Source organism: Coffea eugenioides, chromosome 11 (genome assembly GCF_003713205.1).
Source record: "Coffea eugenioides isolate CCC68of chromosome 11, Ceug_1.0, whole genome shotgun sequence".
In the NCBI taxonomy this organism is placed as follows: Eukaryota; Viridiplantae; Streptophyta; class Magnoliopsida; order Gentianales; family Rubiaceae; genus Coffea; species Coffea eugenioides.
This window is the reverse complement of record NC_040045.1, coordinates 42,849,395-42,985,971: the sequence shown is the minus strand read 5'-3', so window position 1 is coordinate 42,985,971 and position 136,577 is coordinate 42,849,395. Positions and strand designations below refer to the sequence as shown.

General features: G+C 36.4%; 20 protein-coding genes across 31 annotated transcripts; 10 read left to right on the top strand and 10 right to left on the bottom strand.

The window, feature by feature from the left end:
- Nucleotides 1-8,629: 8,629 nt before the first annotated feature.
- LOC113751455 lies at nt 8,630-16,044 on the top strand. Of its 3 annotated transcripts, XM_027295474.1 has the most exons (5): nt 8,630-9,208; nt 9,534-9,589; nt 11,746-11,981; nt 12,379-13,189; nt 13,613-16,044. In XM_027295474.1, the coding sequence occupies exons 3-5, from the start codon at nt 11,748-11,750 to the stop codon at nt 15,802-15,804; spliced, it is 3,237 nt and encodes a 1,078-aa protein (XP_027151275.1). In that variant the 5' UTR covers nt 8,630-9,208; nt 9,534-9,589; nt 11,746-11,747; the 3' UTR covers nt 15,805-16,044. The 3 variants fall into 3 exon arrangements, with proteins under 3 accessions (XP_027151275.1, XP_027151276.1, XP_027151274.1); XM_027295475.1 differs by lacking the exon at nt 9,534-9,589 and having other exon boundaries at nt 13,637-16,044; XM_027295473.1 differs by lacking the exon at nt 9,534-9,589.
- A 3,884-nt stretch (nt 16,045-19,928) lies between these two features.
- On the top strand, nt 19,929-22,776 carry LOC113751410 (pentatricopeptide repeat-containing protein At2g03380, mitochondrial). 2 transcript variants are annotated; one of them, XM_027295423.1, is made up of 2 exons: nt 19,929-22,351; nt 22,471-22,776. In XM_027295423.1, exon 1 carries the CDS (start codon nt 19,983-19,985, stop codon nt 22,107-22,109), a length of 2,127 nt encoding a protein of 708 aa, XP_027151224.1. In that variant the 5' UTR covers nt 19,929-19,982; the 3' UTR covers nt 22,110-22,351; nt 22,471-22,776. The 2 variants fall into 2 exon arrangements, with proteins under 2 accessions (XP_027151224.1, XP_027151223.1); XM_027295422.1 differs by having other exon boundaries at nt 22,461-22,776.
- Nucleotides 22,777-22,861: 85 nt separating this feature from the next.
- Nucleotides 22,862-25,841, bottom strand: LOC113751409 (putative pentatricopeptide repeat-containing protein At1g69350, mitochondrial). Its single transcript, XM_027295421.1, has one exon. It carries the CDS (start codon nt 25,815-25,817, stop codon nt 23,445-23,447), a length of 2,373 nt encoding a protein of 790 aa, XP_027151222.1. The 5' UTR covers nt 25,818-25,841; the 3' UTR covers nt 22,862-23,444.
- A 2,665-nt stretch (nt 25,842-28,506) lies between these two features.
- LOC113751758 (clp protease adapter protein ClpF, chloroplastic) lies at nt 28,507-32,118 on the bottom strand. The gene is made up of 9 exons (XM_027295877.1): nt 31,942-32,118; nt 31,264-31,622; nt 31,097-31,156; nt 30,741-30,835; nt 30,415-30,587; nt 29,694-29,806; nt 29,266-29,311; nt 29,082-29,122; nt 28,507-28,995 (listed from the first exon to the last, which is right to left on the bottom strand). Exons 2-9 carry the CDS (start codon nt 31,594-31,596, stop codon nt 28,840-28,842), a joined length of 1,017 nt encoding a protein of 338 aa, XP_027151678.1. The 5' UTR covers nt 31,597-31,622; nt 31,942-32,118; the 3' UTR covers nt 28,507-28,839.
- A 2,226-nt stretch (nt 32,119-34,344) lies between these two features.
- Nucleotides 34,345-41,134, bottom strand: LOC113753812 (protein GDAP2 homolog). 4 transcript variants are annotated; one of them, XM_027298059.1, is made up of 16 exons: nt 40,791-41,134; nt 40,608-40,676; nt 39,829-40,191; nt 38,923-39,000; nt 38,717-38,772; nt 38,478-38,597; nt 38,308-38,378; nt 37,950-38,043; nt 37,585-37,794; nt 37,114-37,365; nt 36,294-36,402; nt 36,042-36,109; nt 35,534-35,603; nt 35,350-35,424; nt 34,932-35,023; nt 34,345-34,733 (listed from the first exon to the last, which is right to left on the bottom strand). In XM_027298059.1, exons 3-16 carry the CDS (start codon nt 40,138-40,140, stop codon nt 34,658-34,660), a joined length of 1,683 nt encoding a protein of 560 aa, XP_027153860.1. In that variant the 5' UTR covers nt 40,141-40,191; nt 40,608-40,676; nt 40,791-41,134; the 3' UTR covers nt 34,345-34,657. The 4 variants fall into 4 exon arrangements, with proteins under 4 accessions (XP_027153860.1, XP_027153858.1, XP_027153861.1 ...); XM_027298057.1 differs by having other exon boundaries at nt 39,829-40,274; nt 40,791-41,133; XM_027298060.1 differs by lacking the exon at nt 40,608-40,676.
- Nucleotides 41,135-42,175: 1,041 nt separating this feature from the next.
- LOC113754078 lies at nt 42,176-44,481 on the bottom strand. Of its 3 annotated transcripts, none has more exons than XM_027298407.1 (5): nt 43,971-44,481; nt 43,690-43,779; nt 43,424-43,520; nt 42,754-42,954; nt 42,176-42,586 (listed from the first exon to the last, which is right to left on the bottom strand). In XM_027298407.1, the coding sequence occupies exons 1-4, from the start codon at nt 44,194-44,196 to the stop codon at nt 42,813-42,815; spliced, it is 555 nt and encodes a 184-aa protein (XP_027154208.1). In that variant the 5' UTR covers nt 44,197-44,481; the 3' UTR covers nt 42,176-42,586; nt 42,754-42,812. The 3 variants fall into 3 exon arrangements, with proteins under 3 accessions (XP_027154208.1, XP_027154209.1, XP_027154207.1); XM_027298408.1 differs by having other exon boundaries at nt 42,176-42,319; XM_027298406.1 differs by having other exon boundaries at nt 42,176-42,603; nt 43,971-44,476.
- Nucleotides 44,482-45,481: 1,000 nt separating this feature from the next.
- Nucleotides 45,482-48,816, bottom strand: LOC113753104 (26S proteasome non-ATPase regulatory subunit 10). The gene is made up of 5 exons (XM_027297197.1): nt 48,075-48,816; nt 47,456-47,588; nt 46,770-46,894; nt 46,462-46,608; nt 45,482-46,026 (listed from the first exon to the last, which is right to left on the bottom strand). The coding sequence occupies exons 1-5, from the start codon at nt 48,279-48,281 to the stop codon at nt 45,892-45,894; spliced, it is 747 nt and encodes a 248-aa protein (XP_027152998.1). The 5' UTR covers nt 48,282-48,816; the 3' UTR covers nt 45,482-45,891.
- Nucleotides 48,817-51,178: 2,362 nt separating this feature from the next.
- On the top strand, nt 51,179-52,159 carry LOC113751443 (nodulin-related protein 1-like). Its single transcript, XM_027295457.1, has one exon. It carries the CDS (start codon nt 51,412-51,414, stop codon nt 52,126-52,128), a length of 717 nt encoding a protein of 238 aa, XP_027151258.1. The 5' UTR covers nt 51,179-51,411; the 3' UTR covers nt 52,129-52,159.
- Nucleotides 52,160-55,079: 2,920 nt separating this feature from the next.
- Nucleotides 55,080-56,433, top strand: LOC113751204 (brain acid soluble protein 1 homolog). Its single transcript, XM_027295131.1, has one exon. The coding sequence runs from the start codon at nt 55,316-55,318 to the stop codon at nt 56,144-56,146; it is 831 nt and encodes a 276-aa protein (XP_027150932.1). The 5' UTR covers nt 55,080-55,315; the 3' UTR covers nt 56,147-56,433.
- Nucleotides 56,434-57,732: 1,299 nt separating this feature from the next.
- Nucleotides 57,733-60,414, top strand: LOC113753216. Of its 2 annotated transcripts, none has more exons than XM_027297317.1 (2): nt 57,733-57,834; nt 59,321-60,414. In XM_027297317.1, exon 2 carries the CDS (start codon nt 59,338-59,340, stop codon nt 60,130-60,132), a length of 795 nt encoding a protein of 264 aa, XP_027153118.1. In that variant the 5' UTR covers nt 57,733-57,834; nt 59,321-59,337; the 3' UTR covers nt 60,133-60,414. The 2 variants fall into 2 exon arrangements, with proteins under 2 accessions (XP_027153118.1, XP_027153119.1); XM_027297318.1 differs by having other exon boundaries at nt 59,219-60,414.
- A 766-nt stretch (nt 60,415-61,180) lies between these two features.
- On the bottom strand, nt 61,181-63,339 carry LOC113754093 (uncharacterized protein At3g61260-like). Its single transcript, XM_027298423.1, has 6 exons — nt 63,295-63,339; nt 62,959-63,059; nt 62,437-62,694; nt 61,891-62,266; nt 61,655-61,736; nt 61,181-61,568 (listed from the first exon to the last, which is right to left on the bottom strand). The coding sequence occupies exons 1-6, from the start codon at nt 63,318-63,320 to the stop codon at nt 61,377-61,379; spliced, it is 1,035 nt and encodes a 344-aa protein (XP_027154224.1). The 5' UTR covers nt 63,321-63,339; the 3' UTR covers nt 61,181-61,376.
- Nucleotides 63,340-67,399: 4,060 nt separating this feature from the next.
- On the bottom strand, nt 67,400-70,359 carry LOC113754201 (heparanase-like protein 2). Its single transcript, XM_027298556.1, has 9 exons — nt 70,084-70,359; nt 69,948-69,984; nt 69,255-69,435; nt 68,994-69,148; nt 68,655-68,888; nt 68,372-68,561; nt 68,139-68,264; nt 67,954-68,053; nt 67,400-67,812 (listed from the first exon to the last, which is right to left on the bottom strand). The coding sequence occupies exons 1-9, from the start codon at nt 70,303-70,305 to the stop codon at nt 67,501-67,503; spliced, it is 1,557 nt and encodes a 518-aa protein (XP_027154357.1). The 5' UTR covers nt 70,306-70,359; the 3' UTR covers nt 67,400-67,500.
- A 1,807-nt stretch (nt 70,360-72,166) lies between these two features.
- On the top strand, nt 72,167-74,168 carry LOC113753229 (pentatricopeptide repeat-containing protein At5g66520-like). The gene has a single exon (XM_027297332.1). The coding sequence runs from the start codon at nt 72,260-72,262 to the stop codon at nt 73,880-73,882; it is 1,623 nt and encodes a 540-aa protein (XP_027153133.1). The 5' UTR covers nt 72,167-72,259; the 3' UTR covers nt 73,883-74,168.
- A 100-nt stretch (nt 74,169-74,268) lies between these two features.
- LOC113753230 (probably inactive leucine-rich repeat receptor-like protein kinase IMK2) lies at nt 74,269-78,893 on the bottom strand. The gene is made up of 11 exons (XM_027297333.1): nt 78,645-78,893; nt 77,670-77,823; nt 77,423-77,494; nt 76,950-77,021; nt 76,504-76,575; nt 76,266-76,409; nt 76,075-76,155; nt 75,916-75,987; nt 75,731-75,802; nt 74,714-74,785; nt 74,269-74,632 (listed from the first exon to the last, which is right to left on the bottom strand). Exons 1-11 carry the CDS (start codon nt 78,736-78,738, stop codon nt 74,542-74,544), a joined length of 996 nt encoding a protein of 331 aa, XP_027153134.1. The 5' UTR covers nt 78,739-78,893; the 3' UTR covers nt 74,269-74,541.
- A 3,367-nt stretch (nt 78,894-82,260) lies between these two features.
- Nucleotides 82,261-87,252, bottom strand: LOC113752638 (CLAVATA3/ESR (CLE)-related protein 9-like). The gene is made up of 3 exons (XM_027296731.1): nt 87,238-87,252; nt 87,004-87,111; nt 82,261-82,990 (listed from the first exon to the last, which is right to left on the bottom strand). The coding sequence occupies exons 1-3, from the start codon at nt 87,250-87,252 to the stop codon at nt 82,481-82,483; spliced, it is 633 nt and encodes a 210-aa protein (XP_027152532.1). The 3' UTR covers nt 82,261-82,480.
- Nucleotides 87,253-88,118: 866 nt separating this feature from the next.
- On the top strand, nt 88,119-90,747 carry LOC113751516 (probable inactive purple acid phosphatase 2). Its single transcript, XM_027295552.1, has 2 exons — nt 88,119-88,911; nt 89,305-90,747. Exons 1-2 carry the CDS (start codon nt 88,213-88,215, stop codon nt 90,556-90,558), a joined length of 1,953 nt encoding a protein of 650 aa, XP_027151353.1. The 5' UTR covers nt 88,119-88,212; the 3' UTR covers nt 90,559-90,747.
- Nucleotides 90,748-92,607: 1,860 nt separating this feature from the next.
- On the top strand, nt 92,608-96,600 carry LOC113751578 (probable inactive purple acid phosphatase 2). Its single transcript, XM_027295631.1, has 2 exons — nt 92,608-93,536; nt 94,935-96,600. Exons 1-2 carry the CDS (start codon nt 92,838-92,840, stop codon nt 96,195-96,197), a joined length of 1,962 nt encoding a protein of 653 aa, XP_027151432.1. The 5' UTR covers nt 92,608-92,837; the 3' UTR covers nt 96,198-96,600.
- Nucleotides 96,601-96,999: 399 nt separating this feature from the next.
- On the bottom strand, nt 97,000-98,565 carry LOC113752637 (putative SNAP25 homologous protein SNAP30). Its single transcript, XM_027296730.1, has 5 exons — nt 98,137-98,565; nt 97,842-97,935; nt 97,553-97,683; nt 97,353-97,450; nt 97,000-97,099 (listed from the first exon to the last, which is right to left on the bottom strand). The coding sequence occupies exons 1-5, from the start codon at nt 98,563-98,565 to the stop codon at nt 97,000-97,002; spliced, it is 852 nt and encodes a 283-aa protein (XP_027152531.1).
- Nucleotides 98,566-100,876: 2,311 nt separating this feature from the next.
- Nucleotides 100,877-109,254, top strand: LOC113753862 (alpha-1,4 glucan phosphorylase L-2 isozyme, chloroplastic/amyloplastic-like). The gene is made up of 16 exons (XM_027298125.1): nt 100,877-101,210; nt 101,917-102,149; nt 102,252-102,353; nt 102,759-102,935; nt 103,100-103,375; nt 103,685-103,956; nt 104,246-104,363; nt 104,530-104,943; nt 105,060-105,212; nt 105,962-106,090; nt 106,447-106,683; nt 107,068-107,144; nt 107,839-108,025; nt 108,238-108,438; nt 108,889-109,042; nt 109,111-109,254. The coding sequence occupies exons 1-15, from the start codon at nt 100,970-100,972 to the stop codon at nt 109,003-109,005; spliced, it is 2,934 nt and encodes a 977-aa protein (XP_027153926.1). The 5' UTR covers nt 100,877-100,969; the 3' UTR covers nt 109,006-109,042; nt 109,111-109,254.
- A 16,444-nt stretch (nt 109,255-125,698) lies between these two features.
- LOC113751348 (probable WRKY transcription factor 57) lies at nt 125,699-131,667 on the top strand. 3 transcript variants are annotated; one of them, XM_027295324.1, is made up of 4 exons: nt 125,699-126,475; nt 128,130-128,273; nt 128,848-129,215; nt 131,553-131,667. In XM_027295324.1, the coding sequence occupies exons 1-3, from the start codon at nt 125,985-125,987 to the stop codon at nt 129,206-129,208; spliced, it is 996 nt and encodes a 331-aa protein (XP_027151125.1). In that variant the 5' UTR covers nt 125,699-125,984; the 3' UTR covers nt 129,209-129,215; nt 131,553-131,667. The 3 variants fall into 3 exon arrangements, with proteins under 3 accessions (XP_027151125.1, XP_027151126.1, XP_027151127.1); XM_027295325.1 differs by having other exon boundaries at nt 131,543-131,667; XM_027295326.1 differs by having other exon boundaries at nt 131,531-131,667.
- Nucleotides 131,668-136,577: the final 4,910 nt, after the last annotated feature.

The window sequence follows — 136,577 nt, the reverse complement described above, 5'->3', positions numbered from 1 at the left end:
TCGGTCGAGGAAATTTGTGAGAAATGCGGGCACGAAAATATTTGGAAATTTAGGGTCTTTACAATAGGAAACATAACACGACGTTACGGGACAAACCGTATTGATTGAAGCCTTGAAAAAAATATTGGGTTGGCAAAATCCCATTCGAAGACTCTCCTCCTCCGTCTGCGCCGAACCCGTACTCCCAAAAGCCCCAAAACAAGGTAAGAAGAAAAAATAATCCATTTGGATTAGCTTTTTTTTTTTTGTGTTTTTAAAAAATTTTACTTTAGTAGAGTTTTTATAGTAGTATATTTTGGGATATTTTGAAATATTTAAGAGTAGAAGAGTTTTTAGAATATTTTTTAGGATATTTTTTAAACATTAAAAATGATATAAACTATTTTTTAGAGTAATTTTTGGATGGGACTGTTTTTCAAAAACTAATTTTTTAAGTACAATAAAATTTTTTAAAAAGTACTCTAAAAGGTAATCTAAAAATTAGTTTAAATTTTTAAAAAATATCTCAAAATATATTTTAGAAACTCTTCTACTCTTAAATATTTCAAAATATTTTCTGAAAATATCCAAAAATATAATTTAAAAACTCTGCTACAGTAAATTTTTTTAAAAACACTCCTAAAAACAGCTAATTCAAACGGAGCAATAGTATTTGAAAAGCTCAGTAATCCAAATAGTGCCCTTGTTGTTCATTCGAGGATATGTTCGGTTTTAATTTATGTGGTGGAGTTTTAATGAAATAAAAAGAGATGGCAGTCAATTTGACGCATTCTCAACGCGCTGACAAAAGCATTTAATGGAACGTGAAGAACGAGATTTCATGACTTAAATTCGAGGCTGACATGATGAGGCTTGGTTGCCTTATATTTCCTTTCAACAATTCTTTTTTGGGATACAGCTACAAAAAAGAAAATGTGGGAAGATACACTTCAGAATACGGTGCAAGCCGTTCAACTATACGCACAGCTATTTCAAATGAAGCAAGAACGTAGCTGTTCGCTTCAGAAGATCCCAATCTACAGCAACACCTTTGGATTCCCTTGCATGCTAACGCCTATCTTACTGACTTGTTTGGATTGTGATTTTTTTACAGAAAAATTTTTATGTTTCTATGAATACATTTTCTATGCAGGACAAAAGAAATAGTCGTTAACCACTTTTTTTTTTTTTTTTGCAGGAGCTTATGTAACTAGGTTAATCTAACGTTATCAATTCACGTACTCATGTGATGCAGCTATAGATGCCATATACGGCATTGATAATGTGGTTAGGTTTGATTCAATTTCCTTCTCGATGGCTTTAACCTGTGAAATTACAAGTAAAACGTATTATCAACTGGCTTCGTTAGCATTGTTCGGTTCAATTCAGTTATCGATAAGTAAGCATGTATTTCTTCAAGGACAACCAATTAAGTAGATTCATCTGACCCTCATTTTGTATTCCAAATTGCAACTATAGTAAAACCATTAAGATGTGATTAATATGGTGGTAAAATAGGGAGTGGGCCAACCAAGTATAATGTACTCCATAGAATTAATCTTTTTTTAATACCATATATAGAAGCTAACATGACTGGTTTGGGCTTGGGCCATATAGAGAAGCTAACATACTAACAATCCAACACGAATATTTGGACAGAAGTGAGTCCAATGTCCATACGATACGCATGCATCTTTCTTGCGCGTGTCATCATCCATCAATATATACCGGCGGCCAGGATCTTTTGTCAGATGTGAAATTGTTGCAAAATTGCAGAATAGGAGAATGTGGGACGACATGACAAATATTAATTGTTAATCAATAATTTTCTCTCAAAAATTTTACGTGAAAATACTTTTTAGTTAGTTATTATTATATAATTCACCCAAAGCCCCAAAAAAAAGTTACTAGTATCTTACTAATTCCTCGGAAAAGAGGTAGATTTGAGCACTCAAATATCTTAGTGGCAAAGAAAGGGATGAATACTACCAACGTGGAATACAGAACTAACAAAATATGATCTTATAAAAAAGTGCGGTTCAACATGATATTATATGAGATTTACCGAATTTTAATTTTGTAATAAGGAATTTTTTTCTCGAAGACAACAACTGTTGTATCTATCTATCTTAGACTATACGGGAGGGAGAGTCTAAAGAGGCTGTGTTTGGGGCTAGCAGATACAAAGACCAAATGAGTGCTTTGACGCAATCTTTGATTTTTTTTTGCTGTAAGTGGGATTTAAACCCCCACCTATAATCCAACGAGGGACTTAAGACACTCCCTGGTGGCCAGAGAGCCAAGCTCAGTGGTTTTGTAATAAGGAATTGAAAATGGGTTAGCTTTAATTGTGATTCACTCAACCGGATTGTTTCCCTTCTTCCTTTTTTTTAGGAAAGTACCCAAGGGAGCTTTGTGCCTTTACAGATGCCACTGCACTTTTGGCCCCCATAATAATACGACTCCGAATAGTTAATCATGCAAAAGTAGTTTAAAAGATTCTTGATTTCCCTCTCCCTTTTTTCTGAAAATTGAAAAAAGAAGTCAGAAAATCAAAACCCTTCTCTAAATATAAGTGATCATTACTAGCAAGATGATGCTTTTCTTCTCTAATGATGGCCCATTCAATCTACAATATTCTTCTTTTTCTTTCTTTTTTTTTTTTTGGGTTTTTTTGAAGTGGAAACATATAGGGGTATTTTGCTTTTGTTTCTTGTTGGAGATTCTCTTTTACTTCTACGTGTGACATATTGACCAAGAAGTTTATGGTTCCTGGTGCTTGAAAAGGATTTAGGACGCCAAATATCCAACCACATATGGGAATGCTGAATAGGGCTTTTAGGATGAAAAATCTCCTTTTTTTTTTTTCTAGAGATTACAACATATGGCATTGAAAAAAAAGAAAGAAAGAAAGAACATTAATTATTGTCTTTTTAAAAGTCTTCTTTTCCATCTAATCTAACTAGAGGAGAAAAAAAAAAAAAAGATCTAAAGACTTCATTAAATGGAAAAATCCGAGATCAAACCATGAGATAGAGTCCAGAGTAATCAATTAATAATGAAAGACTTAGCTCACCATACACTCAGGAGGGGCCCTTAGTAAAATCTTCCACTAGTTGGAAAGTTTCACACATTTTCCATGACAATGACAATGGATTTATTAGGGACCACGTTCGGGTCTTAGTTCACAAAGGGAATAATTTAATCACTAAACGGAAAAACAAATAATCTAATCCAAGATTGATTAAGCTTAATTGACCCGCAATCCATCCCATCTGTGAAAGTTTTTAAGATTTGGGATTGGTAAGCTGATAATGACAAGTGCTCTTATATCTATCATACCAACATTGTAAATCGTCATTAAGTAATGCTGCTAAAAATTGAATACCACTACAACCACTTTTTTTAATATCTGGGACATCCCACAATGAGTCAAGATGATACCGCATTTTCTTGATGATTTTACAATGAATGGCTGTGGTGGCGATCTCTTTTTTTGTTTTTTGTTTTTTGGTCTCTTTAATTTCAATACGAGGGAATTCATCTTGTCTTTTAATTATTTAATATGAGAATTCTTTTTTTATAACATATAGTGCATAGATATTTCAACCTATCATTTTCAATTACGAAAAAGAACCAGACCCTGCTTTATTTATGATTCCTGAATCGTGGAAAGAGTTTCATCTTTCCAACTAAGGCAAAAAAAAAAAAATAGAGGAAAAAAGAATCCAAAAAAAGTAGAGTTTGGTAAGCATATGGCTCAGATTAATTAAATCCCACTATAAAACAAGAATAGTAAATGAAAAATTAAGTGGCAAAAAAGTAGAAACCATCGGAATCTGCATAAATGCTTCCGCCACATGAGAACAAGTTTGATGGGGAAATATGGATACCTAATGTTGTGACATGTGATAGGTAATAACACCAAAATGCCGGTCCATTTTCTAGAGTTTCCAAGCCAGTCGCCAGATGGACACAATTAGGAGGAAAGGAAAAAAATTGAAATTCTACCCATGATTTTCCAATACCAACTGCTGTCACAACAGAGACTGCTTGACTATTTGATTGTCAAATTCTGCGGTAATCCGAAGGCCTTGTTTGAACCACCCAGCTTTGAAGCCTGTCTTTCGACCGTAGCGGGTCGAGGATTCGAATCTCACCTATAGTGAAAAAAATTTAAAAGAGTTGTCAGAACACCTCTTTGATCTAATCGAATTCATAAACCTAGTCGAATTGGTAAATTTGATAGCCACTTATACAGCATTTTTAGGCTCCCCTCATTGTAGAATACGATAAATTAGGTTATACAAATGTTATTGTTGCATTTAAAAAAAAAAGAAAAAGAAAAAGAAGAAGGCCTTGTGAATTAAAAAAGAATAATAATAATATTCGTTAGTCAATTAGAGGTTTCACACAAACTCCATGTTATTATCGGCATTGACCGTGTTTGTTACATCTTTGAAAATGTGAAAATTACACTTTTAAGAAAGTCTTAGCTCCAAAGCAAAAAAATCAAACCAGTTTGGCCCATCAGACATATGCACTCCCTTTCCAGTATTCCCCGGAATCTTTTAGTCAATCATTCAGAGTTGCACAAGTCACCTAGTAAATAGTTTGGAAAATGGGCACAATTGACCGCGGGTAAATTTAATTTGCGCAACCAATTGGGCCAAGTATTTATTTATTTTTAAATTTTTTTCACGTGACACCATATACATAAGCAGGTTCGGTTTAGATGCGTGCCACGTATATAATATTTAGAGTTCAAATTCAAAATTTATACATATATCTCACAGGCTCGATAGTATATACATTATGACTGTACGAACGGGTGCTTTATTTTCTGTCGTCAATAAATAAACTTCATTGGCTTATAAACTCATACCGCATTCAATTCATACGCACAAAGCAAGAATATTACATTTACTTCTTTCACAGGCCCATACAAAGAAACCCCCCTTTTTTTTTTCTCTACATTTCCCTTGTGAAATTAATGCGCCAAAACTTTTCTTTCTTCCCCAGAAAAGTAATTAATTTAGGTTAAATACTTTTGCAATAGTCCATCTCCTTTGTGCAGCAGGTTGTATTTGGAGATGAATTCTGGTTTGGGTTAAATTCCCCCTCACTTGGTACCCGACCCGTTTCCCCGTATCACTGTCTGGACACAGCTATACTGGCCCAGGCCCCAAGCCAAATATCATAAGCAGTTTCCCCATCTGTTCCTCGATAAATAAAAGAGATAGGGAGTAAATCATTGCCTAAAAGAAGCAAATTGGACAAAAGCCAATTGAATCAAAACACTTATTACCCCAATAAAGTGCAATTATTGGAGCAAACATATGAAGATCTGCCATAAATTAATGAAAAAAGCAGTTACTTTTTTGGCGTAATTTGTAAAATTTGAGTTCTTAACATTTTTTTAATTTCCTCATGAGACAAGTTAAAGTGAAGACGTTATGTACACCTGTCCTACTTTTTGTCAGCTGTTGTGGGAATATCTTCTATCTATCTCTAATTAGGTAAAGATATCAAAGCAAAACTTGAATTATGGCCAACGTTTTTATAGCAATCTCTGTATGTGGAAAACAAACAAACTTAACTATTCAAATAATTTGTGGCAGAGACATGCGAATTATTGACACAAATTTATCTGCTTGCATTATAAACACAATTTTCAACTATTTTTTTTATCTCACGTACATCACATAAAAAAAAATATGTTTTTCATAGCGTACGCAAGGAATGAGGGAGACAAGGGTTGTTGGTTGGGTGAATGATGAAGTCATTGGCTGAAGCAACAATGGAAGCGCCTTTCGGAGAGATAATTCTCGTTGGAGCTGAAATTTAAGGAACAAACAACCTTGTTAGATCTTTCCATACAGGAGCTTCAGTTCCTGTTACTTGACCAAAAATATCAAGATCTAATTTAATCGCCACAATTTTCCATTCTTGACCTTTTGTAAGCTTCCTCTTTTCAGTCTTGAATTTCATGAGAATTTAGAAAGGGAATTTGAACTTATAGGGATTCAATTAAAAAAAAGAAGAAGAACAAGCATTTGTTGAGATGTATTCACATCTGAGTTTCTTTTGCCCATCATTTGTTTGCAAATTTCTAGAAGATGACCCCAAAAGTAAAATGTGTTTGAGCTTGATTAATGTTGATAGATAGCTACTATAAATGAAATTCTCTCTTTGTAGTGAGAAGATAAAGGTGGCAAATAAAACCGGAGAGAGAGAGCATGGTGGATAAGTGTTTGAAATAGGACAAAACAGTGCTAATTATCGATGCAAGAAGTTTTTTTTAGTGTATTTCCTAGTTCCTATCATAACTGCACAAATTCCAGATTTATCTACCCCACACTCGCACGCGATCATCCGTCCCACGAATTTCGACCAAGGAATTTCGAGATCCAAATGTTGAATATCCTTTCCCACGCCCGGCGGGACACTTGCTAAGATAGATTTAGGAATTAATTTTTTTTCTTAAAATTGTGAAAACCACTTAGGGAAGGCATTCAAATACAAGGGACGAATAAATGCGAACGTGCATTCACATAATAATAAGTTAAGTATAATTTAAACAGTTTGGGTAAAATGCACGTCATTCACACGCGCCGCCGCGATGAGAGAGAGATGGCTCATGTGCTCATTTTTTTAGAAAGAGTTTTTTTTATTGTTTCATGTATTTATATACTTTCCCTATTTAATCTTGCCTATCCTCCATTATATTTATTTCCTTTTCCTAATCAACCTGATATTTTCAAAACTATACTTAACACCTAAAATATATCTTAACGTGTGCCTTACAGACACCTACAATTAAATTAATATGAGTACCTGTGTATTTATATATATATATATATATGGTAATTTAGGTGTGATTTACTCTTTCACTAACTAAACATTATTATTAATGATGTGTGATAGTACTAATAAAAAGAAATGTGATTGCAATGAATCGGTTGTCCCATGTAAAAGTTGGAGAGTGGTACTAATTGGAAGTAGTACGTACTACAGAACTGATACAAAGGAGAAAGGATGCAAAGTTTTAATGAGCCGCACTAACACTAAAAACGTATGTGGTGTTGATGTGCTGCAGAGGAAGCCACGTGTACCCTAGAGTCTATCTGATGATAATAGGTAGGTAAGTAAGTGAATAAGTAGGAGGGAGTATATCATACTATTATGCTTTTTGCACAGTTATGTACAAACATCAAATCTGCACAAATTACACACTTTTTCCTCTGTACGAAACAGAGCCATTAGCCAATCCCAAATTGGGCAATCAACAATGGAGTCAGAAGCGGCATCTTTCCGGTCCCATTCTTGTAAATTTAACCAACTCAAAGACTTGTCCCGTAAGCCTAACAACCCTAAAATTTCGACCAAAATAAACCTCATCATCATCCTTCATTACACATGCGGGGCCAACCTTTTTTCTGTCTGAGGTATTTTTAGCCAGTAAAACACACACACATGTAAGTAAGCCCGTATGATAGACTTTTTTTTTTTTTTTTTTTTTTGTCGAAACGATAGATGTCCTATAATCTAATCTAGCCTAGTCTAAGGGGAAGGGGAGGGGGTTCGATGTGAGTACAGACTCCATCGATAAAGGTCAATTAAGACCGCCACAATTTGTGACAAATTTGTGGGAGGCAGGGATTGAACTCCTGACCTTCAGCATCACCTTTAATGGTGATGACCACTGGACCAAATGGCTAGTGGCAGCCGGTATGATAGACTTGATAGTGCTACATTTTTATTACTGTACTTATTATCTATCTATTATTATTGTATTTTCACTACTACAGTCTAGTTTTCAAGATCAACAAGAAAAAAAGAAGAAAATATTTAGGTAAGATTCGTCTATTATTTATCCATAAGACTTGTAGGAGTAGTATCCCAAAACAGGAAAAAGAAAGGCCATTTACGCGGTACTCCATAAAAACAGAAGGCTGCAAGAAGTTTTTCCTTTTTTTTTTTTCTTCTTATCTAGAAAGGAAAGGACAAAGAGGGAAACTCGAGAAATGTCATGAGTATCAACCGTTGATTCTGAAAAAGCATACAGTAGTGATAGCAGTAGTGGTGTATTCTGCCTATATTTAGCAAAAGTTAGAAGGCATTGAAAACAATTATTATTGCTTTTCAGGTTATAAAAAATTCGCAAGTGAAAAAAAAAAAAGATTCTGCTTAAGTGAAAAAAATTCTTGTGGATAAACAGCTAAATGCTGGGAAGATTGCCAAGTTGGTTGCTAACAGAGGGAGGGATGCAGGCGTGTTGCCACTTGCTGCCAGTGGAGTGAATGAATTTCCATTTAGATACATATAATTATACTATAATACTAGTATATTAGTTGGAGGGGACAGTTTTATGTTAAGATAATAAATTATCATTAATATCCTGAGTACAAAAAGCAAGGAAGGTGGAGAGAATCTAGAAATGCCCCCATCTCTTTGCGAGTTTTTCCATTTTCCTCAAAAACCCAGAAAAGAAAATGAATTTAATATCCAGCAAAGAAATCATCACAGTAAGAGAGAGAAAGACGGAGGGGGGAGAGAGAGAGAGAGAGTAGTGTGTGTGTGAGGAGTGAAGAAGTGAAGAAAAAGCAGAGAATAAAAAGAGACCGGATGTTGACAAATTTCATGTCACTGTTCTTAGAAGGTCGTTTGTTTGTGTGAAGATTTCTTATCTGGGATCTCTCTCTTTCTCTCTCTTTCTTTCTCGTAAAAAAATAACACCAATAAATTATATTGCACTTGCTGCTAAAATCTTTTCTTTTTCATTCATTCTTTCTTTCTCTTTCTATCTCTATTAGGACTAGTAGGACTGGGAGGAGAGGAAAAAAAGTTTCTTTCTTTTCTTTCTTTGCTTTCTTTCTTTCTTTCTTTCTTTGAGGAAGGTCTGGGGGAGAGTGGCCCAGCAGATCGAAATCTGCAATCTTTTGTTGAGTTTGATGAGGATCTGAGCTGCTTCTTCAATGGAGTCACTTAATAACCCCCACTTTTTAGTTTATTTATTTTGACTTAATTATTGTTAGTTTTGTTATTGGGTTTTGTTGTTTCTATTGTTTTTTCCCTTTTTGGGTCTTGCTAGTGCCAGCCTGAATTTCCCATGATTCTGAGATTTTGAGGTTGGTACTTGAGAGAAGAAAGCAGTAATAGTTGTACTAATTCAATGATTCAATCCTAGAGGGCTGCTTGAAAGGTGGTTCCAGGATGTGGGTCTGAGGTAAACTCTACATCTTTTTCTTTTTTTATTTAACCTCTACTATTTGGGAATTGGGATTTATTAGTATTTGACCAAGACCCTTCTCAAAACTAGGAAACAGAAATGGAAAATAAAAAGTTCTTGTTTTCGTGAATTTAGTAACTTATAATTGACTTATCTTTGTAATAGAATTTGAGTTGTTTGTTTGGTTTTTTGGGTGATTTATATTGAATTTCTGCATTGGCTATTGTATGCATATTAGGCCAATTACTTAAAGTTTTTTCTTTTGTCTTAATGGGATGATTTGATTATTGCCTGGATTTAGTATGTGATCCTTTTTGTACAGGATCTATTATGGCTTCTGGTTGTTTTGAGTTTTCCCTTGTTAACTCTTGAAAAAAGGTAAAGATTGTAACTTTCTGTGTTTGCTCTTTTTGTTCTCTCATTTACTCTTTAAATGCAAAATTAAATTCTTGTTTTGGCTTGTAGATATTTATTTATACTCTGCTGCCGGTCAACTGAATCTGTATTTGGATATTGCATCTAAATTTAAATAATTAGTCAATTGCATTTGTTAAAATCAGTAAGTTGTTCAATCACAACCCGATGTTTTTCTTGTCAAATGCATGTTGTTTTAGTGTCCAACAGCTGAACTTGGAAGAGCAATTTTTCTTCTTGTGCCTTTCAAAACTTTTTGGAATTCAATTTTTGAATCTAGTGTATACGTGATTTCTCTCTGCCGTTCTTTCAGTTTTACCTACACTGCAGCATCAAACTTCTTATTAACAATTTTTATGGGATAGTTTTTTCTTTTGAAAATCAACATAATTTTGCCAAGGGGACAATGAAAAGGAGTTTTCTTGATATCTTTAAGAATGGCATGGAGTTTTAGCAGAAAAATATGCAGTGTGACTGAAACGGGTAAGGTTGTGACCAACTTTATGTTCAGCATAGAAATCAATCAGCTTCATGGGTCAATATGACATTCTAGAAGTCAGTGATCACAAATTTGACATGATGACCAATATTTCCTTTGGTGGTACTGTGAGACTTCATTTTCACTATCGAGCATGGTAATGCTATGCTGATAACATTTTAATTTGGTGAAAGAGTACCTATTTGAATTATTTATGCAGAACAAGTTGCCTCTACCTGACCTAGATGATATTTCTCCTCCTTATTTTTCTGTGCTGCTTTCAGAGTTTCATTTGAAAAAATTTTTATTTTGCTTGTTACTTTACAAAGCCATGTGCGTGTGTTTTCCTTTACAGTGCCAAACTATTTTAGTTTTGTCTTGTTGATTACTTGAATTGTTTGTATGACTCTGAATTTGTGTCTTCAATGCGGTGAATGTATATGATTCATGGCACTTCTTCGCATAATTGATTTGGGTTTCTTGGAGAGTACATTATTGCAGTATTTTTATGTAAAGCAAGCGGTTGTGTATTTATTGTTGCAAAAAGATCAGAAAGAACCAGCAGGAAATCTGGGTGTCTTCTTGTATTGTTTTGTTGTTATCAAGGGACTGGTAACATTCTATATTGGGTGGAAAGTGGTAAATGCTGGTCTTAGCTTTCTTGTAGGAACCATTCAAGAGTGGCCTTCAATTTTGTCTTTTCTTACTCCAAGTTTGCATATACATACATGTCCATCAACAGAAATCTCACCGTTGAATTTCAATGAACTCCTGACTTTTGCTTACATATGTTTAGTTCCTTATTTGTTACTGCTAAACTTTCTAATTTCTGGTAATGTCAAGATCAAGTGATCTCATTTTATCCACGTCACCCCATTGAAGGTATTTTAAACCAACACCTTATTTTGAGAAATAGTGTCTTGGGCTCCAAATTTTCTGAAAACCTAATTATGTTACTGATAAACAAAATCGATCTTTGCATTTTTTTCCATTTACCTTTTTGTTTGTGGGTAAGAAAGGGTATCAAGTTCAACTGCTTTGCTGATTGGTTTGATAGATGCATCAAACAACTATGCTGCTAACTTGCGGGAGTATCTCTGTCTATCCTCATTTTGTCACATAAAAATGCAGCCTCGTTGACATGAGTTTAGTATTCTGATATGACATGAGTTTAGTATTCTTATGGTCTACACTCCCATAACATGTAATCAGATGCTACTTTAACATATTTTACTGTTTGCATGGTCTTTTTGCGGGGTGCATTAGAATTTCCTAATCTAGCAGCTGGAGCTTCTGCACCAGTATTGCCCTGTTCTGTGGATGGGATGTTCCTGCTTTTGCGTTTCATGTGTTTTTTTATCTGTCTATGGAATTTAATGTGGGGATAGATTACCACTCTCATAGGACAAAGAAGCTTTTGAGCAAAGGTTTCTGGTTCATAAACAAGTAATATGTGACTTTGCCTTCTTATTGTTACATCTGGATTTCCAGGGCTGTAAAATGCATATTGTAAAGTACTGCATCAGTTGCTGTACGTTTACCATACTACTCCACTAATCGTATAGTTATCACTAAAATTGATGCAGAATAAGACTTTTGGCTTTAGGATGAAAAATGTGATTTCATGCTTTATTGTTTGCAGGAATGGGAACGCAAGTACATTGCAAAAGCTACTTGCCAGGTTATTATTCCATGAGGGACCTTAATGACGATTCTAACAGTAGTAGCTGGCCTCTGTTTTATGGAGACAAGACCTTAACAAGTGCACAATACTATAATGGATACATTCCAAGGACTATAACAGATGCATATCTAGGGTATGATAAGGATCAATTAAAACAGAAAATGCTTGAGCATGAGGCCGTATTCAAGAAGCAGGTAAACTGCTTTGGTTTACATGTTGGAGTATGTGTACCTCTTCTATTTCATTTGGCTGTTTAGTCACTTATGACCTTCAAATTGAATATCCACAATTCTTTGTTGATGTATTTTGGAATGATGTCAGACACTGGAAAAACGATTCTCATTTTTTATCAACATAAAAGTTTTTGGGTCCAACTATTTTAACTTTACTATGTATAGAAAACAAGAAGTAGATTAGGTTCCTAGCTGGTCCTTATTTCACTCAGTTTGTACACTATCTTGCATATTTCTTTCTCAAATAACTCTCTCCCTTTAATTTGGAAAATAAGATGACTTGTTGTTATTGTGCTTAAGTGATGGATTTCGCAGATGCCTGATTATTGCTTTCTCTTTCTGTTTTTCTTTTCCCTAGGTTTATGAGCTCCACCGGCTTTACAGAATTCAAAGGGACATGATGGATGAATTCAGAAGGAAGGAACTAAATAAGCGTCAGATGTCTATGGAACCGTCATCTTCATCAAGCCTCCTAGGTTCCCAAAGGCCATCTGAAGATGCTGGGAAATGGCATATAGCTAGTTTTCCTTTGGCAAATTCTGGCTATCCAAGACCTTCTGTGTCAGGTGCTGAAATCGTTAATTCACCTTTGAGTTGTACAAAAGGGAACACCGTGCCAGCTGGTCGAGTTAATGGTTGTGCGTCAAAGGACTGCGAAGTGCTAGAGGCTAGGCCCTCCAAGGTGAGGAAAAAGTTGTTTGATCTTCAACTCCCTGCTGATGAATATATTGATACTGAAGATGGGGAACAGTTAAATGACGGTAAGATAATTGAGGTGTCAGGTTCTCTACCTAATGGGAATCACAGAAAAGCCCCTGAGAATCATGACAAATTTTTTCCTAATGGTGGTGTTGGTGAGAAATTGGGTTATCAAAGCAATGCTTCAGCATCGGACTCATGTACTAGAGGCACCGTCAGATTGGCTGATCTGAATGAGCCTGTTCAGCTCGAAGACATAGCTGTTGCCTCTTCTGTTGAATTTCTTGGTAAATCTGCTAATCATGGAGAGAGCAGAGGCCTAAATCTGTCTGCTAAACCAAGTTCAGGAATTCATGGCCTGCAAAAAGAAATAATGAATAATGCGTATTCTGGAAATCATAATGTAACTATGACTTCTGTTGGAAGTAGAGGCAATGAGAGAGACTGGCTTTCTGGAGTGTATGAATCAGGTAGTGTTTTCATAAATATTTGTTAAATTTAGACTTAAAGGTCTTCTTTCTCTCAACCTCTTTCTTCTTTGATATTCTTGCAAATTCCAAGATTGTGTGATGATGCAATTCTTCTCAAGCTCATGCAGTGCTTCATCTTATATATTAAGCACTAGATAAGCATAAGATTTCTGAGATTATTGGCAGGAAAATCAACAGTTACAATTATGTCAATAAAAACTTTAGCATCTTGTTGATTTTCTGTCCTTATCTTCAATATTAATGCTTATTTTTAGTGTCTTGTTGGTTACTTGTGAGGCCAATCTTCCTTATTATTTTTGGACTTAATAATTTTTATCACCTCTTTTGTATAATAAATGATATGGTCAAACCATATTTTTTGTTCAAATGTAGTTTATGAGTTGTTGGTTGTCATATTTTCAGGTGATGGTTGCTATTCTGTTGCAGGTCAGAGAAAGAATAACTCGATACCTCAAGGGTTCCAGAAAGATAAGTTGCCCATGCCTTCCCAACCAGCACAATTGAGGGTTAACAACACTTGCCAACCTGTGGGAATTCTTCCAATTGACTGTGAAAGGGAAGAAAGGTGGAAAGAGAGAGCTACCTGTGGTTTGGAAAACCTTGACAGGGTTCACAATAACTCGGATTATAACCATCTTGAATCAGTTATGACTTCCCAGGTGCCCAAACCATACACCTTTGGTAATTCCTCAGATTTTGCCAGTTCCTGGTCGCACTCTGCATTATCATGGGGAAAGCCAACAAGTAGCTTCCCTCAGAAGCTAAATTCTTTTCATCCATACCCATCAATACAGGCATCGTCAATTTTGAGTAAGAGTTCACAGTCATCTGCTCAAAGTCATGGTGGTTTGGTGGACAAGTGGCACAATAATGAGCGTTCTTGTTTGACTCCAGGCATGAGAAGTGATGTACCGACCATAAATGGGTTTTATCACGGGTCTTCCTCAGGGTCTAAGGAGGTGCTGGCTCGTTACCCTTCAGTTAACATTAGCCATCTGGACTGCAATAAAAGTGATAACATGGCATCTATATGCTGCTTAGATCATGGACCTGGGGAGTTATCAAACGGCTGTACAAAGCCTGCAAAAGACATGGACTTGAATGCGGTCCAAACAAAGTGTTCTTCCAGTGAAGATGTTGTGATTATAAATGATAAAAGTAAGCCTGGAGACCATCTAGCAGCATTGCCTTGGCTTCGAGCTAAGCCATGTGGCAAGAGTGAGACTGCCAATGTCAGGAGAGATTCAAACTCAGAGAGCTTCAGCTTCTTTCAGTCTTCTCCAAGTATATTATTTTGTGAGGGTGAACCATTAAAAGATCTCAATGAAATGTTGACTCAGAAAGAGAGAGCAAATTCAAGTGACTGTGAGGTCGGTATAAAGAAAGAGAGTAGGGAGACCCAGGGTATAAAAAAGATTCTTGGGGTTCCCATTTTTGAAAAACCTTCAAATTTCAAAAATGAGTCATCCTCATCTCTCTCAACTTCAGTTAGCCTTCCTCGCACTCTTTCAGGAGAAAAAGTGGAAATGGAAGCGAAAAATAGACTGATTGATATTAATTTGGCTTTTGATGAGCAGCTTGCTTCAGAAGATTTGGCTGTTGAGAAGGTAATGGACACAAAGGTTGCTCGTGTTAGGAATGTCATTGATTTGAACTCCTGTGTCACTGAGGATGAAGAGCTATTGGCACCCTCTGGCGTGAGCAACAGTGAGAGTGTGAAGATTGCTGTGGAGATAGATCTGGAAGCTCCAGTTCTGGAGACTGAGGATGATGTTCTGGCTGGGGAAGACGATAAGCTGTGCGAGGCATCTCTTCAACCACCAGAACCAGAAGTGGAGGAAGCAAATGATGAAGTTATCAGGATAGCTGCAGAAGCTATAGTTTCTCTTTCTTCTTCTAATCATCTGCTTCCTATTGAAGAGAACACGTGCCAACCGACTGAAGATCCTTTGGCAGAATGCCTGTTATGGTTCGCTGATGCAGTGTCTTCTTGTGCAGATAAACACAATGGCCCTGTGAGCAAAGAAATAAGAGGCACTGACAGTTTAGTAATTGGCAATTACTCTTCTGATGAGATGGATGATTTTGAGGTCATGACTTTGCAGCTGCAGGAAACTAAAGAAGAAGATTACATGCCTAAACCTTTTGTTCCAGAAGTTCAAAAAATTGAAGAATCTGGACCAAATTCAGTACCAAATCGATCTAGGAAGGGACAGACAAGGAGAGGCAGGCAGCGGAGGGACTTTCAAAGGGATATCCTTCCTGGCCTGGCTTCTTTGTCGAGGCATGAGGTAACTGAAGACCTTCAGACATTTGGAGGGCTAATGAGAGCTACAGGCCATCCTTGGAGTTCGGGGTTGACAAGGAGGAACGGTACAAGGAATGGAGGTGGCAGGGGAAGACGACGAGCAGTGGTTGTTGAAGCTGTATCCACTGTTGTTGCGACTGCAACTTGCACTCCTCTGATGCAGCAGCTTAACAATATTGAAGCTGGTTTGGAGGACCGAAGTCTAACAGGGTGGGGCAAGACAACCAGACGCCCCCGCCGTCAAAGATGCCCTGCTGGTAATCCTACTCCTGCGACGTTAACGTAATAATGGCAAGAGGCTCTATTACGAATTAAAGAAATTATACAGAGAAGCCATACGAAGGCATCTGTTTGATGACTCTCCTGGGTTGAGGTTGTTCTAGCTGGGGATTTGTCTTTGTACATGTCTTGTAGCCCATAATTTGGACCCCCCTGGTTATTGTGTCTTTGAGCTACCAACTTTGTAATGTTAAAAAATAATGGCACCTGATTTCTTGGCTATATAAGTCATTCCTTCAAATCAGATCAATATTTTTGTTAAATCCCGCATTTGAATCTTGGAACCTTTACTGGTAATGAGCATGATAGGGTACCTTTTGTGAGGCTAGTAGAGCAAGGGTACTTTTCTCTGTTGACTCTAGAATATGGTAAAAATTTCTCATTTTGCATGAAAGAAAGGAAATTAGTTTATCCGGCTGTTCTCAAGAAAGGTGGAAACTAATCTCAATAATCGTCCAACGGGTGAATAGCTAATTATCTAGACATCTAGCTCTGCAAATCCCTGGAAGCATGTTAAATCACCAGAAACAAAGGAAAAAGGAAGAGAGAAAGAAGAATGGTCATCTGTCAGTATCAAACGCAAACTAATATCCCCAAAGGCGGCTAATTGTTGAACTTCTTCTCAAAGGTAATTGTGGGAGTAATAATTCTCACAATTGTCGAGTCAAAATATAAAACATTTCTACCAGTTAAAATAAGTGAAATTTATACCAGTGCACGCCCAAAAAAGTTGCTATGTGGTGTATTATTTTTATGGTTGGGTTCGTTTAATCTACTGTCTATCTATTACTACATTATATTATATTATTACCCTGCTAAAAGTATGATGAGTCTTGGCATTTTAGAGTGTAAGCACTTTTTTTTTGTCTTAATTTTGTTGTGCCTATATTATTCTCTTGTCTTTCAATTAGAGCTATTGCACTTTAATTGTGGTAGTAATTAAAAATATAAAACATTTCAAATGATTAAATCTCAATAATCTTGGTAATTAAAATGAAAAACTCCCTATTAAAACTATTTAGTGACCCTTGCACTCTATCTCCAATTCTTATGTGTGTCAAAGTTAATCACCCAAATCAATTTGTTACTGACAATAGTGTGACCAATTGCATTAGCCATAGTTTTAAGATAGTAAAAAATATTAGTAGTATCAAAAAATAGATGCTCTTAGAACAAAAGAGAAATATATAAAAAGAAAAGAACCCATATTCATTTAGACAATCTTGATAACTGAGTAGCCAATTTAAGATAATTGAGCGGTATAAATCATTTACATTCTTTATTAGCCTTAACAACACTTAGAAACGATATGAAAACTCAATAATGATTCATAAAAAGAATTTTGAAAAGTTCAACTGGAATGATATAAAGTAGAATAATTAAATGTTCATGCGAAATTTGATACGAGTATGGTTCATATATTTTATTGTTAAATAAATAATTCATTCTAATTGTACAATTGCATTTTGTTTTTCTTAGCAAGAAAAAAAAAACACTCAAAACGTTGTGGCAATTGTAAAGAAGAATTTCTGGGTTAGCCATACAAAGAAAAAGTATAATTATTTACAATTCTTTTAACTTCAAAGCCTAAAAAAAAAAAAAAAAGAACTGACTAACTAGAAAATTAAAAATTAGTCCTACCCTGCAATGAGGATAAAAAAACGATAAGAAACTTGCACGACTTCCCGGAAAGCCGTGAAGTTTTACTTTTATTCGTAGCAATCTGTGCCTCGAAAGATAACTTATTATGTGGAGGCTTGCATGGTTGAAGATGCACTTTTGAGCCTGCTATGCTGGGGATTGGTGGTCCTCGTATTTATTTATTTATATTCATTGGGGAAAACATGACCTCTAACTCTAATGCTCTAACACTAGAGAACGGTAAAAGTTACTACTGCAATATTATATTCAAGCCATTCTTATCGCCAAGAGAAAAGAAAATGAAGCAAAAACCTTTGTGAATATAAATTTACTTGTTGGTTTTGTGCCATTATTGGTTCTTGAAAAACAATAATGGAATCCAGATTAAGCTATTAGACTGCAGTTTTACCTTTTTTTAATAACTTGAAATATTGCTTGCCCTTCTAAAAGAAATGATTAATTGTGGACAGAATGAAAGAATTTATCCTCTTGAAAAATAATGCAAAAGAGATTTTATAAATTACATGAGCATTAGTCACGTAATCGTGAAGTTGCTGATTCGAATTTCGAACTTTCCCCTTTTCCTTCCTTCTCCGCTCATAAGGCTTGGAGTCCCCTCTTGGTCAAAAAATAAAATAGTTAACCATTATGTTGAAGCTGAAATTTCATATAATTTGATACTATAATGTGTTTGGAGGAAGTAAGATGAGAGGGATTACTGAACAATATAATGGAAAAAAAAAAAAAAAGAGGAAAAGAGTAGGGGAGAGGCACGCACGCGGTTAGAAGGCGCGTGGGAGAGTGAGGAATTGGGACAAGTGACTTAAGAATGAGAGAAAAGATACTGAGTGAGTGTCCTTGATGAGTACGCCTGTCTGGATGATGACATGCGTCTGCTGTCGGTTGTCTCTCTGACTTTGGATCTTCTTTATTTTGTGTACAATATTCGGCTCGCCTTAGATACTGAACCCACCAATCACAGCCCCGGGAAGCTACACCCAACAAAAAAGGCTTCTTAGGAAGGGAACCTTAGGACATTTTTTATTTTTGTTTTTGTTTTTTGAGGTTTGTTTGTTTTTCTTACTATTTTAAATAAAAATAAAAAGCAGAACTAGAGCAGTACCTTTTTTTTTCGCTTTTTTTCCTTGTGCTATTAGTCAATCATGGAGGGCCACATCGGGCAGCACAGTGCAGTACCTAACTGTTTCATCCAACTTTTGTGTGCACTGTCTTTTTCCCCATCATTCGACATTTTGGACTGGTGGCCCCTTTTCACTTTTCACTATCTTTTCCCCTCTTGACTTCTTTATCTTTTCACCACTGTTCTTGCGAAGAAATTTTTTTTTTTGATGAGCAAAAAAGACCTCCATTTACGGTGCTAAAAAAAAAAAAAAATCTATTATGCATTGAGATTGAGAGAGGGATAAATCTTTTATACATATTGACAATGTATATATTAGCGACTCTAATGTATGATATATATGCAAAATTTAGTATCTAAATTCAAAATAAAATGATAGACATGCTTCAAGGTCGATTGGTGTATGCATTTGATAGCGTAGAAAAGATTAATTTTTGAGGGAGAGATCATTTTTTTTTAAATCTATTTTTATCCTAACTGTATGGTAGAAGTAAGTTTCCAGGGAATGAACTTTGCTACTCATAAATCACATAATTCATTTCATTATTCTCTAAATATATTTTCTATTTTATCTTTTCATATTTTCAATTCACACGTATCTATACTAACTGTTAAAATGAATAACACCAAAGTTTGTTTCCAAATAATTCAATTTGGATTGCAAATTTCTAAAGAAAAATTGCTATATTTTTCATGAATATATTTTTCAATCACCTTTTTACCTCACGTTTATCAAATCACTACAATAACTTTTCGACAAAAAATCCAGAAAAATGCAATCCAAGCACTACTGATCGAATGGATAATTTTGACTGTATTTCTTCAGCAACATTTTATGATTTTTTCAGCAAGGTTTTATCCCACGTACATAAATATCATACTATTTGATTACTTCTTGAATCCTAAATATGTAGCTTTTTTTTTTTTAAGAAAAAAAAAAAAAGATTCATCAAAAGGCTGTGAGAGAGTGGTCAATTCAAATGTATAGTAGCATTTGGAGTACTACTTTTGTGTTGGTTGGAGAACGGAGGTCACGTCAACATAAGTCTGAAAGTTGGTCCAAAATTGCTTTTGTTGATAATTGATAAAGCTACCTCACAAGAAATTTGTTAAATAAGCACAATATACTGATATACTACGGTAATTGTGTATTTCTCCCAAAAAATCTATAAATTATTAGTACCATAGTCCAATTTTAATTTTTTTTAATTTAGTGTGTGTGTGTATATATATATGTATGTAAGTATGTATATTCCCGTTTCCCTTTTTACCCCTACAGCAACTTCCTTAACGGTCAACAAACCACCCCCCTGGCTCCTTCACATCAATTTGGCGGGAGCCATTTTCCTTGGATTTCTCTCCAGCAATGGCAAATTTATAACAACCCAGATGAAGGAAACAGAATGAAACTTTTCTCTTTACCAAACTTAAACATCAAATCCTCTCGTTTACTTATCTCAAAAACCCATCTAAAACCCAGAACCGTAACGTCAACACCAACCTACAGACAGATTGAATCAAATTTTGCTTCTTTAAATTCCATCTATTCAGATCCTTTTTTTCCTCTTCTGGGCTTCTGCAAAACCATCTCTTCACTCAAAAAAATCCATGCCCTCGTGATAACTTACGGCCAAACCAATAATATTTTGGTTAAAACCAAATTACTTGGTTTATATGGCTTATTTGGGCAGGTGACAACCGCCCGTGTACTGTTCGATGATATTCCCAACCCGGATCTTTCTTCCTGTAAAGTGATGATTAGATGGTACTTTATGAATGATAAGTATGCGGATGTTATTGGGTTCTTTAATTGTTTTAGGAAAACTGTAAATATATTTGACAATGTTGTGTTCTCGATAGTGTTGAAGGCGTGTAGTGGACTGCACGATTTTGTTGAAGGCAGGAAAGTGCATTGTCATATAGTTAAGGTTGGTAATGCTGATAGCTTTGTTCTAACTGGACTCGTGGATATGTATGCTAAGTGTGGGGAGGTTGAATCTTCATGTGAAGTGTTTGAGGGGATTGCCCAGAGGAATGTAGTTTGCTGGACCTCGATGATTGTTGGGTACATGCAGAATGGTTGTGCTGAAGAAGCGCTCGTTTTGTTTAATAGGATGAGAGATGGAGCAGTTGAAGGCAATGAGTACACTTTGGGGAGTATAGTGACTGCATGTGCTAAATTGGCGGCTTTGCATCAGGGGAAATGGATTCATGGATATATCATCAAGAAGCAGGGAGAATTTAACTCCTACTTGGTTTCCGCTCTTGTGGATATGTATGTAAAGTGCGGGGATTTGACCGATGCTCGTTCAATTTTATTTGAGTTCTCCGAAGCGGATCTTGTGTCATGGACAGCAATGATTGTTGGGTATACACAGAATGGCTACCCAGATGAGGCATTAGATTTATTTGTACACAAGAAATGGGAAGCTGTTTTGCCCAATTCAGTTACTGTTTCAAGTGTGGTTTCTGCATGTGCTCAATTGGATAATTTGAACTTGGGTACATCAATTCATGGGCTTGGTATTAAACTTAGATTAGATGATGCTGCTGTGATAAATGCTCTGGTACATATGTATGGAAAGTGTGGTATGAAGAGAGATGCCCGTTATCTATTTGAGAATGTTTCACATAAGGATGTGATTGCTTGGAATTCAATTATATCTGGATATTCTTCGAATGATTCTGCACATGATGCAATTGCATTATTTCACCAAATGAGATCAGAATGTTTGCAGCCAGATGCAACTACAATGGTGTCTGTGCTCACAGCTTGTGCATCCCATGGAGCTCTGATAATTGGTTCTTCCCTTCATGCTTACTGTATCAAAGGAGGACTCTTGTCATCTACCTATATTGGCACTGCACTCCTAAATTTTTATGCTAAATGTGGCGATGCAAAATCTGCACGTGCAATTTTTGACAGGATGGTAGAAAAGAGCAGAGTTACATGGAGCGCGATGATCGGTGGTTATGGAATGCAGGGCGACTTCAACAATTCGTTGGCAATTTTGAATGATATGATGGGAGAAAATCTGGAACCAAATGACATAATATTCACAGCAATATTGTCAGCTTGCAGCCATACTGGGATGATACTTGAAGGGTGGAGCTTTTTTGCTAATATGTGTGAGAATTATAAGTTTGTTCCCACAATTAAGCATTATGCATGCATGATTGACCTGTTGGCTCGTGCAGGCAGGCTTGAGGAAGCCTTTGATTTCATGAACAAAATGCCTATTCAACCTGATGTTTCTCTGTTTGGAGCTTTTCTCAATGGATGTAGTATTTACTCTAGGTTTGATCTGGGGGAGTTGGCAGTAAGGAGAATGCTAGAGTTGCATCCTCGTGATGCTTGCTACTATGTACTTATGGCCAATCTGTATGCTTCTGATGGGAGGTGGAATCAGGCTCATCAGATGAGAAACATGATGAGGATAAAGGGTGTGAAGAAATCCCCTGGGTTTAGCAACTTCAATGTGAATTTTGATAGTGACTTCTATACTCCGCAGGTGGCATCTCTTCCTTAGTTGCAGATTTGAAGGAACATTAATAGTATTCCCGGAACCCCCAGATAAATGACATTCTTTTTCTTTGAGTATTACCTAGAATGGTACAGTTTGTGGTGAAAGACTACATGAGAGTCTCTTGGTACAGCTTCATCTGAGTCCTTCAAGATGGCAAAGCACTTGATTTGAGTGAAGGGTTTAGACAAATATACGCTGCGACTTTGAAGTACAAAAGATTTCAGGATAACGATTTGCTGACTTAGGTAGACATTTGACAAAGTTGTTTAGTATCAAATGTTGTCTGCTATTTTATGGCTTTAGATTTAAAATCCACATTCAAGATAAGTAGAATGCTGACCCTAGCCTTTTTAGTCTTCTGCAGGCATCTATGGAGCGGAAGTCAATTTCCTAGGGAATGATATTCAGTGAGCAGGCAGAAACTAGAAAGAGATGACAGGTCCAACTTTACAGACTCCGTTTGAATTGGATGGCCAAAACTCTCGGGGTTTGCTCTCAAGCCTTGAAAGTACCTGAAATTATGCAGGATCTAATGTGAACATAGTTGGGATAAATCTTCATCATTGTTCGAATTTGGGAACATTTAGCAGAAATTTTGGCATGAAACAAACTCGCATGTATTGAAAAGTACTTGTACAATGTGATGAATGTACATCACTCATTTTGATAATGAAGATGTTTATCAGCCCGCAAGGTTTCTGCAAGACCCAGGACTTAGCTATTCAGAACTTGTGACGTCATTCCTTTGCGCCTTGTACTTTCTAATTTCTCCAATTAATAAACATGATATATGGCTTACCTTGCTCAGAGCAGGTGCAATCAATCTTTGCAGCACATTTACAACTTACGAAAATCTTATTGGGTCGTTGATTTGTCATGATATGGCATGCAAGTGATGGTATCCCAAGTCTACTTCCATCTGCACATGCTAACATGCACAGTATAAGAGATGCACTGATAAACAGAGTTTAACTTTGGTGTCCAACTCGATTACTTACAGATTGTCAATCATCTCTGTCACTGTCTCAGCTCACGGAGATTGTAGCTCACACACAATTTATTGTATCTCCACCTCCTATTGATGATACCCTTATTCAAACAGGCCACAGGTACAAGTGCACTATATCCAGTTATCCGCGGAGGGCTGGATGACTAATCAAGAAGGCTAAACCAAAGACATTAAAGCAGTCAATGATTATCAGCCAGTTTCCCCTGAATTTGTTGACCACGCCAATTATGTAGTTGTCTGGACAGCATCAAAGTTCCCAGAACTGAGAACCAGATTTCAAATCTTGCTGGTGATTCATTTAGTATTATACTTGCTGCACCCTGCTTGAATCAAGTAACAGAAGCATCTAATTCAACAATCTTACTGAAACCCGAACTTAGAAAATTGGCTAACAAGTTGCAACCCTTTATCTGCAAATGCGACTTGTCATTTGCTCCAAATTTATGTATTTTCTTATCAATCTCAATCATACTGCAACCTTGGACCTTTTCTAGACCTATCCTTTTCATGGTTGACCTTATCATCCTAAATTTACCCCATTCTCCTCCTTCTGCATATAAGTTGGACAATAAAGTATAGTATCCAGTATCATCTGTCCTTATATTTAAAAGACTTTCTCTGATACTATTTATGACATCCATTCGTTGGTGGATTCTACAGCCATTCACTAGTGCAGCCCAAATACTTGCATCTACAGGGGATGGCATTGAAAGGATGACACTGTATGCTCCATTTAGATCACCAGCGCGACTTAGAAGATCAACTAGACAAGCATAGTGTTCAGAGTTAGGTTCAATGCCAAAATCATTTCTCATTGAATTAAAGAACTTCTTCCCTTCTTCCAAATTACCAGCATGGCTGCAAGCAGACAAGATATTCATGAATGTAATAGTATTTGGTCTTATTCCTGATTCTACCATTTCTTTGAATACTAAAATGGCCGCATCAACTTGACCATGCATCCCATAAGCTCCTAGTAAGGTACTCCATGACACCACACTCCTTTCCAGCATGCTATCAAAAACTTTTCTGGCTATCTGAAGGTCTCCACATTTTGCATACATGTCTATTAGAGCTGTATCAATATACATATCCTTTCTCATACCAGATGTAATCATCTTATGGTGAATCCATTTTCCTTTCCTTATATATCCTAGATTTGAGCAGGCTTGGATTGTACTCAGGAAGGTGACTTCATCCATTTCAAGAGCATATGCATACATTTCACTAAAAAGAGCTATGGCTTCTTCAGATTTACCATTTTGCAAAAGTCCAGTTATAAGAGTATTCCATGTTACAACACCTCTTTGTTTGGTGTCATCAAATGTCATGTGTGCTGAACCAAGCAGTCCACATTTACCGTACATGTCAATTAGTGAATTCTGGACAAACTCACTTGAGAATCCTGTCTTTAGAATACTACTATGTATCTGACATCCAAGCAGAGAAAATCCTATATCACCACATGCTGATATTACAGTTGATAGAGTAAATGAATCTGGCTGAATTCCTTCTACAAGCATTTGCTTAAAGAGCTTAATAGCCTCAATAGTCATTCCTTCCTGAGCATAATTTGATATGAGCAGGTTCCATGACACTACACGCCTGTCTTGAGTTACTTCAAAAACCTTGTGGCATTCCTTTAACTTTCCACAATTAGCATATAGATCTATCAATGCTGGTCCCATAAGATCATTCTCAGTGTCAACAGCAGTTCTAATGACAAAACCATGAATTGATTTTCCTTCTTTTAGCCGACCTAACCTAGAACAGGAACATACAGTAGACATCAAAGTGACTGCATTGGGTTCCACATTTGATCCTTGCATCTCAATAAACGTTCTTAAAGCCTCATGGTAGCATCTATTTTGATGATAGCACGAAATCATTGCTGTCCATAGAGATGTATTCTTGAAAGCAGCCTGGGTAAAAAGTCCCTCTGAACTACACATATCACCACATTTTCCATACATTGCAACAAGAGAAGTACCCAACGCCCCAACAATTTGAATATTTCTTCTAAGAACAAAACCATGAAGTGACCTTGCCAGTCTCCACAAACCCAACTCACCACAAGCCTCAGCTGCACTGAGCATGGTGACTTCATCAATTTCTGAACTTTCCATCATCATTTGACCAAAAATATGCAGCCCTTGACTAGCCCTTCCATTCTGCACGTAGCTAGATATGATCGAACTCCAGGAAACAACATCTCTCACAGACATATAATCAAACACTTTCCTTGCACTATCTAAACGTCCCATTTCACCATACATGTTCAACAAAGAGGTGTCAGTGAAAAAATCAGACACAAACCCACTTTTAATAATCCTCCCGTGAACCTTTTGGCCAAAACCCAAATCACCAATTGCAGAGCAAGCCCTTAAAACTGATGGATATATAAAGCTGCTAATTTGTGCCGATTTGTATATCATGCGGTGATACAAAGAAATAGATTCTTGAAAGAAGCCATTCCAAACATGGCATTTGACAATTACCCCCCACATGAAAGAATCTGGATTTTGAAAGTGATCAAAGACAAGTCTTGAAGATTCAAAAGGGCCCATTTGTGCATAGGACTCTATAAGCTTGGTGGAAGCAAGAGGGTCCATGTACAGTCCAGTGACTATGAGGTGTGCATGTATTTGGGTGAGCGTCGTGGAGGTTGAGCAAGCTCTAAACAGTCTCATGTACAATGTCATCTTTTTTAATACTGTATATGAACTGCCTAAAAATCCCAGCCTAAGTCATATATACAAGTTTCAATCTCTCATTGTGGTACCCAAGCTAGAGGATAGAGCAGAGGCAAGGTTTCTTGTTTTAAACTAGACTCGAAGGGGTAAAGCAATCGGGATTCAAGAGCACAGAGCGTCTTGCTATGAAGAACAACTTTCACCGCTCTGCAGTTTTTATATGAAGCAAGAATTACAAGCTTTCATCAGGAAGGTGATTAACCATATTAAACTCAGAGCTTTTGGAGCCATGTTTTGCGTTCATCAAAATTGGGATCACATATAAGTTATGTTTGATAAAATTCAATAATCCAGTTTTTAGAGAATCATGTTTGACAAAAGTTGGAACTAACCTGATAGAAGTTAAGAGCTACTTTGTATAGATTAACATAAAAGATAGGAAATGGCTAAATACATGTTCTTCAATCCTGAAATTCACACTCCAAATATCAATATGTTATTGAAGCCCTTGTCATTTATGTGTTTCCCTCTAATTTTTCTTTATTCCAAATTTATGCTTTCGCTCAATAGAAATAATTTCCAATTTTATACTTCCGTAATTCATAAACGCCATTTAATGACAGTAAACTTCATAGAAAAAAAAAAGTTTAATGCGATTAAAAATTTTTAGGCCAATCTAATGCGTGGTGTACGCGATTTCATTTTTCATTATGTAATGATAAACTTTTTCCAAACTATGCAAATGTTTTGACATCCGCATAAATCCTACTCAGGTCTTGATTATTAGTATTAGTACTATATACAAAAGAAAGAAGTAGGGAAAAGAAAAGAAAAGAAAAGAAAAGAAGTAGGTCTTGATTATTTCTATTCTTTTAGAAAAGAAAGAAGTAGGGAATAATTGAAAGAATAGTAGTAGTATGAAGTAAAATGATTGCTTTTGTGTGAAAGAATAAGTTGAAAACATGCTAGAAATGACTAATTCGTTGATTACATATTAGGGACTTTAATCTCGTATTGGTGCCCAAGATGTTACGTCAAATGGGGTGAATCAAACCCATCAATAAATTTTGCTATACAATTAAAATAGGAAAAATCGCCAATTTAGTCCTCAAACTATTTCACTTAAACCGATTTGGTCCCTTAATATTTTATCGCATGAATTAAGTCCCTTAACTAAAATTCTTGTGCCAACTGAGGACTTATACGGTGTCGCCACCAAAAACACATGTATCTGTATACAATTCAATGGCGAGGCAGGGTCTTTTTTGGAAATAAAGAAACACCAGTTGTATAGGCTACTGATTAAAAAGGCACGTGTTTCTGGAGTGGCTTGATTCTCATCTCGGAAAGTTTGCCGATATTTTAGGAAACTAAACTTGCGATTACAAATGAAATTAGCCCACCAGCTATTGGACAGCTGCTTACAAGGATGTAGGATGTATATGTTTTGATCTTTGTAGTATTTAGACCTGCCACGTGGCAAAACAGGTACTCCATTATAGTTTCCTTAAGTTCATAAAACCCAGATGTTTAATAGCTACCACAATAACAAAGCAAACTTCACTGAGGCATTTCATCGAACACCTTTGCCGCATTTAATCATTACTAGCAATTTTAATCGATTTGGACCCTGAGAACTTCACCTCCTCACTTCCCTTAAAAAAGGTCCCATACGGCGATGTTTATGAGGGTTCCAGGGCAGGCGACGTTGCTCAAAAAATCACACTGCCCCTGTAAACTGTACCATTGATTATTATGAAAGCTACAGTAACTATAAGAGACGTCAATAATGCAGATGGCAAGATAAATGATGGAGGCGTGTAAGGATGGTTTCCTGGCCCGGAATCTGATTTTAAGATTAGAAATAACATATTCACCACACAAGTTTGAAGAAATACATATTCACTAGGCGGTCGTAAACCTCGCTAGGAAGGAAATGAAGGGGATAAAGATGGTGGTTCTGATGATGATGTTTTACTAATTTTCCCAGTAAGATTTTTTATTTTTATTTTTTTTGGTTAACAAAAATCCCTCCCGAAAGAGTAGGAAAAGGACAGAGCTTTTTGAGTTCAGAAATATTCCAGGAGATGTTTGGATTGACTTCTAATGCCGATTTCTTTGCATTTGTCAGTGCTGTTTGCCAAGTTTTGTTACAGTTTTATGGGGCTCACATATATAGGATTTGGGTTGTGTATGTTGAGCATACAATGAGCTGAGCACAAGGGCGTGAGCTCCTGAGCATGGACGGTGCTGTAACAAGAAGAGGAGGGGAGTGCTAGCTGAACTCATACCAGTGCCCATTTACACTAGCATTTAAGGATTATTCCACTGGAACTAGCAGAGTAGGAATCTTCCTCGTACAGTCCTCGCCGTTGAACAGATAGACATCAATTGGCACATCTGTAAAATATCTCGTTACAAATTGTATTAAAATAAGAGGTGTGGTTCGCTACCTAGTCCCAAGTGATGGACATTCTTGCACAACGAAAAATTTAAGGGAGCATTCCCTAAGAAGCTGTACAACCTTCTTGATTTGGATGTCTTGAGCATAAAACTGGAACATGTTAGCACAGTACATTTACCACGAGCATCTCCTTTGCGGCCTCAATTTTTTCAGGGGCGGTTTCAGGATGCTCTGCCTTTAAGCTTGCGTTAGTTTTTTCATGATTTATAGGATAACATATCCGCATACTAAATCTCTGAACAAAGCCAACATGCTAAATTATTCCAGTAGCAAATCCTACAGTCCAACAAAGAATCAGGACATCTGTTTCTGTACAGTAAAACAAACTACTCGAGTTTACAAAAGCAGCATTGAATTTGGCCCTCAAGATCTCCACTGACTACTTTTCCTTGTGTTACACGCATTAATCAGAGGTAATGTACAACTCCTGGTTAAAGATGCTCCAGACGAGCTGCTCAAGAGCGTTTCATACTGAAGAAGTTGTGTCAATATCTATTGCAAAATGGTACAAAAAAATGGTTTCTGCCTCTCCTGAAGCTCCTTGACTCCCATCTAGCACTATGCCATTCAGATGTCATCTCCATTCTGCTCATTGTCCGGATCATAGGGAATCTCATGCCGTGGCCTGTTGCATTTTTCCCTCAGCTGCTTGATTGGGATGAAGTCTCCAGCAGCATCCGTCCCATAAAACAAGAACGACGCATAGGGATGGTCAAATCTTTCCTACACATAGGCAAGCAGGATTTTATCAAAGCAAGTTACAAGATGAACATAACCCTCTTTTATTAGGAGGTGATTATTATCCTCACCATGTCTGGTTTATCTGGAGCACATAAATTCTCCTCCGGAACTGCAGAATAAGACAAAATATGCAAAATCAATTAGAGAAACAGAAATTGGACATAAAAGAGATAGAAACCTAAGAAGTGGACTAGTAAGATTTTGTTGAACGATAAACAGGAAAAAAGTTAACCGTCAGGGATGAGAACTTACCATATGCAACTAACAGATTGGGGTCCATGTACACATCAACCAAAACCTGTGGAACAATAGACGAGCTTGAATAGAAAATCTCATGTTCGTAAAAGCAAATCTTGCTATCATACACAAATAAAGACTGCCAAATCAACTAGAACTCTGATCTTTGTGTGCCATTTAATATGATAAAAGAACTCTGCCACGTTTCTTCAATAAGGGAACTTTTCTGATTATCAGGTACAAGTTTCTCAACTCTTGGAATGAGAAAGATATCCCCATGAGCCATTAATAAAACTACATTCAGAAAATCTCATGTTTTTCAACAACATAGTCAGTTAGGATGTGAGAAAAAAGATATGGCCACCTCCGGTGGAAGAAGAAAGTATTCTGTAGAAATTTCCCACAGCATGCTATACAGCTAAAAGTCCAATCAATTGTAAAACCTGGTAAAATGGTTGATCTGGACCACGAGTCAACTTATAAACATTTGCGGTCTCCATCCATGATTTTGTTTCACAGCAGACTGGATCCATACCACAGATTACTGCTCGATATTCTGTAATTTGTAAAGCAGGTTCAAAACAGAAAAGATCAATTTCCCATCTAAAACCAAATGAACCACAGATTCCTGAGAAGCTAAACACGTGCATTTTTTCCTTCATGCCAAACAGAAAATTTAATTCCCAGTTCGATATAGCTTACAACTAGCATAAAAGACAATTACTACACACTCCCCCACCAAATGCATCACCCTATCGTCTTGTTTACCATGTCAACATGTTTTCTCCACACTTATCAATAGTCCAGCCTAGCTCCCTGCTTTCGTTGACAAAAGTTTTTGGACAAATTATGCTACAAGATACTGTATTAGGCTGACATGAATACATATCATTATAATAATTTTTTAGCTATATCAAGTAGAGAAATTAGATAAATTTGTCTCTACATCCTGATATTTTGTAAAGCCATCTCGCTGGTGGATAACCTATGATAGTTTGCTCCTGAACTAAACCGTCTGCTTTTTGGAATGTGTTGTGTCATCAAAACCCAGCATTTTGTTGAAGTTGCTGATAAGATGAAGAGAGTGATATCGATTTCTTGAGATTGTCAAATATCTAAGGAAGAAAGAATGAAATGAATAAAAAAGCCAGGTCACATTTTTACCAAATGTCTTATGCCTGACTTTCTGCCCCAAACGAAATGCATACTGAGCATTCTGATATGCTTGCGCTTTCACCGATGCAGCTAAGGACTCTGACTCAAATTTTGAAATTTCATCTCTTAATTCAGCTGCCAAACTGTAGTTTTCACTTTCAATTGCATTCTGCAGATCTGCTCTGGAGGAACAAGAGAGACAGATTGACATATGAAATAAAGAATATTAGAAATTAGCAAATTAGGAAGGCAAAGCACAAGATTCATAACTGGACTTGAAGGCGCAGTTATGAAAAGCATAAGCCTATAACAGGGAAACACTATAAGAGACGCACTTTAGGCGTAAGATGCTTATAGCCATGTCTTGAACTTCACTTTTTGAGGTTGTACCCTTTCTTGTTTCTTGCTGTCTGATGACCTCTTCTTCAACCTTCAGAAAATCAGATGGAGATGCAGAGGTTTCAGTTACCACACCAATTTTCAAATTCATACATGGTCAAAAGAAATGCTTGCACTAAAGATTTTCTTTTTTTCCCTTTCACTGTTGTAATGGTTGCAGCCTGCAGGAATCAGGTACACTGGCAAGAGAACTTGCTTTCACAGTATTAAATTCCATAATTAGGTGTTGCAAAGTTGTGACGTCCTTGTTTGCAATCCAAGAAGAAGTCAACAGCAGAGATGTAAAATTTACCTCATTAAGCTTGTCTCTCAATTGTTTCGCAATGTCATACTGCTCCAAGTTCAAAGCATACTGCAGATACATACAACAAGAAATTCATTTGTGCAATTTTTCTTAGTCAGATGGGAGTACAATAAATGAACTATAAATATCAGCTGGAGAAAAGAGGCGTTAAAAACCTGTACTCGAGTTGCCAAGTCCAGTTGGAAAAAGAACATCAATATATCCTCATTGGCGCTATCACTACGCTCAGAAGCTGCATTCAGCCCCTGATTATTTCCTTTAAACGGCCACCCAACATTAACCCTCACATTTCGGCACCCTCCTAAGTCTGACTGACCAATAAACAGTAAGCTTTGGCTGAAATGATGCCAAAGATTCTGTTTTTCAACACCAAAACTCATCTGGGATTCTTTCATTTGCCCAAAAGGTTTCCTCCAAACAGGGAAGGAACCAAAACAACCACCATATCTGGAGGTAGCCAAGGTGCTTGCCGGCATACTTTGCACCATTGCTTGAAAAAGCAAACACACAGCAGCTACACAAATACGGCCCTTTCGTTAGTCTTCCCTCCATAAATATTACATGAAAGATATCGCCAAAAAAAAAAGCACTTAAAAATCATGTTTTTTTTGGGGTAATTTGTACGCATTTCGTTTAATTCATCTTTCCACCATAATTTTCTACAACTATATTGAACACTTGCTGAAATCATTATCAGTAATCTGGCCCAAGAGAACCCCCGAAGTAAAATGAAGCAGAAATTCACCAAACCAAAAACACAAAAATTCACAGCTGATTCAGCAAAAACACAAGACAAGAAAGAAACAAAATATAACTTCTGTGTTGGGCCTTACCTTAATTGATAATTGAGCAAAGTCGAAAATGAATGCAGCCCTTTTCAAGTTCACTTTGATATTTCTCTTTCTGGGACTTTCTTCGATACTCGAAACATATTGGATTTAAAAAGTCATGAACAAATACACTTCAGTTATCAGAGTCCCAGAAAAAAATGATTTTTTTTTTCTTTTTACCCTCCAGTAGATTAATACTAGAGGTGGCAAAATGGGCGGGATGGGCGGGATTTGATTGGGTTTGAGATGGAACCGAGTCATATGGGTTTGGGCCCAACCTTATCCATATGTGTTTTGGGACTAACTTGGGCCGGATCACTTTGGGATGAGTTTAGATTGATCCCGCCCAATACCCAAATCTATTTTATACATATTTTTTTTCCTTTAATTCATTTTTTATTTTTTATATAAATTTAATATTTTTGATTTATTAAATTTCTTTTAGTTTTATTAAATAAACATGCAAGTGCTTTATACTCAAGATTCCCACCAAAAATTGGATTAACAAATAAAGGAAAAAATAGATATACAACCATATTCCAACATATATCAAGATGGTCAAGGTACTTAGGGTGTTGAATATTTATCCTCATCATTGTCCAAGGATGACAGGTCTAAATTGACTGAAATGCTGGAAATTCTTGTGGATAATGACTAGGAAGACTACTAGATTATATTCGTTAGTATGATTATAAAAATTGTTAAAGATAATTTTTGAATCTAAGACTCCGTTTGGATTGGCTATTTTTTCAAAAAATAAGTTTTTCAAATACAATATTACAGTAATATACAATAATTCAAAAAATATCCCATCCATATTAGTATATCAAATATTTCAAAAAAAAATTTTATAGTAAAAATTTTTCATATACATTACTACAATAAAATATTTCAAAAACACCCCCCAAAAATAACTAATCCAAACGGAGCCCTTGCTATTTGAGCCTAATGGGTACCCAAGTATTTCCCAAGATTTTCCATCAATTAATGAGTACAATTGGGATTTGTCCCATTTTAAACCCAATATCAAATTTCAGTACCCATCCCGCCCAAAGTCCCCATGGGCATGGGTAACCCATTGATAATGATAGTATTTGATAGTGATAGTATTTATTTTTTTTTTGTCAACACAGGGGTGTCCAGGTCAATTCTTACGGAGCCCGACTAATCCCCTGTGGCCCGGGAGAGGAGGCCTCACTCCACACCGAATACGTTAACAGCGGGACTCGAACAAAGTCACCATACCCTAAGGAGGGGGAGCGGACCGCTCGAGTTATCCCGTAGGGACAGAAGACCAGCCACGTAAAGTGACAAGTTTGTGGGAGGCAGGGGTTGAACCCCTGACCTCCAGCATCACCAAAGAGGGTGATGACCACTGGACCAAATAGCCAGTGGCTGATAGTGATAGTAGAACAGTGATAGTAGAATAGGGGTGATTTAGGATATTTGAAAACTCTAGTGTTAAAGATTCAAAACAATTGTGCCTACAAGAGGTGCAAAGTGAAAATGACTATTGGCAAAGTGCAAAGTGAAATTGTGGAGGAAATGGCTATTGGCAGTTGTAAAATTTGTTATTGACACTCCAATTATTGTTTAGTTAATTAATTCACCCTAAAAGGCTAACAGGCTAAAAGATACCCCCTGCCCATTATTTAGACACCCCGTACACTGCAAAGATGGGCAATAGGATTAGATTTATGGGTAAAAGATTATTGTTACTGCAATTATTTAATAAACGGTGTTACCATATTGTTAATAAATTATAATTTATTGTTAACTACTTGTACAGCAGTGAATTACAAGTGTTGTTATACCACATAAACAAAATTACTTTTTACACTTACGATCGTTTTTTGCCACTTTCCCTTATATATGTATGACCATTTCTGTTAGCAAGAATAGGAAGAATGACAATAAAAGTATCAATAATAATATTCACCCTTTTCAAAATAAACTTTTACAATTCTAGAATAAAAGTTCAAATTCAAGTAAAAGCGTTCCACTAGATAAGATTGGCTGTGCATGTAGAATGGATAGAGGTGAGCGTATTTTAAGAAATTGTGGACATGTTTCGATAGCAATTAAATGATGAGTGAAAAATATATTAACGATACAGGCAGATAAATTTTTGCAAGTAAGTAACTAAAGCCTTCCTTGGTCATCTTCTCAATAACAAAAGGCAGTTAGGCAGATATAAATTTCTGGCCAAGTGCTTCTAGCGTGGGTTGATTATTGGACGGTGTGAATTCACGAGCGATTTAAGCGTATTTTGACCCCATTTTAGATTTTTCCGAGTCTGCATATTCAATGGTACGATGGATTTGGAATTGGATGTTTTGAGAAGGACTCGCTACAAACATACAAGCAGAAAAACTCTTTTGAGCAGCAGCAGCACAAGTGGCCCAAAACCAGGCAGGATGAAAGGCAAACTTCCAAGAGGGCAAATTGAGCGTTTTTACAAATGTGGTATCCACAGAATATCAAATTACAACACGACAAGAAAAATTGTCAGTGTTTGCATACACAAAGAACTCTCAATTTTCTCAAAAAGGATAAATACATGGATATGGGACAAGAAGTGAATTTGAAGAAGAAATTTGAAACAAAAAAAAAAAAAGGTACGCTCAAAATCTGAAAAAATGAAAAAGAATACAGATTCACAGACTTTCTGGACACTTGATCAAAAACTGTATATGACGGAAGTGTGCAAGTACAATGCTCATGGACGCTGATATACATATTTGGTGCGTGGATCGACAATGACGCCCTTCCCACCATTCACTTCTAGATCGTGCCTGCATCAGCAAAGTGATTGAAAAGTTAAAAGAAAGGCTGAAAACTTTTGCCTCTGATAAAACTATAAAGCATGGCCACTAAAAGAGGGGAAATGACTAATGGAATGCCTCCGTGATAAAAATCACTAGCTTCTCTAGCACCTATCCCAACTTCATGAAAACAATGAACAAGATATCAAAAGGGTATCAAAACTCAACTGGAACACAAAATCCGGAATTGTAAGCTGCTCTCGGGGGACATATCTAAATAGCTGAAGAAGCCGATCTACATATACCACCTTTTTCCACACCTGAGATGATTTCCGCAGAGTAATCAGCTCTCTAATGTTACAAAACAAGATCGAGGAGCTGAGGATTTAGCTCCTTTTGATGACATATTTCCTCAATAACTACAATGAAAAAGCTTTCACACTCAACCTTGAAAGACCCACTTCGTTATAATAGCTAACTAGGGCCATCATGGAGTATACATCCTTAAAGAAACTGAGCAAGCAAGCGGAATAAAAATAACCAATTATTGAAGAAAGAATAATAGAGTAGATACCAGATTGATTAGTCCTTGTTCCTGGGCTAGTGGGATGGGGTATAAAGAGCATCAGTTCTTAGTAATACATACCACATTATCAACAAATAATTGCATTGCGAAAATAGCTGCTTTCAAGCCAAAGGTGGGGTGTAGGACATATATAGCCTGCAAAATGAAGATTTCAAACCAAATGTCTTCTCATGGATAAGAGAACAGTAAATATCACCTATGGTGGCTGCTCAAACGAAAATGCCAAGAGGGGAACAACACATACATGAAGATTACGCTGGTGTTTTCGACCAAGTATTTGCTGTAGTCTTCTCATCCATCCCAGGTCTGGTTGCCTATTTGTACAATAATACAGTTCCACATGTGAGAAACCACAAGCCAGTTTGAGCGGGTGCATTTCATGTAAAACCTACTAACTCAACCATCATAAAACTTCCAACTTTTTGTTTTGACACTGTAGTCTTACTCGTTTCCAGTTGGGTATCTAAGCTTCAATAAATAAAATAAAATAAAATTCGAGCATACGTTGTACCTCTAACTGGACAACATTGAAATGGGCCAAATTCAGCAACAAGCTAGGCCCCTTGAAAACAGACTTTTGCATCTTTCTCTAAGGTGTACTAGTGCCTTGATGCAAAGTACACACTGCTAAAGTACAATAAGGACTCATAAACACGTTCTTTTTGTTTTCTTAAAGACATTTTACCCACTTGCACAAGTCAACAGAAAGAAGATCAACTAAGTTGATGACAGGTTGATAAAGGAATACTCACGCTTGTAAAGATGCAGCAGAATGGAAGTAAACAATGGAGTAAGGCTTCTGTATCAAGGGCTCAAACTCCTGAAATGCATATAAATTCTCTTACAGTCAAGTTATTACTAGAAATTTGGAAATATTACATTTGAAAAGTCCAGAAGGATCAAATACCCAGGAACAGTGAGTCATATTGCAAACATGATGCAGGAGTTAATTTATCATATACCTGAGGAAAATATAATGAAGAAAGCAAGCAATAATTATTTACCTTAACCACATAAAGTATAAAACGCTCTAGATCAAGACAGCGTAAAAGGAAATGTGCACCCACAATGACCATAACTGGTCTACCCTCACTATCAACCCCACCTCGATAGCTGAAATATAAGCAATAAATCAGATGTCAGTTTGCAATTATCGCAATAACCCACTCCAATAGCAGAACTCAAGTCCATTTTCCCATAAAGTTGATCAATAGTGGCAAGCACAACAGTGGTTTATCTCTCTCTCTCTCTCTCTCTCTCTCTCTCTCACACACACACACACACACAAAACCAATGCTGAGACAGAGTCACTAACATATGAAAGTATGAAATGACACTTTCAACTCAAGTCCATTTTCCCATAAAGTTGATCAATAGTGGCAAGCACAACAGTATGAAATGCGAAATATGGGAGAAAAGGAAGAAAGCAAAACACTAAAAATAAAAAAGAAACAGCTTCACAAAAGACTACAGCAAGATGAGCATTGTGAGACTTTCCGGGTGTGTGTGTGATTAATATTTGTTGAAAGACGAACATTGTGAGACTTGGTAAATGGTACGAACCAAAAGGGGTAAAAAGAAGAAATATCATGTAGTTTGCAGTCAAATGCCTCCATTACTTTAAATGAAACAAACTTCAACAGCAAATCTTGGTATGTACCAAAGGCATTAGGATCCATTACCAGCATGAATGGGACTTTGTGGAACATGAGGCACTCTAGAAGACTATACAAAAATGAACTGAATGCAATAATGACAATACGAAAGTGATGGAAAAAGTGAATGGACTGTTAACACCCCCAACAAAAGCCAATAATTGCTTACACAATTTTCATTTCTGCAATTTCAGAAAGATTGAGAGAATTTGCTTTTGCAAGGTATCGGGAATGGAGAGAATATTCTTCTGCAGCAGATAAAGGAGGTCCCCCGAGGTCACCATATCCAAGCATTTTACAACAGTTCCAACCACTCTGAGCTTGAGCAGTTTTTTCCCACTGTTCTTTACGTCGCTGGTCTGGGTCCTTTATCAACGACATAAAGGCAGGATCCAAGTATGAATCCAAATATGAAGAACTCCTATTGAAGGAACAGCAAAAAGGAGTATTAGATAAGACAGATAAATGCAGCATCCACACCAAGGTACCAGGAGTGAGAAAATTCAAAATGCAAATACAGTATTATCCTGCCAGCACAAGATGTTCATTGAGCTCATCTTAGCTTAGAGACTGACATGGGGGGAAAAAGTAAAGAAAAAGAAGAGCAAGGAGAAGAAGAAGAATGACATAGTAAGCCAACCTCCTTGTCAACCCAAGATCACTGACAGGGAGATCATTGGAAGGTTGTGGAGGTTTTGGAATACTCTTCTTCACATTGGGCAGAGACTTTATTCTGATTTTTCGCTCATCTATAACTGTCTCACCATTTTCATCGCCAACATCTGCAGGTAGTTTTGAAATAGCTATCTCCTCTTCCTGTTTGTCACGTGGAAAATAAAGTGGAAGCAATCTGCGTGCAAATGGTAGAAGGGTTTAAAATTCCCAATATTCAGAACATGAATAGGACATGCCAATTGACCACAGCAAGCATTGCCAGTACACTGCATTACACAATGTCAACAAAGTTAGTAACAACACTATCTAAAGACAGGTCACTAAGAATACCTTTTATATATCTCAGTATCAGTTGATGTAGCTGTACAGAATACAACGGCGTTGATTTTATCTTTCTGCTTCTCAAGAAACCGTCTCACAGTTCCTAATGAAAAAAGCAAACAAAAAATTGAAGGAACAGTAATAAGTTCATCCCAATCACCCTGACGTCAAGCAAATTCAGTAATACGATCCGTAAACAAATTTATTAATTTCATTTGTTTTCCAGCTGCTGAGGAATGAGGATAGAACTCTTAAAACATGGGGTATTCCACGCATGTGATTCAAATGCCACTCCAAGAAAATCTCTGCACTTAAGGTATTAAAATGCCTGAATAATGAAATCTGAATGGTGTAAAAAGTATCTTACTTATTGCAACATGTGCAGCTGGTTCTCGTGGATAATTTTTGGCTTCTGTATATATACAGCCCACAGCAATACTGCACTCACATTTTAATGCAGATAGATAAGTTCCACATAAATGAATAACACCCAATAGATAAGCTAGAAAAGAAAGTGAAAATAACTATGCTACCAACCTTTGCAGTCCATTTTCAATGAGAAGTTCAAGACAAGACCTGTAGCAGTGACTCAGCGCATTCTCTGCAGCAGTGTGATACTTTACTGCATACTTGGGACCAACAGTATGTATAATCCTCCTGTGAAGTGTCACAATAAAAACAATTAGCGACTGAAGCATTAGTGGCACAAGGCTTTCCTCTTTGCAGCTATACAGAAGTACATTGATTTGTTCTAGTGAAACAACTGATAACCCCACCTTGCAGGAAGATCGTATGCATTGGTAACTTTTGCCATTCCTGTTCGACAGCCACCCTAGAATGAGGCAGATAAATTTATTTACAAAAAATGAAAAAAATTTGTACTAAAAGATCTGCATAATAGACCATCAAAAAGAACCAATAACATGCTTATGCAGCACAAAAAATTAATGCACACAGAGACATGTATACAAGTAAAACTCACCAAAGTTGCACATTCTTCTGCAAGACCAGGTCCAGCTGCAGCATGCAACCCTGGGCTGCTATGTGCTTCATCCAAGTTCTGCCAACCACATATGAGCACATGATGTCAGATGCAACATAACCATAGTAATGTGCTTAAGTAGTTACTCTCAAATGTTGCAATGAATAATTTTCACATCTTCTTTGATGCAATATAACATGACAAGAGCAATAATGGATTCGCACTCCCCAGGTTACAGCAGCAGAATAGCCTTGGGTATCCATTCCAGAGGAAACAAAATCACATTGCCCAAGGTTTTACTTGAATGATGGATACATGAGTCCAAGATGTATCTTGAATCATTACTTTGTAAATTAATATACGTGTTATGAGTTTTGGCAGGTATGAATTCAACAGCATGTGTGGGGTCAAAGATCTCGTTAACAGAAACTCCAACAACAATGCAAAAGCCATGGCAATAGTACCCAGAAGAATATCCATTCTTGCAACATCTAGTAAAAAGAAACCAGCAAAATTTATACACAAGCTAATAGTAAGAGACAACAAATTTCCAAAATTTATTTATGTGAGAAAATTAAATTTCCAAAACCCAATTCAAACTTCAGCAACAAAAACAGAAACAAGCGAGTGCAACATTTTCGATCAGATAAAGGATTAATAAAGCTGGAAAATGAAGGAGACATTCACAATATGCTTTAGGTACAAAAAAAAGCCAGGACTCAAACCTAAAAATTGGATTGATAATTTCCTGGTCCCTATATGATGAGAATGAACAGTGTTTTTTCCATCCTTTAATTGATAGATCATACAAAGCAATATGCACCAAAAATCTTTTATCATAACACAATGATAGGAATCATTCATCGTGCCACAGAAAAAGTACCTGGGCAAGTAATCAAAGTTTACCTCGTTAGTCGAGTTTACAACTGCATCCACCTCAAGATTCCAAGGATTCCCTCTCCACAAATATATCTTTGAGTTAATTTCATGATCGACAGGAAACCTAGAAACCATTCCATTTCCACTACTCCCAGCCTCAGATGCAGATGTCAAAGGGTCAGCAAAATAAGAATTTGGAAAAGGCCCATCTTCATTCTCATATGCATATCTATACTCCCCATCACTCCAACGGGGAACTTGATCCAATGTCACCACAGAATCTCCACTATCCATAGGCAGTCCACCACGATTTGGGGTTGCAGCCCCAGGCCTATACATACTTTACAGCTCCCCAACAAACTTCTTCCTTTTGTATCCCACAAGTTACACCTAAATTCTCACCAACACACAAAACACATAAGGAAGCTTCAAAATTCCCACATGAATTTTCACCAGGAGAAAAAAAGATCCTCCTGCAAAAACCAGGAAATAAGAGAAGCTATACATCAAAATTAAACTAATCTTTTACCATCTAATAAACGTACTTGACCTCATACATATAGGTATACCAACAACAACATCAACATAAAGATTGAAACTTTCATGCAAAAAAAAAAAAATCTTAAAGTAACTGATTAATCAATGGGCCTGAAAAACGCAAAAGAATATTAAAAAAAATCCTTAGCTTAATTAGGATTGAACAAAATAATGCAGGCATCGACTAGTAATTTCATGCGTGTAAACCTCTATTGGAGACTTTATATGAATGAAATCAAATTTAAGGTTTCTGCGAACAAGAAATTTACCTTGTTCTCCGTAAAATTGTCAAACATATGACAGGGAAGCATGTTAATAACAATGATTTGCTTATGTACCTGAATAATATGGATTTCAGATTTGGGAAGCGAGGCAATTGACTTGCATGATTGAGAGAAATAGCAGAAAACAATAATATAATTAAATATTTCGGAAATCTTTTAAAAGTTTACCTGATGAGGTCGGGGCGGGTCGGGTGACGAAACGGAGCTCAGTTGGACAAGCTGAAGACGTTGAGAAGGTTGAGGCTGGGCAGTACCGTTATCTGTTGTTTTGGCTGCTGCGCCTGTGGGATCTTACGGAAATTTTCTTTTCTTTTCCCATTTTTTCTTCCTGCTTTTGGGGTTAAATGATTACGGTTGGATTTTGTAATTTTTTTCCGTGGTTTAGGAAGAGTTGAAGACTCGTTGACACATTCACGCCTTTAGGGACACAGAAGAACAGATTTCTCGTCCCATCCTTCCTTGAGTCATAGACGGTGCGGACAAAATTCTAAGTACTATCTGACAATTTTTTGGCTTTAGACAACGATTTTGCACTTTGCAAATTCAATATATAATTGTTTGGTGCCGTCCTTATAAAGCAAAAGATCCCGTTGAACCACGGATTCTTTCAACCAATAATTCTGTTTGTTTGGATTGTTAATTTTAAGAGTTTTTTGTAGTTAAAAAAAAATATTGTGGCGATTTGATGAGGTAAAAAAATAATTGAAAAATGTATTTATGAAAAACGTAAAAATTTTTCATCGAAAATCAAATTCCAAACAAGTTAGGGTAAACGAATATAATCAAGTCGAACACCTTAAAGTTCAAATTTGTTTGATTATTTTAACGAATTTGAAATTTTGTTCAAACTTAACTTGTTTATCTGTCGAACTGAGATTGAACGAGTTTTTTTTTTTTTATTTTATCGAATTTGAATGTTATTGAATATAAAATACTGTTCAAATTCGACTCAACTAGCTGGCGAACCACCAAGGTTGAAGGAGTTCTTATCGATCCGAACTCGATTCGAGTATCAAGTACTTTGATTTATCTTTTAGCTCGAAATATATTGTCTACCTAAACTAGCCAAAAAAAGAAAAAGAAAAATGATAGACAGTCTAATACTATATAAGTTTTCTACTGCATGTGGTATAAAACTATAAGTTTTCAATACCGCAATCAACTACTATTATAAAAAGGATATCTATTTTAGTAGTGAAGCCAATGATGAATGCGTCATTTGCTAAATGTGCATTAGCATTTAGCAACATCTGTTTGTATCATGTTCTGATAAAAGGTAAAGAAACTGCACTCAGGGAGAATGCAGCTTGATCCATGACCACAGGTGAGCATTTTTTTCTTACTAGTTTCAAGAGAAACTACTCGTAGATAATACATTTTACGACTAATAAAGAAGTTTCTTGAAGCATTATTAAACTTCATCATGAAGACGTATACAATCTGAGCCCTTGTGTTCCAGTCTCCAGATCGAAAACTAGTAGTAGTTTCTTTTGCATACCTTTTTCTAAAATCTGTTTTTTTTTTTTTTTTTTTTTTTAAAAAAAGAAAATAAAAAGCCAAATATCATATTAATTAGGACAGAAACAAAAATCTCATTCTTACTGTCATGTGCATTGGGCTTTGAAAAATGAAGTATGAAGGATCTCTTACGACAACAACCTGGCTCCAGAAGCATAACGTGCTGCAAGCACAAGCACCTGAATCAAAGGAAGAAATCTAGTTGATGTACTAATTAAGGAATAGAAAGTAGAGCCAATTCACCACCACTAATGACTCTGCAACCACCATCTGTCTGCCTAAAGATTGCTTTATCAGCATTTTTCAGGTTCCAGAATCTAATCTTCATTTTAAGATAGGAGGAGCTCATGGGCTTCTCTATTTATTGCTCTCCTCTAGCTCTAAGTCTCTAACCAAGTGGATCTTCATGCTGCTCAATTATTGAACTTACCAGCCCGCTTTCGATCCTAACATCATTGTTTACCTTCAGGAAAGAGCAAAGGAGATATCAAATGTGTCAAAACATGCAAAGCAATTGTTACTACTAGGAATCAAGACAGAGTTTTTTGCCATCAGGACCACATCTGATCCAAGAAAAAGGTACGTACCGTCCCAGGTAGGTTAACGTACGTACCTGATTATAAATCTTCTTACAGACTTGATCGAACCAGAAGGTCTCTCTGGCTCCTTTCTTCATTCTTCTATCCCAGCCTTTTTCTTCAGCATGGAGATGAAGTTATCCCTGTCTTGAGGTGACATTCCATCCGCTGAACAATCTCCTACACCCCATTCAGCTCCTCGGATGCAATACTTGTCTAAAGTAGCTTGTCGATTTCTGAAGGTGCACATGAATGAATATACTGTAAGCGGTGGCAAGTTGTTTGTCTTGGGGAAAGTAGTTGTCATATTTTGTTCTGGAGCTCATATTTTTTACAACACAGCCTCCACATTAATAGACGTACGAACTAACAGTCAATTACTTGGAACAAGTAAAGAAAGGCAGGCAAAGTCACAAATAAAATGTCACTGCATCTTGACGTCTGGTCCCTGGTAAGCCCAAATTCTAATTACTTCTCATCTTTCATTTTTTTTTTCTGTTAAATAAGCAGGTTATCAAGACATTTTAAGAACAAATAGTTTATGCAAAGCCTCCAAATCTGATCAAGATGATCAATTTGACTCCACTTTGATAGATATATAGCAAGGAAAGTCATAAAAAGCTCAATTCACTTTTCTGACGCCCAGGGCGTTGAATGGCAACTCTTCCTACAAGACTATGAATAGTTAGAGAAGGAAAAACGTACTTCTCTTTGTTTAACCTAGTTTGCTCAAGCAACTTTTTGAGCAGGGGGGACTCCTTGAATTTTGCATCAGCTTCAGCATACTTCTTCTGGTTTTCTTCTGAAAATTCCAACATGTATCATTTCTTTTTTTTTCCTTAGACTTTTGACGTTAGTTAATTAAACCTAATCCCAGATTTAACCCTAAAAGCCGGCAACATGTATCATTTCTGAGTTAACAAATTTTAAGGAGAGATCAGCAGAATTATATAATTCAGTTGCTAACATACCATTCCAGCGTGACAGAAAGTCAATCTGAGGTAACTCAGGACCAGGAACTGACTCTATCCCAGAGAAGCCCGAGAAAAATCCAGCATTAGCTACCCCAAAGGAAAAAAAAAAAAAAGGGATTCAGATATTTTACCCAAAAAATAACACCTCGTATCAAATCTGTAAATGCGTATTTCATTACTGATTAGCACTAGTAATTACTACAAGAATTCAGAAAATAAAAACATTTCAGAAGCAACCACCAAAATACACTGAGATGATAAGGTGCTTAGTCAATTACCGGGACTGGAGCATAGCAAGAGGGCAGCAGAGGCAGCGAAAGAAACTAGTTGAACTTTTCTGATGGAAGCCGCAGCAGCTTCTTTTACTCTATTATTCCTAAAACCAACTACTGCTTCTGATTGCTGAAACTGTTTGGAAGGTAGAGATGGAACTTTAGAAGGAAAAAGTGATCTTGGCTTGATGACAGATGGGTCCAGTGAAGCCCAGATTAAAGATGAGGCCATGATGATTGGTTATGTTTCTATCTCGTACTTCCTCTCTATCTTTCTGCCAAGCTCAACCAGAACTAGAACAAGACTTGCCCTTGCAGCATGTGTAAAGGTAGACGATGATGGGATCCTAGGAACCAGGCAGTCGCCAGTTACAAGAATTAACGGTTGTTATTTATTTCTACCAAGGAAACCCCCATCCTCTCCTCAGTCCTGCCTCTGCAGTGTTTTGCTGACTTCAGTGTGTCGTGGCAATCAGGTAGACAAGTACTCGGATTTCAGGGTCCTATGGTTAATAATTAAACATCAATTTTTTTCGGCAAATTGTTAATCCTTCAGTTCCATTGATTATTGATTTCCGTTATCTTGCAGAAGACAAACATGTATTTTCACATTTTTTTTTTTCCCTCTCTTGAAAGGGAAGAAGATTAGGAAGCCCGTAACAGATGAAAGTCAAATGAGAACCAATTTTGAGTTTCACAAGAAGCAAACATTTCTCTACACGCTAAGTCCAAGCACAAGCACACTTATAGTTAAGGAGTTGAGCGCAAACATTTTTAATGTTGTTTGGGAGTTTATGAAAGACAATAAATGATTTTGGATATATTGATCAATAAAAATTTGATTCAATAACTTTTTAAGGATAAGATAGAATGAATAATTTTTAAATTTTTTGTAGACTCTCCGCAACTTTCCTTTGCTTTCTGCCCAATTTGGAATGGAAAATTTTTTTAACGGTAGTTGTTGTGTATTTCTTTTTAAATCAGTTGCTTTCTTTTCTTTTTTATTTCACTAAATCTCCCAAACGTTAGAGACATCTATCTTTCTCTTCCCTTCTTTTCTTTTCTGCTCAAATCTTATCTTCCAAACTCGCTATTAGTTTCTGAGTTCTGATAGGAACTAGCTATCTGATAGGATCCGATGCATTAGTATTGATATGATCGCACTTATGTCTAGGTTTTATTATGTCACTCATGCCTAGAAAATCCAATCCCTATGTTCTCTCTTTTTTTTCCCCCTTTCTCAATTCCTCTCATTTATGAACATATCTTTATTCCAAGAGACGCTTTCTTTGTAAGGAGTAAGGACAGTCTCGAGCTAGAGCGGATGCGGTTGGGAGATCTTCTATACCAAGTAGTTAGTTTAATTTCAATTTAATCTGTATTGCCACGATAACCCCGTTCTAGGGCTCTCGATTGACAGCGAGATCAATGAGGCACCCAAAGTTAAAAGTCATCTGTTTTCACCATTTACAAAAACAAACTAATACATGTTGGAAGACAATTGGGGCCCGAATAAATAAATTCTCATATGCCATCGAATTCTTTTCATCTAAGAGAGATCCTATCACAGTTAAGGACTTTAAAACCCTGCACTAAGACCGTAAGGCGATCGAGTCCTCCAACATCTTATCCCCATCTGCTAATGCAAAAAGTTGGAGGGGAAAAATGCTCGAGCGTTACCATCCCAAATCCAGGAATCAAACAAACTGAGAAAAATAAGCAATTTAAATGAAACTGATCAAAATCTGGGCTTTCCAGTTGACTTGATGATCCAACAGATGAACCCGAAAAGAAAAACAAAACATAGCTAGAGTAGTGCCGTTCTACCCCTTAAACTTTCACTGGCATAGATCCTAGTGTGTTACCCCAAATGCATCAAATTAGCCCCAGCCATTTAAAGAAATTTCCTTTCCTCTGTATAATCTATCTATTCTTCCAGCATGGCCTTCGCTGCATCAACTAGTGCTGGTCGAAGATCATCAGAAGCTCGACCGAGTACAGTGTATCCTTCATTGTCCTCAACATCTACATTTGCTCCGTGTCTTATTAGTAGGAGAGCAACCTGTCAACAAAATATTTAGATCGGAATGAGATTACCTATGGATTGGCAAAAACATTCCCCAATTAACAGGATCAGACAGAGTATAAGAGAATTCTCTTATTCCCTTGCATGGTTATCATGAACTTCAAACATACATATTTTTTCATTTATTTCTGCAAAATATACTAGGCAGATGAATTGCAAGAGAAAAAAATCTGAAAAACCAGGATACTTGATACTTTGTAAGCACATCTAATCAGAATTCCCGTCACTGGAAATTTCTCTGTCACACTTCCAATCACAAGTGAATAAATTTGTTATATAAATACTTATTTTCTGAAGCTATGAAAATAAATAACAGCTAAAAAGATACATATACATGGCATGTGCGTGAGTAATTAGGTACATCTACAGTGAAATGGTTGGAGCACACAAAGGACATTGTAGAAACTTTACTTCTTTGTTGCCGCATATCACTGCATTCATAAGAGGAGTTTGACCCGCCTTATCAACATCATCAACCTCAGCTCCTTCCTCAATTAAGAGTTCAGACACTTCTGAGTTCCCTGTGCTGGCTGCACGATGTAATGGGGTACAACCAACCTGAATGATAATGATAAAAGATCATCAGAAAAGAATTTGCATGTTCTGAAAATATGCTGAGTGCTGATGCATTCATTCAAGAGCTATGTCCACATATTGCATAACATAGTGCAACAAAATCTTTGAATAAGGGATAAAAAGGCTAAGGTGTAAGCACAAGCCTTGTCCTTCGCGTTGAGCTTTGCACCATGAGAGAGTAAAAGTTCAGCTATTTTAAACCGACCCTTGCTAGCAGCATAGTGGAGAGCTGTGCGACCACCATCATTCTTCTGATTAACATCAGCACCTGCTGACAAGAACTGAAAACATTCAGGGCAAGCAATTTTAGAAGTACACGACATTTCTAACTGTTGCTTAATTTTCTTTTAAAGGAAGAAATTTACTGATGAAGAGACATGACATATAATAATATTCAACATCCTATCAGATGTGCATTTTGCCCCCAAAAAGTAAAATGCCATTTCCCCCTAAAAAAATCAATAACCATCTAGACCTCACATCAATCAACTACTGTGAATCCTCCGTTAGCCTGTAAATCTGTAAATCTCCATGACATCCAGTAGATAATCCCATCAAACTTAAAACTAAAAACCAACCATTTCATGGTATGCCCGTTAATTTATTCCAATATTTAATCAATACAAAAGCCCTGTTCACAAATAGATATTATCCCTTGTTGCCTTGAAATTTCCTTCAGCATTCTAGCTCAAACCAGAGTACATTCTCTTGCAATAAAAACATTAGGCACGAAATCACTTTCGATAACTAACTAAGCAGAATAGAACACCACAAAAATGCATTAATGATTTAATGCAAAGATAAAGCGTGAGAGAAGCTCGATCATCACCTCTGCTCAGCAAAATCTCCACGATCTCGACGCTCCCGCTGCTTGCTGCAGAATGGAGAGGGGCCCAGCCTTCCTCATCGGTACTATTTACACCACTTACAGACGGTTCTGCTGCTGATAGAATCTTCACCACCTGAACCATTCACCAACACATACTTAGCTTTAAGATCAAAACAAATAGTCCACTCCTACAACTTGCAAATTTAACCTCCCCCCAACTCCGGCCACCAAAAAAAAAAAGAGGGGGTAATGCGGACACGATTAACAAAGCTGGAACCTAGCTGAGGAACTCATAAAAATGGCGCTGAGAATCTAGTTGGTTTCACCATTTTTATGAGCTTGAACCAAAAATGTGCTCGGGCTGTGAGCAAACTGAGCTTTTATCTAGCCAAGCTTAAGTCGGCAGTTGATATACATAAATTTGTATGACAAAAACAAAACAAACTCTACACTTTCAATAGCTATCAAATGCATTAAGCTTATTCAAATGGAACTAATGAACATATGCGTAGAATCATCATAAATAAATATTAAAAACTACAGAAATTCAAAAAAAGATGAACAATGAAAGAACAAGGTGAAAAAGGTCAGATTAGAAGGACGAAACATCAATGTGCACCTGGGTTTGGGCAAAGGAGACGGCAACGTGAAGGAGAGAACGGCCATCTTCGTTGCGGAGAGAGAGGGCTTTGAGGAGCTGTCCGTCGGAGAGGGATTCGAAGACCGAAACGTCGCCGTTCTCAGCGGCTTTGAAGAGGTCTTCGTCTTTGATTTGGGAGTTGTTAGCTTTGAAATTGGGCTTTGGATTGTCGATTTCCATCTCCATATGTCCAGTGCTATTTTGCTATACTATTCGAGTTTCGAATTTCAGTCTGGTTCGGTAGTAAACTTAGGGTTTTGCAGTCGGTCAGTCCTAAAGGCCGGAATCCGTTAAGGAAGAAAGGGTATCTTGGTAGTCTACCGAAGAAGAAAGGGTAGAAGAGTACTTTGGCAATTACAGATCATATGGTAGCGTGTGTGTGTGTGTGTGTTTTTTTTTGGGGTCGTCTACAATAATAATTATAATATGGTAGTGTGTTTGTCATTATTGCGTCATAAACAAGTTCTTTGTTTTTAATTATCACATCAAGAGTCATCTTGAGACTCACTTAACCAAGGATGAAGAATGTGTGTACAATTCTCAACACTTTTTAAGAGAATAAACATAAATAATAGATCCAAAAACTATGGTTCTGTTCTGTGGTTGTAGTCCCAGTTGGGGGAGAGCCACGTCCAGGGATCGAGTCTCCGGGTTTACCTGATCGGTGATATTGAGCAGCCTCTCCCGGTCACGCAGTAAAATTAGTTGGGTTGTACGATAATCAGTTCACGGATCTAGATATCCACTGTGCTGACAAAAAAAAATAAAAAAATAAAAAAATACAAATAATAGATCCAAAACTAGTCATGAGGAGAAATCATTTTGCGAACAAATCTTCAAAGTTGGGATGAAATTAAACTGAGACTTAGAAACCCATTAAAGTCATCATCTGCAGTTTGAATTGCTGCCATGTAATTAAACAAGAAAATTGTAAAAAAAAAAAAAAAGAAGAAGACAAATAAGTAAAAAAGAAAGAATGAATGAAATATAAAAAGGGGAATTAGTGCTGAATTTGATTACTACATACAGATGAATTTCACAGTAGGAAAACGGGGTTGCCCCAAAGGGGTGACCTGAGAACACAAGTGCAGCATATTGATGCTTGCATGGAATCTATAATCAACCTGCAGCACCCAATGTCCACCGGTGTTCTCAGGTTCCATCCCTTTAGGGATATGCCGTTGTTGGTCAAAAGAAAGAAAGAAGCGAGGATCTTCGTTTGGACGATGAAGGAGAGAAAGGAAGCTCAATCTTCCAGAAAAGTGCATGCCTCGATTCCCCTTTTATATTCTGTCTTCATTTTAGTGATGTTGTCATCATATTGACATTAAGATGAAGATGTTGTCATTGCTCCGACATATACTACAACTCATTTCTCTGACGCTTTTGTCTCCTAAATCCGCCCCTTCCAACTAGTACTAGCGTCTCTTTTTAACTTCTTAGGGAAACTAATATTTTTTTTTTTTTTTTGTCAACACAGGAGTTTCTTAGGGAAACTAATTGAGTGGTGAGTTTTTTTTTTTTTTGGTGTTTATATAAATTTTACTGTAAAAATTGTAGAAAAACTGTTGTGTATTTGAGAAATTGGAGAAAAAGTTTCTTGTTTTTATTTTTATTTTTTCCTTTTCCTTTTCCTTCCTCCCTCTTCACCGCCGGCCTCTAGCCGCTCCCACCAAGGTGTGTATATTAAAAGCTTTGGAATATATTTAAAGGATTACTGTAGATAAAGTTATATATATATATATATATATATATATATATATACCCATCTATTAAAAGCATGGCAAAATTTTGGAGTGCTAATTTGGGCCATTATTAATTATAGTAAGGTTGGAGGTATTCTTAGTATCCTTGTATACTCATTTACGTTAGTAAAGCAGGATTAACAAATAAAATGTATGTTTCCATGAATAGTCATACAAGTTGATAATTTCAACTTTCTTACCTAGGTTAAAACTTAAAACATTTATGTTTGAGTAAAAGATATGGGGAGTCCATAAACTATTATCATCGTACACTTTTAACCCCTAAATCTAAATTTTGTCTTCATTGGCCCCTAAATAATTAAAAGTACATAGTTGAAGGACTTCTGGCTATTTTAGACATAAGTCCGCCTTGAATCGAAGGGCATTTTTGTCCAAGTATTGGAAACTTAATCCAAAGTATTAAGAGATGGAGTAGAAATCTAAGGGTTTGTTTGATAAATTTGAAATTTGAAAATCGATGTCTGAAATTTGAATCCATTAATATTGAATTGTTATATATTAAGTCTAATATATTTGAGTGCGTATTACATTTAGTGATACGTGAATAGCTTATCATTTAATTTTGGGAGTAAGTTTTGTCTAGAAAATTTAGTGCCACTTAATTAATTCATATGTTCAATTTGTGATTATCAAACGGTATGAATATGTTAATATATGAATCTATTAAATTTAAGTGCTGAATTGAGTTATCAAACAGAGTCAAAAAAAGAGAAAATCCTTCATGTTTTCTTAAACGCACGATTAGATTTCTCTACAAATCTCTGAAAAATTTTCGATTCTCTAAGACTCCTGACACTTTTTGATTATGGTTGGTCAACAATGCCCTTCAATTGCGCATCGACTTACATCTAAAATAGTTAGAAATCCTTAAACTATGCACCTTTAATTGTCCAGAAACCAATCAAAAACAAAATCTAGGTCAAGGACTAAAAGTGGATAAGAGTGATAGTTTAAGGGCTCTTCAAAATGTTTACTCTTTTAAGTTCATTATTCTCGTTTAGTCACCGCATCATACTTGACTATACATGTATTAGAGTAATAATTAACGACCAACTAGTTTTTATGGTCTTCAAAAAAAAATTATTTATGCTCATAATGTACTCGAAGTTGAATTTATCACAATTGGACATTAAATTAAGAAAAAAAAGGATAAAGAAAAATCTAAGAATTGAAGAGCCAATCCACCACTGAAAGTCTTAGACGTGTTTGCCTGTACGAGGACGCGATATGACCGCTTAAACGAGTGCTGCTTCCTTATCCACAAACTTCCTTTCTATGGTTATAACCCATCCCCAATCCCCAATCCCCAATCCCCACCACCGCGTCGACAGCGACAGTTGACATTCATTAACAAGCACGAACCTTCACAGTTGCTCCATTCATTATTCTTCAATCTTCAACCCCCTCACCAAATCCAACATCCATCACAGCCCTTTAAATTTCCCACAAATTAATCCGCTCCTCAGCTTCCATCTGTTTCTTTCCACTCCACTTCAGATCCAATTTTCAATCGTGTCCCAAAAATTCACTCGACTCAAGAATCAATCGAGATGGATTATTCTTATGATAAAGAAGAACATCACAAATCCAGCAAGCCCACAAGTGATAGGACTGGTGATCACCGTGGTCATGAATCCCATAACCAGCATCATTCCACCCCATCCAGCTCTGAATTATTGTCAAGTGCCAAAATTGTAGCCAACGCAGCCAAGGCCAAATTCCAAAACGACCCCAATTACAAGTTTGACAAGGATGAGGTTGCCGACGCAGCTGAAAACATTATGCACGCAGCCTCACATTACGGGAAGCTAGATGAAAAGGGCGGTGCCATGGGGAAAATTGTGGGACAAGCTGAGAATTATCTCCACCAATATCACTCCTCTCAGTCCCCCACCACCACAACTACCAAGCCTGGGAAGGATCATTCAAGTTCAACCACCACCACCACCACTACTGAGACCTTCCATACCAAGCCTGGGAAGGATCATCATGGCCATTCCGGTGGTGGATATGGGGATTATATCAAAATGGCTGAAGGGCTTATGAATAAGCATTCCTCCGGTGGCGGTGGCGGTGATCATGAGGGCCAGTCTGGGGGCAAGTATGGAGAGTATATCAAAATGGCCGAGGGGATGTTGAAGAATCACTCAGGAAGTGGTGGTTCGGCTGGGGAAGGGGGTGGACATGGTCATGGTCATGGTCATAGTTCTGGAAGTGGTGGCTACGGAGATTATATTAAGATGGCTGGAGATTTCTTGAAGAAATAGATCACTGACCTTCAGCATTAGGTCCATCCCAGTTCCAGTTTCAATAAAATTAGAAGGTTGAACTTCTAATGTACTGATTTTTTTTTCTTGTTTTGTTGTTCATAGCTTTTTTTTTTTTTTTTTTTTTAAAATCAATCTGTCTATGTAAGTGAGAAGTTATTGGCAATAAATTGCTTGAATTTATATCAGTAAATGGTGGTTGGTATCTTAGATTTATTTGTCTGCCTGGGTACATTGCAGCTGCATTTCTTTGCATAATGTGACGATTGAGGTCCAAAAAGGAGTAAAGAATTCATTTATGACAGACAAATTGACAGCAGTTGCTTTAGTCCCACGGGCTCCTACAGCTGTTTGCAGATGGATCAAATTTGACTTTTGACTTTTCCATGAAAAATTACAATTGACTTTTCTCATCTTTAGTGGGAATACTATATAATTGATTGGATTTTATGTACAGTAATATGAAATTTATTTCTTGACAAATCAAAATCAAGTGATGGTTTTCAAATGAATTACAATTTTGATCAAGAAAAGAAAAGCCAGAAAGAAAAAAAAAAACCCTCTACGAGTTACTCGTAAATGACTAAACGAGTGTAAAATATTGGACAAATGTCTCCTTTTTCTTTATATGCTCATTCTTACCCGAAAGTTAAACAGTACATCCACTGGGAACAAAAGAAGCAAGGGTGCTTGGTTCTTGCTTTGGAATTGAAAAGGGAAATGGAATAATTTCTAGAGGATCCACTAAAGACGGTTTTGGTCAATTCCTCCCAATTTGGTTGAGAATCATAAATGGCCAAATTTTAGGACATGATTCCAATATTTCAATTTTCATTGCACTCGATCAAAGGCACAATATTGTAATTATTATAATTTCAAGTATCCAAACCTCTAAACCAAGCGCCCCTAAACCAAGCCGCCCCTAAATATTTTAACTGATATGACAAACTATTGAAGTAGATATCCTATGTCATAATGTGAGCATCTAAAACTGATATCCACCTTACAAAGGCCCAGCTTTATTGGATTCCCGGAACCCCCACGTCTGGGCCAGCCTAATTTTCTTTTCCTTATTTTGACTTTTAAAGAGAATTTTCCTACCCAAAAGAGAGTGAGAGAGAGAATATGCCTAATGGTCCGGTCCAGGAACCGAACGCTGCCTGGTGCAGTCGTAAAAGATATGATATTGTCGAGAGAGGGGTCAATGCGCTCGGAGCTTGGTGCAGTTCGGTTCGATTGTTATACTTTTTTACATTAGTTAATGTGTAATTAGATTATATTATATTCCAATTAAAAGTGATGTATATAGATAAAATATTTGACATATATTTAGTATAATATTATGATGCATTTGCATGTCAAAAATTTTAATATATATAATGACGGAACGAAATCATTCAAATGTAATTGTACTAAATCCTTGTCGTATTACAATTTGCATGACTTTAATCGATTTAGTACCTTTCTCTTGTTTTCATAAGTGATATGTTTTGAATCTAGAATCTCTTACTTATAATCTCTCATACTTTATTATCCAATCCAACCGTCCCTGATCTAATTACTTTTTTCGTTCTATTAACAAATACGTGAAAGAATTTCCTCTTACTGCCAAACAAATGGCAAAAGAAAAACAAATCCGATCTCTACAATTTGCCTAATGGCCCAGTCCAAGGACATAAAACTGCCTTGGGTTCAGTTGTAAAAAATGTGATATTTTTTGTCACATTACAATTTGCCCGGCTTTAATCGATCTAATCACTTTTCCCATTAGTAATTCAACAGTCTCAATTTTATTTTTTTCCCTTTTTTTTATTGTCTAAATATTCAAGAGCTAAGACCATTCCAATACTCTGTTCGCCATGCATAAACTATACCAACAATTAACATAAGTACAAGTGTTTGGATTGCATATTTTCAAAGAAAAATGACTACGTTTTCTGTAAACATATTTTTCAATCATCTTTTTATCTCATATATATCAAATTACTACAGTAATTTTTCTACAAAAAGTCCAGAAAAATGCAATCCAAACACACCAGAATCTGCTGAACATCGTCTCTTCATTCTAAAAAAGAATTTCCAATCTTTCTCTGCACCGTTTTCTCTTCAGAGTTAACAAGCAGAATTGGAAAACAATTAACCTTAATAATTTCTTTGTGTTTGCTCAAATCACTTTTATATATTTTCTCAAATTTCTTCTGGGGATGAAATGTGGCACTAGTGATGGCGGTGGGTTATGGTGTCCTGAGATGTCCATACAGAGGTCATCATCGATCAAAGTCGTGGCACTTTGATACAATCATGGTGTCTTTTTTCTATTGGCAGCATGCTTACTGAAATTCTGATGTGTCATCACCATGATCTGGACCGAATTAACAAGTAATAACACGTCCAAATACACAACGAACTTGGCCGTCCATTTCAGGTCTGTTCTTTTCTTTGTGAGTTTCTTGAGACAATAATGCACCAGTTGATCTTCAGCACCAAATCAGAGGAAAGAAACAAAAGTGACTAGAATAGGAAAATACCACTTCAAAAAATTGAACTGATAAAAGTCAAGGGAATCGCGATCATATAAAATATGGAGATCTGGTGTGGGAGGATGAAACAATTAAATGATCTTGAGAATTCATGGATGGAAGGAGAACACATCAGAAGTAGAAACAGCAAGGAGGGCTCCACTGCTTTTGCTGCAATTAGCTTTTGGACAACTTGGCTTCCCTTCCCTTCACAAGTGGGCAATAATCGAACCACACCTTTTCTTTTGCCGACAGAACATCTTCTCTTGATTAATGTCATGGACCCAAAAAAAAAAAAAAGTAGTAGAAATCAGAAATAAAAGAAAGGCTACTGATCCAACAAATATCTCAGAACTAATATTGATTGTAGCAGAGACTGCAGGAACACGTATTCATATCTAATAATCTAAACCCGTTTGGCAACACTGACACCAGTACACGTAATGAACACTGATTCACTAAAACTGAACCATCATCTTGATTGGTAGCCCTCTATATAAACCCCAATAATACTTACAGATTCCCATACGAAGCAACTAACTTTGAATAGTTCTATTTCTGTCCATCATTCTGTTCCTTCGCCAAAAAAAAAAAAGCCAACTCTCCCTTTTTGGGCAAATTAAGCTCATCTTCTGTGCACCATCACCCGAAAAACAAGCCATCCCAAGATGGATTTTTTGAAGAAATTTACTGACTCGGCCACCCCCCAAACCAAGGCTGAAACTACTGACAAATCAGCCCCAGCATCCGAAGAAAACAGCAGTCTGCTTTCAAGTGCTAAGGTGGTGGCTGATGCAGCAAGATCCACCGTTCAGAATGAACCTGCAGAGAAAAAACATGATAATGCTGAGGTTGCTGGGGCAGCTGCTGATCTTCTTGATGCTGCCCAAAATTATGGGAAGCTTGACAAGACTGGTGGAGTTGGAAGCTACGTTGACAAAGCTGGGAATTATCTTCATGAATATGAAACTTCTCATTCTACAAAGCCAAAAGCTTCTGAACAACCTAAACCCTCATCTGAGAAAGAAGAAGAGCCGGTTGAATCAGCCAAGCCCACTTCTGACGAGCCTAAGGCTGAGAAACTAGAAGAAGAGCCTAAAGCTACACCTGAGAAAGAAGAAACTAAAGAGCCAGTTACTTCTGAAGAGCCTAAGCCTACAGCTGAGAAAGAAGAAGTTGAAGAGCCGGCTAGTGAATCAGCTCCCGCGCGCACTACTACTGAAGAGCCTAAAAAGGAAGAAGAGCCGAGTGAGTCAGCAAAGCCCACCACTGATTCAGAGGAGAAGACGGGTGGGTTAGGAGACTATGCTAAGGCTGCTGGGGGATTCTTGAAGAAAGAGGGAGAATCAGCTGAAGGTGAGAAAGGAGAATCTGGAGGGATTGGGCAGTATGCTAAATTGGCTGAGGGATACTTGAGCAAACCATCTGATTCTGAAGGCAGCAAAACTGATGGAGGAGATTTACTGAAGATGGCTGGAGGTTTCTTGGGGAAAAACTGATGATTTCAGCCAGTTATATATCACCTGATCAAAGCCATCTGTTTATAGTAGCAAGCATGCCAGCTTTTGTCCTTGGATTTTTATCTTTCAAGTTTGATGGTGGTGTCATATATGTTTATAATGTGTGCGTGTTTTTCTTTGCAATTCTCATGAGTGTATTGAAACCAAAGTAAAATCAATTGGTGTGATGTGTAATGTATGTGTGTAAATGCGATTTGTGAAGCAGATGGCCTCCTGTTGTAATTGTTTTACTAAATTTGTAGTATTTTCCATGCATCTTCCAGATTTAGAATTTGTGTAGTGATGAAGGGCCTTGACGCTGCACAGCTGCTTGCTAGCTATCCTATTTAGCTAGCTTGATGTTTCGTTTCTCTTCACTTCCAGCCTTATCTTCTTTTGGTAATGATCGAAAAGGAGGAAACTAAAATCAATCAATCAGGTAGATGGTCCAAAGAATCTCTTAATTCAGACAACCTGGCAAGGTTTGAAACTTGTGATCATAAACAAGGAAGAAATGGATTATAGGAGATGCTTCCCCCCTTAAGCTAAACTACAAATTGGATTCATTTTCCATCTCCGGGATTTTTCCGACAGATCTTCCATCTAAGCCAATCTTCAATGGTAACTTGTAATATATCGTGCAACTCCCCAACCTTTTGGTTATCTGTTTCCTTTTGGTTATCTGTTTCTTGGTTTTTTCAATTTGCAAGTCTAATAATCTTTGCAGTAGTTGCAACTTCATCTGTTGAGACCAGTAAGACTAGCGCACAAGAAGACTTCCCTACCTAGTAGTTTTTGGTAATCTACTTAATGCAAAGCCTAGCTTTTATTTAGTGTAAAATTTTTCCAAGAAGTTAACCAAAAGCATCATGTTTGTTAAGCATCAAAGAAGTAACAATTCCAAAGTAATCAGGGGGATTTTGAGGCCCTAAAATTATTTTCTTTTTTTTTTGGCTAAATTTTTCTATTAATCCTCGTTTGGATTATAGTTTTTTGCAGAAAAAATTTTACATTTTTTACGAATATATTTCTTGATCATTTTTTTGATTCTCACATATATTAAATTGTTATACTACAATTTTTTTTAAAAAAAAAATCTTAAAAATAGTAATATAAACGGGTAGCTTCCAATTCTGGTACATATTCAACGTATCTAACGTTAGTAAAAAATTCTTATCAAAGACAGAAATAAATTAGAGATTAGTGAAATCCTTTAACTATACCAAACGGAGTAACTACTGGCTCATAAAGTCATCATGGGCCCAGGTAGGCCTGTCAACGGGTCGGGTCTAGACCCGGATCCGGACCGGATCCGTGAAATTATTGCGGGTATGGGTAGGGATTTAATTCCGTTTCCCGGATCTTTTACCATCGTTGACTTCACACGGACCAAACGACATCGTTAGCAAATCGACAACACTGTGAAACCATCGTTGACTTCACACGGACCAAACGACATCGTTAGCAAATGACAACACTGTGAAAACATCACTTAACGACGCCGTCCGGAGCTTCTACAATTAATCCCTCGACTAAATAATTCCGCAAAAATAAAAATCTCTCCCGGTTCGCATACGGCAGCGACAGAGAGAGGGAGAGAGGAGAGGAGAGAAGAGACGAAGAGAGTTGCTTTCTCTTCTGATCTCTCTTCTCTTTTTTCAGTTTTTCCTCGAGATCGTCGCATCCCAGTAAGTTTTTGTTCTTTTTTCACCTTTTTATTCACATACGGATAGCTATTGTTGCGGTGCTCATTTGTCAGCGATGATTACAATTTCTCATAGCTTTTACCCAAGTTAGGATTTTTCTGCTTGGCCATTAGCCCATTTTTTCATCTGCATTTTTTGCTCCTTTGTGTTATTTTAATCTGGGACACTAGATGATTCCCCAAAAAAGACAAAGGGTCTTGACCTATAGGATTTTCTCTGTTATATGCGTACATGCAGGTTGATTATTGTTTTATTTTGTGTCTTTTTTTCTTTTTGCCCTTGAGGTGAAAGGTAAAGAAATTATCAAGTTGGGGAGAAGAAAGAATGTGAGATAGCAGAAATGTGTTTCAAGCTAGGACAGTTGTAAGGGTTGCTCTTTTGGGTGATGGAGTTCATATAATGCTAAGGGCTTTTTGCTTGAGAAATTCTGCGTTTTACTGTATTTTTGCTTAAGACATATGTTTTGGTTTTGCATTGTCTTCTGGGGTTTCCTTGGAATGTTAATTTGAGCTTTCGCTTGATAACTGACTGTTCATTCCCTTAAGCTTTCGGATGGAAATGTCAGTATTGTGTATAAGGGACATTTGGATTGATTATTGTAAGCCTACGAAGACATAGTACGGAGAGAAAACAGTACCTCGAATTATGAATCTTTAGCAGAGCCCATGTTTGAAGCCATTGACATAATTAAGATGCATTTGGACGTTACGAGTCGAGTATCAGTATGGCTATAGATTTTTGTTGCACAATCATAATTCATTAGTTCTGTCACAGCGAAGAAATACTTTGAGTTATTAAAACAAGTTTATCCTTTGGCCTTCCCATGATGGTTTACTAATATTTTTACATGTCAAATTGCCTTGTGAAGGTATTATTTGACCTTGAGTTGTATTGTTTTGATTTAAGTTTTAGGCCTTAGTTTCATTTATCTTACCTTAAGATACGAAAGAAGAAGTTGTAGACTAGCTTGTTCTACTTGCAAGCTCTGATAGGTTTATTTTATTGTGTATCACAAGTGTGTGAAAGTAAAATTAGTAGGTCTGAAAATTGTACAAGATGTATGGTAGCAAAATCATGGAAGTCTTTTTACGTTGACTTTTAACTCAAAAAACTTGTCTTTCCTTGTAAATGTGCTCATTATTTACCATCTTAGTGATCAACTCGTAAATGATGTTGCATTTGCTGTTTTGCAGTCAATTTCCGGTCATTTGTGCAGGCTTTTTCCTACTTGTAAAATTTGTTTTTTATATTACGAGAAACTTTTTAGTAGTCACTCTTTGCTCTGGCATTTGTTGCATGTTTGCTTGAAGAAGCATGGGGAGAGCCACTCTTGTCTACATAATAAGTGGTTGACTTTGTGGTGCAGGTCTATTGCTAGGATCTGATCCATATTTTCTACTTAGAAATTATGGATTTTGCCTCATTTTACAGTAGAAACCTTTGATAGTAATTACTTATCATCTGTCAGGGTTGCGTTTTGCCATTATGTGGAAATCTCTTGCAAATGCCTTTGGAAGCTTTGGGCAGAAGAAGGTTACTTCGAGTGAGAGTCTGGTATGCATAGAAGATTCCTCAGATGATGAGGTCTGTTCCAATTCCAGTGCTGAAGAAGGGCTGGAATGTCCAATATGCTGGGAGTCTTTTAACATTGTGGAGAATGTTCCTTATGTCTTATGGTGTGGCCACACGCTATGCAAGAATTGTGTCCTAGGACTTAAGTGGGCTGCTTTGAAATTCTCCACTCAACAGATTCAGATTCCATTGTTCATTTCCTGCCCGTGGTGCAATCTGTTGACATTTCGACTGATTTATAAGGGGAATCTGAAATTTCCCAGCAAAAATTTCTTTCTCCTTTGGATGGTTGAAAGCAGAAATGGTGACAGGGTGAAGACCTCTTCCTCCATTTGTGCAGATCCTCAGGTATGGTCTCCAAGATGTACTTCAGTGATGGGAAATCCCACATCCAATATTGTGCATAGAAGGTTCCACCGTCTGGGCATTTCAGGGTCTAACAGCAATGATGATCCTGTGGGCAACACCAACAATCTGGAAAGGCCCCAGTTTTCCTTTCAAAAATCTCTAGATTACTTCCTTCAGTTTTCGGCAAAGTTTCCATTGGTCATCGTTTTCCTTCTGATTGTTCTATTTGCATTACCCTCTAGTGCTGCCATCCTGATGCTTTACCTGCTGATCACAATTGTCTTCGCTCTTCCAGCTTTTCTAGTGTTATATTTTGCGTATCCTGCTTTGGATTGGCTGGCAAGAGAAATTACCTCATGATTTTTATTTATCAATCCTTCTGTTGTTTATGGAACTCTTTTGCTTAGTTTGTTTCTTTGATTGTGTAATTCCATACTGCCATGGCTGTTTGTTAATGTGTCTTCTGCCCATTATGTGTAGGCTTATCAGAGTCTTTGCTTGGATTTGAGTTTAGTGTTGGGTGCTGGAAATATCTGTTGTTTGTGTAATGAAGGGATTTTCTGAAGAGTTTTTATTGTGTAATTTTAGATATGATATTGGTTGGTTCCTGTTTAAAAGGAAAGTGAGGAACCCGTTTCTTGACTCGATATTTCTATTCCTATAATGAGTTGGACAACAGTGGGTTGAGGCCGATTTTTCTGTTGAACATTTGAACCGACTGATTTAATTCAAGGACTTCTTCCCCATTGCCCCCACTATAATGGTGGGTAGTGATCAGAAAAAGAGTTTTTCATAAGAGGACATATGCAAAAGACATTTCTGATGTAATATACTAGGGATGGAGTTGCGAAAACTTTCTTTCTGCCATTCTTACAGAAGATATTTAGTCGGATAGCATAGTGGATATTGATCACATGAAGGATTATTGATCAGAGGACATACGCAAAAGACATTTCGGATGCAGCTGCTTGGTAAGGAGTTAAACACCCCCCCCCCCCCCCAAGTTTCTTTCTGTTGGTTCGTAGTGGATGTGCTTGAGATTTATAATACCAAATGTCTCCTTGGTTATCAAAAAATAACTCAGCATTTGGTAGATGATCTTTTCTGGATTGGACAGCCATTCCTTGTGGACCTTTTACCTTCATCCAAGCATTTGCCATATCTTGCTGTTCTTACCCCATAATGGTGATCCCGTAGTGTTGGTAAAGTACATTGTATATATATGTGTATATATATATGTATATATTTTAAGTAATACATCCAGAGTTTCCTTATTTTCTTTGACAGACAGGACACTTGTGTAATGCTGATAACAAATTTTAGAGTTTTCCATTCTCGAACTAAGTTATCGCTATAATTGCCAACAAAGAAACGAATCAGTATTCAGCGTTCATATACATTGCCACTGTAAATTCCATGTCTTTGAAGTTTTGTATATGACCAAAAACGAATATACTCACTGATGAACAGGTAAACATAAGAATCCAAGCCCAGGATTCACACAATTTCATAAGAAAATAAAAGGATGTGAAATATAGATCAATCGTTAGAAACTTTGTCCAAAGAATATTCAGTTGCTGTGTTAAGTTTTTAGTGCTAAATCTTTAGAAGCACCAAAATGCTGCCGGAAGTTTTCCTGTCATTCTGAACTTGCTTGCTTTTTCTTTCACCTTGGACTCTTCATATCTTTGATTTTCTGTAGCATGAGACCTTGCTCCTCTGGCAATGCTTTCAATTCTCTCAAGTTCACTACGGTAGTAGTGCGTTGCTCTCGCTCTTCTTTTGTCCAATTCAGCCTGAAACATTTTAGTTCATAGCTTAGATCCATTTCATCAGTATTACTTGTTTTCTGGCAAAATAGGTGTTGGACTGAAATTAGAACCTCTGTTCTTTCTAATCGACGTTTTGCCGCCTTCTTCTCCTCCTCCTCCAACTCGAGAATTTTGACCCTCTTCTTCTCATACCTGAAAAGGTTTATTAGCTGACAAACTGATACCTATCTAAATGGATACATATTAAAGGAACTTCCCAAGGTACTCTAAAGATGGAGTTAATTTCTTTTTCTTCTTTTTTTTTTCCTTTTCTTTTCCTATTAATTAGAAGAAATGATTTACATACTTTTCATTTATCCTAGCCATTTCGTCCTCCTCCCAAACATCTGCCCGAGTATCTCCTTTTCCTGGCTTCTTTGGACTCTGCCTAATGGTGGTGTCACCAGGTAGAAATGGTGGCAGAACAGGTGCAGGAACTTCCAGCTTTGGCTCTTTGATCTCTGGCTGTCTACTGAATGTTCTGTCGAAACTTGAAGCTTTTTTAGTGGGTTTAATGGCCTCCCTGCTAGCCAATGCAGCTTCAGGTTGAGTATCCGCAAAGGACAGCTTCTTCTTGATTGGTGGGACAGGGACAACTGCTTTTTCGGGCATTTTTTCACTTGCTTCTGTGCTTATCTGAACCCTCCTGTCAGGATCATCCAAGTTTGGCATTGCAACTTCACCTGTTGCACAAGAAATAGTTAAGGAATGGTAGGAGATACTCTTTCCCCTTAAATTCACACAAATTTAGTCCTGAATCTTGCCTCCATAAGTAAAAACATTCTTGGTACTCAAATCTTTTACGTTGCAAATATTGTACCCTTTAGTTTTCCCCTAATGTCTTCCAACCCACCTGAGAATTTTGTGGATTTTGTGCGACTGTCAGGCACAGGAGCTTTGTCTTCTGTGCTGCTCTTGATCTTAGGAAGGGCTGCATCTCGAATGCTAAGTCCCCTTCTCTCATCTCTTGTTCTTGATTCTTCAAGAGATTTAACAGCAAAGGCAGCTGCTGCAACTGCAGTATGATACTCCTCTTCGTTGGTTGACTCATTGCCTCTGCTCATCGATCCAGAAAACTGCCTCCGCAACCAGCTCTGACTTCTTTTTCTCTCTGCAAGACTCGGTTGGTTGAGTTATTACCGTAGCATAATACACCAACGATTCCTTTCCCTCTAATTTTGCTTTCAAAATTCCCAGATGGGTCATTTTTGTCTTCACAACAGAAAGGAGTCATTTTCAACTCAAATAGTTTTCTCATTTTTCAAGTTCCAAAACTATTGAACAGAGAGCAAAAGAAGGAAAAGAAAGAACTGAATATAAAATAGGAACTCTCATAATTGAGAAAAATACGGACGGATTTGATTTCAAGATATACCTCCTTTGAACGATTGAGTTTTCTGGGGTGGTGTTGTGCCATCTTTTGCTGTCGAGCTGCTGCCTTCTTTGCTTCCCCGGGGTAAATTAGGATATTTCGTCCTAGTCAAGAAGTTCCAAGTCAGCAACGCCAGGAGAGATGGCTAATACACGTAAGGTGCAATACATGATCGTAGAGTTCAGAAACAGACAGATGATTTAAATACAAGAGAAGATCAAGTTATCAAGTCTTGATAGTTTGCTCTCTTATTTAACAACTCTGTTTAAGAACAACACTTTCTCAAAGAACATGCCGATACATGAGTGCTTGCATGCATGATCGTATACTCAAAGTTACCTCAACTGCTTGAACAAAATATCCATTCTTTGCAACAGCACCAAATCTGAAGCGAGTTACGGGAGAAATGAATTTGATCGTTTCATGCCTTGGCGCTTATTTGAAGGACAAGCAAAAGAAAGAGAAAAGTTTTCTTATTCGAACAGCTGAGTGTAGGCTTCGGAGGGGTGCAAAGTTGGATGCCTTTCCACTGAAAGTCTGGCTTTGGATGTTAAACTATCAAGAAAGGCATTCCTTACTTCTAAGAGTAAATAATCGAACTTTTTTCTAGCCTGCAGAAGATTGTATGGTTTCCATTTAGGTATTTTACGTCTCAAGTCTCAACCCAAGAATCTAAAAGATAGACACCTATGCTATTGTCTAGCAATTATGATGATTTGTTCGGTGGCCAAATGTGCTTTATATACAGCCAATGGGCAGCAACAGTTGTCTATATACGACTGATCCTGAACAGTACTGTATAACATCGTTTGAATAAGTTATAATTATTAATAATTTGTACAATTTTAAAGTAAGTTTTATTAATATTTTGTACGATTTTACAATACCTATTCTGTTGCTGTTCACATGAGACCTATGTATAATAATTGTGCTTATATTACGAAATTATACAACTTAACAAAGAGTTACAAATCATTCGAAAAAGACTTATTTCGTACTATATGATATACTGGATGATATTGAACCTTGTACATGCTTAACCAAATTACAACCATGGCTTGAACTGAAAAACTCAAAACATTTGAAAGATACCTGTCCAGTGCAAAATTAGTTGACTCGGTGCAACTTTAACTATTATTGCCTGAGAATTCAGATATGGCATGTCGTAACCTTAAATTATACTATTTGGGAATTTAAATAAGTCGATTATGCCCATGGCAACTTTTGTATCAAGAAAAGGTGACCATGCCTTCAATGTAGAATCATGGGCTGACAGTACAATATTCAATAAATTGTTGGTAATTCTGTCGAGTGCTGATAGTTTTTGCTTCGACTTTAGCCCTGTACGTGGATGCTATTAGTGATAGAAAGTTTTTGCTTCAGCTTTTCTTGAAACTGAAACTTTTAATCCATGTTCCTTGGATAGGATTGTCATCATCCCATACTTCACAACATGCCCTGGCACCAGTTCGAATCTGTAGAATCCGCATAAGATGGCAATCTGTAAATATGCTGAATCCTTCCCAAGGCATATATATTCTCGGCTTAGCCTGCAGGTGACAGGTAACAATCAAATGATATAAGAGACTAAAAGGATTTTTTGAACTCCGCTTGTTTATGCTTATAAATGTTTAGGGATAAGCCATGATGAATGTAAAGCTTTTGGTTAATTTTTGTCAGCGAACGTAGTCATAGACTATAGAGGTAAATTGCGTCCTTACCATTCCTCCTGCATTTAGTTTGGCTCCATTTAGTAAAATTTCATCTTCCAGGATGCCCTTGGGATCCTGCATATATTGATAAGGAAAATAGACCATGTTTTTCTCGGTCTACACTGACCAAATTTAGAAGTGTGCTAAGCTTAGGAATAGCTGGATATAATCGACTAGTGTTTCTCTGATCACAGCATGCAAGTAAATTAGCCTGCCTGAGAACTCATAATTGAGGAGTCCTGCAAATTACATTACGCTCTTATTGAATGATTCAGAATCAGAATCAGAATCATCTCTCCTTTATGCAATGTGACGTTTTCTTCTTTTGCCCTGGATTCCTGTAGTTTTTTTAGTTCTGTGTATATCTCTTTCTCTGCTACATCTTCATGAGTCATTGTCATGTATATAGCCCAAGAAAGAGTTGTGTTTGTGGTGTCGCAACCGGCGATTACAAAATTCAGTACATCTCTGAGACTTTTGTTTGATTGCTTCATGCCTTGGCACTTATTTGAAAGGAGAAGCAAAGGAAAGAGAAAAGTTTTATAAGTTAAAAGAGTTGAATACAGGCTCTTCAGGGGCGAGGAGACGAGCAAAGTTTAATACATTTCCATTCAAAGACTGGTTTTGGATGTTAAACAACGATGGCATGCCTCACCATGAAGGCATTCCTTGCTTCTTGCAATTTTTCAAATCCATTCTAGCTAGACAACTAAATTTTTATCAAACCATTTCTAGCTAGACAATTAAACTTTTATCAAACCTTTCTAGCTAGACAATTAAAAACTTTTTAAGCCTTTTACCTCTCAAAGTCTCGGGTCAAAAGCTGGAAGAAAAGAATTGCAAAAAAAATTCTTCCAAGAATCTTTTCCATGTCATGTGATTTTGCTTCAAGGGGCCGAGATGCTTCCTTTCCATTTTCAGAGGCACTAGCCATTATCTTCTTTCTTACTCATATTCCTTTTCAGCCAAATTTGGGTGCCAAAACTGAAAGTTGGGGTAAATTCGGATACATGATTTGTTGGGTTCCTATGATATGATATCTCCTCTTAAATGGTGTTATTAGACCCGGACCAGATCGGCCGGTTCAACCGGTCCGATTGTGAATCGATCTTTTTTCAAGTTGGTTTGTAACACAAAATCGCTATGATAAAAAATCGGTTAAATCAGTGATCCAGTTTGATTGGTTGACCCGATTTTCAAACTTTTCTTTCTTCTTTTCCCCAAAAATAATTTGAATTACTTAAATTGTAACACTTTCATTTATTAATAAGAATAAGAAAACGCCATCCACTTAGTGTAAATACTAAAATAACTTGTTTTCTTGAATAATCTCTAAATCAAAATGTTTTCATTCCTATGATTTTATCAATTTAGCATCAGTGATTCCAACTTGCATTAATTTGCTTTAATTTAGTTTTTCAAATAGTTTTGGAGAATAGACATATTTAGTCCATGAATTTACATTTTTATATATAATTACTCGGTGTATATTTGATCGCAAGTTTAATATTTTTGAAACATTTTCTATAGTTCGTCGAATGTAACCAAGAACTTAATTTCAATATAAAATATAAAATAATTATGACATCATGCCGACGTTAGCGAGTCTTTTTGAACGGTAGGATCGATTCAATCAATTGACTTTTGACCCAGTAATTTAGTTGAGTCGCTATCCGATCCAAGTTTAATAACATTGCTCTTAAGCATAATGTTTGAATAGTACTAGTATGACTAAAAAGAGAAAACCAAATCGACATCAAAGGTAGGACTGTCAATGGGGTCGAGTCAGTCTGAACTCGACTCGTTCGACTCGAGAAAAAGTTCGATGAGCCTGACCTTTTAGTGAACTAGTCTGAATTTGAGCTTAAAAATTAGGTCTGAATTAAATATGAATCGAACTTGGGTTTCATTAGGTTCAAACCCGATATAGGCCGGACCCTATATATATAATATTTATATTTTGATATTATATATAATTATATATCCAAATATATTATTACTAAATACTAAATATATACAAATTTTAAAACACAAACATACATCTGAAAATTCTTCTACGAGCTTTCTTGAGATATAATGTTAGTAATGCATAACTGAATTTCTAACTTTTTTTATTGGTTGAGTAAATTTTTGTGTTGGTATAATATTGGTTGATTTTTTTTTTGGTCTATAAATACAAATCATCAAGCGTATTTGGATTCAAATCACAAGACTATAAAGAAGTTCCAACTTTGGAAGATGTATTGGTTTATAACCGCATGTTTTATTACTATTTTTCATATATTTTGAACGAATTAGATATAAGTATTATTGAAAATTTTTGGTCTATATTAAGAACTATTACTTGTTCATATTTAGTTTTCATGTTGTAGTCTTGTAAATGTTAAATTAGTTTTACAATTTAATAGTTATAGTAATTATGTTAAGAAAATTATGGAGTAATATATAAGTGAGTTTGGCCTAAATCTGAATAAGGCTCACAACCCGAATGTTATATGAGTTGAGTATAAATTTCACGTTTATTAATCCGAAACTCATAACCCAAACCTGAAAATGTTACAAATTAAATGAATTGAGTTTGAACTTATGAAAGCCCCTGCTCATTAGGTCCGATTGACAGGCCTAATCAAAGGATAGAAAACTGGCTGTAACTTGCATTCTAAATCTGTGATGAATCAGAATGAAAAAGAAGTTAACTAAACAAGAGGAAACTCTGGCTACAACTAGCTTGGATTAGTTCTCCGCACTGGATACTGAACAAACTCATATTTAACGAGATCTTGCATGACCAAAGTGATTAAATCTTTAATAAGGCAAATGCACATCCTCAGTTCTATGCACAAACTGGGGCATTAAAGCCTCGCAAATTGACAAAGACAAATGAATGAGGTACAACAGTAATAGGCTTAGAAGCATCAACTATTTGCGGTTCTAGAGCTGGGATATCAGATGCCTCTGTGAGCTTCAGTGGAGTCCCGTTTAACAGCAATACATCACTCTGGATGTTTCCACCTTTTGGAGTCAAGTGGTACTCTTCTCTTTGTTGTCCAACTTCAAATTTGCCGCCCATATTGTAGTCATTCACAATTGAAACTTCAAAACGGGTCGAATTTGAAATGTTGATTATCAGGACTGCAATGCCAGACTGCAAAAAACAGAAGTAAATGTGAGTAGAAGATGAGAAACAACTGGTGAAGCAAGTAATAGAAACTTGAAATTATGTGAATGCTCTATAAAAAAATATGATGTTGGAATGCTAAGTGCTGAAAGTGAAACATGATCTTACGCTAGTCTTTGAGCAATGAGAATACACACGCAAATAAGGGAAGCCCTCATGTGTGGCAGCAAGAACATTTTTCCCCATCAATCGATGCCACAAAAGTGCCCTGAAATTTAGCAGCAAAAGGTTAATCAGATTGTCGATCGCTGTATGGATATGTAAAAAAAAAAAAAAAACCACAAGATACTGACCCATAATAATCTGGATTAGGGATGAACGTGGTTGTGTTAAGCAGACCATAATTTCCTCCAATTAAGGCTTGTCTGCAGAAAACCTTATGGTTGAAAGTGGATGTCATGCCTAACTGATCCAAATACCTGTTTGAAGCAATAAAGTCTGTAGCCATCAGTACAAGTTTCCATCAAGAAATTGAAAGAAAAGCAAATGCCTTTCAAATTCACAAGCAGGTGGAGAGTGGGCAGACCAGAATCCATCAGCAAAAGTGTGGGAGACATCTTTGCCACCACTATTATAAGCTCCACCAGCCTCTCCAACCCATGCTCCTGACCATGGCCCAAACAAGTCTACGCTCCTCGAAATATCCTTGTAGGTCTGAGCTATTCGATCAAGATAATATGGATCTTGAATCTTGTTGATGAGATTCTTATCGACACCTACAAAAAAGGAAAGTTCTCAACTTTTACTTCGGGCAAGACAAAAGGGCAACGTCTCTTATGAGCAAGAACTGAGTCAAAAGTGGGACAAACCGGCACCAAGATTGTATATATGGTGAGTTAGACCATCAACAACTCCTGCTCCGGATGTCTGAAGGAACTCATTGAACCATTCCTCATCATAAAAGCCACCAGGCCCCAAGACTTTTGGCCGTGTGCTTGGATCTGGATACAATTCTTTAACAAGTTCTTTGAGTACAATCATATCTTTGCCATACTGACTAGCCTCAACTCTTGCCGACACTCCATTTGCACACAGTTCATTTCCTAGGGGAATTCAAGTTCCAATCCTTGAGCAAGCAAAAACAAGAACTAAAAATAATTGACACCAGTCTGTTTCATTGGCTTAATTGGCATCACAATGTAAGTTACCGAGTTCCCAAGAATCGATCTTGTATCCCTTGGAGATCGTATAGTTGATAAAATCACGGGCGTTTTGGGCATTCCAATCTCCTGCCCAAAGAGTATCACCGCCTACTGGGTTTTGCCTTCCAATAAGGGCATTCAAGCTAAATGTTACCAAAGGCCTGTGCAAAACAAATATCAATTAGAATCCGTTTGAGCTTTTCTTTGTTTTGACTGTTTATCATACCAAGAAACAGCGTTAAGATACGTTAAAACAGACAAACATACCCTGTTTTGTTGAACAAAGCATTAAGTTCATCCCATCTTTTCATCGGAAGGCAACCTCTGCTAAATCCAAACAGGCCATCTTTACGTTTCTGAAAACGTGGGCATATCTTCATTGTTCCAACTTTATAGACGACTTGATCTTCTAAGGAACCTCCAATTCTGATCCGAAGAGGATTAAATGCTGCAATTTGCATAATCAAAGGTCTTTAAGCACTTACTTGCTACAGAAACATGGATATTGTCTGCCCTCTACTAACGTACCTAAGCAGTATTCAGGGAACAAATGCCAAACAATTTTCCTTCATTTGTTCTCCACGACATCTTCAAATTAAGCACATAAATTTACAGCTCCACCATCTTTTCTACGAGTTACTCCCAAAAAAAAAAAAATACAGCATAGAAACTATGCAAGAACTATGGAGAACAAATAATCATGGAACAGACACAAGAATCTAATTATAGCTTCTCAGTTCTTGTAGAATTGTTTCCTAAACCAACATTAAGCTAGACGCTATTTTATGGAGTAAATTTTCTCATTTCAGACTTCTGCCATCCTTTTTAATTTTTTCTTTCTTTTTTCCAGTTCAATTTTTGTCAAGCCAAAGAATTGCAGAAATTTAGACACGGAGTTGATCAGCATCTCAACTTTCATTTTCTCTAGGTATAAGCAGATTCAAAGCAACCCATACCAACCTTTTATTGCATTGGCCAGAATCTTGTTCTTCAAATCCTGCAAACTTGTCATAAACCCATTAGTAAGTGGATTCTTAAAATTTCTTTTGCATTTAAACCATCAAGGAATGATAGCTTAAAACATGATGATTTATACCAAATTGAGGATTCCAGCCTTTCCCCACGGGCATTGATTATAATCACATTTGTCTTCAGGCCACCAATCTAAAGTAGCACAAATGAAGTTGCCATCAGTCTTGGCAATGGAGGTAACTCCTTTCACTTTCACCTTAACTTCTTCTGCTGCTGCTAAAGACAGACAAAGCCACCACGTCAAAAGAACACAACCCAACAAAAACACAGCTCTCGAACAGCCCATGTTGCCAAAATGGGAAAAAGATAAACTTTGCTGCTGAGTGGGTGACAAAGAAGCTGCTTTTGTTTCATATAATATGATAAAAAGTGGTGAAGTTTCTTATGCTTGTAGTAGTAGATCGTTGGACTGATGTAGAATCCCACGTCTGGAGAGACTTCGTTTGCGGCATATCTTAACACATTAGTTAGTAGTACCAGAGTCCGTGAACCTATATATCAACTCATCTTCAACATATGTACCAGTTAACCTGGGTATACGGGGAAACAAAACAAATCATTTCTGAGCGTCAAATCATTTACGTTTAGAAATGTCGACGAGTCGTTTTTTACTTTATAGGTGTGCTCAACATATTAAACTCCCAATGAAGTCAGAAGATTATAAAAATCATACAAATATAAAGGATAATGTTGGATTGTTTACAAGATTTTAGGGATTAAGTTTGGATTGTGTCCCTAACTAACTAAATAGCCAATTATCTTCCATCGATCACGAAAGAGAAAAACAAAAAACAAAAGGGAAAAAAAAAAGGAGGAAAAATCACTATATTGCTGATAAAATAGAGTACTGTAATACGATAATCCGCCACATATCCTAGCTAAGAGATAAGTTCTGGTGGTATATATCCATCAATTTTCACTTTGCTCAAAGAAAAAGATAACTCCCTTCCACGTGAAAGTAAAAGATTGGGAGCGCTGCTTGAAATCCAAGTATCCTCACATAATTATTATGTGTCTTCTTTATTCTCAAGGTCTGCAGGACCTTCAGTACCGCTTGGAAATGCATACAAGCTAGTCTAGAATTAGATTATCACCAGCAAAAATGAAAAAGAGAAAATGATAAAAACACCCCAGACCTTGAGTTGTATTACTTAAGTTGTATATAATTTAAGCATAAGATTCTTGGTTTACAAATTATGAGACCATGTCAAAAATTGTAAATTCATGAACTACTTAATATTTTTAGGCGAAATAAACAAACAGAGATTTTGAAATTTAAAAATTAAAATTATGTAAAAACAAAGCCTTGATAATTATTTTTTGAGACCAGCTAATACAACGACTAAAAATCACAACATTCTTAAGTGATATACACAAATAAAGGAATCTTTAAAATCAAGGAGTTTGGCCATCTTTTAATTTTGTGTCTGTCGCTTAAGTCGTATATCGTTTAGAATATAATTATTCTTATTGTTTTTAATTTTTCTTGAAAGAATCCAATACTGTATGGATTTTATGTCAAATGCAATGGATATGTTGATTAAGAAATAAATTAACATTTTGGAAAATACATTTTGAATTATCTGAATGTTGGATATGATGGTTGCGTAATGAATTTAACAAATATATTTTGGTTTTAGATCTATTACTACAATTTAATATGACATGTTTTATGTGTTATGCCACTTTTTTTTTTGGTTGCAATTTATGTTTGTACTAGGTAGACGGTTGCAAAAAAAAAAAAAAAATTTTAAATTTTTAAGTAAGAGAAGGGTGGGATTTATGAAATGATAAAGGTAGAAGAGAGAACTAAAAATTGTTTAATATTTCATAGGTTAAATTATTATTCATTAGTAAATTTCTATGTGTTATGTATTCTCATAATTATTTATTTTTTATGACATTCTTTATAACCATGCATAGCACGAGTTTTTCGACTTGTTTGAGAGAAATTAAAAATTAATTATATTTTTAATTAAAAATTAGACTATAATTTGGGACTAATTAAAAAAAAAAAAAAAGGATACTAGACTACAATCAAAATGGAACGGATGGAATGATTGAATACTAATCTCCCACGTGCTTTAAGCCATCAATTACCTAAACTGTCAACCTTTCCGCTCAAAGATCAGCAACAACACTTTCCCGTCCCCTCGTCCTGCCTTCGCCTCCCAGGCACCCACCCTCCACCCCTCAAAGCCCCTTCTATTTTGCAAATGTAGTTTGTGATAGAATGGCCAATGCAAATGTCAGCCAGCAGGAGAAGCCTTCAGCTATTGGAAAAATGTAGGAATATGAGACAGCTGAAGCAAGCTCATGGACAGGCCATTACATGTGGGCTTGGAGCTAACAGCTATGCCCTTAGTAGACTCTTGGCCTTCTGCTCTGACCCAGCTCACGGCAGCTTATTTCATGGCTATAAAATCTTTGAACAAATTGAACAGCCTACAATTTGCATCTGCAACACAATGATCAAAGCCCTTTTGCTGAAAAAGGAACTAGAGAAGACTATAGCAATATACAAAGACATGTTGAGATATGGAATGTACCCTGACAATTATACGCTTCCTTACATGTTAAAAGCTTGTGCTAACATGGAAAACTATAATCTTGGGGAGTTAATTCATGGGCATTGCTTCAAATTGGGATTCTTGTTCAACACTTATGTGGTTAATTCTTTGATTTTCATGTACTCTGGCTTTCTTAATATGGAAGCAGCAAGATTGGTTTTCGATGAAATGCCTTGGCCTTGTGTTGTGTCACGGACATTACTGATTAGTGGTTATGCTAAAAAAGGGGATGTATATGGAGCGCGATTGGTTTTTGATGAGGCAGAATTGAAGGATAGAGGGATTTGGGGCGCTATGTTGTCTGGTTATGTTCAAAATAACTGCTTTAAGGAAGGCTTGCAGTTGTTTAGGCTGATGCAGTTAGATGGGATTGAACCTGATGAGGCTATACTTGTTAGTGCACTTTGTGCTTGTGCTCATCTGGGTTGTCTTGATATTGGAATTTGGGTGCATAGATATGTTGGAAAGTGTAATCTGCCATTGAGTGTTAAGTTGGGGACTGCTCTAATAGACATGTATGCAAAATGTGGGTACTTGGATGTGGCAGAGAAAGTGTTCTATGAAATGCCAAGAAGAGATGTTATTTGTTGGAATACCATGATTTCAGGGTTTGCAATGAATGGAAATGGCAAAGGGGCTCTTAAATTGTTTAGGGAAATGGAAAAGAATGGAATCAGGCCAGATGATATTACATTCATTTCTTTGTTTACTGCTTGTAGTTATTCCTGCTTGGCTCATGAAGGTTTAATGTTGTTAGATGTTATGTGCAACGTGTATGGACTGGAAGCAAGAAGTGAACATTATGGATGTATAATTGACTTCCTCAGCCGTGCCGGGCTTCTTGAAGAAGCGAAGAATATAGTTCACAGGATGCCCAACTCTGATGGTTCCTCAGAGGAAACAATTGCATGGAGGGCATTATTGAGTGCTTGTTGCAGTCATGGAGAAATTCATTTGGCTGAGGCAGCTGCTGAGAGGCTCGTGCAACTTGAACGCCACAGTGGAGCGTATGTGCTGCTATCAAATGTATATTCTGCTGCAGGAAGATACGATTGCGCAAAAAGGATGCGCAAGAAGATGCGAAGCCAAGGTATAGATAAGGCACCAGGTTGCAGCTCAGTGGAGATTAATGGTGTTGCTCACGAGTTTATTGCGGGCGAGAAGACGCATTTGCTCATGGATGAAGTATGTGGACTTCTGGAGATGCTTCATAAGCAGTCAGATTTTTCATGGTGTGACTCAAGATTTTTCTTATCAGACAACGTTGCATTATTAGACAATCGACTTATTTGATGCGAATAAGCACTATCAACATTCAGCTATACCACATGCATGCTGGGTTGCATGAGTTTGATGAGTGCTTCACTCATCTAACGCACTGGATGGGAGTTTACCTTAAGGATACATGCTTTATACAGTTATCTCTTCCGAGTCAAGTTGAGTAAATTGTGTAAATTGCTCTATTCTCTTTGAAGGGATATGAAATGTTGTAGCTGCATTGTGATAATTTGTTCGAGAGGTGTTGCACATATATTCAATTTCATTGACGCCATAAGATTTATGCTCCCAAGAGCATTAACTTCGCTTTTATTATTTACAAACTAGAGCTCCTAATGAGATTCATGACTGCAAAATTGTTCGCGTTCTTCTTATGCCCGAAATCCCCTTGCCCAGGAGAATTACTGGTACTGAAAATATTTTAAAACTATATTCCCCTACGATTTATACAGTTTTTCTCAGCATAAAACCTACAGTAATAGAGCATAAAAATGATTTCCATGTCAAGTTGTTTGTTGTAGAAGAAACTAAGGAGACAAAAATTATATGGAAGTTATCCACTCTATGAACAGACATCACATTCCTGATCTGCTCTGATAACCTGTATTCGCCTTTTCCGGGGAAGAATGAAAAGCTACTTGTAATAAAATCAAATCAGGAGGCTTTTAAGTAGGCTAAACTGAGAAATCCGTATCATACAGTTCTAGCACTTTATGAACCCCAATTGGATTAACGCCTTGCCTGAACGAGTTACCTTCAATGTACCTGTGGCAACACTATCAGCGCCTTGAAACACTTTCCAGAATTTGGAAGTCGCAAACAGAAAATGAGCAAAGTCAGACTTACATTTCTTTCACCAAGGGATGCTTATAGAATGCATCAGGGATCCTCCCAGAAAATTGATTGTGATCCAAATACCTAACATAAGATGCAAATCATCACCAGTCAAAATGCAGGACAAAACAGCTTTAGGCCCCAGCATAACTTGTTGTATGTGCAACCAAACAACGTAGAAGTTCTATAAAGGAGTGAAGATGCCTAAGCCGCAACATCAGTACTAATGCTAGTGTATGTTGAAGTTAAAGATGATACGCAAAGTCAAAATCACACAAGATGGTTATCTTGAACAGTCTTTTGAACACCGGTGAACTAATTAAGCAACACGTTACCGTCTAAATGAATGCACAAGGGCATAAAGAACCTAGTACTCACACTTCGATCCAAGACTTGAAAAGTTCTTCGGTCAAATATTGTGCCTGGACGTATACAACAGGTGACAGACTAGTTCTTTATTTCTGTTCTTTTGCAGGTGTTGAACACAAAGTATCTCAAGTGACACATCCTAGACTAGACCAGAATACCCCCTTTTCCCCGAAACAAGGTTTAATCTTCAGACATGCACAGAAAATGAAGCATGAATAGCAACTGGGAAGGTGAAAAAATGAGACAAGAAAGTCCTCATTATTGCAAGTTTGATCATTCATCAATGCAACCTTTTAAGAGTCGAATAGCCTATTTCAACACCAATAATAACAAATTCAACTAGGTTTTCAACTTCTTTTGTGAATGTGGAACAATTCAAGAAATTAAAACATGCTAAGGCGAGAACACTATTGCTTGTGTGAACCTAATGAGTTGAACTATTTTTAATCTCTCAGCAAGAATAAAAGGGGAAAAAGGAAACAAGTATAAAGATGCAGACTTGTTTACTTGACATGACTAGGGCATGCACGTGCAGGTAGTATTAAACCCAACTACTCCTCGCCTACTTATTTACAAGCATATGAAGCACGTTAGAGACATCAAATGTGAGCCAACAGCATCAGATTAAGTAGAATAAAACTGACCACGATGAACACTTACAAGTAAGTCAATTTAGGAATATGAGCAAGGCTAGATGGAATGATTCCAGACATTTTGTTGTAGGATAGATATCTGTTTCAGAAGAAAGGATGAAAACAATAGACTTTAATAATTACAGAGATATAAAGATCAACTGATCTGGAAAATGCGAAGACCAGTATACTCATATAAGCATCCAAACTTACAAGATTTCCAAGTTTGTCAAATTTGCCAGCTGTGCCGGAATGCCTCCCGTAAGGTAATTATTATTTAAGTAACTGCACAGCAGTTGCATTAACAGTTATCCAACAATATCCCAACAAGATATAGTTGGAATGCAATAAATCCTACTTAAAGAAGCTTACAGGTTACGAAGAGCTGGAAAGCATCCTTCAATCCTTATGAGTTCCCTTATAGTGCCAACCAAATGATTATTACCAACATCCCTGCATTAAGTTCATTTGCACGTGGGATCACCAACAATTTAAAACAAGTCTTGCAGAAGACAAAAAAGGAAAGGAAAAGAAAAGAGGACAAAGTATTGATAGAAAATTACAAGTGTCGCAGATTTTGTAAAGTGCCCAATTCAGGGGGAATCCGTCCAGTAAAACGATTTTCATGCAGTTGGAGATAACGAAGCTCAGGAAGATTAGCAAGCTCCTTCGGGATTTCACCTTTGAAATTATTAAAACTCAGGTAGCTGCAAAATATCATATGAGGTCGTATTTCAGATATGTAGACTGTTATGAGAATTTCTATCATCACAAGCAAGCATGTGGAAGAGAAATACTTACAGATGTGTTAGTTGCCTGAGTTCACCTATTTCAGGAGGAATGACATCTTGAAGCTTATTCCACCTCAAATTGCTAACAGAATAACACAAAACCAAAAAAGGGAAACAATTACCAAACAATGCGGTTGAGCAAAAAGAAAGGGTAGTAGCATTATAAAATGTGGTCGACTTAATTCTTCTATTTAGAAACAGTTAAACTGAGCAATTTTTCCAATTTGTTAATGCATTTCTTTCAGGAAGATGAGTGAGCACTTAAGTTTTCAATGTTTTTTCAAGGATCTGAGTGTCAACATTTACACATTTTTAGTGTGTAACCCAGTTATCAAATTTCTCGTCTGATGCTGATTATAAACGGAGATCTGAGATGAAATAACCATTGCCATTTTTGCATGAGCTCAAGAGGTACTAATATTTAATCAAATGAGGGAGTGGCTATAAGAGACATACAGGATTTTGAGGCGCTTCAAACGCTCAATTTGAGGAGGAATTGGTCCCGTAAGCTTGTTGTTATGGAGATCCCTGCAACGTGCACAAAAACAAAGCATAATTCATGAGTTTAATCAATAAATACAAGGAACACATTTCCAACAGGTGTAAGCAACACAATGCATGATTGCACTCAACATGTCCCTGAGCCTGGTAGGGGGTTGGGAGGGTACATATTCAGGTATTCTACTCTAACTACGGACTACAGGATCAGATATGATATGTACAACCAGCTTAAGCAATTGTCAAATCTAAAACACCACATATTAGTGAGACTAGAGAAGAAAGGACTACAAGTCTCTGAAACTTCTGGTAGCTTGATGTTTTGAAGGAATCTATCACAGGCAGCAAGTCAACTGAGAAAGTAAAGTGCTAAACTGATTACAACATCAGATGAAAAAAAAAATTCATAATAAGAACAGTAAGAACCATACAGTCTCGTGAGATCCAACAAATTAGTCACAGCAGTAGGAAAAGGGCCGACAATGGAAACTGCATAAACTTCCCTGCACATCCAGAACGAAGAACAAGATATTTTAAAATATACATATTATCTTGCAACTGTATAAGATTCAGACGCACCATCGAAAAATGAGAAAAGTCGACTCTAAAAAAACTGAGTGAAACTCAAGCCTTAACAATAGACCAAGATGTGAAAAATGGCAAAGCAGCAAAACTTACAGTTCAGTGACTACTTTATAATCCCCAACTGTGGACCGCGAGCATGTAACCCCAGACCAAGGCGGCAAATCACCGTCTCCACAGGGATCTTCTCCAACCCATGCATAAACCACCCTCCATCCAAGGGAAGCTTTAATCTCATTTAGAGCTTTAACTGCAATCACATATCAATAATTAAGCTTAGTCCATCCTTGATTCCAGTTAGCAAGAGGGATCTTCAGCTAACAAACAGACCCTAGAAGCTAAAAAAGGCCATCCATAATTCAATAATCGGGTTCACTGAAATGCCTGGTATAGTATCCATAATTCAACAGCTTACAAAGAACTAAGCTAATTAACCAAAATAAGAATCCACAAAGCCTCCTCTAAGCTCAACTTGGGAATGCATTAGCAGCCTGATTATTCCAGTCTTTATCTCTGTCTGGTTGCAGCAAATTACTATAATAGCTGGCAACCAACGTAAATTTTACAAACAGAAGCTCTTGTTCAAGAATCTACTATGCCGCTTGTGCTGAGTATCGGATGATCAATCAAAATTCAACAAGGAAAAAATCAGAAAACTCATAAGCGCTTATTTCTGGTTGGAATTAAACAGATAAATCTGCTTTTGTCGAATCAAATTGATCACCCAGAATAAGCAATAAATGTCAGGCTAAATGATACCACTTCAACTGTATCTTAAATGCATTAATTTACATCAATTATTTGGCTACAACCACTAATTAACAAGATCATACACACGTAAATATGGTTTAAATCAGCAATAATGATGACTTTCTAAATCCGCCTGTAATCGATGACAGTTTCCACTTTATAAAGTAGCGAATTACCCATCCAGAAAGACAATACCAAAGAAGAAACTGAAAAATGATGGGAAAAAAAGGGAATTGATGAAAAGGGGAAAAATTAGAAGAACAGATCGAAGCGAAAATAGAAAGAAGTCAGCGGGGAGAAGTAAATTATTAACAAGTTTACCATCTCGCTTCAGAGTTTTGCCGTAAACGACGACGTTCAAATGCAAAAGCAGAAGGAGAAGAAAAGCCGAGGACCACCGACGATCACTCGCCATTCCGGCCAAATGCCAACGACGTCGTCCCTCTTGGCTTTTTTTTTTAAAAAAAAAAAAAAACTTAAGCTTCAGACTTCACTATTCAGAATCCAAAGCATCAAATCAGAAGAGTAACCGAGTGATGAGATCTCAGTCCAGCTATCGCCGACGCGGAAGACAGGGGATGACTACTTAACTTCGTCGGTGGATTATTATTATTATTTCTTTTCTTCTCGTTTCCCGAATTTTAGGGATAATATCAGAAATCTCCCCTGAGGTTTCTTTTAATATCATCTGGTGCCCCTAAGGTTTTAAAAATATCACTTACTTCACTTACTTTTATTATTTGTGTAACAAAATTTTTAAAAACCCTATACTACCCTTTTACTTGCTAAATACAAATATTCCTAAATCACTTGGTTTACTTCAAGAGAACTATCACTTAAAAAATAATCTCTAATAGTATTACTACATCATAATGCTATAGTCTATAAAAATATAAATTTGAAAAATAAAAAAGATATTTGCATCATTTAATTCTATATGTTTAAAATCGATTTCTTATGAATTTTATATTTTTTTCGAACTTCTTCTCAACCAGTGTCCAACTTTTAAATTGTACTGATCATTATAAAAATTAACTCAAAATAAGCAAAACTCTATCACAATCACAAAAGGTAAAAGGTAAACAAAATTCAATTTATTATAATTTACAAATAAAATATTGCATGGTCATCCAAAGAATGAGTAAGAGAGAATATTGGAGAAAAAAGAAAGAGAAGAAAGTAACTTTTGTTTCTTTTCTTTTTTGAACTCTATTTATTTAACATATGAATTATGTGTCAAATGAGCGTTAATATCATCTTTTTACAATTATTAGGGGAGATAAATGATATTTTTAAAACCTTAGAAATGCCAAGTGATATCAGGAGTGAGGTTTCTGATATTACCCTTTTTTTAATTATTAATTTGTTTTCTCTACCGATTAGGGTTGAGATTTAGAGAGTATGTAGTTTTAGTGTAGAACTGTATATTGTCACCAACTGTAATTTACCAAGACTTTCCTTTTATGTAATTTTTTTAATGTAATTTATGTAACTTTTTTTTTGTTCTTTTTAGTATAAAGCTGTCCCTAATTTTTAATTCCAATTTCTTTATAAGTAGGTTTTTTTTTTGGGAAGACTTCCCATCTTGACTCACAAACTTCTTTTTTTTGTTCTTTTTAGTATAAAGTTGTCCCTAATTTTTAATTTCAATTTCTTTATAACTAGTGCTCAATTGTATTGACCACCATAATTGCAGAGAACAATAGTTGAGTTAGAAAAAATGATTGAGTGTGTTTGGATACGAGATTATTTGAAATATTATTGGAATATTTATTGTAGTATTTTTTGTGATGTAATGCATGTGACATAAAAAAATTATCGAAAAGATAAAAATTCGATTAATAACTGTAATTATAATGCAAGCAAAATAATTTTTGGAATAAGTTCGACTTTCATTGGTTATATTGTTGCTTAAGTTTTACTTCTTCTTTTTCCTAAAAAAAATTTAAATAATAACTAAATAAATAAACGAAAGTCCTCAAAATCAAGAAGAGCAAAAATGTCAAGTTTTAGGGAACCTAGTTTATTGATCGAAATAACTCACTAAGTTGCACTAAAATAATAACCTTAAAGAAAGTGTTTTTTTTCCCCTGGAATTGTTGGTCAATAGAAAGTCTTGTTACTTTTATACATCATATATCCTTTATCTTTTAAGATGTGGATAAACTTTGGTACTTTCTTTTGCTATACATGATTATGGATTTAAGGAATTCTATAATTACTACTTTAAAGAGTTGTAACATGATAGTTATTGGGTAGATCGGAGAAGACATGGCGGTGATTCCAAAATCATTGATTCCGGTTTAAAAATTAACATCTTTCGTTCTCTGAAAAGTGGAACTTGAATCGATGCTTATAAGAATAGTTGTGGTTACAATTCTTAAAATTCTGGTTTCAATTCTAGTTTTGCTTCGATTACGGTTTTGATATCTACGGAGTTCTTTTAGTTATGCTTGAACACTTATTATTATAAAATTGATTCTAAGAAAATATGATAATAATGTAGAAAAATAAAAACTTTATTGTATTATCATGTGCAAGGGAAAAATGATGTAAATTTTATGAAAAAATATCTCATTATTAATTAGATTGGACTGGTTTTGGACTTAGATTAGTTATGTGCGTAGACTTATTAATGGAATGGGACAATGGGTTCGTTCAGTTAGAATTGAGACTGTTGGTGTTAATTGCTGATTATTAATATTGAATTGTAAATTGGTCAAATAAACTTAGACACATAGTAGGTATTTTTAAAAAAATATTTGAATGGGTTCAAAATTGTTGGTTTTGATTCAAATTTTTGATGAACTTGAACTTGAATCTTTTCATGGTTATGGTTCTAGTTCCAGTTTCGATTTCCAAAATCCAATTCCGATTTTGGTTCAACAAATCGCAGATCCGATTACAGTCCAATTTCAATTGAAAAAAGATTGTTAAGTTGTGTCAATCGAAGAATATAAACTACTCTATAACATGAAGTCCATCTTAGTCTGATTATTTCTCTCTTTACTACTGTAACGGTAATTAAGCATCATGTTCCTAGCCAAAGACATTACTTTGTTGGCTTTCCTAAACAATTAAAGAAAAAGGAAAAAAATTAAAGTTGAATATTATTGAGATATAGAACCATAACGTGAAATGCCTACGGATTCATTTGCATGGAAATTACCCATTTCATTTATTTGGTGAAATGTAATTGATCATGATGCATAACTAGGAATATTTAATATATTTTGCTAAATTGCTCCTCCAAATTAAATAAGGCCCTGCAAAAGCCCTAAAATCCTGTGGGAGATGGGATCCATATTGTTTTTCCTATTCTTTTTTTTCTAGCATTTAGCAAACAATTAGGTTTTGGCTGACCTTGAAAAAGGAAAATGTAAAAAAAAATGAAGAAACAACTGATTAAATCAAGTTACTTGCTAAATGAAAGGTGAAAATCAAAACAAAGGGGAATATATCAGATTTAACAAACTAAAAATCACGCAAAAGGGAAAAGAATGTAAAGGCAAAACTAAAACCTGCAAGAATTTGATCACTCTCATTGATATGAAACTCGAATATACATGACTACGTAAATATCGTCTAATTAGAGATGAAAATCAAGGGCAACACAAAAGGACAAATTTGCCGCCATATTATGGCGAAGCCATTGAATTCCCAATCCCTTAACTAACAGCTTCAGGAATTAATGACACTCATGGGCTTCTCTTGATTAATCTTGGCTCCACCAAAATTTCAACGAAGACCTTCATCATCATATTCATAGTTATGCACCGTCAACTTCTACTACTAGGACTGACCATTTCCACGCTTGTTTTTGCTGCTTCCACTCATTAATCAGGTCTACCATCATCTCCAATTAAAGAATGCCAAATCCAAAAACAAGCGTGGAAATAGCAACTCCAAGAAAACAAGAAAAATGACACCCAAAAAAAAAAAAACTGGGCAACGGCTCAGCAGATTGGTAGTAATTATGAAGAAAGTAACTAGGACGAGATTTTTAGAGTGAGAAAAAAGACTTCAAGAAACGAAAAGAAAAAGGGGTCCAAGAAAGGTATTGGAGTATGTGAAATTCTTGTGAAAATGAAAGGTAATGGATGGAATAGTGAGAGAGGTGGTGCTGTAAACTGTGATGATGATGAAATGGTGGAATTTTAGTTATGAAGAGGGTTGGGCCCAGAAGGGACTAATCTTTTTTCTACACCATATCTTGGGTCAATCTCGTAATCCGATGGTGGCGGTGGCGGTGGAGTTGAGAATGGTGCGCAGTCGCGGATTCTCTGGAACTGATAGCAGTTGATCATATTCATGGCTGCAGGTGGGCTTTGCATGCTGCCTCTTGAGATCGTATTCCAAGATTTTTGGACTCCATTCTTGCCTGCCTGAACCTTCCGGTAATTGTAGAGCTGATGATTCTGGATTGAGCTTGAGGAGACTTCTCCGAACCCTGACCGTGAAATTCTAGTGGATGTGGTGGTGGTGGTGGTGACTGATGAGAAGAACATCAAGAAAATCATGACCATCAAAGCCAGAAAAATTGTTCTTTTTGAAGGGAAAGATGGAGAAGTCTTCATGGTGGTGCAGGTTTTGGGAAATTGGAGATTGAGATTCAGATTGAGAGGGAGAGGTGAGATTGAAAGTAATACACAACGCAAGAAAATGGGCTAATTAAGGAGATTGGGAGAATGCTGTGGTCAGCTATACCGTTTTATATCATCAATGGAGTCACGAAGATATGTTGCGTTGAATCAAATGCTGTCGTAGATGTATTTATGTCTGTTCCTGGCTAGCATTTACTTTGGGGTTGGATATATCTGTGAAATGCAAGAGATTAGTGGGAATGTGGGATGCTTCTATTCATTCAGAATTGCTCTGCAATTAAGTTGTGGGACAATTAAAGATTAGGACTCCTCCCTCAGTCTTAGCCAAGGAAGCTCACCATGAAACGGGATTAGTTTCATAGCTTTGTTAGGGTAGGAACAAAAGCTAACGGAATATGTCAATTTGAATTATTTCACAAAAGCTTTTTCATCTAATTACCGGTGAAAATTATGTCAAGGCGTAAACGAGACTAATCAAACGCTCCAATGTTTAAAATTATTTGATTATTTTAATAAATTTAAAATTTTGTTCAAGTTTGATTTGTTTATTTATCGAACTGAGTTTGAACGAGCTTTTTTCTTTATCGAATTTAAAAATTATTGAATTTAAAATAGTTTTCAAATTTGATTTAATTAGTTGGCAAATCAAATTTAAACGAATTCCGACTCGAGCATGAAAAACTTGATTCATCTTTCGGCTCTAAAATTATGGATTGAAAATTTTGATGGGCAGTTGTACAGTAGATTTGGAGACCTGAAAAAAAAAAAATTTTTTTTGGTAGTTGAAAAGAAGGGCAACATAAATGTGATTGAACTAATTAATTGTTTGAACGAATCATCCACTGTCATCAACTTCTGTTAATCCACCTTATTTACTATGTTTGCCCTTTTTAGCAATGCGTGAGAAAAGTTAGCTGTGTCCCCTTAAACTCCCCCACCCGTTTATATCAACTTGGCCATGCCTTGGGGGATCTATGCATTCAGAAGTTGGCTAAATTTAGCCAGTTTTACCCATTTTACACCATGATGGATGAACACAAAAAAACTCAAATTCTGCCAAATATTGACTGGTGATAGGTGTCTGCTTCCATTTCCTCTGCATGCATTATACCCATGCTTTGACTTCACCCAAAATTCTCAACATACGCCAGATCTTTGCCACTGATATTTGTTCCCAATTCCCAACGATACTTCCATTGATTTAGTGACTCAAAAATAAGAGAATATCAAATGTACAATGATTTTAATGCAATGGGAGTATGAAACTGTCTTCCATTCCTTCACCGTCGTTGAACCAAGTAAGTAGTCGGTGAATAGAAGACCTTAGAATTTAAGTATAATTCTAGATATACACTTAAATTCGGTCTATCCATACTCATAACCAAATTAAACAGAGAAACATGAAGAGATTACGTGAACAGAGAAATATATTCCTCCGTTTGGATTAGTTATTTTTAGGGTGTTTTTGAAAAATTTTGCTGTAGCAGAGTTTTTGGATTGTATTTTAGGATATTTTCAAAAAATATTTTGGGATATTTAAGAGTAGAAGAGTTTCTAGAATATATTTTGAGATATTTTTTAAAATTTTAAAAAAAAAATTAAACTAATTTTTAGATTACCTTTTAGAGTACTTTTTAAAAATTTTATTGTATTTGAAAAACTAGTTTTTAAAAAATACTCCCAGCCTTTATTCTATTGTAACTCTTCCCAAACACTAGATGTGGTAAACTACTCGAGAGTCTCTAAACTATTACAATCATCAATTTTTGATCTCTTATCTATTTTAAGTTTCAAATCAGTCACTTAATAATAATAATAAAAATCAAAAGTTAAATTTTGATCCTACAGTCCATTTTCATTGTTAGAATGCCAAATTTTGCTCTTATATCCATTAGCTTTAATAGTGGAGAGGAACGAAAAAGATCAAAATTTGACACTTTTTATTATTTGAGTGTTAAAATAGATGAAGAGTCCAAAGTTGACAATTAAAATAGTTTAAGGGCTCTCTAATGAATTTACTGGATGATCAGACTCCCTTTATCACACATTTATCAAGGCAAGAACCTGAAAAAAGAAATATCCAAGAAAAAGTATCTGGAAAATTAATGACAAAATTTTAAGGTATGGAGAGAGGAAAGAGTTAACATTTGGAAGCGGTGACATAACTTTAAGGATGCATTGAACCATAGAGATGTCGCCTTCTTTTGCCAGAGTTAGACATTTAATTTAACACGTACGAAGGCATTTCTGGATTTATTCCTATTTGTACAAACATGCTTGCTTTAATTTGCTGTTGAATAGAGATTTTCAGCTCGCCAAAAACATAAAAAAGGAAAAAATAAAAAGAAAAAAGAAGCCATTCTGTGGTTTGCAATTTAACACTTATCACATCATCCATCCTTTCTTGATTTAAACAGTAACACCACTAATAAATTTAGAATAGAAATCATACACAATATTCCATAAGCAAAAGACTCCAAAAACGAAATAGCTCAATTTTGTGTGGGCTCATAGCAATTAAAGATAAACAGCTAAAGTCCAATTATTTGCTTGAACGATTTTTCGTCTTAATATCTGTGCTATAGCTCAATTTGTAGAGAGCTTGGTCAATTATCATTTCAAGCACATTTATTGAGCCTCAAGAACTGCATCTGCATATGTAAGACTTAGCAAGTGCACAAGTACTAACTACATGGATTTTCTAGTGCTTAAAAGAATTTGACGATGCATGCTCAAAAAGTATTGCCTTTGGATTGTAAAGCAAGAATTGTAACTCGACTCCTATGTATAAGCAAATTCAGCATTGGTCATTTGATCGATCCCACTAATTCTAACTCTCTGATACCCTACTTTCGAACGCAAATTTTCTCTAAAAAATTTTTACTTTTTTCGTGATCATATTTTTTAATCACGCTTTTGCCTCGGTCAATTATCAAACCAGCGTCTCGCATTCGGCCAATTATCAATCCAACGGCTAAGAAATGCTGGGTTCAGAAAGCCCTGGTAGCTTACAGCTTCCAATGTCTCTCTCAATACGTGTATGTGCATTTGTGGCAGTTAAAAACCTACACACAATATTGTGGTTTGCATCTCCTGTGAGGGCATAGTCATAGTTGACCCCGCAGGCTTAGTCATTGGATGTTTAATTTGGACAAGAGAACCGAGCCTTCTGGTCGCGACGATTTCTAGCCAAGCTCGCATTGCCGGAGAATATGACTACTTCTGAATCGATTGTGGCAAGTAAATTCGCCGGTAAATAATGGGTTGACAGAAAGCGCATGAATTCAAGCCGGAGATAAATATATGCAAGAGTTCTGAAGTTATACCGGGTACTGGAATTGGTCAAGGCACAGACTGGGATTTCTGCCTCTTTTCCAAGTGGAAGAAACAAATAATTCTGTTTGGAATGATTTTAGTTATTAAATCAAGGGAGTGCTTTGACATAATATTTGAATTTTTTTTCCTGCAGATGAAATTTGAACCCTTACCTACAGCCAAACAGGGTCTTAAGACCCACCTTGGTAGCCTATATAAGCTCAGTGGTTGAATGATTTTACTTTTATGATTAAAAGGATTTAGGAGGAAGATGATTGCATTTTAGAGTTTTGATTGGCTTTGAATAGTGTGATGAGTTAGGTGTTTTACTAGTTAACGTGAACATTGGGCATTTTAGGTTGTTAAAAAAAAAAAAAAAACTCTCATCGTTTAATTTATTATAACTTATCCTTTTTTTTTTTTTTTGAAATCATATACTTGCAATCTAGGTTCAATTGAACGAATTTCACCTATCGTGACTGCTAAAGAGCTTAACAAATTATACCCCAATTTGGAAATTTGGTATAAAAGCAATAGAAATTAGGTCAAATTAAAGTTGCTAACTAATGACTTTTCTAACTCTTGAGGAGTATTTGTTATTGAGTCATACATTCAGAATATTCTGAGCATCAAAGCATCAACACAGCCATCCGTTCTATTTGTACAACAAAATAAGCAGTAAAGAAGCCCATAGAAATAAGCAGTGATTGATTTCTCAAGTTGTTCTCGACAATATGCTAATCAATTTGGGTCTTTCTTACAGGACTTTGTAATTTAATAATACTCACAACTGGATAAGTGATAGAGACCAATATGACAACATTAATGAAAGATATTATTATTTGTAGCCAGAACTCACAAATGCGAGACTAATTTACATCAACGTAATTCCTACAAAATATAGCTCTTTACATCTAAGTTTTACACGCTTAGCTTTGAATAATTTTCTACCCGGCAAATTTAAACGCTTGTGCGCCCATAGTAAAAGACGTTACCTTGAACATGTACATATAGGTAGTGAAAGAACTAAATATGGAGCCTAGATTATTTTAGTTGGTTAAAGCATTAAGTTCAAAAATATGGAATTTCTTTATTGTTTACATGAACTAATGTATATTGCTAACAAGTAAGAGTGCACTCGAGTCGAGTCAAACTCATTAGAATGATTGAGTTCGAACTCGAGCTCGTCCACCTTTTAAAAGTCAAACTCAAGCTAGAGTTCGACTTTAATTTACCTTACTCGACCTCGAACTCGAGTTTGAGTTTAATCAAGTTTAATCGAATCTAATTGAGCTCACATAATAAAATTTAATTTGTATATATAATTTTGAACAAAGGATATAATTAACATTTTAGACTAATAAATATAAAAAATTAATATGTACATACATGTGTCTATATATAATATATATTGAAAGCTCAATTAGGTTTGTCAAGTTTATAAGTTTAAGAATATAATACTTGAGTTGGACTCTTACATATTATCAAGCAGTTTGAACTCAATTCGAATTCGATCAACATTAAACTCGAGTCAAGTAATTGATCCACCTCCTCGCGAGTTCGAATTAAATAGTTTGATCAACTCGCAGCCCCACTGAAGACAGCTAGTTGGACCAATGCGAAACATATTTTTGGTTTTCGATATTGAGTAAACAAAGCTCCATCACTTTGACATATGTGTGATGCGATGAAATCTAGTAGTTTTGTTAAAAAATGATTTAGTAGTAATAAATTCTTAAACTTAATTTAGTGGCAGCAATTAATCCCGATTTCTTGTGGTTTCTTTTCTTATGTCTAAAATTCCGTGCACGCATAAAAATAATGTGTCAGGCCAGCAACGTCAACGTGCGACATGGCCTGTTTTACCTCGTCCATTTCAACTTAAGCTGCGCATGGCTGCCTTTTTTATTTCGTCATTTTCACTCAGCTGATTACTCCTCCAGCTCCAGCTCCAGCTCCAGCCTCCACCCATGATCCCTGTAACGCTATCCAATTTCTTCCTTCACCTCATCCTCTTTATTCACTCTTCTTCTTCTTCTCCCGTCTCCATATCTGTCACCCCGAAAACATTAGCCAAGTCCGGCCACCCGGTTACCATCCAATGGTCCGGTATCGACTCCCCCTCCAAACTTGACTGGCTTGGTATTTACTCCCCACCCACCTCCTCCAACGACAACTTCATAGGCTACATCTTTCTCTCCACCTCACCAGGATGGGAATCAGGATCAGGTTCCATTTCAATCCCATTGGTCAACCTAAGATCCGAATACCAGTTCCGGATCTTCCGGTGGATCCAGTCTGAGATAACCAATGCCACGCGCTTTGACAATGACCATAACCCACTTCCAGGGACTGAGCACAAGTTGGTGGAATCGGGAGAAGTCGGGTTTGAACCGGGTCGGGGACCCGAACAGGTGCACCTGGCGTTAACGGGTCGGGTGGGTGAGATGCGTGTTATGTTTGTGACCCATGATGGGAAAGACAATTCGGTGAGATATGGGCTGACCCGGGGAAAGATGGAACAGACTGTGGGTGCTCGGGTCTTGAGGTATGAACGGGAGGATATGTGCCATGCACCTGCTACTGATAGTGTAGGGTGGAGGGATCCCGGCTATATCCATGATGGTGTCATGACTGATCTGAGGAAAGGAAAGAGGTATTATTATCAGGTAATTAGCAAATGCTGGTGTTATTAATTAGTGTTAATTCATGTGGATTAGAACTTTAAACCATGTTCATCAGTCTTTATTTGTTGCCAGTGTTCATCACTCGTATTAGTATTAGCTGTAAGCTATAACTAGATCGATTAAGTATTCTATTCGGTTAGTCTTAGCTTGGATGATCTCTTTATAGCTACTGGAGCAAAAGTATTCAACTAATCCTGGTTTTGTTCCTTACAATGTACAACTTGCAACTATCGATCTTGTTTAAAGAATTTCTTCTCCAATATAGGGCAGTCATGAATAACCATGTGGTTGTTTATAACAAGCCAATAGTCTAATAATTCTTGAATTCCATCAAAAAAGTTCTGCCCTTTAACCACGCCCAGTTATATATTGCAGGTTGGTCGTGATTCTGGGGGATGGAGTGACATTTTCAGCTTTGTGACCCCAAATGCCCATTTAAAGGAAACAATTGCTTTCTTGTTTGGTGACATGGGGACATCAACACCTTATACAACCTTCGATCGCACGCAGGAGGAAAGCAGTTCAACTCTGAAATGGATTAGTCGTGATATCGAAGCAATAGGCGACAAGCCCGCATTTGTCTCGCATATTGGAGACATCAGCTATGCCAGAGGATACTCATGGTTGTGGGACAATTTTTTCAATCAAATTGAACCTGTTGCCTCCAAAGTCCCCTATCATGTATGCATCGGTAATCATGAGTATGACTGGCCATCACAGCCTTGGAAGCCTGATTGGGCCAGCTCTGTTTATGGGAAAGATGGGGGTGGTGAATGTGGGGTGCCCTATAGTCTCAGGTTTAACATGCCTGGAAACTCTTCTGAACTTACTGGAACAAGGGCACCTGCCACTAAAAATCTCTACTATTCCTTTGATTTTGGGGTAGTGCATTTTGTGTATATGTCGACCGAGACAAACTTTCTTCCAGGGAGTGACCAATATAACTTCTTGAAGCATGATTTAGAATCGGTTGACAGAAAAAAGACCCCTTTTGTGGTTGTTCAAGGGCACAGGCCGATGTACAGCACCTGCCATAGACCTAAAGAGGTCCCTTTGAAGGAGAAACTGGTTGAACACATAGAACCGCTACTGGTGAAGAATAAAGTGAGCCTTGTATTATGGGGTCATGTACATAGATACGAGAGGTTTTGCCCGCTGAATAACTTCACTTGCGGGAACATGGGCAAGAATGGAGATCAGAATTGGGAGGCATACCCTGTCCATGTAGTGATTGGAATGTCTGGACAAGACTGGCAACCTGAGTGGGAACCAAGGGCAGATCATCCTAATGATCCTGTTTTCCCACAGCCAGAGTTGTCGTATTTTCGGGCCGGTCAGTTTGGCTACACTAAAATCGTTGCTACGGAGAAAAAACTTACATTTTCTTTCGTGGGAAATCATGATGGGGAGGTGCATGATGAGGTGGAAATAATGGCACCAGGTCAAGTTCTCAATCATGCTGGAGCAACTAGTGAGGAGGAAGCCACTGAGTCATGGTACTATATGAAGAACATCAGTCTAATGGTCTGTGTGGCTTTTGTTGCATATTTTCTTGGTTTCACATCACACTTTAGAAAGGAAGCTGCCTTAGATAAGAACTGGGCTCGTTTAAAGGAAGAAGATGTTTGATTTTTGTGTTATCTCTTCTGAAACGGGATTTGTGTAACAAATTTTTGCACCATTAGCAACTGGTGACATTGCAACATGTGCTTGCAATTGGATCAATTGAACCTTGAACTGGCATTTTTAGACCTACTTTACCTACTTTCCAGTAGTCTGGTAATTTTCAACCAAGAATCCTTCGTGAGTGATCTGGAATCGTTTTGGGCTTACTTTGCCTAATTGTACATGCTGTCTTTGGGAAAATACTCGAATTTGGATTGCTCTAGCTTTTCTTAATATATTTGAGTGACCATTACAACATTATCGTTCAAAAACTAACCCTTGGCCTCATTACACTTTCAAGTAAATTGATCGGATTAGACTCCCATACTTCTAAATAAACCCAACAAAATTTCAGAAGGGGCTTAAGCGCGATAGATATCAAAGTTAATGATATTCAGATGCATTGTTTGATAGACTATTACGAAATCATTCAGTATGAGTAAAAAGCGTTAGATTTTGCTGCTTATTATTCCTCAATTATCATTTAGAGGTTTCAAATTGATTAATTTTTTGATAGAACGAAACCTTTCTTCTTCCAAACCAAACATAAAAAAGGGAATGACCAAAACCCAAAGCCCCGACTCCAAAATATGAGCTAAACGAAAAATGAAGTTGCAGATCACGGATGGATCCATGTTGTTTATTAGCCATCCTTTCACGCTTGAATCTTCAGTCCGACACCGTCGATATGTAGGATCTATTGATGAAGGTTTAGGAAGATCACCATTAATATATCCCAACTTGTCTTTGTCATAGATGTATATCTCAACAAGGGTGCGTTTGGACAGGAGTTTTTGCATTACTCTTTTATGTCACATATATCATATTACAAAATGTGTTACAATAATTATTTTAAATTATATTTCAAATAATCTTCTACCTAAACATGCCCCCTTTTTTTGGGTTAATTATACGCAAACTGTCGCAATTATAATTTTAGGAGCCGTTTGGTTCAAATTCCGTAATTACTATCAATATAGGTATGATAAATTGGGGAATGATAATGGGTTTAATAAATGAGTGAAACCCTATAATTAAGTAGTTAATCATAAAACTCATATAAGTGGTCTATGAAATTCATTAATTGATTTCAATTGACCTTAAGCAAACATGTATATATGAGTATGATATGATTGAATTTAAAACCCACTCACCATACGCCTCCAAAGTTTAGGTTTGTTTTTCACCGGAGATTATTTTTGTAAATTAATCCAAACTGCATACCTCCCTAACATTAGCAAATTCTTAGAAAACCTAACCTAATTTTTTAAAAACAACCAAAATTATCACCATGTATGTTGCTTCATGAATAAGCTGGCACTTGACACAAATCAAAATTTTGTCTGTGGAAGGAATGAATTGAATGGTATGGAAAGAAGAAATGTAAGTGAAAGTTCTCCAAACCTCTCACATCTTGTTTGATAATTCAATTCAGCAGTTAAATTTAATGGATTTAGATCTTAATATGTTCAGACGCGTTTGATAACAAAAAATTGAACATCTGAATTAATTAAGTGGCACTAAATTTTTTAGGTAAAACTTGCTCTCAAAAATAAGTGATAAATTATTCACTTATCATTGAATGTGATATATACTCAAATGTATTTAACTTTATACTTAACAATTCAATAACTTAATGAATTCAGATTTTTTTTTTTTTTGTCAATAGAGTTCGAATTTTAGATTTTAGTTTTACCAAATGCACCATTTTTTTTTGATCAAATGCACCATTAGACTTAGAAAGAAAAACGGTTATCCAACGGTGTCTCGTTAAAATGTAGTTAAGTGTTAGATTTTTAGAAATATAAGATTAATTAGTGAAAAAGTATAAATGCAATTGGATTATTTAAGAAAATTGTATAAATGCAAGAGAAAGTAGTAATTATTAATGTGTGTGCGCATATATATACAATATATAGGTTGTGCGTAGAAAAATCCAAAGAAAAGAGTCAGTTTCTACCGTAACCTGCAGGTCACGCAATGCCAATTGACAAGCTGCGCGAGAATATCCATCACAGTCTCTTACCAAATATCCCATTTCCCGTCACCTCAGTGGCTAATTGGTAGCCTATAGACAATCAGCTGCACCGAAACCCCGCTCTTCTTCCCCCATCACAGGCTATAACCCACCTGGCTCCCCTCTTGTCCTTCCCCTGAGCCTGATTCGGACCCTGATCCCCCAGGGAAAAAAGGAAGTATATAGTTTCTGATGCAGCTGAATAGTTAAGAAACCAAGAAATAGGATGATTTTTCTAAATCCAGTATTCATCACCTTCTATCTTTCCTTGATCTTAATAACCCCTTTATCTTCATCCGAAGTCTCAATCTCTGCAACCCCAAAAACAGTTCCCAAATCAGGAGATAATGTCACGATCCAATGGTCCGGAGTTGACTCGCCATCCAAGCTCGATTGGCTCGGCATTTACTCCCCACCCAACTCCTCCCACAGCGACTTCATCGGTTACTTTTTCTTGTCTTCCTCACCCGGATGGAAATCTGGGTCAGGCTCCATTTCCTTTCCTTTGATCAATCTCCGCTCCCAATACCAGTTCAGGATTTTCCGATGGTACGAGTCCGAAGTCAATCCGAAACATAAGGATCACGACCAGAATCCCTTACCCGGGACGAAGCATTTGTTGGCGGAGTCTGAAGGAATCGGGTTTGAACCGGCTCGGGGTCCGGAGCAGATTCACTTGGCTTATACGGGTAAGGAAGATGAGATGCGGGTCATGTTTGTGACCTCGGATGGGAAAGAGAGTACTGTGAAGTACGGGTTGAACCGCGAGAATATGGATCAGGTTGTGGGTACTCGGGTCGTGAGGTATGAGAGGGAAGATATGTGTGATGCTCCAGCTAATGATAGTGTGGGGTGGAGGGACCCCGGATTAATTCATGATGGGGTTATGGTAAATTTGAGGAAGGGAAAGAGATATTTTTATCAGGTAAATCATTTTGTTAATTTGGTAAATAATTTTTTAACACTAGCATGAATCGAGTTCTATGCTTTTGTACTATCTGGATAAGTATTACATCTTCATTAGGCTAGTGGTCCTAATTTAGTGCTGTTTAACATTTAGTTGGTTGAATCAGATCATAAAGATGGTTTTTCGTTTTTTTTTTTTCAAATTTATTTTGGGCGGGTATCATCAAGATGGTTTCTTTCATGTAGCTTGTCAAATTGATTGCCGGAGGAATGATTTCAGTTAGATTAGTTTTATTCCTTTTCTGATTGAAGTGCAAGGTTTAACCGAAAATGGGATAATCTTAAGCTAGAAATCTAGTTACTTTGGTGCTTCTAATGTCTAAGTTAGTCCAAGTTATCGTATAATTCAACTTCTGAAATGGATTTATACTGGTATGAATGCTATGTGAGATCGAGGTAATTTTATTATAGCAATTGCTTTTAGATTGAGTTAGCATCTGGAGGATGCCATATTATGGTGATTTTAGAATCATAAGTGGCAAGATGATCTTTGGTTTATACTCAAAATTATAGACGAACTGGGCAGTTTTTGGATATAGGCACACACCTGCTGTAATAGTAGCTTTTTTCTGCCAAAGTTCTAAATTTGTGGCAGTTTAAATTGGCCTAAAATATGAAACAATCAAGTTTGTGTAGTTGCAGACATGGAGCCTAGCCTCCAAAGGAGATTATGCTGCAAGAGGATATGCACTTATTGCTAAGTTCACAACAATATGAGTTTTTAGAAGTTGTATGTGCTTGCTGTAGCCATTCTTGAAGAATATTGCATGAATGGAAACTAAGGATATATGATTTTGTGGTCAGATTGTGCTTTAATATGTCTTTTACATTCTAGCTATCTTTTCTTTAGGTGATTGTAAGCGTAATTTGTAGGATTAGCACTTGAGGTGCTGTCTTGCTCTGTGATTAAAATCATAAATATCTTTGCTGGTCCTGCACTCACTTGAAACTTGTATGTATCCCCTTAAAATTATCGTTGCAGTTTCCTTTATGTCGCTATGTGCTGCATATACTGTCCTGTTCTGTATTTTCTCCAGATCCAGAAATTTTGATTTGCTTCTTGATGTTATTGCTTGTATCTTAGCTTATTTAGCTTTCTTTAAGCATCTTCAAATATATGCAAGATGTGATCTTGGTTCTTAAAAGGCGGCACTCCTAACTTCTCTGCTTTGTTGAATGTGGTGATACTGATTGACGTGGAATGATAAGTTCACTATTTCTGAAGCAAAGAATTCACTCCAATTTGTGTAGATAAATTGGTGGACTTGATGTTAGGCATTTAGGATGTATTTTGGTTATATACTTATATTTTGATCGGCAAGACTTTCTAATTATCAGAACAACATAAATTTAACAGGTTGGCAGTGATTCTGGTGGTTGGAGCATGACCAACAGCTTTGTGTCACAAGACGGTGACTCAAATGAAGTTGTAGCTTTCTTATTTGGAGATATGGGAACTGCAACACCATACTCGACTTTTCACCGAACGCAGCAGGAAAGCATATCAACCATCAAGTGGATCAGCCGTGATATTGAAGCTCTTGGAGACAAGCCTGCTTTGATCTCCCATATTGGAGACATCAGCTATGCAAGGGGCTATGCTTGGTTGTGGGACAACTTTTTCACACAGATTGAACCTGTTGCATCTCAACTCCCATATCATGTATGCATTGGTAACCATGAATATGATTGGCCATTACAGCCTTGGAGACCTGACTGGTCCTACTCAATATATGGAAAAGATGGAGGTGGTGAATGTGGGGTACCCTACAGCCTTAGATTTATCATGCCTGGAAATTCTTCAGAGCCAACAGGAACACGTGCACCAGCCACTAGGAATCTTTACTTTTCTTTTGATTTGGGGCCAGTTCATTTTTTATATTTTTCAACCGAAACCAATTTCCTTCAAGGCAGTAAGCAATATGAGTTTTTGAAGCAGGACCTGGAATCGGTTGATAGAAAAAAAACCCCCTTTGTAGTTGTCCAAGGACACAGGCCAATGTATACCACAAGCAATGAAATCAGAGATGCCCCTATAAGGATGAAAATGCTTGAGCACTTGGAACCTCTTTTTGTGAAGAACAAGGTGACTCTTGCATTGTGGGGCCATGTACATAGATATGAGAGATTCTGTCCATTAAACAACTTCACTTGTGGAAGCCTGGGAATGAATGGACAAGGGTGGGAGGCATACCCTGTGCACATTGTGATAGGTATGGCAGGCCAAGATTGGCAACCAATATGGGAACCAAGACCAGAGCACCCCGATGTTCCAGTATTTCCACAGCCAGCACGCTCTTTGTACCGAGGTGGTGAGTTTGGTTACACTAGGCTTGTCGCTACAAAGGAGAAACTTACATTTTCCTATATAGGGAACCATGATGGGGAGGTGCATGACATGGTGGAGATCATGGCTTCAGGTCAAGTTCTCAACGGTGGAGGTGGTAGTGGTGCTGAGTCCAGTAAAGTTCTGGAATCTACATTTTCGTGGTACGTGAAGGTTGGCAGCTTATTGCTTCTAGGAGCTTTTATTGGTTATGTTTTTGGGTTTGTATCACATTATAGGAGAGACACTGCTTCAGGGGCAAATTGGACTCCTGTAAAGAATGAGGAAATCTAATCCAGATATCCTTAGTGCATACAGAAGTTGCTCCAGGTTAACCTGTCTCGACATGGACAACTTTGGCCATAGTCACAGCATGTGCACACTATATTAACAATGCTCCACTGGTAAATCTAACATCTACTGTATCATAGCTGTCTGTTTAGATCATATCGGATTCTATGGTGAGGCTTGTAAATATACGGTTGTGGTGTATGCTTCTGTAGGTAATGTGATATCATGGAAGGTGATTTCCGAGAAGGAATCTCTTACTGGTGATGTAAGCTTAAGATTATTGGCCTAAAGTAATCGGCAGTGGTGTATTCATGAAAACTGTTGAGCAAATGCGAGTAAATGTTGTAAAGCACTTTGTACGGGATTCATATCACTATTGTGCAGGACCTACTTTTCTATCTTCCCATATTGATTGTTTGCTTAAGTTGCAAGCGTTTACATTCGTAATGTTCTCCTTTCTAACATTCAGATTGCAATTCAGGGTCTCTATGGTCGAATCTAGAATTGTTTACCAATTGGCTAACAATGTAAACCAACTTGGCTTGATCTTGAATGCTTTTCAATATCAAATACCCGATGTGTGCCAAAGGGGTTGCATGATGGAAGTAAAATTGTGTCCTTCTATTTTAGGTAGCAGAGAGAGATGCAAAATCGCATTTCGAAAACTTAATTTCCTTGATCACTAAAAAAGAATAGATTTTACAAGACGCTAAAATTGACACAAGTTGTTGAACCAAGAAACTATGCAAAATCAAGAATGAAAAAAATGGCGTTGGAGAAAGCTGCTGTCCTGCAATATCGTCTCTCACTTCGCAAGTAACTTGCGGGCACGCTGATTGGCACCTTTCACCCTTGAGTTTAATTCATCCACGTCAACTGACAGATGATCCATAGCTTTGTTTTGCCTGTAAATCCAGGGTCCATTTTTAAGGATACATGGAAAACAAATACTAAGAAAGAATGGGAAGAAGCATAGAACAACCACACATTAGAAAACAAAGAGAAAAAGCACAATTGTACGCGTGCACATTCTTGGCTGTGTTCTTCCATCATTTGTTTTCCCTTCCTAGATTCATCATCATTCGAGTTTTGAAGCAGTGCATAGACATCTTTAATTATGATTTTATCCAAGTCATACACATTAGAAAGGCAACTTACGTATCAAGCTCGGATCCCATTTCAAGAGCCATGCCCTTGAGATCACCCAGTATATTGCTCAGATCGCTAAAGGCATCATCTTGCTTTGCCTTCTCCAGCTGGTTTTAGAGGATCAGTGTAAGATGACAAAAATGAACCAGACCAAAGATTCAAAATATTCTACGTTAAAAGTCACTGGAATTCGGAACACAAGAATGTACCTCAACTTTCTGCAAGGCATTCGTTGGTTCAGGAGGAGGTGTACGAGAGGTTTGCTTTCCTTTGGGAATGGGAGCTAATCCTAGCTTCTCTCTTTGCTCTGCACTAGCTTTCTTTGCTTTCGAATTATTATCTGTGAAATCAATCCATTATATAGTGTGTGATGAGTATAAATGCAGTTATTTTGATATGGAAAGCAGCATCACCATATGACACCATTTTCCTTTCTGATCTTGAACAAACTAGCAAGTTATTAAACACTGAGAACAGATAAGTAGAGAGCACAGAAACCTTGTGTTATCATCGGCCCTGTGATCTCCCTGGTCTTTTTGGGCTTCCAGGGCATCGAGAACATGCCCCCGAGATTGTTCAACAATTTTTCACCCTATAATGTAATAGATTGTCAACAACTAAAATCCTCATAGACAGTGAAAGGGAAAATAAAACGAAATTATCCATGAAACAAATGGTGCAGGAAAATGCTAGCAAAAAAACCAATAACCATAAAACTTCATTCAGTTCATCTTATCATCCATGGAAATTCCGACATGATCATCTTATCATACAATGTAAGATCCTTCCTTACCTTGCTCAAATCACGGTCTAAATCTGCAGCCATCATATGAGTCCGGGTAATTTGCTCGCCCTGCGCGTGCAAGGTTTCAAGAGTACGAGTAGCATCCTGTTGCATGTCCTCTGCAATTTTGAGGCAATTGTTCACAGAATTTGTGGTCTGCCGAGCTTGGTCCACCGCATAATCCTCTAATTGTTGAACAGACATGTTGTCCAGGTCTTTCTTGTCAGCAGGACTATTTTTATTTCTATTCTTATTCCTAGTGGCTGTACCTCTTCCAAAATAATCATCATCATCATCCATATCTGGTGTAATAAGCACTGGTTCAGAAGAAGTTCTTCTTGCAGGTGTCATAGTTGCATTCTTATCCTGTCCAGCAGCATCATAATGAAGAGGGCTAGTACTTGTAGAAGCCGGCTTGCTTTTCATAAAACCAAACATTTTTGTCTATAGGTTTTTCTACGGACAAGTGATCTGATAAATGGCAATCTAGCTGCTGGCTGTACCTGGAAGGACATTAAAAGCTAAAAGAATTAGTATCCACCCGTGCTAGCAAAAGTAAATAACTTGCTGCAACTGGAAAAAGGGGTAAAAAACCATCATCAGCCAAGAGAAGATTCTGAAAAACTTAAGAAACAGCTAATACAATATGTTGACATCCCTCTAGATATCAGAGAAGAAATTGAAACATGAAGTAACTGCTTATTTGGGTTTTCCTATAGGCAAGATTTGATTGATGCATAATGGACTAATGCGGAAAAAATGAGGACAAAAATCAGGCATTTAAATTGCCGTGGATCCATCATGCCCTGCATGAGGAACGAAATTGTTGATAATGCGGTTAAGATGGAATACATAATCATGCAACGTATAAAGAAGGGACACTTACAAACTAAAAGAAATCAATAAATGTTGAATTTCAAGAAATAAAGAAAATGACAACGGGGTTCAATTTAACACCTTCAAAGACAGCAAAAGGTGATTTGGAAAGAATGAAGAGCAAATCAGACCTGGTGCAGAATCAGCTATATGCTTTATATAACAAGCTTTGTATTGCAAATGGCAATGAAGATTCTGAGGCGTAGGAGATGAAGAAAAGTTGGAACGTTGTGAAAGTTCTTCTCTCCTACGCGCAGAATGGCAGAAAAGAAAGACAAGGTCAGAGGAATGGAAATTAGAAACCTTTCTTTAGAAAGTGCGAATTTTTTTGTCCTGTGAAATTTTGTGGATTTTAATTGAATGATTCAAAGGACGACTTGAGGAGCCGCGAAAAAAATGGTGTTCAAGTTGTAGGACTTTTAAACACTTGTTTGACTGGAGGTACAAATGGATCAGGCAATACATACATACATATATATTTATATATATATATATATATATGATAAGTAATAATTTAGAAATTGAGAAAAAGGCGATTAAAATTCAAGACATTTAAATTTTGAGATTTTAATTTTAATCACTGGATCAAGACTTTCTGGACACTAAGATAAGTGACAAAATATTATTGACGTTCAATTAATAATCAAGGAAAGTTAATAATCATAGTAAAACATGAAATTAGAATACCATCAAAAGGAAAAAGAAAAGCCATTTTATATAAGCAGCGGCAAAGATTTATGTACTGTCCTCAGGCTTGAATAGTAGAGAGGGCATTGGTGCAATTAGATAGACAATCTAGTTTTGTTTAGTTCGAGCCTTGCTTGCTTGCCAAGGTAAGAGAATCAAAACTTCATGCGCATTTCTTTTTCCTACCAAAGTTTATTTACATCATCCGATATTCTCGCCTTGGGACAGTTGGAGATCAATGGAGAGCCAGAGGTCAATTCAAATAAAGTTGCGATCGAACCAAACTAATTAACTAATTATCTCTTTTTTTTTTTGTCGGCAACGATAATATTTTGTATAATCTAATTAATTCTAATCTACGGGGAGGAAGAGCCTAAAGAGACGGTGTAAGGTAGGTATTCAGACCTGACTATACTAAAGACCAAAAAGGTGCTCTAGTGTCAACTTTAACTTTTTATTTACTGCAGGTGAGATTTGAACCCTCAACCTACAGTCCAAAGAGGAACTTACCAAAGATCAAAGGGATTCTCTGGTACCACATTTAGATTTTATTCACTGTAGGTGGAGTTTGAACCCTCGACCTACAACTCAAAACTCAGTGATTAATTATCTCGAACACTTAAAAAAGAGTGTACAAAACACAAAAATGAGAAATTTGGGATAGTTTTAGACCGTGAAGGCAAACATTATTATTATTATTTTCTGAGAATTAAGTAATTAACTGGATTACGAAATTAATTAACTTAGAAATTCACCAATTACCATCATTTAATGGGACAAACTTTTCTGTCAATTTTTCAATTTGATGTGCGGAAAGGGTGGCAAAATGCTGGACCGTCCATTCGCCTCCTTTGTTGAGTTTTGAGTCACTTTATTGTAAAAAAAAAAAGTCTGCCTTTCGAATCAGTCAATATGATGCTTACTTTTCTGATTTGGTCCCCCCCAATAAAAAGCAAAAATCTAGAAGTCTTTTGTTCAGGGTAATATCTATATATGCACCAAAAAATATCTAAAATTTGGTAAATTTGAGAGAGCTGGACAGAGACAGCGGAACAGAACGCAACAGAAATGGCTGAGTCACACACACACATACTCGGAAAACGACGAATCAAATATTTGCTCGTTTCCAGCATGCAAAAAATTCTGTTGATTGATTCCTTCATTCACTCACTCACTCCCCCAAGATAAGACTTAGAAAGAGAGGGCAAGTCCACTGGCCACTGCAAAAACAGGCAATTCTGGCGACCTCTCAAAAGTCTCTGCTGAGCAATCGAATTTAATGGCGGCGACGGCAATGCCTTCCACTAACTCTATTTTTTTTCATTCATGCATTTTCACCGACTTCCGTGCAAAATTGAACTCCAGAATTCTGCTGCTGAATCATACTAGTCGTATTAGGAATTCGAGAAGCTTCCGATATTATTCGCCAAGTCGGAGAACAGGCTGCCGTTTCTTCGTGAAGAATGTCGCCAGTCATCAACAACAGCAGCTACAAGATCCTTCCACCAATCGCTCCGATGGTATGGTGCTGCTACTACATTCTATACTAGCTTAGTTTCACGCAGAATTAATTAAGGAAGATTAAGCTAATGACAGCGAGAAGTATTATGGAAGCTAGATGTTTTTGTCGAAGTGGTCGGCTGTTTGAGTATTGAATATTGATTAGCTGGATGTGAAGTCATTTGTCGCAAACATTGTACGTAAAATTTTGCTGGAATGGAATTCTCTGTTTATAATCCGCATGAGTTGAAGAGTTATTATGGTTAATTAATGCTGCTGCATAGTCTGCATGAGTTTGACGACTCTCGATTGAATTACTATACTAATATTATTGCTCCAAATCACACACAATTGTGAAGATAGGTCGAGTTTGCTTGTGTTGCTGTGGACTTTTGAATTAAAATTCCGGTCACAAACGTTAAACTTCAAAAGCAAATTTGTTCGTAAAGGCCATGGTTCTGTATGAACAAGGATATGGTTTATAGAATGTGGAAACTATGTTTGATTTCAACCTAGTATACAGCAAGGAGTTGTGAAACGAATATTTGGCATTTTAAATGGACATCTCTCTAAATTCATCATCACCTTGGAAGTTTTAAGTACTTTATCCACGGTGAGGTGTCATTTTTAAAATTTGATGTTTTTTCCTACTTGTGGGATAAAAATAGTTCAGCTTATGCCGCCATATAGATCTTTAGGAATCTGACATTGTTTGTTCCGATTCAGGGATTGCATTGGATGCTTTTCGGCCGGATTCTGCATCTATTGCATCGAGCATAAATTACCATGCAGAGTTCACACCTCTCTTCTCTCCTGAACAGTTTGATCTGCCCAAGGCATATTATGCCACTGCAGAAAGTGTCCGTGATATGCTCATTATAAATTGGAATGCAACTTATGATTTCTATGAAAAAATGAACGTTAAACAGGCATATTATCTGTCCATGGAGTTTCTTCAGGTTTGCTTTTATATTGGGAAGTTGCTTTTCATCAAGTACCAACGTATGCGAATGTTGCATCAATGTACAATCTCAGATTGCATTATTTGTGTTTCGTTGCAGGGCAGAGCATTACTAAATGCAATTGGAAATTTAGAGCTAATAGGGCCTTATGCGGAAGCTCTGAAAAAGCTAGGCTACAGATTAGAGGATATAATTGAGCAGGTTGGTTAGTTTATTTATTCAGCTCAATAGGTACATAGGTGAATCAGTTAAAAATGTTTTTCCCACTTGCGTATTCTCGATACTTATTAATTTGAATGCCTACAATACTCCTGAACATGCTCGCCCAAATTTAATTTATGCTGCATGGTAACGGCTTGACATTCCTGTACAACCAATTTTCCTCTCGAACCTGAGAGCCTTTGGTGTAACTAGCTAGGGGAAGTTTCACAATCAAATTTGAGTGGACTGACGTTTGTCAGTTGCTGGTTGATTTATATCTATAGTTTCCCTTACTGATAAAAATGGACTTCACTTCTTTTTAAGCTGTCCTTATCATGGCATTTTCAGGATGCGTTTATTGTGACATTAGTACACTATCCCAAGTCTCTCTCTTGATATTGACAGGAACCAGATGCTGCACTTGGCAATGGAGGTTTAGGGAGGCTGGCTTCATGCTTTCTGGACTCAATGGCCACCCTCAATTACCCTGCATGGGGTTATGGTCTTAGATATAAATATGGTCTTTTTAAACAAATTATAACGAATGATGGCCAGGAGGAGGTTGCAGAAAATTGGCTTGAGGTATTATTCTGCTCTATTTTCATTCTAAATTTTGGAAATATCTTGTAAGCTGATACGTTTCATTCCTGAATGTTGCTGTTGCAAGCAGTGTCCTTGTTCTAACCAAATTTCTATAAATCAGTCTCTCATTGTTCTTTTGTTGACTGACCATAGTATTCTAACAGATGGGAAACCCCTGGGAAATCGTGAGAAATGATGTGTCTTATCCTGTGAAATTCTATGGTGAAGTTACTGAAGGCCCAGATGGGAGAAAAGAATGGGCTGGAGGAGAGGACATAATTGCTGTAGCCTATGATGTTCCAATTCCAGGATATAAAACTCAAACTACTCTTAACCTTCGTTTGTGGTCCACAAAAGTTGCTGCAGAAAATTTTGATTTAAGGGCTTTCAATGCTGGGGAGCATGCCAAAGCATATGAGGCTTTAAAGAAGGCTGAAAAGGTTTACTTTGACTCATTACTCTTTAGCATCTTAATGAATTTTTCTTTGAGGACCTTAAGTGAATACAAATACACTTGCATGCGTTATATTCTATCTGCTGCCCGCTTTTTTGAGTTTAGAGCACCAAGGTTCAGTTGTTTCCTACTGGTATCCCAGCGAAACATATGCACATTTGTTTTCCATTGTCCATCTCTGTGAGGGGCACCCGAACCACTACTTGTTGAATCATTTCCTCCCATATTTTTATTTACTAACTAATGGCTTTTCATGCCTTATGTTCTGATGGCTAATTATATCTTGATGGAACAGATCTGCTACGTTTTATACCCTGGTGATGAATCTCTCGAGGGAAAGACACTTAGATTGAAGCAACAATACACACTATGCTCTGCCTCTCTCCAGGATATTATTGCACGATTTGAAAGAAGATCAGGGGACTCAGTGAACTGGAACCAGTTCCCTGAAAAGGTTGCACTGCAGATGAATGATACACACCCTACGCTATGCATACCAGAGCTGATAAGGATATTAATGGATGTGAAGGGTTTGAAATGGAATGAAGCTTGGGAAATCACTCAAAGGCATGTATGTTTAATTTCTGAACTATTTGAAGTGTTTCTTGAGTCAAGTGCCTTAATTCTGTTAATTTGTGTTCGGGATTTTTACTAGTGATATCTTACCTCTGATCTGAATTTTCCAGTGGTGAGTTCTGAACCTAGTGCATGTTGGCCATCTACATGCGTATACAAAGAAGATAGGTTCAAATAATTGTTGGCCTAGTGTATAGATTTTTTATGCAACTTAGAATACATACCATCTATGATTGTTCTAAAATGGTTCTTGGCATTGTTACTGTTTCACCTTCATCAGAACTGTGGCATACACTAACCACACTGTTCTTCCGGAGGCTCTGGAGAAATGGAGCTTTGAACTACTTCAAGAACTGCTGCCTCGGCATGTTCAAATCATAGAAATGATTGACGAGGAGGTAAGAGAAGTATGTTTGTGAGCAAACTTTGCCAGTTAGGCGAGAAGATTACTCTATCCCGCAACTTTTGCTACTGTTATTTTGCTTTCGTTCTATATTTTTAACAACCTGATGTGCTTCTTGACTTCTTGATGTCCTCATTTATTTTGTCCATGTTTTTGTGAAGCTTGTGAACACTATAATTGCTGAATATGGTACTGAGGATCTTCATCTGTTGGAAGAAAAACTGAGGCAAATGAGAATTTTCGATAATATCGAATTACCTGCTGCCATCTTGGAATCACTTATTAAGTCGCAGGAAAGTGTTATAGAAGTTCCAGCACAAGATGAAAGTCCTGATAAAGAAAAGGAAGCTGAAGATGGCAAAGAGGAAACTGAAGATGGCAAAGAGGAAACTGAAGCATTGGATAGTGCCAAAGATCCAGAGAGTGAGATTAAGGTGTCGTTTGAACCAGATCCAAAGCAGCCGAAGCGGGTCCGCATGGCTAATCTTTGTGTTGTTGGCGGGCATGCAGTAAATGGGGTTGCCGAGATTCATAGTGAAATTGTTAAAGAAGATGTTTTTAATGAATTTTACAAGGTAAGCAGAATTCACTATGAATTGTATTTGCATTTAAACCACAACTTCATCATTTGAAACTCAAGTCTAATTGGTGATTGATTTTGCCACTGATTGTATATATTGAATCCTGGCAGTTGTGGCCAGAAAAATTTCAAAATAAAACAAATGGAGTGACACCTAGAAGATGGATTCAGTTCTGTAATCCAGAGCTAATCAGAATTATAACCAAGTGGACAGGAACACCAGACTGGTTGACGAACACTGAAAAGTTGGTTGAACTTCGAAAGGTAGAGTCTCCCATTCTACTTTATCTTGAATGTTCAGAGTTCAAGGCTAAATCAACATCATGCTTTGACATTTTGGAAAGACTTCCTTTAATTATCTCACCAAATAGTGTCCATAATTGCAAAGCAGTTAAGTAGGATCCGCTCCATACGTGCATGGATCATGGAGAAGGTACATGGCTTCTGTTGAGTAATTTGTTAGGATGCACTTGGAGCTGCTGTTGACTCTGTGTTTTGCTATTTTTCCCCCCTTGGTTGTGGCAAGAAATGGGGAGGCATCTCCAAGATGCTTTCTTACTAGATAGCGTGTTAGGTGAAAAGCCAAATGTATTTTGCTACATCTGTAAATGTTATGTGCAATACTACACCCATAACATTCAGTAAAGAGCAGCTCTGGACCTTTTGTTCCTTTGATCTTCTGTTCAGGCCTAAATTTGCAAATTTAGTTCCATATTACATTTCCAAACTCTATGAAAATCTACATAAATGTATTATTACCGGTGGTAGCTGGTAGGTTAATAATTTCAGTGTCCCATACCCTAGATTTAATTCCCCTGTTCTCAAGTTCCAACTTCATTGGGCTCAAGCAAGATTATTCTAATAAAGTTCTTAATTAGGTAGAAAGAAGACAATAGGATTTGTGTATTTGATAGCTCGTTATTCTTGGTTTCTTAGTTGTTATTCTTCTACTTGTACAGTTTTGACGTGCATCCAAATGAAATGCGAATCTGACTAGCTTGATTTGTCCACAGTTTACAGATAATGATGAACTCCAGTCTGAATGGAGGGAAGCAAAAAGGAGAAACAAGATGAAAGTTGTATCTTTTCTCAAGGAGAAAACTGGATATGTGGTCAGCCCTGATGCAATGTTTGATGTCCAGGTGTTTCCCTAAATGAGATAGTTTCCATTCTAATAAGCCCCATATCATATTTTTAAAAGGGTCATGTAGGACTATTAGTAATTACCAGATGGATGGTCTCTGCAGGCTATGTTTGTAGAACACTTTGCTGATACGTGCAAAAGGATGTTAAACATTCTGCTTATAGCTTCTTAACAAAAAATTCTGAATAATCCACACTTTTTGCCGATTTCTACATGATTATGCTTATTTACAAATAGCATCCATCCATTGTATGCTAATCTGTTGCCTGCGAAACATTTTCCAGTGCCCATTCTAGCTACTTTTCTACAAACTTTTTAACTACAAGATGATAACCAGACTTAGCATGCTTTCAGGTGAAGCGTATCCATGAATACAAACGTCAACTGTTAAACATCATGGGTATTGTGTATCGATATAAAAAGATGAAAGAAATGAGTCCTGAGGAGAGAAAAAGAAAATTTGCTCCTCGTGTTTGCATATTTGGAGGAAAAGCATTCGCAACATATGTTCAAGCCAAGAGGATCGTGAAATTTATCACTGATGTTGGAGCGACAGTAAACCATGATCCTGAAATAGGGGATCTTTTGAAGGTATTTTGTGGCGATGATCTTAGATTTCATACTTACATAATAATAAAGCACACAGCATAGAAACTCCTTGTAGAATTTCTCAGATCATGGTATTCTCCTGTGAAAATTAGTCTAATGGTTCTTTATTTACTTAACCAATTTATCGACGACTAAAATAAACAGATCAGCGCCGCTAATCAGTAGTTGTGTTCTCTACCACTACTCACAGTGAGGAGATATGTCCTTTACGTTGTTTAGGATGCTATTTGGTTGCTTCTTGGACACTTGAAACTCATCACAAAGCTAGTCAACTTTAGAATTTTTTTTTCCTCCTGAAACTGTAAGCTATTAAATAAAGCAAGATATTAGAACATGTTTCTCAATCTTGCGATCTCATAATTTTAGGTTGTCTTTGTCCCTGATTACAATGTAAGCGTAGCAGAAGTGCTCATTCCTGGCAGTGAGCTGTCCCAACATATCAGGTAATTGATTTGTTTATGATGGAGCATGTTGCATTCTTTTCTACCATCCTGTTAGTGGTACTGTAACCAATAATCAGGCCTCAAGCTGCTATTAATACTAAAGATGCTTGATATACTTTTCTTTTTAGAAACTTTAGTTGCTATTCTTCCTTTGCACTACGCAAGCCATGTATGACCAAATATCTTGTTAACTTTGCAATATTCTGGTGACTGTATATTATTTACATCCTTTGTATAGGTTTACCTTTTTAACTGTAACATTTGGGCATTTCTTCCCAAATTTTGGCATACTGAAAGTTAGCTTTGAGAACAAGTTTCTATCCTACTTCTGACATCAATTATCTAAATTTCAAAGATTATAAGCATATTTCTCCTGTTCTTTTGAGACTTGATAGTGAGATAGAGAAGAAAGAAGACGAAAAAGATTATTGCATCCTAATATGTAACAAGCAGATACCACGATCAGGACTAGATTTTGTCATATAATCTGCCAGAAGCAGACTATTATGTGAAATGAATTAGATAAGAATGGCCTATTATCAACATTTAAAATAATTTAGGTCCCTTACCTTAAAGTTTTCCTGCGACTACGAACAAAATCCTTTGTGTTTCAAATTTGATCACCGCATACTAATATCTCTGCTTCTCTCTCTGTCTCTGTGTCTATCCCTCTCTTCAAATTTGATCTTCTTAGCACTGCTGGAATGGAGGCTAGTGGAACCAGTAATATGAAATTTGCAATGAACGGTTGCATCCTCATTGGAACGTTAGATGGTGCCAATGTTGAAATCAGGGAAGAGGTTGGAGAAAATAATTTCTTTCTTTTTGGTGCTAAAGCTCATGAAATTGCTGGTCTACGCAAAGAAAGAGCTGAGGGAAAGGTAAGTTTGCTAAGCCGAAGTAGATGAATATATTTATTCCTTTGTTAGGTTCTGGCTGATCCACCGAGAGCTATACAACTATTTCTACTTTTAGTATTGGTAAAACCAATTCCAAGAAAAGATAGAGAATCTTTTAAATTTTGAACAAATTGCATCATAATAGCATGTCATATTGGTTATCTACGTGTATAAACACGTGCGATTCTGTGTAGTTTGTACCTGATCCCAGATTTGAAGAAGTCAAGAAATTTGTGAGGAGCGGTGTTTTTGGCCCATACAACTATGAAGAGCTGATGGGTTCATTGGAAGGTAACGAGGGTTACGGCCGTGCTGATTATTTCCTTGTTGGGAAGGACTTTCCAAGTTACATAGAATGCCAAGAGAAGGTTGATGAGGCGTACCAAGATCCAAAGGTATAAATCATTGCCTAACTTGTGCATCAAAAATTACCTCAGCATCTGTCAATCCTGTTATTCTTGAATGCTATTGTAATATATCTGGACAGCAAGGTTTATTGGTCCTTTGGCTTCCTTTTCTTGCTCTGCTGGAGAGATGAAAGTTTTCCTGGCTATATATGGGTAATCTGCATTTGACTGGTTATGTATGTCACTGAATAAGCAAACATGACATGGAAAATACGCTACCAAAGAAGGCAAGATTGTTTTGGCTGTCTGAGTAACATTATGGCTATTTTTTAACACGCCTAAACAATAATGTGTTAACTTCTTTCTACATGATTTCGGTGGTATGCAAAGGATTCCTTTCATGTTCAAGAAATGAATCTCGTTCTACATTTGCATTTGGTGCATTACACAGTATAGCCTCTGCATCATTGCAACTAATATTATGTATGATGCGTGCAGAGATGGACCAAAATGTCAATCCTAAATACTGCGGGTTCATTCAAATTTAGCAGCGACAGAACAATTCATCAATATGCTAGGGATATATGGATGGTCGAACCTGTTGTGCTACCATAGAATAACGTGTTAGAGGAAAAAAGCCATCCTTCCAAAGGTACCCTCCCTTTCATCTGTTAAATAAAACTCGAGAGTTTCTTTCTCATGTTTTATATTGATATACAGGATTCTCTAGGCAATATTCAATGTCCTCCCTTGAGAGTTTCTTTCTCAATATTGTTGTACACTCGATGTTATTGAAAGCCTCTGTGCCGGAGTAAGTGGAAAACTTGCAATTACAATGCTAAGAATGGCTCGATTTCCCCGAAATTGGAGGTTGTATTTCCTTGAACTTCATGTTAACGGTCCATGGAGTAGATGCCCATTTCCTAAATTTCTTTCCCTTTTTGGTGCAAAAATTACATATCTTGCTCTAATATGGAGATAGTTGAAGTTCTATTCTATTCTAAGTCCATAAGACTGGGCATAAACCTTTCACAAATGTTTGGGTTAGTTGCGCCATGCTCATGCTGTAGTCTAGTGCAAGCGTTTCATTTTTTAACTCTAATTTGGGGCTACACGCTTATAGTGCGAAAAAATTTGGTACACAGTAGCAGTGAAATTCTCGAATATTAGATTTCAGTTTCCAACCACCTTATCAACCCAACTTTGGTTAGGAATGTTTCCTTAGCATGTTTTCGGTGACTTGCCTCCCGGGTTAGGACTCCTACGTTGTTGTCACCAAAGACAGAGAGTTGCTTGAAGCGACTCTCATCTTTTAGCGCTAAGGGACATCTGTTGTGATTTTTGCTTCGTGTCCTCGTGAGCTTTCTTTTGCTTTTGTTGAGGACGTTAGGAGGTATGCTATCCCCGCAGCATTAGGATGCCTTTTAATAGCTAAGTGACATCTGTTGTGCTTTCTTTTATTATATGCGACTCGCCGATTAACCAAAAAAAAAAACTTTTAGCGCTACGGTCTTCAGGTTGGTTTAGAATTGTATCGGACCCAGACTTAAAGACTATATATAATTCCCAAAAAAAACTTTAAGTCTGGGTCCAATTGACAAAATCAATTGTGCACCCCTCAACAAGTAGAACAGCAGCCATTTGGAACTTGGAAGCCGTACTAGCTAAATAATTTCCTTATTCCAAATAATTCCCAAAATTTTCAATGTGTTATCTTTTTTTTGAAGTGAAAGGTTTTGAATATAAAATTTTCAACTTATTTACTTTCTATCTAATTAAAAATGGCAATTGAAATAGGCACTCGCCCTGCGGGGCTGATTGGGAGGGGGAGGGGGCATTTTTCCTCTATTAAAAAATGGGGTGGGGTGAGGGCAAGGGCGTATATCTCCGCCTCTCCACTTGTTAAATTATTTATATATATAATTTAATTTAATTAGTTATAAATTTATACTAATGATATTATTAATTATAAGTATTATATAATATAATTAATATTATTAGTTATATTAATAATTATACATGCATATTAATAGAAATTATTAATTAATTATATTAAATTTATTAATATATTTATACTAAATCTATAATTATACTTAATACAACAACACTTTTTCTCAAAAAAAAAAAAATTAGTGGAAGGGAAGGGGCCGGGCAAGGGTACTAGTAGGCAGCGGCGTGGAGGGCCGCCCCCACCTGTCCGTTGCCATTCCTACATCTGACCACCCAGCCGTACAGCCTACTTTCGCTAGCTTGAACATTTATGTTAATGGTTGTCTATAATGTGATTTGCTCATTTGAAGGCAAAAATATGTGCTTCCTGTGTCTAGAGAATTTTGATATTTAAATAGTGGAAAATAAGATCTGTAACATTTGTGTCATTTTATTTTTTGTATATCCCGTATAAATTTAAGAATTTAATAGTTTTCACTCCACACGTTTATGCGAACAAATGGATATAAAATAAAACGAGGATGGTTTGAATATTTCGTTGGAACTCTGATATAATATATTATCAAGCACCTCAGGTAGCTTTTCATTCCTGCCAGATGCTGGAGGTACAAGTGGGTAGAATTATCCACTAATCCAAAAATCCTCTATGTCCGATCTAATTCGATGTAAAAATTAGGATACCTAATTTGTATTATTTGATCGGATCAAAAGAAGGTCGAGTACTTGCTACGATGCGAGACGGATTAAGGTCATATAATTAAAAACTCGCAAGTATCCGACCCACCCTACACATATTTTTTTTTTATTTTTATACACATTATGAAATAATATTTGTAGAGCTAAATAAGCAATTTTATTGAACAAATTGCATTACAAATATGAGAGACTATAGTTCATTTACAAGATTCATTAGTAGAGGTCATGATCTTATGTTTTGTAGAAAAGAATTTAATTAATGTGGAACATATATTTAAAAAAATGTGCTACTTATTTCAAACTTTATTGATTTTGAATTCTTTAATATTTTTCCTTTTTCTTGTATTCTCTTCGCATGCTTGTTTCTTGTTGGGAGACTTTTTTGAGAAAAAAAAGCTTTATTAAATCTTTGATGAATGTGTAAAATATAAAATTAAATTAGTATAAATTATTTTTTTTAAAAATTGAATGATAAGTAGGGCGGATCGGATACTCGTTGACTCGACCCTATCTCAACAACTACACTATAATCGGGTACCTGCTAATATGCGGGGCGGATAAGGATCAAAAAATGGCTAACCCATAAGGTGTGAGTTGGGTCAGTTAAATAGTGGACGAGACGGGTACCTGATCCACGCCCACCCTAGCTGGAGGAGCAAGCGTACCGGAAGCGCCGTACATTGACATTCACTAGTACTGGTTGTACTTGGATATCAAATTTTTTTCAAATAATATTTCACTTACATTATAAACACACTTCCCAATCCACCTTTTTATATTTTCAACTATTTTTTTGTCTCACATACATCATATCATAAAATACGCTGTAGTAATTATTCTAAATAATATTTCAATTAATACTCTATCCAAGCAAACCACCATCACTTAATCAAAGTAATGCGTAAGCAATAGCACCATAGTAAGAGAAAAATCTACACAGCACAATTGCAAACATGTTCAATAGTCTAAAGGGAAAGGATATGGCCATCTTCTGCAATATTTTGTTCTCCTTGCATTACCAGACTGAAAATTGCATGATTGCACAACCGACGATTGGATGCATTACCTTCGAAGCGATGCTTTCTTGCTCTCAAGATTTGGCATACTTTAATTCACGGCCTTAAGAAGCCTAGATTGGGCCTTTGGGCAGAATTTGAGCTAGCCAAAAATTGACTGTGAGAACCGATTCGGGTTGTAATAGCGAAATTCTTCACACAAACTATCAACTCACCTTTTTTTTTTTTAAATTTTAAATTATCCACTCACCTTAAAGTACGCTTTTTCCGAAACGAAAAAAACTCACAAACACACACACAATTAGATTAGAAACACTCGAAAGTTATGCCCATTAAACCGAAACGAGACCCATAGAGAATTCACGTCCAGCCAATTGGTACTCACCTTAAACTACGTAGTACGTACTGCCTAAAATTCCAACCAAAGGACACCCACCTGTGCAAGAGGCTACATTTAGTTTAGCATAGAATGAAGCTTTTAGATCCAAATATTTGTTAAATTAAACCAACCTTTTAACAACAATTCCCGGAATTGTATCCAAGTGACAGGTGCCCTGCCATGATACCTATCAGTGCTAAAATTAGTCATGTCCAAATCAACTCTAATTCAAACAACAAGAGTTTCATGATTACAACTAACGCGTTGTAGGTAATCAGTTTTCATCACATCAAAAAACCTGATCAAGTCTTTGTCCTTATAATTACAATCATTACTATTTTTAACTAAGTAGAAAAAAAATTAGAACTCCTGAAATTGCAAACTAGAACTCGGTACCACTTCTGTAATTACTTTAACCCAGGGCAAAAGCTATTCAAACTTCAAAGCTTTCATTCAACTAGGCCTATGACTTTGTCATCTGGGGACACAAAAGCTCAGACGTGCGTGCGACATTCACCTATTTCAGAAGAAAGAAAGAAAGAAAGGTGAATGATTCATTAACCCACTAACAAGTCCTGGTTTAGTTGATGAGATGATGGACGTTTAACACTACTAGCTTTGGTTTTGACCCTCTCCTCATTGGTAAGCATGAATTTAGGTTAGTTACGCCGCTTACTTTTTCTTTCTATACATCTGGGGATGATCCACCAGACACGCATAAAGCGAAATGATTGGTCTTTTGGAACTCTTTCCAAGAAAGAATCAGAGCGGACTGTGGAGACGCTACTAGAGAAAGTGTGCTCTTTTTACTTTTTGGCTAAGGTTCAAATGCATGCATCGCATTCAACCAACAGTGACCGAGTCCATGGTAGCTTCTATTCACAAGTTTTTCCATGCATACGTGGTTGCATCAAGTGGCAAGGAGCAATCCAAAACCATCAACGGTTATACATGCATCCCCATCGTTTATAAATGCCCAAAAAAAAAAAAAGTTCCACAGCTCTTTTCTTCTTTTATATATATATATATATATCTATGGAGGGGATATTCAATTTGCTTTATGCAGTAGTACTATACTATTATCTAATAATTAAGTAGCAAACCCAAAAAATTTAGAAGAAGGGTCGATAGTGCGAGGGAGGAATAGGGCTGGGAGATGGCCAAATAATGTGGTTGTTTTAGTTGGAGTCTGACCTATAGCAGCATCATATGATGCTTGGGAGGAAGTTCACTAATGAAGTCTGGGCATCTTCCTATGTATTTTGAACGGCAAAACATGGTTACATGTAGTTTGGTACTTTAGATGAAAGAAACGGGTGGGATATGCATAGTTTTGATACAATGACCACCTTTAAAACCCATGTGACTTTTCCACCGAATTCTTGTCCGGATCAACAATTTAGGTAAGTAAAGAGACTGAACCCCTCCTGTTTCCCCGACCAAGAAAAACCAAGGAGAAAAAAGGGACTTGCGGCTCTTTTTCACTTTTGGTTTCCTCATACTTCTTTAATTAATCCTATTACACATATCTGCTGAGTATATATATAAGTTTGCGTCTATAAAGTAAATGGTCGGTCACCTCTAGTTAGTAAAACGCCCTTAGCCTACATATGATCCGTCTTTGATAAAAGAGACATCAAGAATAATATATAGTATGTTGCAAAGTGAATAAACACAAGTTAGGGAACAGGTAGTTTAGGGTAGATTCTATTAATGGTTCATGCATGAATGTTTGATCAATATCTCTCGGTCCCATGAATGAGCAGTAGTTAAGATTCTACTTATCATTCAAAATCTCAAGTACTACTAACTAGAGCTATTCCTTACTAAAATTTTCTCTAACTCAAGTAGTCAAGTGGTTGTAAAGATGTCATTTTCGTGGCTTCCCAAAGGGAACATAAGATGGTTGTGCAAGCATCATGACCCTATCCACCACTTACCCATTTCTAATGATGAAATATAACTAATACAAGGAAAATTTTTTTGGTGGTTTTTAGGAATTATGATGATTTTATCATCAAGATTCAGTGCTCCTGTAAATGAACCACTATGCTTTTTTTTGCCCCACTTGTGAGCAATCTCTGACTCTTGCATCTATTCAATTCTTTGTCGGCAGAAGCTTCTCAGCCATTGGATTTTCATCCTCATTAATTGTTGCACTAACACTTGCTCAATTCGATCAAGTGACGGTAGTAATTAATATATGTCTCTCTCTTTGTGGTGAATATTTTTTTTTGACATCCCATGGCTAGCTTGTTATCGGTTTACTTCGACCTCATGATCTAGAAAGGTGGTTTCATTCGGGTCAACAATGTATGGTTTTTTTTTTTTAAAAACCATCCATCTTATTACAAATAAAGAATGATTTACCGAAAGCTATATGATGATAATGCTTTTGATTCTTCAAACCACAACATGCGATTCATTAGGTTGTTTGGCATCATGAGCATTGAAGTTGGTCGATCCATCGTGATTTCATCTGGCCATTTTCAACTTGACACTCAATTTGGAAGATTACAACACATCCCACTTCTAGAAAATGTCATGGTAGACTATCTTAACGACAATATTCAATTGCAATCATTCATTTACCTTTTCTGCTACTCAAGCAAATATATACCCTAGGGTAACGTTAAGTTCCTTAGTTTTTGTTGCTTCGCATTCTTTTTCACAGATCAAAATGGTGTCGTGAACTATTTCAACCAACAAAAATTATATATATATACACACACACAGAAAGATCGTGTCGTGAAAAGATCACGACGGATAACAAAGCAATCACCTTAATAGCTTGTTGTCCACAAGATTTTTTTTAAACAGTTTGTCCATTACATGTTGAGGACTGATTTGATGTAAATTCCATATATAATTAATTCGTCAAGGGGCGCAACTGCTTCATATATAATTCCCTTCTCTCTGTCTCCCTACATTAACCAAATTAATGAGATTAGCCCTGCTTAAGCCGATTGATAGGGCATAGGGCATATCCATCTGTTCTAGATATATACCTTAATTGGTTGACAAAGAGGTGTTCCACTTTTCTAGGTCTGTCCCTTTATATCCTAAAGTTGGAAGATTGCCGTAGGATATATATATATTGCAACCCCTGCAACTACAAAGGAGATTAGCAGCCAAGTACATATGTATATTTCACATCTTAGATATCACTTCCTTAACGGAGCAGAGGTTGTATGTTTGGATCTCACTGCTGATACGATACGAGGATTGTCTTGTTATGTAATCAATAAATGTTTCTATACGTGATATATAGTCTCGGAGGCATATATCTTGGCTCACAGTGATGATTAAAACGACTCATAATAACTTTGCTTTCCAAAAATGTAAAAAAAAAAAACCATAAAACATCCCAGATGCCACTGTCCCATATATTGTAGCACACAATGAACACACGCAGATTAATTTCATGTCAAAGACTGAGACTAGAAAATACTACAATCACATAGCATTGGCCCAGCCACCAACCTAAAATAGAGCTTCTGCTTGAGTGGTTGGTTTACTTACAGTAGTCAGCACAAAGTGATTGTGTGGACCTTCCATTCTCATTCCTACTAGTGCAGTATTTAGTTTCAGAGGCCCTACTTCCTCCCTCACCAGAGCCATTTTTGCCAAGATATGTCAAAGAGGACCAGCTTTGACTTCCAATGCGATTTCCACTTATCATATGGTGCCCAAATTATGACAATTATTATTTATTGATGAAGTAGTGCTCGATAATTACGCAAGACCACAAAAACGTGTAAATTTCTTCAAGGGGGTCGAGTTATTCACTCAAATGTAAGCTTTGCTTTCCTTTTCATTTGCATTTTTTGTATTTTTTGTTTTATTAGGCAGATGTAAACTTAATTTGCTGATCAAACATGGCTGTATTGTCTTCGGTTCCTCTGTAATTTTGTGGGGTAATTATGTTGTTATCAACAAGCTAGAGTCCATTAATGGCAGACAAATTGTGGGAAAAATATGACAAGACGAAAGGTTTTGAGCTTCAACTCTGCCTTATAATTAAGCTGTAGCTTATATAAGAAGCCCAACAAGGACTTCCCTTCCTGAAGGAGAATAACAAAAGCAAGAGTTTGAAGCCATAAAACTTTTTAATTAGCTCATAGAACATTCATCTAATTAAGTTGTATAACAACCACCACAGCTAATTAAGGTACTGAGATTAGCTACCAAAAAGTGAGCAATACGTGTCACCCGGTCAGGATTTAGGTACAAGGATTACTTCAAAAAGATATCAACAAAATAGTACTAATCAGAGAAATAAAATGAGGATCAAGTTAATTGGCTTAGTAGTATGACGCATAAGCACTCAAATCACATTCTTATCAGTTTCAGTGAGCGTAAATAACTGCTGAACATCAATGATGAAAATGACAGAGATAATAATATTCGTTAAGTAGAAGAAGATCGTAACACAAATGCAAATAGGAAAATCTGATCCAGAATTAAGGGATTGATGCTGGAGGTCCACACCATTGAAAGCATGACGTAGAAAGAACATATACTAAAATAAAATCGAATTGACCCACCAAAATTCATATGATTCAAATGGGTTCCTTCCTCAGATCCTTAACCTAATTTTTAATCTGAATAAAAAAATTTCTGGATTAGATTTTGGTTGGTTCCCTCATCAAACTACATATCTTCCTTAATTTGTCCTATCAAAGCAAACACAAAAGGTTGCTTAAATTTTTCTTTCCTTTTGCTTGTAAAATATACACTTGTGCCCATATTTGCTTTCACGAACGTCCTTATAAATCTACATGCTATCAATTTCAACAACTCCTATTATTTTCCCTCAATTTTGTCTTCCTTTTTGGGTCTTGGCATATGGATACCAAAAAGTGATCCCTTTACTTGATGGTACATGATTTTCATTTCGTAGCCACAACACCTTGCACCTTTTTAAAGGGTGTTCTACAATACATGAATTTTTCTTTTTCCTTTTTTTGGCTCAAGAATACAAGAAGCTCTTAGACATGTATATATTTTGACTTCTTCCAGAGCTTAGCGTAAATAAGGTGTTAAATAAATAACAAAAGTGCCAACTAGACTAGTGCTGCAAATGAGTCAAGTCGAATCGAGTTTTTACGTAATTGAGTCACATGGACTCAATTTTATCAAGTTCAAACTCGAGATCAAGCCTAATCAAGCTTAAAAAATAAAAAAATATTTATTTTATTTTTAAAAAATAAATAAAATAGTAATTTTTTCTCAACAAATAATAAAATACTAGAAATATTTATGTAATTTCACTATTAAAATAAAAAATAATATATTTATATATATAATCGAGTGGCTCGCGAGTTAACGAGTTGAGTTTTTCGATACTTGAACTTGGGCTCGAGCTCAACTTCGAACTCGGCTCGAGTTTGATATTAATCGAGCTCGAGTCAAATTTTGATCAAACTAACTCACAAGCGCTGACGACCGATTTGACTCATTTGCAACCCTAGTGCCAACACAAATTGATTCAATTAATAAAAATGAATCACTTTCTCACAAAATATTGATATTGCGAGGAAAATCTGTTAAATCCTATAAGAACTCCTATAAGTAACTTATGGTTTCAAAAGCATGCATTGACCCGTGCCCGTGAACGAAACTGAATTCATCAAACTTTTTTTTATTGAAAAGAAAAAAAAAAGACAACAAAGGGTGGACCACAGAAAACTATGGTGTAATGTTAGAGAATCCCATTTTTCTCTCAGATGTGATCTTGATCTTATGATAACAGTAGTAGTATGCTGAATAAAAGAAAAGAAGGCTTTGCAAGAGGGGCGCTGAAAGGGACGTGGCTTGCTTGGGACCTAAGTTAACTTATTGGGGAAAAGATTCGTATCGCTTCCCCACTCACGTATACGCTCACGTGTACGCCACCCGTGACTTTTCTTTGTACTTTTTTTTTTTTTTTTGTCAATAATCATCCATACTTCTACTCTATCCTAATCTAATTATGAGGAGATCCAACTGGACTTATGAGGGACTGATGGAGATAGAATCACCACCGAACCAGACGGGTGCACCACGCACCTGCCTAAATTTTTTGAAAAAATCACAATTGTGACAAATTGGTGGGAGGCAAGGTTCGCCACCAGCCTAGGGCTAATGGTTTGACTTTTCTTTGTACTCATTGGACTACTATATATGCATGTATATATGTAGCTTATTACTATCATAGGACACTTTTTATTTTGTTGGTTTTTTCTACCGAGATGTATATATATAATTCATTAGATGGAAGTTTTATTTCAGAAGGTATTTTCTTGTGTCAAAAGGCACACCATAAAGTACACACACCAAAAACCCAAAAGAAAAAAAACGAATATGCTTCTCATAATAACTTTATTTATAGTTACCCATCCATCCTATGGCATATGCAATTGCTAAAACAATTATATGGTGCAATTAATAATCCAAATGCGTATAATTTTAAATTTGGACAAAGTGGGTTGGTTATTGGATACAACTTTCGGGCGAAAAAACTTCTTGTATTAATATTTTTGCTCTTTTTTAAAAAAAAAAAAATTTGTTATCTCGGTGAGATCTACTATTGCGTCAATGTATACATTGCAATTGTATGGTGCAATTGAAACAGATAATTATAGAAATTTCAGATCCACGGAAAAAATGACATCCGACCGACTTATTATCTTCTGCCCATTAATGCATGCCCTTAGTACAGATTAAGGTACCCTAATTTGTAGAGGAATTCAATGCTTGCGCCAAACCCCGTCACTAGGGTAGATTGTTCAATTAACTTTTTGGCAGAGTATAATCTGCTCAAGTATGATATACTTTACTAGTAGAATCTATAACCATCATTTCTTCCTTTTTGCCTATTGGACCAAAGACTAATGGATATTGCATCAATGCGATGCCTCTTTTGTGCTAATTGTCCATGATAACCGATGGGGATGCTTCATTTTATTTTGTCCCAGACTATTTCTTGATCATCATAAACATCTGTCTTTTTGGGTAGTAATCTTTTTTTAAAAAAAAATTATTTGTAGTATAACTCAGAGGTTTCAAACCCGAGACCTCTCATTTACACTTCTTTCTCTCGTACCATCTAATTTATCTCTCCTCGGATGGTAGTAATAAGTAAGAACACTAGTGAGTAATCAAAACTGAACAAGTGGAAAGGATCCAAACCCAATAAAATTTTTAATACCTACCATTCGAGAATGTATAGCAACCGAATGAGCGGAGAGGATTCAAATCCAATAAAATTTTCAAAGCCTACCAGTTGAGAATGTATAGCTTTGCTATCACTAATATGACAAGAATATGTAACCAGTCCGTAGATCTTTTTTTTTTAATTCAATGCTTGTGAAATTTTCTGTGGTTTAAATTATTTATACAACATTACAACTATGTCTGAAGTGGGGTTTAAGATGATTTTTTTTTTTAATTCTTCCACCCCTCCCAACATCATTTCTATCCCTAACAATTAGGTTCAGAATTTGAATCCTGAATCTAATAGTGGGGAGAAACTCTAAGAGCCCTCCCATAACAACAGAGTTTCAGTTTAATTACACTAGTATATGTGATATATCTCCATAATGCATCATAAACTACATTTGTTACTAAATTTGGGTATAGCCCGCTAGATTAGAAGGGGCAAAATGAGGAAATTGAGGAATTCCTGAATCATAAAGGATGAGTATTAATGGATCACTTGGTGGTACCCAAATTAGTGGAGAGTTAATATTTCTTGCTTATCATCGTGTGGAAGAAATGTGGCATCATCATCTAGCATAATCCAATAGAATACGGTATCCTAATTGCCTTGAACCTTCACTTGCTTTTTATATATTATCCAGTTCTAGAATATATATGGACCAATCTCTCTCTCTACTTTTACTTTAGAGATTCGGATTATTGACTGCAATTAAGGTGCAAGTTTTTTTTTTTCCCTTTTATAACAGTCCATTTGAATTGAGAAACACCAAAAAAAATTTTAAAAAAAAAATTCACAAGGTCTTCTAAGTTGAGATGCAATTTTGATCTTGTCAGCATGGATGCAGGACTCCCACGTTGGTGATTAATTATGCATGGACCATACTAAAGGTGAATCTTAGCATCTTATCCGAACATGTACAACACTGCGTAGTGAACCACAAAAAAGAAAAAAAGGGACTATTAAAATAACCATGAATGTAATTGGCTGTTAATTTCTTTCGTACAAGTCTTGGAAAAGTACAAGAAACATGGCTGGAAGAATTTTATTTTGTTTTTATAGATAAGATCACCTACAATATGCCATCAACTAGTTGAATGTGAATTTTACAATATAAAGACAATTTATGTTGTAGTTATCGATTTTAGTATTTGGGGAAAACTCATCCGATGGATGCACTTAAAACAGTTTTTCTTCCAAAAAAAAAAAAAAAACAAAGCATTTACTGTGTATTTTTTTTAGCAGAAGAACGGGGAATTGAACCCAAAACTTATCCTGGGGCCTCAATATTTCTCATTTCATCAATTTTCTTGTTTATTGAGTGGGGTTGGGAGCATTTAATGCATCCTATGGTTGATTAAGCTTGATTTCTGGTATATTTCTCTTGCCATTAAATTTCTTGTTTATTGTGTGGGGTTGGGAGGCAAGTTGTGTGGTACCTTGTCTTTCTTGAATTCTCATCGCAGAAAACTCTTCTACTCTTTCTTTTGGCAGAAAGTATACATGACCACCAAGAAACAAGAATAATAGTACTTAGTATCATTAACAGCAAAAAATCATAGGCAGCTGGGCTACTAACAAGGGAGATGCTCAAAGCTGGATGGCACTCAAAACGGATGGAACAAGTTGAATAGCCACCCCGTACACGACTTTCTGGGCAACAAGAAGCCACAACTTAACAAGAATTACAACAAAATTTCACTCTAGGGTGAATGAGAATGCGTAAGACCTTTAGGTTTCAAGTAATTAATCGCCGGATTCAGGAAAATGTACAGAAACAATACCCCATGAGAAAAAATAATGTTTATGTTAGCTAGTATCATACTTTGTGAATATATTTCTTTGAAAACTGATTAAATGATCAAGGAATGATTAGACATAGATTCCAAAGCTTGCTGCCTCCCAGAAAAGGAAAAACTATTGTGGATTTCCTCTTCAGCATGGGGTACATCCACCTCAATGCATTCATATTATCTGTAGCCTTTTTTATTCTACTTCCTAGGGTGTATTTTGCAGCATCTCCTTTTCTAGAAGATGGAATAATTTCATAAACCTCCCATAAGAATTGTAATGATTGCAATCACGTCTCTTGAGGTTTGAAAAATTACAGAAACCTCCCCTGAAAAGTGTATTTTGGTAACAAATGGTAATGTAAGCAAAAAAAAAAGTCTAATAAATATCCTATATTGTCCCTATTTGATTTACAAAACAAATTAAATGACAAAAGAAATCAGATATCAACATTACTTACTAAGTAAAAAGTTTTAAGGTAGTTCTTTGCAGAAAAATTTAGGCCATATTTCAAGGTATCACTTTTTAAATGTGGACCTCTTTTTTTTTTCTTTGCTAAGTAAGTTGTGAAGAAACTGTTTTTAACAAATGCATCTCTATTAGTCCACTATTTAAAAAAAGTAAGCAAGAAGTTCATTTAAATGACCTAAGAATTGAATATAATGTATTAGGCGAGATGAGGTTAAAACTTTTGGATAAAGCAATATTTGCAAAATACGGTGTTTTTTTTTTTACACCTATTTTTCACTTACGAGTCATAGAATTGTCAAGATTATTATAATATTTCATAATACCAAGGGCGGTAAAATGTAATTTTTCAAATCTCAAGAGAAGTGGTTGTAATTGTCAGAAACCTCAAGGGAGGTTTATGAAATTATTTCCTAGAAGATTTATCTGTCTTCTACATCTGATTAGGAAAAAAAAAAAAAAAAGAGAAGAGAGAGAGAGTAGATAATTGGTGATCCATAGCACTATAGCAGCATATAAAACCTGATGTAGTTTTTTCTTTCTTCTTATAGTAAATTATCCATGGTAATAGTAGAAAGGTATCTTTTTCACTCTAGGGAACAAGGAAAATTGAGTTAGTACTCATCAATAATGATTCTTGAAAATGTAAGTTTTGTGATATAAGGACTCTTTTGTTTGCCATCTAATAATAGGTGCTGACATTTCCAATAGAATGGAGGTATGGAAGATGGAACCAACCTTAATTTGTTAGGTTATCAACATCAATGCTACAGTTTGTGGGCTCAAACCAAATGTTACATTGAAGCTTAGCTAGAACCAAACTAAGAAAAAGCTAGATAATTAATTACGCCTCTCATGTCATAATTTTGATGAAAATCAAAGGCATATAAATCCAACCCGCTCTGTTGTCTACATGTGTGGAGTCTTTTCTTTCTCCTTTACACGTTATGCTTATTTTCTAGCTATTGAACTTGATCAAAGAACCCTGCAGAAGGGTTTAAAAAATTCTCTAATATTTTTCGCTTTTGATCTGATACAAAAATTAAAATCCTTTTGCATATGCTATCAAAATCTACATCAGCAATATGTGTAATTTGTATATTCACGTAAGATTGTTGTTCTTAATAAGACGTGAACAGTGTGCATCATCGTTTTTCTGTTTCGACTCTCAAATTCTCCTCTTTTCCTCTTCTTCAATTCCTCGTAAGATTTGGAGTTTTTCATAGAACCAAAAAGGAAAAAAAAATAGTAGTATACCCCATCCTTTGTTAACCTTATTCTGTGCATTAGCTGAGATTGAGCGTAAGTTTTCAGTTCATTATTACCAAGTCATGAATGAATAACTAAGGGGTTTTCTTTTCTGGGCAGTGGTGATTGAATGGCACAAAACGTGCAACATTATTGTTCAAGAAAGCAGAGTGCCAACGCAATTCCTGCCGCTGCTTTTCTCTGAAAACACAGATGGTCGAGATTTATTTAATGACCAGTGCATTGAAAAAACAAATTATCACCAATAAAAAAAAAAAAATTGAGAGATTCTCAATTTGCTTATAGATCGAATGGACTAGGCTTTCTCCATGCTCGAACGTACAAGCTTTTTTTTCTTTAGGAAGAAATGCATAAACTTCGGGTTTTGGGCCTAAAAGCTACCAACAAGAAAAAAGAAAATAAAAACCCAAAAAAAGGAGGGTAGTTCAAAGCATAAAGCAAAGATGCACGCTGTGAAAAAATTATTACTAAAAGTTTAAAGCATGCACGATCAAAATATTCATGCTCTTGGAAATTTTTAAATTTGCCAAAAAGAGTAGGAAGAGAAAAGATTAATTAACAAAAAAAAAAAAAAGAAGAAGAAAGTGGCTTTTCATCTGTAGGAGGGAGGACTCTTAATTACTACATAGAAGAAGAGAAGCTGCTGATAGCAACTTGGAACAGCGACTGGCTTGAAAAGTAGAGGATACTCTCCGGATCGGCTTGGCTGACTGATCTGGCCAACCTAAAAGCGTTTAGTATTTAGAAATTGAGAAATTCAAAGACAAGGCACTTGAGCTTTGATCATCCAATTGAAGTAAGGAAGAAAGAAACCAGTAAGAAAGCTCAGTCATACATAAGACGATTAGCTAACTCGTAGACTTTTCACCAAGTCAATCGAGTCAATGATGCTTTCTCGTCAGTTCACTCCACCAATCAGAGTTGTCCTGCAATCTTTGACCTTTTCCCCTGCAATCTTTGACGCCTCACCTATAAATTACTTATGATAATCCATTTTGCATTATTGTGATAAAATTTCCCTTTTCTTTTCACCGTTTTTCTTCCTCAAGTAGCACGCAATGATGGAATTAATTAAGTATGAACTAATAATAATAAATCATGTAATCCGCGCCTCAACGGCTTTACAACTAATAATAATGCACACACACATAGTGGAATAAAAACTAACATCTAATTTAGAATAAATCTCTATACAGTGAAACTTGAACCAAAAAAATTTTAATTCTTAGGGTTTCGATATTGATTAATACATCAAATTCTTATTATTTTTTGCACTAACAAAGAAAAAGTTACCCCGAATTACATAAACATGTTCATTAATGTTGGTCAATTCTTAAATCCTTTTTGTACCACAATCAACATTGCAATCTATATCATAAAGCTAATATACAAGGATAAGTACTTTCCATTAAAGGATCTACTCTTCTTTCAACATCCCAAAAAAAAAAAAAAAGTGCATTGAGCTTCTTTTAGCTAGCCTTCTCCTCCTTTTCTTTCCTTCTCATTTAGGAGTATAATCAAGTTGGGTTCAAGCTCGAACTCAATTTTGTTTTGCCTTATTCGAGTTTGAATTCAAGCTTATGCAAATTGAACCCAATCGAGTTTTAGAAATATAAAATTATATTTTATAAAATTTTAAATAAGGGACAAAATAAACATTTCATACTAGTTAATAAAACAATAAAAAAACATATATATGTGAATATCGATTAAGCTCGATGAACTTTCGAATTTCACATATTAGGCTAGAACTCAAACTCATCAAGCAATTCGAGCAGCTTTCCTCGAACTCAATCAACACAAGTTCGAGTTCGACCTTTGATTGAACAAGTTCGCGATTGGGTTCGAGTCTTTTATAGTTCTCTTCTTCCTACTTTTAGTCCTTCCCCTACTCTTTGTCATTGTCTCTTCAATTTTAGGTCAAATTACAATCGAAAAGGAAAATCTAACGGTGTGTTTGATAAAATTGAAATCTAAAATTTAAAATTTAAATACATTAAGTTATTGATTTGTTTAAGTACCAAATCTGATATATTTCAGCCTATATCACATTAAGTGATAATAAATGAATAACTTATTATTATCTTTTGGTCCAAGTTTTGTCAAGAAAATTTAGTGCTATTTAATTAATTCAGATGTTTTATTTTTTGTTATCAATGTTTCTGAAAATGCTAAAATTTGAATTTATTAAATTTAAGTGTCAAATTGGGTTATAAACCTAAAATTTGAACGAGTGGCCAAATGACTTACTATTTAGAAACAAGAAAAGAAATGGAGGGAAAGTGAAGCGTAAACCACGGTGAGAGTAGATGCGCGTGGATACATCTCGATCGTGACTTGTGATTGTACTACAAATATCAGCCTTCCTCACCTCCATATCTCTCCATATCTCCTCGCTCCCGCAACACTTCTCTACTGTATTATTATTTCAGAAATTAAAGGTTGACGGCGATTTTTCTAACTTATCTTTTTATCTTCTCTCTCTTTATTTTTTTTTTAAAATTTTTTCGGACATCACCTTTTTCGTATTCACACCTTCTTCAGTCCTCTCAAGGCTCAACCTCTCTGCATTCGACGCGACGAACCCTCTTCAAAAAAAATCAACCAATCACAAACATCGAAAATCCAAAAAAAAAAAGAAAGAAAACAGAAAAAAAGGCAAAGCAACAAAACTCCGAATCTTATTCACTACGCGTTCTCTCCTCCTCAGTCCTTTCCCTCTCCCAAGCTGCGAAACCCTAGCTCCCATTTCTCCCTCCCTCTCTTCATCTCCTCCACCTGAACAATTTGCCCTCGATTGCCATAGCTATAGATATATATATATATGGACGATGGCGGGGGGAAAGGGGATGTGGATCCAGCAGTAACTACTGAGTCCAGCTGCTGGAGGTCGGTACTGGGTGATGCCACCGACTCTATGGTCGATAACGTTTACTTCTTCGGCACCGCCACGACCAGTATTAATGATGACAGAGACACCTCCATACTCTCGGAGTTCGGCTGGAATCTTCCTCCTCCTCCTCCTCACTCAGGTACCTCTGCTGGTCTTCTTCACAGTGGTTTCGATCGAATAATCACCGACTCGGATTTGGCGGGAAATGATACCCATACCACTTTGTTTGCTCGTGAAAATGAAAATACCAGTGCTGCTGATGATGCTGCTACTCCTGCCACTGCTGCTGCTTCTGCTTCGGTTGATGTGGAAGCTGCTGAACCGCAACCCATGACCATGTCATCCAGTTCGTCTGATGATCTGCCGGAGAAGTCCACTGCCTCCGGTGGCTCCTCGGCTGACAAGCAGCCGTCGGATACAGCGTGAGTGGTGTAGTGTAGCTGACCAGTAGTATTTGGATTAGTTTAGTAATTAATTCTGATTTTTGTGGGCAAAAAATTGTATTTCAAAAAAATAAAAAAAAATTTGAAAAAAATAAAAAAACAAGGGGTACTTTTTTAGTTTTTCTAGGAAGATGTAGAGGAGCTAGCACGCTACTGAGTGGAAAAAAAGAAAAAAGAAAAAAATGCCATTCCGCGTCCGTACAAAAAGCATCGTCACCACGCAGTTTCACACCTGCACAAAAACCGGTTGACGATGCAATTTCACACATCAAAACAAACTGTGGCTGGGGCTTACTTGTGGATATTCCAACTGATATATTCTGCTTTTTTAGCACAGCCGTTATTGCGGCGGGAATGGCGTGTTTTAACCTTTTTTCTTATTTTTTCCCTTTCTGGGTTCTTGAACGAGAGCCGTGGAGTGTGCAAAAGGTAGTTAAGGCTAAAACAAAGAATAAATAAAGGAAAAAAAAAACGAATCTCCTGATACACATATCTCATCCAATGCTATCACTTATATCTCTATAGCTTTTTTCTATGTTAAATTCTATGTACTACTTGCATCTTTATAGCTTTTTTCTGTTTTAAATTGTATGTCTAATCAGTACGTGAGTTGCTTGCAATATATAGTATAATGCTTGTACTAAGTGTCTTCTGCACTTGATCAGTCTATTATAGTGCAGATTTTGAGCCCAAAAAAGGGAACTTTTAGATTAATAAGACAGAGAATATTGATGCACTTGGGTCGAAGTTTTTTGACATGTTCATAAGGATCTTCATGGGCAGGATTAGAAGCTAGGGTCTAGTCTGTATTCCATAACGATGACTGTCCCAAGTAGGTATCTATTATATGATCCCAGGCACAAATAGAAATAGTCATATGACCACTTTTGACGTGTGCTCAATAACGGGGCTGCAAAAACCTTTTGTCATTCCTGCATTACATAGTCCTTAATACTATATCCGAACAATTTCAGAAAGGGTTTCATTTTGTCATGTACAAGCATGGCAGAAAGCCTTTAGTCCAAAATGTCATCTTGCCTTGACAATCACATAACCATGACACTGCAGTAGATGTTGGAAATTTATTATACATTTCTTTGAAATTATGTTCTTTAATATACATGCATGTCTGGTTAAACATGGATTGTTTCTTATGAACAAAGTGTCTATTTATTGGCTTACAATCATTCTCGGTCAAAATTGTTTATTTATCCCTTTCTGCTCACTGGAATCATGCAATTCATGTGAAAATTGGATCTCGATTTGATAATTGAAGCATTTGACAATTAGTATCAACACTTGAGTCTAGACATCATAACATAACTAATTATCAACACTTGAATCTAGACATCATAACATAACTAAGTATTTACTTGGCAGATAATCACGCTTCATGTTAGTTTCCTACTTTCCCATGCTTTTTACCACAACTATCAACTTAATGAGCAAAATGTGCAATGTAAAAGTGAACAGTCACTGTACATATGTCTACCAAAGATAAGGATAAAAAAATTTAGTGGGTTTGGTTCCTCGAATTTTGCTTGAAAATGCGTTTTTCTTAATAAAAAAAAATCTCTTATATGTGGTTACTAGAGGGTTCCACAGTTATTGACTGTTCCAGTACATTTTACAGAAGCAAGGCTAAGAAAAAGGGCCAAAAGAGAATCAGGCAGCCCCGTTTTGCATTCATGACTAAAAGTGAAGTTGATCACCTGGAAGATGGCTATAGATGGCGCAAATATGGACAAAAAGCTGTTAAAAATAGTCCATATCCAAGGTGAGTGGTCCAGTTTTTGCAATTTTTGAAGTCATTTAAATCCATCCTGCCTTTATTTTGACTCAACTAATTTGATGGCATCTGAGAGTGAATATTGATTGTTGAAGAATTACATTAGATATATATTTTGCAAATTGAAATTAGAGGAAATTTAATATGCCTGCCCAGTTTGATTAATGCATATTGAATAATGTGCCTTCATTTGGTGGCACTACAATGGAGTTTCAACATTTACCTATTCTTCATCCTCATGTGGCTTGAAAATAAGCAACAAAATGGTTTGGTGAATGGCAAGAAATCTCCAGGTGGCTTGCTAGTTAGAGAAAAAATAGCAAAATATCTTAATCTTGGGCATGTTGGTAGCACATCAAGTTCAAGACTACAAATTTATTTGGTAAATTGTTAGGCCAGTGCATAGACCTCAAGCACAGCTTTGTGTACATAGGTTACATTTACTTGGCAAGTATACGTAGTTACAGTTGTAGAGCATTGAAGAATCACTGAGTAAACCGAATTAATGCGTGTGTAGCATACGAGTGTGGCACATAACAAGGATGTCCACTGTCATTTGCAGGAGCTACTACCGTTGTACTAACAGCAAATGCACCGTAAAGAAAAGAGTTGAACGCTCCTCTGAAGATCCCACGATCGTTATCACTACGTATGAAGGACAACACTGTCACCATACTGTTGGATTCCCAAGAGGTGGTCTCATCAGCCATGAAGTACCATTTGGCAGCCAATTGACACCTTCGAACTCTCAATTTTATTATCCGGGAGTCCAATTTCCTCAAGGTTCCGTTGGAATCCGAGAATCATTCAACGTCTCGTGTGAAGGTGGACATTCTCATGCACCATCAGATCCAAGTGGACGTATATTCACGGATGAAGGGTTACTTGGGGATATGGTGCCTCCTGGAATGCGAAAGTCCTAAAATCAAGGTACACCATATGATCCTCTAAAAACAGATTTTTTATTTCAAAAGATTGAAGGGCTCATTTCTCTTTCCAAATTGTTCCTTTCAAAAACCATGCTCTAACTCTATATATTTTAAACAATTTTTAGCTTAATCATAGATAGTGCAAGATAAGGAGGGATAATATCACTTGAACCATACCTTAGAGAAAATTGAGGATGATAAGACTTAGTGATGGATCCCATCTAGTTGCAGTGTCTTGATCCACTAGAGACACTTGACTTAAATGTGATCCCGCTAGTATTCCTAGTATCACAAAAGCTTTGCAGTTTCCTCCTTTTGATGGCCAAAGACAATCTATCTGGTCTTACTCTGGTAATTTTGCTAAAATGAGGGCTTTTCAGAAGTTTAGAGCTGGGCCAATTTATGGTGCACTTTAGAACTTCAAAAGTCAAGCATTTCTATTCAAACAAATGAATGTGGATTCTAATATCTCTATGCGTAGACAATTTTATGTGCAACTTTAGTCGTAGCTCATTCTTTTCTGGAATCTATGATTGGAAAGCTTGCCGCAAGCATATTCTTTAGGACTGCCAAATTCCACGGGCGTCGGGCTCCAAGTTTTAGTTGGTAGTATCGCATCTTTCAGCTTGTTTTAGTAGAAGGATCACATCTGTTCTCGATAGCGTGAAAGAATAGCATAGATGTTGTCAAAGTGGCGTAATTATAGTGGCCTTGCACCGTTGCACGTGAAAATAAGCGTACAGGTTAAAGATATATGTAGGGCCAACTTTGAGATTTGATGTTTATAAGCTTGATTCTTTGCATCCGTGAATTGAGATCGGCATATACTAGTTTTTAACTAATTTAGGTCTAATCAACGAGTAGGGTTGCCATCTATCGCTTGGAGCTTTATATTGAGTCGTGGTTTGCCTTATCCTCTCGTTTGTTTAGTCATTTTGCCTTTGACCATCTATAAAATGTATTGTGCTGGTAGGAATTATGTCAAGGAAATCTTAGGTAAATCTTTTGCCGGTGTTTTCGTTTGGGGTAGAAAACGCTTAAAGTTGGCATCTAATAGATCTTTTTTTTTTTTTTCTGTGTTGGTATCTAGTAGATTGCTTGCTCTACTATGGAAGTCTCTTAAAAAAAAAAAAAGGTAAATAAATAAATAAATGAAAACATGATAAGGAATCGTTAAGTTGGTAAAGTGTTTGGGTCAGGTCATATGTTTGAAGATCTAGGATTAAAAAACTTTCTTTAAAGTTCCGTCGTAAAGGTTTAACTTAAGTAGCTTTGCCATAAATTGCTCTAAAACCTTGAATAGTTTCCAGCAACAACGTTAGGTGGGCTTTTTCTCTTCCCGAATATGTCTGGGTATAAATTAGGTACGTGATGTCTACCACATTAGCAATTAGCATATGCTGTAGCCGCTGGGCAAGTTTGTCTACCATGTTCATAATTTTTGCTTTTGGTTTTCTTTACTGCATCAGAGGTTCTCTAGTGCTCTGAATGGCACTAATTCTTTACCTTTAAAAAGATCAAAAAACTGGTAATAACAAGCTGTCTAATATACTTGGGCTAGTCAATTGTAGTTTGGGGTAGCCGCAAACAATTGCATGCCACGCCCAAATCACCTGATACTTCCCTTTCTTAAACCTTTTGACTGGCTCTACTTGCAAGCTAGACCACTTGGCCGCCTACAACAACAAGCATTCACGCCATTGGATTTAACAATTCCACCCACATACCCTCTAACATAAGTAAATCCTTAGCTTCGTGTCGAGGCACAGCCTTAAATGACTCCGAACTATCAGACGTGCTAGCTTGTTGGGCTTAAAAATTATATATGTTACCATTTTTAGCTCAATTTACAGGAATAAAACAACTTAAAATACTTTTAATCAAACTGGAACTTTGAATCAGTTATCTGCATTTCACCATTTCCTTTGCTCTCTGTTTAAATTATTTAAACATCCTATATGAGAAAGAAAAATAAAATGAGAATAGGGCTACAAAATTGAGCCACTTGGATGAGGTACACTGACAAAGAAATGGCAGTGCGCCTGCGCTTTTCAACTGGCCAAAGGTAAATCAATTCTTTCCGGATATACTGCATGCAAAACATGCAAATCTTATAGAATAAAGCACACGCCTGCCAGCATGAAGTAAAGCATATGCATTGTAGGTCCCCCTACGATCATGCCTTTGATTTTATTACTTAGGTCATATATGACTGACTACTTTTTAAGCTTCAACAGCATGAAATGAAAAGATCTTACTTTATACACTTCCGCTGTCTTGAATATTTACTCTATGCTATTTCGCTGCTTTTCTTAGACCATGTGATAGTACTGTACAGGGCAAGCCATGCATGATTCATGCGAGTAGATGATGATGGTATAAGGCAGATTACTCCATTTTAACTGTGATCAGGTGTTATTTAACGGAGTACAAATGCTTGCTGTTTTTTCATCTCAGATGATATGTAAGTTTTTCTCATTCAAGAAAACCCTCTTCTCTTTTTTTCTTTTCAAGTGGCCTAAACTGATGAATCTACTACCTCCTGCCATTCACTCTTTCAGGTATCGCATGGACGCCATTCTTGATGAGTTATAAGTGGAGTTGTACCTTTAACGTCAATATTGCCCATTTGATTCAAGGCACATGTATCACGGTCTGTATCTACTATGTAGTAGTGTAACTGTGTAAGCAAAAGCATATATAATTTTCTTCAGCTTTAGGTTGCAGCTCTTTTCAAGAGGCTCACCGTTGTGTGTATATTTCGGGTACTCCTATTAATTAATTAATATGGCTTTATCTCGGCTAATGCATAACTACAGTCTGACAATAGCCAGATTAGTGCCTTCCTTTTTGTGTTTGTTCTACTGGACTAGTTGAGCTGTTCAGCTTCACAAATCCCCCGTCAAATTGAAGGGCCGCAAACAACAGTAATATATTCCATGTTGATGCCCCTAATATATACCCCTTACTCCAGACAAGTTCACGATTGCGTGGATTTCTATGTTGCTTCTCTGTCTCATTCTACCTTGCTTTTTTCGACAATCTTCTTCAACCTTTGTCACCTTTGATCGCTCTTTTTTGACTTTTCTTCTTTGCAAGTGTCCTTTTTAAACTTTTCCTCTTCTTTCACTTCTGGGCGCGAATTCATTACTCATGAGTGGTATGACTACGAATCGACCTTTCTTTTACCACAATTGTCCGCCGCGTGAACGCAAACGCCATATGACTGACTGTTTGAAGTTCGGCTCCAACTTCTCTCTTCTTCTCTGAATCCCTTCCTTTTCCTTTTCGGTCCTTCCTATGGGTTTTGTTTTTGTTATTTTCCTAATAAACTCTTCCCTAAATTTTTTAAATGGAAAATGCACTTTTCATCCCCAATGTTTAAGGTGTTCACTAATTTCCCTAAAGTTTCATAGAAAACACATTTCATCCTCATAATTTTGTGATTTTGACCAATTTTGTCCCTAAAGTTTATGTAGAACACATTTCATCCTCATAGTTTTACAATTCCTACCAATTAAAGACAATTAAAGGATTGTTAACAAATTTAGGCATAATATCATCACATGTCCCATTAATAATTGTATTATTAATACTTAATTCAATTATTGATTAATGTATAGAAATAACAACAAGTGTTTTTGGATAGGAGACTATCTCTTTTTTTTCCCTTTAAATTGTGATATGATATATTTGAAACTAAATAAATAGATTGAAAGATAAATAGATGATTGAAAAACAAGTATATGATGCAACAAAACAAAATTTTGCAAATAAATGACAATCCAAACCATTCATTCTTTTGCATTAATATTTTTCTCCAATTAGTTGTATTGGGTCTGTTTGACATTTTTCTTCAATTGGCTATAGTGGGATTGTTTCTTTCCCACTGACTTCATTTTCTTTGGATCTTCTTGTTCGATTGTGATTAAAAGAAAGTAATTGTGGCTAAAAATTTCTTAGTCTTTTTTGTATTAAAATGAGAAAGTGAATTAAGAAAAGATTTTTGAGCTTTTTGTTGATCCAATTTTTTTTTTTTACCTAATAGGCATGCCGTGATCAAGTGATGCTATCCCATTCAAATTGCTTGACAATCTACCAATTGTCCTCAATTAGCCAAATTTAGGAAATTATGAGGATGAAATGTGTTTGCGTAAAACTTGAAGGATGCAATTAATCAAAATTATAAAATTACAAGGATAAAATGTGTTTTGCATGAAACTTTAGGGATGAAATTGGTTAACACCTTAAACATTAGGGATGAAAAGTGCATTTTTCCCTTTTTTAAATGGAAGATCTCTGTTTCTCCTAGGATTCCTGATGAGAATTTTTGTTCCCCTAAGAGTTCCAATTGAGATTTTATGTTATTTTTCCTTGTTTTGTTGTTTAAATTTGAACTTACTTCAGATTTGGGTCTATATTGGCAAATCTCATCATCTTTATTGGAACTCACAACTGTTGATTAATATATCTGACAATTGTAGCATGCACAGAATGGGCTGCAGCGATTTATTCTATGAGAAGATGATTTTAAAATTGATAGTATTTTTTAAATCTTTTCTTAATTTCTCAAGTCTTTTGTGTCTGTTAAATTGCAGATCTATAATTTTAGTGCATGTTTTATCTGCCATTAAGGCAAAGGTGTATATCAATCGTGCTGGACGATTTCCAACAATCCGTTAATGAAATATATTTTGTTATTTAAAAAAAAAAAAACTGTTTGAAGTTCGGACTCTGGCGGGGAATCAGGGATTTTGCTTTTTTAGCCCTTCTCAAGATAAAGAATTTGTTTTTAGTGGTTCAAACAGGATATCATTGTCCTCTATTAACCCCTTGAAAGATAATTCAGTAATTCACCCAAAAAAGAAAAGATCATAAAATGTAATTCAAGATCTTTGGAATCTATATTCACACTTGAAATATTTTGCTTGCTGCTATAATTTTTTTTCCCTTCAAAATTTGCTTTAAAGTGCTCAGTTGTAGTACTCTCGAAAAAGTGTTCACCGGTATTGGCAAGTGAATTGGGTGTAGATTTTGTCCAATTATTTTATTACGAAGAGTGAATATGTTGTTAATTTTTCGGAATCGTATGCACTTTGTCTTTTGAATGAAAGTTCAAACCAATAAGCTTATGCTGTTAAAAAAAGTTTTACATTTCCCGCATCTTTAACTTGAACAATTGCATATCACTAATTCCGATATATATTTCGAATAAAAATTCTTTTATCATTTATTTCAAAGTTCAAAATATATTTTTCTCATTCTCTTTCACCTCGCATTCCATCGGTTTCCATTGGTGCCTTAATAACAAAGATCATTTCAGACAAATGTTCTAAAATTTTATCTTCAGTTGAACAACTGGTGAAGTATATTAGCGTTGTCCATGCTCATGCCAAGTTAACTAGTTTGATTGACATACTTCAATTGTTTTTTTTCTCTTTCTAACCCCAATTGCCAATCCCAAAATTCAAATCCTAAATCCAACCACGAGACGAACGCTAAAAGTTCTCTCCTGATCACTAATTAACGTACTTCAAGTCAATTTAACAATATTATATTTTAGAAAAAATAAAGTTAATTAAGAAAAGTGTATAAATAGAAAGGAAGATAATATTTATTAGTGTGCGTAGGGTAGGTTATGTGTAATTTAAGTGTATTAATGAATTCTTATAAGATTAGACAGCCAATAAAAAAAAATCTATTGTTAAAATACAAGTGCCAAATAAAATGTATCTACTTTATTGCATCAAAAGGTAAGTTTATTAATCTACTTATGGAAGTATAACTTACACAAAACACAAATTGATATGTAAAATGATTGATACCAACAGAGGATCCTGTTATGAAAGTGATGGAAGTATAGGATTCATGTGTAATCTTGGAATTGAATGTGAATTAAAACTTGGTCACACACACCAACGCGCAAAAGTGGAAATAGCAAAGCAAGTAGGGGCAATCATGTGCTTCCAAAACTGTGACCCAAAAGAGAAGGCCCACATTAAATGTTGCCCATGTTTACGCGGTTCTCTTTCCAGTGGGTCCATGATTGAGACCGCTTGATTAGCCCAGTAGCTGATCCGTCAGACCAACGAAGTAGTCTATGGGCCCCCCAATCTCTTTCTGGTACAACGGCCTAACTAACTTCGCAGAAGGACGTGCTACTGTAGCGACAGAAGCAGTAATGTTAAAATTCTCCAAAAAAAAAAAGTAAAAAAAAAAGGGAAATTACTGTGCACTAAGTGTCCAGTCCATTTGGCTTTTCCGCCTCTATCAGTTACTGGGCCTAACTTTATAATGAATCCAGGCCTTAATTAGTCCAGTCCAGGCTTGACTCGCCACAACTCAAGAAGCCCATACCCTTGCCTGTGGACGCCCTTTTTTCCCAATCCGCTTGATTTGCTGATATCATCGTCGTCATGCTTTGTTCGGATTGTGATTTTCTGTCAAAAAATTTTTACGTTTTTTGTAAACACATTTGTCAATCAACTTTTTATCTCACATATATTAAATAGTTACAGTATATTTTCCTACAAAAAAATCCTCAAAACAGCAATCCAAACGGCGAAATGTACGTGAGATTCTTTAAAAGTTGACACGGCTTTGAAAAGAAAATAAATTTCCATAATGATGTCCACCAATAAAAAAAACGGGGGGATTGAATGCGAAACAAATCCAAAGAATCACAAATGCCCCACGGGAGCATTGATTTTGAAATAGTGAAACAAACTAGTGTGAAAGGAGAATCTTGTCGAGAACTACATAGTGAAAGAAAATATATCTCATTGACGAGAACATTATACATTATTGGGAAGGAAATACGCCACTGTTTTGAAATAAACTGCAATACAATTCGTTCAAGAAAATGCCAAAAGAAGGGAATGTAATTCTTTGAATGAAAGGGAATAAAACTCGTTGGAAAAAACAATCTTGAAAGGGAAAAAGTAACTTAAAAGATAATACATCATCAATGTGATTAAACAATCGTGAAAAGGAGGGTTGTGATGCCCATCCATATTAGAGTAATGAGGAGTATGTGGAGCTTTGTCCAATAACAATGTGCAAGAAACCTATATTTATAATCGGAAGTAGGAGTGGAAATCAAGAGAACTGTCTATACCAAGTATGGCAGACAATATTAAGGAATTAATTTTTCTGAGTATATTTTATTTTATAAGGGCATTCAATCCTAAATCAAAGATATATAACCACTGTAGTTAACAATAATCTAACAACAATGGCACCTTCCCTTTTTTTTTTTTCTTTTCTTTTTCCAATTTTCACTCTTAGTTTTTTTTTTCCCCCATTTTAGGTCAAGAAGTCAGCCCAAGTTCCAAAAGTCTTGAAGAAGAAGTGAAACAAGAAG

What these genes read in the sequence shown, in the direction of transcription:
- LOC113751758 (XM_027295877.1), bottom strand. Translation starts at nt 31,596, where the DNA reads ATGGTGCAAAGTATGCCGGCAAGCACCTTGGCTACCTCCAGATATGGT. An exon ending in ATAAGCATCTTACGCCTAAA is followed by an intron (nt 30,588 to 30,740) that starts GTGCGTCTCTTA and finishes TTGTTCCTCCAG; the next exon opens with AGCAGATCTGCAGAATGCAA. An exon ending in CTCCAGATAAACCAGACATG is followed by an intron (nt 28,996 to 29,081) that starts GTGAGGATAATA and finishes GCCTATGTGTAG; the next exon opens with GAAAGATTTGACCATCCCTA.
- LOC113751409 (XM_027295421.1), bottom strand. Translation starts at nt 25,817, where the DNA reads ATGACATTGTACATGAGACTGTTTAGAGCTTGCTCAACCTCCACGACG.
- LOC113754093 (XM_027298423.1), bottom strand. Translation starts at nt 63,320, where the DNA reads ATGGATATTTTGTTCAAGCAGTTGAG. An exon ending in AACTCAATCGTTCAAAGGAG is followed by an intron (nt 62,695 to 62,958) that starts GTATATCTTGAA and finishes CGAGTCTTGCAG; the next exon opens with AGAGAAAAAGAAGTCAGAGC. An exon ending in AAAATCCACAAAATTCTCAG is followed by an intron (nt 62,267 to 62,436) that starts GTGGGTTGGAAG and finishes CTTGTGCAACAG; the next exon opens with GTGAAGTTGCAATGCCAAAC.
- LOC113753812 (XM_027298059.1), bottom strand. Translation starts at nt 40,140, where the DNA reads ATGTATAGGCCTGGGGCTGCAACCCCAAATCGTGGTGGACTGCCTATG. An exon ending in GCATACGATCTTCCTGCAAG is followed by an intron (nt 38,598 to 38,716) that starts GTGGGGTTATCA and finishes GACACTTCACAG; the next exon opens with GAGGATTATACATACTGTTG. An exon ending in AGCTGCACATGTTGCAATAA is followed by an intron (nt 38,044 to 38,307) that starts GTAAGATACTTT and finishes TTTTTTCATTAG; the next exon opens with GAACTGTGAGACGGTTTCTT.
- LOC113751455 (XM_027295473.1), top strand. Translation starts at nt 11,748, where the DNA reads ATGGGAACGCAAGTACATTGCAAAAGCTACTTGCCAGGTTATTATTCC. An exon ending in AGGCCGTATTCAAGAAGCAG is followed by an intron (nt 11,982 to 12,378) that starts GTAAACTGCTTT and finishes TCTTTTCCCTAG; the next exon opens with GTTTATGAGCTCCACCGGCT. An exon ending in TTCTGGAGTGTATGAATCAG is followed by an intron (nt 13,190 to 13,612) that starts GTAGTGTTTTCA and finishes TCATATTTTCAG; the next exon opens with GTGATGGTTGCTATTCTGTT.
- LOC113751410 (XM_027295423.1), top strand. Translation starts at nt 19,983, where the DNA reads ATGAAACTTTTCTCTTTACCAAACTTAAACATCAAATCCTCTCGTTTA.
- LOC113751516 (XM_027295552.1), top strand. Translation starts at nt 88,213, where the DNA reads ATGATCCCTGTAACGCTATCCAATTTCTTCCTTCACCTCATCCTCTTT. An exon ending in GAAAGAGGTATTATTATCAG is followed by an intron (nt 88,912 to 89,304) that starts GTAATTAGCAAA and finishes TATATATTGCAG; the next exon opens with GTTGGTCGTGATTCTGGGGG.
- LOC113751578 (XM_027295631.1), top strand. Translation starts at nt 92,838, where the DNA reads ATGATTTTTCTAAATCCAGTATTCATCACCTTCTATCTTTCCTTGATC. An exon ending in GAAAGAGATATTTTTATCAG is followed by an intron (nt 93,537 to 94,934) that starts GTAAATCATTTT and finishes TAAATTTAACAG; the next exon opens with GTTGGCAGTGATTCTGGTGG.
- LOC113751204 (XM_027295131.1), top strand. Translation starts at nt 55,316, where the DNA reads ATGGATTTTTTGAAGAAATTTACTGACTCGGCCACCCCCCAAACCAAG.
- LOC113754078 (XM_027298407.1), bottom strand. Translation starts at nt 44,196, where the DNA reads ATGGCCTCATCTTTAATCTGGGCTTCACTGGACCCATCTGTCATCAAG. An exon ending in CTTGCTATGCTCCAGTCCCG is followed by an intron (nt 43,780 to 43,970) that starts GTAATTGACTAA and finishes CCTTTGGGGTAG; the next exon opens with CTAATGCTGGATTTTTCTCG. An exon ending in ACTAGGTTAAACAAAGAGAA is followed by an intron (nt 42,955 to 43,423) that starts GTACGTTTTTCC and finishes GTGCACCTTCAG; the next exon opens with AAATCGACAAGCTACTTTAG.
- LOC113753862 (XM_027298125.1), top strand. Translation starts at nt 100,970, where the DNA reads ATGGCGGCGACGGCAATGCCTTCCACTAACTCTATTTTTTTTCATTCA. An exon ending in TTCCACCAATCGCTCCGATG is followed by an intron (nt 101,211 to 101,916) that starts GTATGGTGCTGC and finishes GTTCCGATTCAG; the next exon opens with GGATTGCATTGGATGCTTTT. An exon ending in AAATAGGGGATCTTTTGAAG is followed by an intron (nt 106,684 to 107,067) that starts GTATTTTGTGGC and finishes TCATAATTTTAG; the next exon opens with GTTGTCTTTGTCCCTGATTA.
- LOC113752638 (XM_027296731.1), bottom strand. An exon ending in TTATTAAATTACAAAGTCCT is followed by an intron (nt 82,991 to 87,003) that starts GTAAGAAAGACC and finishes CTCCTTAATTAG; the next exon opens with CCCATTTTCTTGCGTTGTGT.
- LOC113751443 (XM_027295457.1), top strand. Translation starts at nt 51,412, where the DNA reads ATGGATTATTCTTATGATAAAGAAGAACATCACAAATCCAGCAAGCCC.
- LOC113753230 (XM_027297333.1), bottom strand. Translation starts at nt 78,738, where the DNA reads ATGGCGAGTGATCGTCGGTGGTCCTCGGCTTTTCTTCTCCTTCTGCTT. An exon ending in ATTCCTAAATTGACTTACTT is followed by an intron (nt 74,786 to 75,730) that starts GTAAGTGTTCAT and finishes ATCTTATGTTAG; the next exon opens with GTATTTGGATCACAATCAAT. An exon ending in CATCCCTTGGTGAAAGAAAT is followed by an intron (nt 74,633 to 74,713) that starts GTAAGTCTGACT and finishes GTGTTGCCACAG; the next exon opens with GTACATTGAAGGTAACTCGT.
- LOC113754201 (XM_027298556.1), bottom strand. Translation starts at nt 70,305, where the DNA reads ATGGGCTGTTCGAGAGCTGTGTTTTTGTTGGGTTGTGTTCTTTTGACG. An exon ending in AGGCTGGAATCCTCAATTTG is followed by an intron (nt 69,985 to 70,083) that starts GTATAAATCATC and finishes ACAAGTTTGCAG; the next exon opens with GATTTGAAGAACAAGATTCT. An exon ending in CTCATTGCTCAAAGACTAGC is followed by an intron (nt 67,813 to 67,953) that starts GTAAGATCATGT and finishes TGTTTTTTGCAG; the next exon opens with TCTGGCATTGCAGTCCTGAT.
- LOC113753216 (XM_027297317.1), top strand. Translation starts at nt 59,338, where the DNA reads ATGTGGAAATCTCTTGCAAATGCCTTTGGAAGCTTTGGGCAGAAGAAG.
- LOC113751348 (XM_027295324.1), top strand. Translation starts at nt 125,985, where the DNA reads ATGGACGATGGCGGGGGGAAAGGGGATGTGGATCCAGCAGTAACTACT. An exon ending in AAGCAGCCGTCGGATACAGC is followed by an intron (nt 126,476 to 128,129) that starts GTGAGTGGTGTA and finishes TACATTTTACAG; the next exon opens with AAGCAAGGCTAAGAAAAAGG. An exon ending in AAAAATAGTCCATATCCAAG is followed by an intron (nt 128,274 to 128,847) that starts GTGAGTGGTCCA and finishes TGTCATTTGCAG; the next exon opens with GAGCTACTACCGTTGTACTA.
- LOC113753104 (XM_027297197.1), bottom strand. Translation starts at nt 48,281, where the DNA reads ATGGAGATGGAAATCGACAATCCAAAGCCCAATTTCAAAGCTAACAAC. An exon ending in TCTCCTTTGCCCAAACCCAG is followed by an intron (nt 47,589 to 48,074) that starts GTGCACATTGAT and finishes TGAATGGTTCAG; the next exon opens with GTGGTGAAGATTCTATCAGC. An exon ending in AGCTCAACGCGAAGGACAAG is followed by an intron (nt 46,609 to 46,769) that starts GCTTGTGCTTAC and finishes ATTATCATTCAG; the next exon opens with GTTGGTTGTACCCCATTACA.
- LOC113752637 (XM_027296730.1), bottom strand. Translation starts at nt 98,565, where the DNA reads ATGTTTGGTTTTATGAAAAGCAAGCCGGCTTCTACAAGTACTAGCCCT. An exon ending in AGGGCCGATGATAACACAAG is followed by an intron (nt 97,684 to 97,841) that starts GTTTCTGTGCTC and finishes TTGATTTCACAG; the next exon opens with ATAATAATTCGAAAGCAAAG. An exon ending in ATGCCTTGCAGAAAGTTGAG is followed by an intron (nt 97,451 to 97,552) that starts GTACATTCTTGT and finishes CTCTAAAACCAG; the next exon opens with CTGGAGAAGGCAAAGCAAGA.
- LOC113753229 (XM_027297332.1), top strand. Translation starts at nt 72,260, where the DNA reads ATGCAAATGTCAGCCAGCAGGAGAAGCCTTCAGCTATTGGAAAAATGT.